This window comes from Augochlora pura, chromosome 3 (assembly GCF_028453695.1).
Source record: "Augochlora pura isolate Apur16 chromosome 3, APUR_v2.2.1, whole genome shotgun sequence".
NCBI lineage: Eukaryota > Metazoa > Arthropoda > Insecta > Hymenoptera > Halictidae > Augochlora > Augochlora pura.
The window spans coordinates 28467867-28612045 of NC_135774.1; the positions used below are offsets into that span (position 1 = coordinate 28467867).

At 41.7% G+C, this 144179-nt stretch overlaps 1 protein-coding gene across 1 annotated transcript; it reads left to right on the top strand.

Annotated features, from left to right (window-relative positions):
• The first annotated feature begins 11212 nt into the window (after window positions 1-11212).
• On the top strand, window positions 11213-114326 carry LOC144467918 (acid sphingomyelinase-like phosphodiesterase 3b). The gene is made up of 10 exons (XM_078176915.1): window positions 11213-11917; window positions 63984-64057; window positions 68598-68666; window positions 71257-71425; window positions 80681-80886; window positions 82447-82652; window positions 106040-106220; window positions 110463-110572; window positions 110721-110896; window positions 112953-114326. The coding sequence occupies exons 2-10, from the start codon at window positions 63997-63999 to the stop codon at window positions 113206-113208; spliced, it is 1434 nt and encodes a 477-aa protein (XP_078033041.1). The 5' UTR covers window positions 11213-11917; window positions 63984-63996; the 3' UTR covers window positions 113209-114326.
• Window positions 114327-144179: the final 29853 nt, after the last annotated feature.

Sequence of the window (144179 nt, forward strand, 5' to 3'; positions counted from 1 at the left end):
TTCCCCGGGCACACAGAATCTAGCAAATGAAATTCCTCCGATCTCACGTCAAGTGACTTTGATTTCTACATGGTTTGGCCGGTTCTATAAGGAGGACCCGATTCAGTTCGCTGCAATTCCACCAGGAATTCGCGCGTTTAACGCTGATTCCTTTCCTCGTTGCCCGGCGCGCTGCTACCCCCGCCCCGGGAATAGAAACTGGTCGCAGCGGAAAATAATTAGAAACACCGGTGACTGACAACGTTGTCGGGACATTTGGCCGCGTCAACGGGGAAATCGAATTAACAACGGATGAAGTATGACGTCGAGGTGAAGCGCACTGTATGGACACCGTCTCGATGGATCTTCGTAGTTGATCTTGTCTCGGTATACGTGTCTCTCTGTGTAAGGCGATTGTTTTATTTAAACTATTCGTACGACGGTGCTTAATTGTTTTACGATCGTGACGAAATTATTAATAACCCCTTAAGTGGTTCGCGGAGTTCAAGAATCTGGTCTGAAATTTCCGGTTTCTGCTGTAACCCTTTACAGCTATATGTCTACTCTGAGCCATCAAAGTTATTTATTTATTTCTTCAATGTTTTTTAATTTTATATAAAATTGAAATATATTATTTTATTATCTATATGTAAACTTTAAGAAAGTATTAATTAATTTTCTTCTTGACACCTATGTATAAACATAACACGACAGCAAAATGTTGATTAAGTAACAGTTATTTTTTGTTTGATGAAAAATTAAAAAATATGTGAAATGAAATGGTGTATTGAAATATTTGATTTGGACGCGATTAAATTATACTGCGAGGAATTAATTGCTTACGAGGTTATGTTTATGATTATTTACTTATGAGGTTAATAGTTGCGTCTGTAATGAAGAATGCTGCAATTATCTCGAAGTAAACAAAGTGCATAAATGAATGAAAGCATTTAACGTTTCGATAAATCGAGCAAAAGTTTAAATCGCTCCGCTGCTGCGTCTTTAAACCAAAGAATACCAAGAGAATGTTTCTCTATCCCCGTCGGTTACTGAAACGTAAGAAAACGATTCATTTTCTTCCATCGTCTCGAAGCACATTTTATATTTGGTTCGCTCGAAATGTTATTTCTCGAACGACGTAGCAAAGCGTTCTATTCTTAATTTCTTTTTTGGAAAAATATAAACACTGTATATATAATCTAGATTAAAACAACGAGACGAATCATTGCAATTTAAATTCTCTCGTGTTGCAAAATAATTATACAATCGAACAAAGAGGTAAAATTTTGTAGTATATTTCGGTGGAATTCGAATTATTATTAGTTCAATATTCAATGAAAAGATTCGACGCGGATCGTTCTCGCGGCACGAGTATTTCCCAAGACATTCAGCCAAATCTATTTCCCACCCCCAATCTCGGGAATTGTTTTCATCCCCCCCCCCCCCTCCCCCGACACGCGTATCGGCAAATAAGAAGCGCAATACTCGTCAAATATTTTTAGGAAAATCATTTTCAGACATCTCGGAACCATCGCGGGAAATAAATTATGCAGAATTGAATCGTGTAGGAGATATTTGTAAAACTCGTAAAATATAAGGTTATGTCAAGATGTGAAAATTATTTTGTGAATATCATTAGAATATTTGGATGAAAGGATGGACGATGGAAACAAATTGAATATAACAATATTTTTAAATCCTCAATTGCTGCTCCTCTAATTTTAAAAAACTATTAAAAGCTGTTAATTGCAATCCCATAATTATATGCCCCAACCTCTATAAAATAGAAACACCATAAACCTCAAAAAATATTTCAGATTTCCAGTTAAGACTGTACCGTCAGCGAAAGGTTAAGCCTCCGCCCTTTCCGCTTCTCGAAAAGAAGAAAATTCCTCCGCAGCCGTTCCATATTTCGTAACCTGTCGCCTCGCGGGACCGCAAAGTGATAAAGGATTAAAATTTCATTTGATCAGTCCGCCACATACTTCAAACCGGGGGGGTAGTATCATCGTCGTATCCGGCGGAGCAACTCCGCGAAAGTTTTCCCGGAGATTCCTCTTTCGTTGGGGTCTAGTTTCCCCGTCCAGCCGTTTGTTTCTCGTTTCATATTTCAGCGGTGCTCACGGTTGAACGGAGTGTCAGCAGAATCGTGTAAATATCGTCTCGGTGTGTGGAGAGTTCTCGAGGTGGCCGGGATCTCTCTCTCTCTCACTCTCTCCCTCTCTCCGTAGTCGCAGGTGTATAACTGTCGGTTAGTCGCATAGAACCGTACACCCCCGGTGTTTATTTTCTAGCCACAATCTACGACATCATCTCTCTTTCTCCCTCACTTTCTATCCTTCTCTGTTGTTCTCTGTGTTTCTCTCTGTCTCTCTGTTTTCCTCCCTCCCTCTCTGCTTTACTCTCGGACTGCCTATGTTACTCTGTCTTCCTCAGTGTGTCTCTGTCTTCCTCTCTGTCTCTATGTCTTTCCCTGTCTTTGTCTCTGTCACTCTGTCTTTCTATGTCACTGTTCTTCCTCTCTGTCACTCTGTCCTCCCCTCTGTCACTCTGTCAATTCTCCACTGACCACTGGTCAATTGACCACTGACCGATGACCACTGATCACTGACCTTTAATCTCTAGTTAATTGACCACTGACCACTGATCACTGATCACTGACCACTAATCTCTAGTTAATTGATCACTGACCACTGATCACTGACCTCTAAGCACTGGTCAACCGATCACTGATCACTGATCACTGGTGAATTGTTCACTGACCATTGGTCAACTGATGACTGAGCACTGGTTAACTGATCACTGATCAGTGGTCAACTGATCACTGTTCATTTGATCACTGATCAATTGATCACTTACAACTTGTCAAATGATCACTCTTCTCCTCTGTGTGCCTGTGTTACTCTGTTTTTGCCTCTGTCACGCTGTCTTCCTCTCTGTCACTCTGCCCTCCTCTCTACCTTTCTCTCTGTCTCCCCATCTTCCTCCCTGTCTCCGTCTTCCTCCCTGCTCTCCGTCTCTTCGCCCGTCTTTCTCTCTATCTCAGCCTCTCTCACCGACCCTCGGTCCGCCCACCGACCCCTCTCCGTCTCTCTTACTCTCTTACGCTATTGCGTGCTTGTTTGCGCGTGCACGCATCCCGGCCGTTTTACCGAGCGCCATAACAAACGCCGGCCAGTTCGTTACGGGCGAGAAAATTCTTTGACCGAGGAAAATTCTGTATTAAGGTCAACGGAGTGGCAGGTCGGTGCCGGTGCTCGCCAGCTCGCTCGCTCGCGCGCGCGCGTCCGCTTGTGTGTCCGCGCGCCGCGCGGCGGTTTAATCTTAAGAGAATTTCCAGCAGCACTTCAACGGCAGCACCACCGCCCGGCTAGACGCCGCCGACTGAAATTCTATCAGCGGGTTCGATTCGATTGCGGTTACATGTACAGGGCGAGAGTGCTCATTTTTGCGAACCTTTTCGCCGCGACTCCGCCGCCGCCCCTCTACCGTTGCACCCTCCGCCACCGCCCCTCCGTTCCCACCGTTAATCTATATTTTCTCGGAATCCTATTTCGCGAGGGCAGCAGGACCGCGCGCGCCTTCGACCGCCGCGATATAATCGTGTTTATGCGATCTAATCGGGACTATGCGACTCTTCGCTTTCCATACGGTGATTTTCATAAAATTTTGCGAGCTCTACCACCACCACCCCCTTTTCCCTCTCTCTCTCTCTCTCTCACGGAATTGAAGGGCCGGCGAATTTTCGACCACGGGATTACCATCGGGCCTCTGGAAACGTTGCGACTTCGTGGAAGCGAGTTCCACTAGGAAATCTATCCTGCCGCGAAGCGAAGCCAACCCCTTTGACGCTGCGGAACTTTGTTCGCTGCTACTGTTATCGAGTTTGACGTCGTCCCGCGGAGTTCGAAAAACGTTTCTTGGCGATTTGTTGAAAGATCGGCACCCGTGTGTGTGTGTGTGTGTGTGTGCGAGGCTGATAGAAAAAGGAGACCGGCGGCGATTGTGCTGCTTTGATTGAAGTCTCGGTGTCACGTGTTGTTCGCGGGGTAGTTTTAGTACTTTTCACTGGCGAGGATGGCGATTGGTTTTCGGTGAATGTGTTTAATTTGATCGTGGCTTTAGTAGAATAATAGTGACGTGATATAGAATATAATATAATAATAACATAATATAGTCTGTAATACAGTAATAACATATTATAGACTATAACAATATAACAATACTATAATATAGACTATAACATAACAATAATAATAATATAACAATTTCTCGGTAACGCTTCTCACCTCCATACTACCCCCCGTGCCCCTCACATTGCGAATAAACAACACTGTGACGAATCCATTCATTTGTTAACGAATCTACTTTAATCTCGAGAACAGTTCTAAACTAGAATTAATTATTCATCCGCGTTATGTTTTCTGTAGTTCGCGTTCCGTTCATTTTCAATAATGAACGCGCCATCCCTTAATTATCGAGCACCCTCGGTCTCTACTCAAACTTCGAGTACCTGCTTATAAATGAATGCATAAATAAGTCAAGTAACAACAACTGCGTGGGTAGCCAGATGCGGGGGTGGTAAAAATAATGAACTTGGGGGAATGGTGAATCTTGAAAATATTAGAATATTTTGGTGGAGGGGGTGATTGCTTCTCAGATTTTTATGAAACAGAGATCTAAAGCACCGAGAAATATTAGATATTTCTGTTCAGATAATAATTTCAATGTTAATGTGCAATAATTATATTTCGTCGGACTGAGAATTTTATATATTTATGACAAAAATTGTATGAAATATTATGGCAATGTTTAGGCATTTTAATTTACAAATACCACTGCATTATTAACAGCCAAATAAAACAGTTAAAACAATTAACAATTAAAGTAAGAACAATCTATGCACCGTCCATATATCGCACTTAACGCAAACAATTTTTTCTCTATGAAAATTTCTGTGAAAATATAAAATCTCACCCATAAATTCCTGTAAACACGTTTCTCCGTTTGAACGTTTCGCTATGATCGAAGTCTCGCGCTCATTCCGCGGAGAATTCCTCTCGTAATTCCGTCGTGTGCTGATAAAATGATATCTCACTTATAAGCATCCTTTACGAACCTGAAACTTCATTACATTCGCCGTAACTTCTTTGCGAGTCCAGATATTACATCTTTAAGAATATCCTCTTACATAATGCTGGATGCGAAGCGCATTTCCCCCCTCCTCCTCCACCTCCTCCAACCATGTAACAGTAAAATTTCAGCGAGATTTCGTCGAACGAATTGTCGTCGGTTCGTCTGCAGAATTTGGAATAACTTTGTTCGTCGAACAAAAGACAACTGAATTTCAATTAATTAATGAATTATTACTATTAATAGTGCAGAACGACGAATTTCTGTATTTTGTGAAAATTTCTATATTCAAAGTACGGAATTTCGATTAGGGTTTTGGATCCAAGCTTAAAATTACTTCGAGTGCAAAGGGTTAATATTATTTGATAATTTAATTCTAATAATTAATTATTAGAGGAAGATAGAGGAATTATTGATTTCTCTAAATATAATTATTTTTTTAAGTTTTACGCTACGCGAGTGTTTTATTCCACACAACCCCTCAATTAATAGAACAACGAATATAGAATAGAATAATAGAATAATAGAATAATAGAATAATAGAATAGTTTCGATAATTTCGTATCTCATTCAGTCGTTCGCAATTATACCGTAGAGACGCCGCACGACTTTGTAAATTTATTGTAGAACTCGCCGCGTCTGATTCGTATTCAGACAGTATCCGGCTAAGGTAATGTTATCCGGGGCCAATCGAGCTGCAGCTGGTGGACGACCCACTGTTTAATCAAAGTATCGAGAATGCCAATCAGATTGCAGCGCGAACGTCACGCATTGCAAAATTGCATTATTTTGGAAACGATTGCTGGCGCGCGCGTTCGCCGTTCCCCTTCTTAAATAGGTCGACGCTGGAATGGTCACGCTAAAAATTTTGTTAATAACTTTTCGAAAGGTTAACAGTGAAATTTATCAATTGAATAATTTTATAGAATAACGTTCGTTATATAAAATTACTTATTTATAAATTACTAATTTATATAAAGGTCTGTTGTTCAGTTATTAAATCGCTTTGCAATAATGACGAGACTGTATCTAAACTGCGCGTGTATCTAAACATAACCTTACTATTTTTATTATAATATATAATTTAGTGCTTTGATAATCTCAACAATTTGCAAATGGTAAATAGTTTAAAAAGTTTCTTCGTGACTGGAGAAGAACAGGGGATGGATAAGGTTCTATTTGTTCTTTTAATAATTTTAACAAAGTCTAGGGATCGCGACAAAATATAAAAAATTGAATGCTCTTATAATTAGTTATTCCGAGTGAGATTGTTATTGTTTAGAGAAGTGACTGTGTATCCTTAATTTTCTCGCAGTCTTGATAATCCAACAATTCAGAAATGAAGTAACAATTAATTTGAAATATTTATAAATAATTAATTTAAAAAGTTCCCTCGTGAATAGATGAAAACAGGGGACAAATAAAATTCTTTTAACAAATTCAAGGGTTCGTAACGAATTCCTATAAATAATTTATCACTCCTATAATTAGTTATTTCCATTCAACCGATTATCGTTCGCAGAATCGCCATTAAACCCTTAATTTCGCCGCAGCCCGAGGCGTCCGCGACGCTAAACACCGATTGATATATTATAAATCCGAGCGTCGCTATTTCCGACGTGGGATTATGGGATTGCGGGACCGTTTCTCAAATTAAGGAGGCACGCGACGTCCATGCGTTACATACCTCTATGCTTTATGCAGGCGAGCTTGTTCAGGACGCATGGAAAATTCAGGAATCCGCCCCAGAAATCCACGGGCGGCGCCCCGGTGCCCTATTTCCATCAGCATCCGTGCCACAGGGCGGTGTCGGCGGCGGCGGTGTCTTAGACGGCCGAGACTGGAACTTACGCCGGGGCCGCAATATCAATTTTCAAAACCGGCTCGCGGGTCGATTCTAATCGCGTAACTTTCCGGATTCCGTGCCAATCGGATCGGCGAGCCTCGAACTTCACGAATTCTGGAAACCGGCGGCGCCCCGTCGCCAAAATATCGGAGATCGTCGAACGTCGCGTAAAAATATCGGAGATCGGCGAACGTCGTGTAAAAATTTCGGAGATCGGTGAACATCGCGCAAAATTATCGAGATCGCAGCGCCGAAAAAAATCTTTGTAAGAGGGTAGAAAGTGAATCGCGAAACAAATCGCACGTGGAACTGTGTCACCGTTTACCCCGTAACACGTCGGTCAATTATTATGGAATATGGAGAATTTATGGCGACTAGAAAATATCGAGATCGCAGTGCCGAAAAAATCTCTTCGGAACTGCACAGAAAGCGAATCGCGAAACAAATCGCACGTGGAAGTACGTCGAGTGGAATTTTTGCGAAACGAAATGCACGGTCAGTTATTCTACTTCAATCGAGTTATGATTGCACGGTAGATTACCGCGTGCTGGCTGCCTAGCTACGACTTCGGAGTTCGAAACTTCGACACCGGCAACAGCTTTCAGGTTCGCCAGCACGAATTCGTGTTTTACCGGCGAATCGGTTTCCCCCGTAACACGTCGGCAAATCATTATGGAATTGGGAGGATTCTTCGCGACTCGAAAATATCAAAATCGTCGTATATCGTGCGATCCCGTGAAAATGTCTTTGAGTCGCCGCGCTGAAAAAATTGTTCGAAATCTGGTTAAAAAGCGAATCGTGAAACAAATCACCCATAGAACTGCGTCTCCATTTCCCTCCTAACGCCTTGACATAACCTCGACAAATCATTATGGAACCTTGTGAATTCTTCGCGACGATCGACTTCGACGCGATCCGCGATATTTCGATCGGATATTTATTTTCCATATTGTCTCTCGTTCGTGCGACCAACATGGCCGCTTCGCTGGGAAAAGGGATGATATTACCTCCCGGTTCCCGATTTGTCATACCGTAAGCGAAACATAATTGCAGCGGCAAGATACAGAAATAAACGTCCATTAAATGGAAGTTAGACCGGGGGATCTTGATGCGGAATAAAAATCATCGTTTTCTGCGTTTCGTTCTATTTTACGTGCTGTTCGGCCATTAATCATCCCGGCGGCTCGGGAATAGTTTATGTGTATCGCTTTTCTTCAATCGATCGAATAATATTCTCCTGCTTTAAATCGCACCTGTTCTCTGTTTGGGGGCTCGAATAAGCGGGCGAGCTATGGGGAATTTTCATAAATTAAGGATGGGACTGTTGAGAGCTTATTAATCGCCCGCGAATCGATGCTTCTTCGACGGTTTGCTCTTTAAATTGTTGATGTATTAGTAGAGGCGGAGATACTGTGGTTTTGATAAAAATAGAGGATATTTGTTTTGTATTAATGTGAAATTTAAGGAAAATTTTCAAAGTGTATATTATGTTACTGATGAAGTACAATTTTGCTCCCCACCGTATACAAACTAACATAAACGACCTGCGTTTAATAGTCCCTAAACCCAGCCTCAAACACATTAATTTATTTAAATTTGTATCGTAGAATTAAGGCAGCCAACCCCTATATTCCACCAATTTTCCAGACGTCACCGCGACGACCATTTTCGACAAACGACTAAAGCGTTCTCAACGTCGGGACGCTGCGCCTCGTCGTCCTGTTCCCCGTCCGCGACCAGACATCAATCACCAGGTACGGAAACAATAAGACAGAGGAGATATCAATCGGTAGCCGAGCATCGGTCGGCCACGCCGGTTCCCCGGTCAACGAAACTGGAAAAGTCCTGCTGGATACAGGTCTCTCTCTCCACGGCCTGTCACTCCCCCTCGCCGCGAAGTGTCAGCCCGAAGGGGCCTCTCTCCTCCTCCGCCCTCCTCCTCCTCCTCCCTCCACCCTCCTCCCAGCAGGTGTTCTCAGCCGCGACGCGGCGATCAGAACACGCGCTCGCTCGTTTAACATCGTCCCCGTCCCCATCAATCCCGCCCCTTTCCCGGCCGAAGAGTCAATTACCCGGGGCTAAGATCCCCTCGGCTTCTTCTGAAATGTCGTTCACGAGCCAGCTCGTTAATCGAACCGACCCCCCCGTCGGAGACAGTGTGGCAACCGTCGCAGCGGAGCAAGGACTCCGGGATTCCACCTAGAAATCCGGCTCGGACGCCGATGCTTTTCTTACGGAATTCTTCTCGACGGTTCTTCGGCGAACACTTCAACGACCACGGCCGGCTTGATTAGGTGCGTTCCGAACGGCGCGACGATCGGGGCCTCTGTTTAGCTGCTCGGTGATTTTGAGGTTAAGGGGATTGAACGCTTGAAAGCTGAGGAAAGCTTGGTAGACAATTGTCGGTAGACAATTCGAGGGATTTTATTAATTATGGAATTATGGAGGTCTTGAGGAGATTGTCTAATAAGCATTAGATGTGTTAAAGACGGTCGTTTTATAATTATTTCAGGTTAGAATCTCTTACGACCTGAAACGGACGTCTTTAAGACGTTAAAGGGACGTCTAAGTTGGGGTGTTTCAAGGACTATTTATATAGCCTTTTGATGGCGAGATATTTTTATATTTTATATTTTTATTATTTACGGTTTTAATACCGTTCACAGACTATTCACAGACCATTCTTAAGAAATTCCGGGCATCTTGAAGACATTCTGAAGACGTCCTGAAGACATACTAAAGACGTCCTGAAGACATCCTAAAGATGTCTTGAAGACATCCTAAAGACGTCCTAAAAACATCCTAAAGCCAAACCTAACCCCACCTACCGTTCCCCAAACCATCGAACCATCCCACCTGGCAATATTCCCAAAAACTCCCTCCCTCCCTCCCCACCGCCCTCCATCGCCTTCAACCCACAACAACGTTATCCCGTTATAAATCGAGTTCTCCGGTTAATCAGCATTGCCCCGGCGAACGGGAGAAGTCGACGCCCGTCGAGCATCATTTTTCAACATTTAGATTGCTGAAATCGATCAGGTTGTGCCACGGGTAGTAGAGATTGTCAACGGGTTGACGAGACTACGGCGACGACGGTGGCGGGGCGGAAACACAGCGTTTGGCGAACCAATGCCGGTAGGTAGGTAGGTAGGTAGTAGCAGTGGCACGGTGGCGGCAGTGCTCGCGAGCGCGCGCGCGGGGCGGTGTATAAGATGAAACGAGGCGCACTTGATTTCTGGTTAATAAAACGTTACGCGAGACATAAAGCGATACGATGATGTATCACGGGGGGTGAAGGGGGGCGAAGGGGGGGACGGGATGTACGCGGAGGCAGGGCGAGAGTAGCTGCAAGACTACGTGTTGCGGCTGAGGGGAATACGGCCACGGTCTGAAGCGGTAGGCTGGGGAATCGGTGGGTGGTGTGTGTCGGATCCGGGGGCGGGGAGGGGCGCCGCGCGACGGAGACGGGGCGAGCCATGGTGGTGTACGGAGAGGGATGGAGAATGAGAGAAAGAGATGGAGAATAAGAGAGATAGAGAATAAAAGAGAGATGGAGAATAAGAGAGATAGAGAATAAAAGAGAGATGGAGAATAAGAGAGAGGTTGAGAGAGAGAGAGAGAGACAGAACAGAGGTAGATGGAGAGAAAGAATAGAGAGATAAAGAGTAAGAGAGATTGAGAGACAGAGACAGAATAGACAGTAAGAGAGAGATTGAGAGAGACAGAGAGTAAAAGACAGAATAGAAAGATAGTTAGGAAGAGAGATTGAGAGACAGAGACAGAATAGAGAGTAAGAGAGTAAGAGAAAGATAAAGAGTAACAGAGACAGAGATTGCGAAAGAGTGACAGAGAGACAGAATGGAGAACTAGAGAGTAACGGAGAGAGATTGAGAGAAGGGCAGAGAGTGTAGAGAAAGAAAGAGATTGAAGCGAGAGCGAGAGAGACAGACTACAGAGAGAGAGAGAGAAAGAGTTGCGATCGGAGGGCGGGCAAGGGAAGAAGCAGCGCACCAACACAAAGAGGGGCGGTAGGAGGAGGGAGGAGGAGGAGGAGGGGAGGAAACGTTATTATAGGGGAGCGCGAGCGCACGGTTGGCAGCGTGTTAGCCTTACATCGTACACCAAAGCCCCCGTATGATAAGGTCTGTCGCAGCTGGTAGGGTGTGCGTCGATGTCCGTGAGCGCGAACGGGTGAGAACCGTAATGGGTTGAAGAGAGCCGAAAGGGCGCAGTCGCGAAGCCGGAGCCATCCTCGACCCCCGGCGGGCAGCCGCGGCGGCGGCGGCGGCGGTGGCGGCGGCGTTGGAAGCGCCGGCGTCGGCGTCGGCGTCCTCGTCGTCAGCATCCTACCGGCTCGAGGAGACTGAGTTGGTCTCGCGCGAAGGTTCGGGCCGCACACGGTTCGCCGATCCTGCGACAGTCGCCGCCGACGCCGCCGACGCGTCATCTAAATGGAACCCGCGCTCCGAGCAAGTGTCCGTCCGGATTGGTGATCGATAAAATCGTTCGATCAGTTTTGGTTCGCGTCCATCGTTTTGGTGCCCGATCGATCGATCCATCCCGCCCGGTCTCTCTCTCTCTCTCTCGGCCCCCGTTCACCGATCGGCTGATCGCCGCGGAAACGTGTCCCGGTGTGAGGATCGCTCCCCGTAGAGGGAGACGGTTCGGTTCGCTTCGAGCGTCGCGAACAAAAGTGGCAATTCCTTTTTTGTTCTGAGTGCCCCGAGGAGGAATGATCTTCTAGCCAGCAGGCTGGACGCCGTCGCGCTCGTCCGATAGGGGACCGTATCGCCGAGGGGGCCCTCCAGGGATTTCGGTTCGCACGCCGCTCGACGTCGGACCGTCAGATTTCTCAGAGCAAGCGACGGATTGGAAGGCGTGCGAGTGCGTGGATCACCATGGCCTGCTACGACTGAGTCCACGGCGAGGCTTCTTCTCCCGGTTTCTGTCCACTAGCATGTAAGTATCTGGATCGCTCAGTTGAGCGACGAGACCGTCGCTACGACGTTCGCGCGAACCGACGGCCGGAGCGGCCAGATAATACCGCGCGGAGGACACTGCGATTCGAGAGGATTCTTCTAGTCTTCCAGGCTTTTCTTCGACTCTGTTTTGCCAGTCTCTTTTTACGGTCCCTTCGTCCAGACTCTTCTTCTAGTTTCTGCTTCCTATCTCTTCTTCCAGGCTCTACTTCGAGTCTGTTCTTCCAATCTCTTCGTCGAGTCTCATCTTCAACTCTCTCCTTCCAATGTCTTCGTTCAGCTAGTTTATGCTTCCTATCTCTTCTTCCAGTCTCTTCCTCCAATCTCTTCTTCTAGTCTCTCCTTCCAATCTCTTCTTCCACTCTCTACTTTCAATCTCTTCTTCCAATCTCTTCTTCCACTCTCTCCATCCCAATCTCTTCTCCCAATATCCTCCTCCAGTCCCTTCTTCCAGTCTCTTCTGCGTCGTCATCTATAAGTCCCGCATCGTCGATCTCGGTCACCGGATAGCGCCTCGGACGCGAACGCTTCCTCTTCGGCATCGCCGGGAAATTCGCCTCCGAGGGATCGCGGTCCGCCGTGAACCGAGACGCCGGGCGAATTCGGATCCATGATCGATCCTCTATCCTCCGGTTCGCCGCAGTCCGCCGAGCGGCAAGGTTAAGCGAGAGAGAGAGAGAGATAGAGAGAGAGAGAGAGGGTCCGCAATTAATCGATCGCGATCCGATGGGCTCCGATACGAATCCCGCGGGATGAGTTTCCGCGATAACCGGCGATGGATGAGCGTTCCTCGCCGATCACGCTGCGAAAACATTCCGCTCGGTTTCATCGAATTAGAAGCCTCGAATTAATTGGGGAAGCGCGCGGTGCCGCGCGGCCGTTCGACGGGAAAAGAAGATCGCTCGGAGCGCTCACTATTTCCCTCTCTCTCTCTCTCTCTTTATATATCTATCTTTCTATCTTTATCGCTTCCATGCCCGGAGCTCGTGTATAGGACACGCGAAAATATTGCCAGCGGCGGGGCGAGGCGCGAGAGCTAGAGCGTAGCGTTCCTCGCTCGCGCGCGCGCGTCCATCGCCTTAATTAAAACCGCTCGAGTGACGCGGCATCGAACTTTGTCTCATTAGTCCCGTTTCTTCGGCGATTCATCGGGAACGATGATGCACGCCGAGCAGGTCCCGCGCGCGCGTCAAGTCGAGGACGCAGCTTCCGTTAATTAACCGTGCTTTTAGCATCGGCGCGAGAACCGATCGAAGCCGCGGCGGCGGCGGCTTGCGATGCTCGCAGGAAATGGGGATCGCGAGAATCGCGGACCGAGGGGTCTCCGTTGCGAGCCGAGGGGCTCCGTCGCGGGTCCGAACCGAGGAGAGAACTCGGCTCGTCGGAAACGTATCAATTCGCCGGCTGTAAAAGAACTGTAAAACCAAAAAGCCGAAGGAATTTCGCCTTTGCTCTCCACTCACCCCCCACTCCTCTAGTTCGGTTTCTGTCTTCGAGGAGGGAGCTTTCGTAATTCGAGAGGGGCCGAGATATTCTCGCCCGATTCGAGAACCGAAGATACGATACGACCGTTCGATACGTATTCCACGTATTAGAGGGACGAAGTCGCGCCGCGTTATGCCGGGCACGTAGAACCGCGAGTATAATGCAAGATCGTCGCTGGATAATTTCATTTCGCCGAACAAATTTTCTGTTGGATATTACGGTGTTCCCCCTCGCTATTTCTCTCTCTCGCTCGCTCTACCATTCTCTCGCTTTCTCTAGCTCTCTTTCTCTCACTCTCTCACTCTCTTCTCCTCATCTCTCCAACTTTTTCTCTCTTTGCCTCTCTCTCTCTCTCGTGCCGCACACTCCGTTCCTTCTTTCCCCGCCGTCGTCGTTCGCGACAGAGGTAGAAAAAAGGAACGGAACGGCGAACAAATTAAACGGGGTGCTAGAATACCGCAGCCGGCGCCTGACCCCTGACCTCCCTCCCCCGTCGGCGCCACCGCGAACGAAATCCCAGCGATTCGACGTAATGATATTACACGCTATAAATTTCGTTTCCGGGCGTGACTCTTAAAACCGCTCGCGATGACGTAGCCGCCGCCGGCTCTATGCGCGGCATCGTCCCTCAGCGCCTTTGATCTCGACGCGAAAAGTTCGCGACGTTGCTGCAGAAATTATCCAAGTTACTTTTGTTTGCCGGACGGCTTCGTTATCGATGACGATGACGACGACGACGACGACGACGATGCTGTCTGCTTGCGAGAAGTGTTCGACGATTTTACGCGTGTTAACGCTTCGACGACGTGTATGCGTGACTTGTCTCAGTTAGCGACGCCGCTCGCTCTGGTCTCCGTTCTACGGAATTAAAATACTTGACTGGCGGAATCGATATAGTCGTTCTCATTTTTACTAGGCACGACGACGGGCCTGACTCCCGCGTCGCGCTCGCCGTCGTTATTAGTGGACTGCGGATTTATGCATCCGCGAGGGAAACGGACGGGCGAAATGTGCTATTGCGATCGTGTCAACCCTCGCGGAGGCGACGATGAGAGTTTTGGTGTTTTTTGGAAGAAGCGTCGCGGGGTTGGAGGCTTCTGTGGTGTGAATTTGTCGAACAGTGGAAAGCATGTGTACTTAATACAATATTATGATATATTATGTAATATACTTTATGAACAATATAATATAATATATCATACTTAATATGTAATGCAGTATAATACATCTAATATAGAATATAAAATGTAATACTCAATATATAATACAGTACAGCATACTTCATATTTAATATAGTATATTATACTTAATACATAATATAATATACAATACTCAATATTTAATATAATACAACATACTTACTATAATATAAACATGCACGTCCAGTTTCCTTCATATACTGAATAAAAATAATATAATAAAAGTAAAATAATATGGTTGGAACAAATGTCTTCATTCTGGAGTAAAAATAGTCTCAAGTAAAAAGGGTTAAAACGATTTGATAATATTATCAGACTACTTTCGACTCAAACAAAATTATTAAGAAATACAATTCATTTTTGTTGAATTTATATTTTCTGTAATCGACATTGAGAACTCGTGTTTTGTATAAAATGTTCGCTTTCTATTTGTATTATTATTTATCGTTGTATAATCATCGGTGAAAATTGTGCGAAGTTTCGTCGATTTTGTCAAAACGTGCCTGTGTCATTTGTATTAAGGTCGCTCTTTGTACATTGAAGTGACCCAATTAGCTTTACTTTTGATACTTTGACAGAGCCCAAGTAAAATAAATAACGCAATATAATAATACATATTCCGTGCGACGTAGAATCTCGTAATGAACAATTAAATTTGTTGTGTAACGTTACACGCTGGAAATAACAGAAGTGGGTATAAAATCGAATGTTTAACTCTGTGTAAATATGTTTAAACGCGATGACGGGCTTCGCATTTTTCATTACAAAATTATTTAAACTATAAAAATTTCTCTCGCAACAGACGATTAAATATATAATTCGGGTACTATAATAAAAATGTTAATTCTCCTGGGAGAGCTCAGTTTTGTATTAACACTCGACCAGAAAGGTATTATCGATTAAAAATAAATATTATCGTCTATTTCTCTAACTGTTAAATTTAATAAAAATGACCATTCATTTTCCTAAAATCTATAGAAAAATCGTGTCCAAAAGGATTGCTAAAACTATTCTACAAAAATTAATAAACATACAAAGAACACCAACCAATACATTCAATTATCTTTTCACCAAATAATTTCTCCACTCGATTGTTAAAACAATGACTACCCATAAAGCGGCGACTAAAAATGGCAAAATTAAAAAATGCTCTATCCGCGAACGAATTAGAGCGATTTCGTAGAACGTTCGCGCGATTTATGACGGCGATCGGTCGAACTTCCGGCGCAGAAGCGCGGGTTCTAATCTCGTCGCGGCGCGATCTGCTTAATGTCTAAGCGTTTTAATCAAAAGTTTCGCTCGATGAGGTTAGTTTTACGGCCGGGACGTAATATGACCGGGTATATGGTTATTCGAACGGTGTGGAGGGAGTTTTCGAAAATGCCACGGGAAATGGGGATGGAATTTTACCGGATCCATATCGTTCGAAAAAAAAACTGCGGAGAAATCGCGGCGCGAAAATCCGTAAAAATTTATGCAAGCTGCCCGAGGAGATTTCTCGTTCCGGGGACCATCCGTTCCCGTGATGCGCCGCATCTGGCCAACCGCTGGAGGATTCGCACCGACCAACTGAAGTGTTTAATCGACAATGATCTCACCCACCGTTCCTTAACGCGAAAAACTCGGCGAATCTCCCGTGCGTCGAGTAAACCGCTGCTAAATAAAAATATCCGGCTTCGCGAAGAAAAAGGATGCTGTCTGCTGAGAGCGATTCACCTGCGCTTCTTTTCAATTTGTTATTATTATTATTATTATTATTACACGGCCCACCCTGCGTATCTTGCTGAAGATTTTTCCGCTTCCCTGCTCAAAAAAAATTATTATTATCATTCTTTAGTATCATTAATATTTATTATTGTTATTTATTATCATTCTCATTAATCTCAATTTAATATTAATTTATTTGATATGATCAGCAAGATTGGATTTATGTAAACTTCTTACAACTTTTATTTTAATATAAGCTTCAATAAAGAAGGTAGTACAAATAATAATGACTAAAATATTTTTACAAATATATTTCGAATAATAAAGTTGCTATTTATTATTTATACTGGATAATCTTTTGTTTAACTTTGAATATATCTGCTTTGCTATACTCTCTTTTCTATTCTTATCAACCCTTCGTCGATTGTTCTTTAATTCTTTTATTTATTCAGAGAATATCGAATAATAAAAAATATAAATAAATATATATACAAAATGGTCAAAGTTAAATAAAGTCCAAAAAGTCGACAGAGAAGAATTAAAAAGACCTAAGTGGTCATTTATTATATTTGCAATTCTAGTTAATGTAATCACGTTCTGACACCATATTAAACTTCTGATTTAAATAATATAAAAAAATTGTATCAAGCAATGTCTATTAGGTCCGTCTTACTAAAAAGACTGCAACAAGTGTGGCAATTTAAAGAGGACGGATTGAAACGTGTTCTACAGCGCGCGTGTCGAAGAAAACGTGTCCGACACACTTCAGACGTCAGAAGCGACGCTAATTCCCTCGGCCAATTCAATTTCTCGCAATCACATCGCCGCTTATCTAAACTCATTCTGTTCATTAAGCGCACGCACTCCGCGCAAACATTCTATAGAAACGATACGATGCGACTCGCCGCTTTGAACGGATTTGCCACGCTGCCGTCAATCAATCGCGGCGTGCAGTCGTCGTCGCTCTTAGGTTAAAATGTCCCTACTCGTATTGCCAATCATCTATTCACGGCTTGAAGGCGCTGGACGGAAGCGGTTACGCCATTTTAACCCTTTGCGCTCGAGTGGTGACTCTGGGGCACCATTGCAATTGTTACTGCACGTTTCAAAATAATTTTTATATTATGCAAAATTAGTATTATATTATTTTATTATTATATTATTATTAGTATTATGATATTTTTGTATTATAAAATTAGCAAAAATTATTAAAAGTATAACTATTGTTGCATGAGTTACAAGATTCAATTTCATGCGACTCGTCATTAAAGCTTTCTATCGAGCCCTGCCTTAGATAAGGTTAAAACGACGGTTTCGGCGTATATCTCGAGATCTAATAATTTTTCTGCCATACTACCCTAATCATTTTTCACGTAGAATGAACAGAAGAATCGATCTGTATAAACAAAAATATACATTTCTATTTAAACAAATAATGCAATTGTTAATTGCACATGCACTGCTGCATTTAAAAAAAATGTAAAAACCTATAAATATAGTGCTCTTTGAACCATTTATCTTTCTCTATTGGCAATTTTTCATGAATGTAATGATAGCGGTGCTATGGCTCGAAACAATTGCATAGACCACCCTATAGAGACCGTGTTTTTCGACTATTTTTCCGCTGCTTTAATTCATCGGAATGAAACGAACGAACGCGTTTCTGCTGCGTTCGAACGGCCGCGCTAATAAAAATTGCTCGCGACTGCGACAACGGGGTTCGATCGCGTCGCTTTTACACGGCGGTAACTTTTCATACTCTTTATGCGCGGCGACGTTAAAGGCCTGGACACGGTGAACTGGTTTTATTCTTAGGGAGCTCCGCTGTATCGCTTTCTATGTCTAGTTTGTATACGCGGGACGCGGCGTGTGCGGGCAAACTTTTCTGTGATCAAAACGCGAGCTTTTAATTGAAATATAGCGCAGCTGAACGTCGCGATCCTCGCGTATCTCGCGCGAAAAAGTTATCGAATGAATCTTGCGCGAGTTTGGGGGCAACACGTTCGCGAACTGTTAGGGTAACTGACGCGGTGAGTTATGTTATGGAGAAGACGACGACGTCACTGTTTGTTTGTGGTATATATAGCTTTTTTATGGGAATTATTTTTGACTTCAAAAAGTTTTGTGTTGGCTATTTTTATGGTTAAATAGTGTAGATAGCTTGATATTCATGATACTTTCGTGGTATAAGAATATAATTAGCTTTATATATTTATTATAAAATATATAATAAAATTATAATTCGAAGTAATTCTAATTTATTAAAACAGCCCAAATATTCACGTAAAAAAACAGCTAACCGATGCAAATCACAATTTATTACAAATCACTAAATAAACTACGATACAGTGGAAAAATTGCCATAACAAACACAATCCCTCACAAATTACTTAAACCGTTCAGAAAAAGAGAGTACATCTCCATTAAACCTCTGTCTTTTTTAATCCACGAAAAACTTCGTTTATTTCGTTAAAATCCCCGTCGCCTAATAATCACGGAGCCCGAAACCTTGTCGCGTTAAACTGCTGCTCGACTATTTTAGAAACGTGGCGCACACAATGCAAGAGCACATTTAAACAAAACGACGGCAGCCGTAAAGCGGTGTGTGTTAGAGAGAGAGAGAACCCGTGAAGCTCTCCTCGCCGCTATAAAACGATGATATTCTTATTTGGTCGGTAAACGGGTGATTTACTGCACATCTCGTTACGGATTTCAGCGAGGGTGGCGCGCGCGACGTCGGGGTGTACCGCGTTCGCGGTCATAATTTCGCGGTTATTAGATTCCGAAATTTTGGCACGCGAACACGGCCCGCCTGGGGCCACTGTGCGGCCGTAATTAAGAGAGTCGGGAACCCCGGAGAGAGAAAGAGAGAGATAGATAGACAGATATATAGATAGAGAGAGAGAGAGAAAGAGAGAGAGAGAGAAATAGATAGAAGGAGACGCAAAGAGAGAGAGAAATAAATATATAGAGAGAAGGTGACAGAGAAAGAGATATATTAAGAGAAGGAGAGGAGAAAAGAGAGAGAGAGAAATATATACAAAAAAGAAATAAAAATATATACAGAGAGAAGAAGACAGAAAGAAATATACAGATAGAAAGAAAGAGAAAAAGAGAATTATACAGAGAGGAGAAGAGAGAGGAAAGAGAATGGAGAGAGAGGAGAGAGGGAGAGGAACGCCAAGGGTGGTTAGACGCATAGGCGGATTGCCGGCCGCGCTTCGATTCCACGCGAGACGTTCCGCTCCTTCTAGCTCTTCCTCTCTCCTTCTCGCTCTCACTCGCTCTTACTCGCTCCCGTTCGCGTCTACCCGCTCTTCTACTCGCTTCTGCCCGCCTCGTGAAATCCGAATTTCCGCGGGGCCGGATTGACGGGATACAGTACAACAGGAGATAGAATGGCGGCGCGGCGGGGACGGACGTCCGCGAAAATCTGATCCGAATGTACATAGGGATTCTTGCGGTCTTCCGTGACGCTCTACTTTCCCGTTAGCTGCATTGAAATTTTTAAGACGGCGAATACGTCAATCCCGTCGCGGATGAAAGTTTATACGAAAGCGCGCCCGCCCGCGTGTACTACGTGAATATTGAAAATGGGAAATGCGTTTTCACCTATTTTCCATTTGAAGTTCGCCGGTTTTAGCGAACTCAGGGAGCTACGTGATTTTTGTCGCGATCTCATTTGTTTATTTAGAGCTGCAATTTTCGCTTTCGGTTGTTAATTGCGAAAGTTGAGAGTGTAGATATAAATAATACAGGGTGTCCTATGTAATCATTGCCATAATATCTCATTTCCAATAAACTTACCAAAAAACATTCTTAACAAAATTAATCTTTGATCGGCTCCACTTTATCGCACAACAAATTTCAGAAAAACATATTTAAAAAAAAAACGAAGTTCACTCCATTTTTCATAAATTAATTAACACACTTTTCACTCTATATTATCGTAGCCCATGTCAAGTCGTGTTCCTGTCATGGAAAAAATTGGAACGGGATAATATCGTTCACCGATAGGAACTGACAAATAGTATTTGCCCGTATCTCGACCGCCTTAATTAATCTCCGAATGAACTAATCGGATGAACCGATCCATGGAAACGGGACGAGCCAGTTTTCCGCTGCGACAACCGTCTAATCGCGAGCGAAGACACTCGCGCGTGTCCCGATTAAAGCGCTGATAACGAGCCGCTATTATTCTGACTGACAGGCGCGATGTTTCGTTTAAAATTTCGTTTTCGAGTGCGCCGCTTTTAACAGCGGCCTGTTACTCATACATAATCGCGGCCCGGTAAAAGTGAAACGGATCGGCGACGTTGACGAATAGAAATCCTGAATCATCCGCGGCCGCCTCAATTAGCAGCGATAGCCGCCGAAATCGATTTCGTTTTAATCCTTTCGCTCCGCGCGGCATCTGTGCACGTATATGCGGCATCTATGCACGTATATGCGGCATCCAAATTAAGAAAAACGTATACACAGACATCACACGCACTGTACATATTTCTGGCGCGAGATTTCGTTGAGTAATAGTAACGAAAGGGTTAAGCCGTCCCTCGAACGGAAACGTTTAACACCGTGATTTCCCTCCGCGAAATAAGACCGCTTCCCCCCCCCCCTCCCCCTTTGGGTACGGCGCGGCAACTTTCGATCCCGCGCTCTGCATACGGATGGCTCGTAGCCGACGAGTGACACAGTTCCTAAGATCATTACATTTTTCTTTTGTGTTGCCTTTCTCGCAGTCCCCGGAGTCGCCGGGGAAATATTATCAAACTTCGTGATAAGGTTACAGTCGTCTTGCACGATGACGCGCGGCCGGGGATTCTTGAAAGGTGTACAATAGGGGAGGGGGGGGGGGGGAGGTCTACGAGATTGGATTTTTAACGAGGGATGGAATGCACAAAGAACAGCGAAGTATCAAACGCATTTATGAACGTTTTCGAATCGCGTTCTCTCATCCCTGCGCCGCGTTTGTGCGTTTCCACGGCCACTCGACTCTTAACAATCACCGGCGACGTCTTTATCCTCGCCGAAGGAGATCATTTTTCTTCATCGATCGCGCGACTGCTTTGCTCTGCGCCGAGCTTTCTGCAACTTTTTCGAATCGCTGTTACTTGATCAGCGCTGGGCGTCTTGGTTGGTATCTGTTTTACGTCTAGGTTAGGTCTGAATGCTGTTTGTTTGTGGTGGGCGTCGTTAAGACTTGTTGCAGGTGTTTATGGGATATAATATATTTTGGGAAGTGTTTAAGATGTTTTAAAGATTTTTTTTAACGATTATTTAATTTTGCCGTTGGTAAGGCATTTTTTAACTAGCACTAGAAGTTTCGAAGTTTTAGGTTAATTTTTCTGTTGTAGAGAATTTGCTGAGAAATTTTAAACAATTTTTATATACTTGGAGAAGTATTTATTTTAATATTAAAAGATCGGAGGCCTTCGACCTATCTCATCTTTGAACCGGTGACGTCCGGACCCGTCACACTGTCATCGGCCGGTGCGCAGAGCTATCCGATTCCGGGAGCGAGACGGACCGGAAACGAGGCGGCCCCGATCGAATTAGCAAAGAAATCGGCCCGCGATAATTGCTTCATTAAATCGCGTAACGAAATACGACGACTGGAGGCGCGCGCGAGCGCCGGCTGACAGACGGTTAGCGCGGATTCCGCACTCGTTACGGTCCCGTCGGAACGAACACACCCGGAGACGTATAAAAAATAATCGCGCGAACGCACCGCGAGTTCGCCTGTACGTGTGCAACGTCACTCAAGGCTGCGTCCCGTTCTTTCTCTCTCCTTTCTCTCTCTCCTTTCTTTCTTTTTTTTCTTCTTTTTTTCATGCGACGAAAAAGTGGCAGAAGGGGGGAAAGAAAAAAGAAGGGAAAGCACGGACGAGGCGTGGATTTAACGATCCTCGGCGTATCGTGACCACTTAATTACTGCAAAAGTACTTAAAAAATCCATATAATGGCGCGATAAGTCGAAGCGAACTCCCGCGGCAACTATTTTCATAATTACCGCCGCGGCCCGGGCTTATCTCCGGCGGGGGTGCCGCCGGTTCGGTTAATTCGTACGTAACACGAGCGAAAGTGATTTACCACGCGAATTTTCTAGCGATTTTCGATGCTCCCTTAGCCGGCAGCGACAACCGAGCCGCCCACGATTTTCCCTGACACGCCTGAATTACCGATGCACGCGCGCCAGACACGATACGTTTAAATAGCCCGCGTATAATACCGGTCGAAGACTGCGGCGAATTTGCCGCGGGTATTTTGGCAAAATCGCGGACGAGAGGCGAGGAGCGACGAATGCGTTTTCGCTCGATTTTATTGTGATTTAGTTGACCTTCTGACTTTGTTGTGGTTTATTAGATTTTTTTGCGTTTATTGTGATTGGTTAGACTTTTTTGACTTTGTTGTAGTTTAGTAGGCTTTTTTTTACTACATCGTGGTTTATTAGACTTTATTGCAGGACATGGTGCAATTTTATTTGCATTATTCACTCGGAATATTTAAATTTTATTATAATATAAACGGAATTTATATTCGTAGTTTAAAATTCATAATTCGGTTCTATGATATTCAGTTATTTCTTCACGTAACCTTAACTATCGCATTATTATTATTTAAACGTTGCGCGAGCTTGTGCTTAAATAAAATACTAGGAGCTTCTCTAATGTTAATACGTTCCTTGCATAATTATTATCCTCTATATTTCTGCTTTCCTTTGCGCTAAATAACGAAACAAAGCTCGCTTCAAATAATTCGATAAATCGCTAGTTAAAAGAATAAATCAAACGATAAAAATTCGAATAAAATAATTTATAAAACTAATTTATGCTTTAAAATAATTTCGGCATTTAATGCTCGATCTCCGCTAAATGTTAAATAAATATAGTCCGGCGGCGTGATTTCCGCGCGCTCATTTTCCTTAGCAATTCAGAGAATACGAGGCGCGCGCGGCGGCGGCGGCCAAAAGATAAATAGAAAATTCAAATAAAAGGTGGCGGTTTACGCAGTGTAATACCATTTATTACAACGATACATCCATTTTTATGAGGTTCGCAGCGGCGTGTATGCCTCTGGAAACTGGTAACCGTGCTCACAGTTGGCACGGCCCGTCTCTTGGCACGGTTCGACCCCCGCTTTTTATTTGCATTCACGCGTTCTTATTCCTATTCTGTATATTTCCCCCGTGGATATTTCACTCGCGTCCCGCTGTAACACGGACTTTATTATTGTTTCGAAAACGGGCGCGGAAGCGTCGATCAAACGGCCGTGTCCAGAAAAGTTTCCCCCAGCTGGATTCCACGCCGATAAACAGAAGTTATCGTCTCATAATTCCCGGACAACGCGATTCGCCGTGGAAGAGGCGGCGAGGTCGAATAAAAAACAAAATCCTGGAAAATTCCTTCTTTAATATGCATAGCCTGTTGACTGGTAGCACGCGCGCAAACTCTGTCCCTCTCTCCACACTCTCTCTTTTTACTCTCTCTTTCCGAAAAAAGTTTGGAGGGAAAGCAGCCCCGCCGGGAGACGAGAGAGTTTGTTACATTCGGTGACAGTGGACAGATTCCATTTCCATTCAAAGTGGCATCTCCGCGTCGAGATAAGCAAACATTTCGGCGATTCCTCTCCGTTCCTCTGTGCATCGATAAACGTATGTTTAAATATTTACCGAAAATCGTTTCCTCCCGCGGCTGCGGCGGCGGGCCGCGCGCGCGATTCAAACGCGATCGATAACGTTTGCCGTAGTCATCTCTGCGAACCGCGCGCGGGCTTTCTCAGATCCACCGAAACAACTCGTCGTCGTCGTCGTCGTCGCCATCTTGCGCCGTGGGTGTAGTTTCCGTTCCGGTCTGTTCCGCGGAAAATTATGCGCAGTTTAATACCCGCCGCCGCCGCCGCCGCCGCGGCGATATAATTTCGTCGCGTTAAATCAGGACCGTAAGACAGCAAGGGGGGGAGATAATTAAACCGTTTGTGCCGAATATACGCTTCCTTCCAACTACGACCGTGGGTCCCCTATTTGGCTAATGCCCTTGACGAAGATCTTATTTCCGACGAAATTTGTCATCGCCCGCGTACCCGCCGTTAGATATGCTCGCTCCCAGAGTGACGCGTAATACGAGTCTCGGGTGCGACGACGGTTTTCAAATCGGATTGCCTTTTCGGTGTCGATCACGTTGGAATACAGTTCTCGGGATCACTTGGAGGATTAGGAAATTCAGTTTTTGGCGATGGAGTAATGCGAATTCGTTTGGTTGGGTTTATTTTTTTATTAAGGAAAAGGGGTGGATTTTAGGAGGAATGGTAATATTGGTTTTTGAAATTAGGGGTATTTTTAGGGTCGATTATATTAGACGAGATTTTGCAGAATTATTTCAACTTTTATACTGAATTTTATTAGAATTATTATACGTCGAATTTTTTACTTTTATTTTTTCACTGTTATTAATTGAATAGCAAGAAACAGTTTTTTTGGAGCAGCCAGTAATATTGGTTTCCAAGATTAATTACCTTTGGTGTACTGATCTAATCAGACTAGTCTTTAAAATTACTTCAAACCTTAATAAATGATTTTTTTAGAATTATAAAATTGAAAAGAAGGAAACAGTTTTTAAAGTAGCCAGTAACATTGATTTTCAAAATTATTTGTCTCTCTTTTACTGATTTAATCACACTAGGTTCTTCAAATTAACTTCAACCCTTAACAAACAATTTTTATGGATCTATAATACTTTGAATTTCTTTGTTCCTATTTACTTGTTGATTACAAAAAGGAATTTTTGGAATATTCCAGTATCATTGGTTTTGAGAATTAATTGCCTAGGTATCGATAAAGTGCTAAATGAAACGTCCCTTAAATGATTTTAACAACTATCAGAATTATTGTCATTTATTTTAACAATCTCCCTACGAAAACAGAAAATTTGCCAAATCAAAGCAAGCTAATAACATTCATATTCTTCAGTGGTACATTCGAGTTACTGCAGTTCAAAATTTCCATGACACGTCTGATTCAATTAGGCGACCGAAAACAACTATATTTTTCGTTCAGGTTGCAGCCGATGACATTTTTTGCAGTTTTACGAATTTCCAAATAATTCCAGCGGGCATTGATGGGTGACACGTGTAAAAGGGAAACAGCGAACGTATTTGGATACGAGCCGCACGGAAATTTTTGCAGCGATTCCGTGTGTTGCGCGCGCGCGTATATATATATAATCTCGTCGGTCGATTATTTTTTTTTTTTTTTTGTTCGACATTATTGACTGGTAGAATCAGAAAATTGTGTTCGCAACGGAATCGCAACGAATCTACGCGCGGCGCTGATTGAAAAACTGTAGAAATGATATTACATTGCTGGAAAACAATCATGGAATTTCTCGATACTAAAACCGATATCAGATTCGACTATTACTTCGACGTATATGCCGCATGCGGATAATTAAAGCTAAATTAATCCGATGTTCCTCAGTTTTACATTTCGTCGTAATAAATAATAAAAGTATTTTCCATGGTAGGAAAATCTCTATTGGAGAAAAAACATCATTGTAGGAAAATCTATATTCTGTAAACTTGTTAATTTGACGTATTGCAATCAGATTATTGGTTAGTCCGAACTATGCGCATTAACTCCATGTTACTCAAAAGAGCCTTACTAGCTTGTTAATTAAGAATAGTAATTATTGTTATTTAGGAGAATTTTAGGCCTTGGAAGAATTATGGTCGACGAAGAGAAATAATTATTTAGGTATCTAGATATTTTCAGCTATTACAAAAATAACAGTAAAATAAAATAGACAGCCACGAAAAATTTTCATCCCTTAAAAGTGGCAACTTGCAATATTAAGCTATCTAATTAGCACTAAAGAATATTTAACACAATAAAAGAATTATTACCAACGAAGTGAAGTAATCATCTAAATTCTTAGATATTTTTATCTGGTCCAAAAGCAACCCCAAAAAATTCATAACCCCAGAAAGTGTTACCTCGACGTGTTACAAATCCAATTATCCCCTAAAAATATTTAATACGACAAAAGAGTAACCGTCGCCAAAGAATACTAATCATTCGAATCCCCAGATATTTTCATCCTCTCCAAAAACAACCCCGAAAAATTCCCTTAATAGCGTTACGTCGACAGCATTCAAATCGATATTACAAAACCAATTAGCATATCCAAGAATATTCAGTCGAAAGAATGATCTCGTCGACGAAGGGAACTAAATATATATTCTCATCACGGTGAAACAACCCCGAAAAATCGATATCCACTAAAAGTATACTTCGTCGACGTATTACAAATCCAATTAGCACTCGAGACTATTTAATTCGGCATAAGAACGATCGTCGACGAACAATAGTAATTATTTAAGCCCCTAGATATTCTCATCATCGAAAAACATCTTTGAAAAATCTATATCTGTTAAAAGTCTTTTGTCGACGTACTATAGATCCAATTAGCACTCAGGGTTGTTTGATGCGATCTGAGAATTATGGTCGACGAATAAACGTAATCATTTTGAGTTTTGATATTTTATGTATTTTTATATAATATATTTATTTTTGGTCGTCGCTTCGGTATACCAATTTTTTTTTATGGTAATTGAATTTGTTATACGTCAAATTCGTGCGGTTAGTAGATATTAGTTTCTTCGGGGTAGATTCTGGTTTCTATAAATCAAAATAAATTACCTAATATTAATAACCACATATTATAAATATTACATAATATTAATATATATTACCCGACATTAATATATACATCTTATACACATCATCAAATATTAACAAATACCACCTAACCTACACAACCCAAAAACTACCCCAAAAAAGCCACATCCAACAATCCCGCGATTCCGTCTCACTACAAACCTGATTATCCGCCAAGAAAAATTCATGCACCAAACGAACACCACCACCGTCGACGAAAAACAATTTCTTAGACGTCGATTCCCGCCTCAAAGCAACCCCTAAGACACAATATTCCCTATATAACCCGCTCTCGCAGCCGGCGTATTAGAAATCCAATTAGCAGCGGGAATAGAATTTCGTAGGCGGCGTCGCAGGGATACGTCGCCCGGGCAGATCGGTAAACAGCGTTGCCCATGCAAACGAGGGTCGAAGACACGCACGTCAAAGTAGACGACGCGAGTAGGGCGGTCGTTTTGCACGTCGTAAATCATGCCGTGTAGTTCCGCGGCCGTTTTTGACGCGTTTAGAGCGCCTTAAAACTGGCCATTAATTATCGGGCCTCGAGTTCCGTGCCCGGGGGCCATCCTCTGTGTGTGTGTGTGTGTGTGTGTGTGTGCGTGGCCGCCGGGAAAACTGGCTAACACGGGAAGAGAAGGGAAAGGGTGGAGAGGAGGGGATGGTGCGCGAGTTAGCCACCCCCGTGGCGGCGCGCCTCTTCCAGGGTCACGTAAATCTCGAGTGTACATCTGTCGCCGTGTCAGGCCACGTTCGGGAAATAAATTCACCGGCAAAAAAGTATCGCGCGAGCGTGCAAGGATGCGCGCGCGCGCGCGCTCGCGTCGTTCTACGTGCGCGAGCTGCGAATTAACGGCTATTAAAACGATCAAGAACGCCGCAGATGGTTTTTTCCTCTCCGCGTTTCCTTTGAATGTATCACGGAAACTGTACGGTCCGAGCTGCTTGTTGACTGGATTTTAGAACGGCGTGTAGTACTCTTTGATCGATGCAGTTCGATCGATGCACTCCCCGATCGTTGCATTACTAACTGTCGCGTTGCATCGTGCCGCGACTTTGCTGCGGCCCCCGACAGCGTCGTGTCCAAATATTATACCGTGTAATATTTGTCGGGCTTAATCACTTATTTGACCTGGTGGCAATTGTTTGCCGATCTGGCGGCACTCGACGGACTGCGCGCCGTGTTGCGCCTCCGATTTCGGCCGCCTGCCGCACACACACACACAAGCTGTGGTATCTGGATGTACAGGTCTTCTAATCGAGGGACTTTGTTCGCGACTTTGGGGTCTTCGGTACTTCTTATGGGACTGTGGAGAGTATTTTCGAAGGGAAGTAATTATTTAGGTATTTAGAAATTTTTAAGTATTACAAAAATAACAGGGAAATATATTCCTAATTAACACTTGAGAATATTTAATATGACAGGAGAATTGTCGACGAGAAAGAGAATCATTTAGGTAGTTAGACATTTTTAGTAATTCCAGAAACAACCCCATCAAACTCCCTAAAAGTGTCACGTCGAAGTATTGCAAATCCAATTAGCACCTAACAAAAGTAACGACGAACAAAAGTGATCATTTAGACATCCAGATATTTTCAGCTACTCCAAAAACCACCCCGAAAAATTCATCTTCTCTAAAAGTGGTACGTCGACAGTATCGAAATCGATATTAGAAATCCAATTAGCATTCAAGGATGTTTAATAGGTCAGAAGAACGATTGTCGACGACAAAAGTAATAATTTAGATGCCTAAATATTTTTATCCCGTAAAACAACCCCGAAAAATTCGTCCCCTTTTAATTAGAATTAAAAACAGAATAAAGAATTAAAAACAGAATTCTTTTAAAACCAAATAATTTCTCTCTGCCTGAACCAATCGATCTAAATATATTAATAACAATCAAATTAATCTACCACAAAATATCTAAAAAATAAATTTAAAAAATTACAATTAATTCCAGTGACAACGGAGAAAGACAAACAACTCCAGTTCCTTAATTTTCTTATCTGTAATGAAAATTGGAGAAACGTGTTTTGACTGTGTAAAAAGCGACGATAGAAACGTGTTTGCTCTTGGTCCGCGGCGCGGTCGAACGAACGGAAAGGTCTTTTATAAGGTTGCTGAACTGTGTCTTGTATAGGTCCAGCCAGTTCCTTCACACTGTTGATAATAAAGGATAGGCGCGGAGAGAGGGTGGGGGGTCCGAGGGAAACAATGTTGATCCAAGGTTCGAGTGGAAACGTTGTCCTCGTCGAGTACGGTTGGCTTCGCTCTGTTTCCCCTACCCCCTCCCCTTCCCCGCCCGTTTCGCCGTCATTCTTTTACGCTCCGCGTTTCGTTTTGCGCTTGTTGCCTTCTTTGCCGTGGAATTTAATATCTCATTAACCGTTTGCATTGCACTTTAATTAACTGCGAGGGCTTTTGTGTAGCCACGTCGTAAGAAAATATGCGGGGACCGGCGATAGGAGAAATTACCGCGCGCCGCGACGCGCACCCTTTTCCGTTTTGTTTTCGTACCGTGCGAGATAATGACGGTAATTCAATGATTCCCGCACGCGCGATTATAAAATTAATTTTTATTCCGTGCGGCATGCGAAGCTGCTTTCAACTCGTTCGTCGCGCTCGAGCGATGAACGACCTTTTATCTTGAAATAATGCTTTTTAAATCCTTCCTTTCTCATGGCTGTTTCTACCCTTATTCTGCAGTATCCAGTAGCCGTAACGACGACTATGTCTTTCATTTTCTACCTTGTGCAGTTTAACAATCGTGGCCCTTTGTTTATAGTATTTTATTTTTCAGCTGCAAGTAGAGAAGATCAATATTTGAGAAATGGATATGGAAAATATAAATGCGTAGACTTGAGTGACAGAAAGACGTTTTTGAGACGTTTTTAAGACGTGTGTAATGTTTTATTAATGTCTTAGGAACGTCCTAGGAATGTCTCAAAACAGAATTTTCACCGCTCCGCGCGTCGATTCCGCGAAATGCACCGGTTTAGTTACAGAGCCCCGTCGCGAGATCCTTTCGTCGCGGTTATGGAATCGAATTTTCCTATTTCCTCCGTGGATCGTTACCGAGCGAGCGAGCGCAACTTTTCCCCCGCCGCGCGCGTTGTTCTTGCGGAAAAATTCGACTCTCCCCCACCTCCCTTTCCCTTCGCCCCGATAAAGCGAAACGCTCGGATAATTTTTCAAGCAAGAAAACTCCCGGTCGCCCGGCGACGGCCCACGCCGAACTTTGATTCCTCCGGAGTAATTTTTCCCGGTCGTCGTTTTCTTTTCTTCTTCTTCTTTTTTTCTATTTTTTTTTTTTTTGCCAGCCCCGTGAATTTTTACTCCGCGCAACGGCACCTAATTTATTACTTGTTCGGTCATTTCAGTAACTTTTAATGCGAAAGGATTCTTTCGCGAGCCGACGTGGAGGGCCGGACCTCTCTCTCCCGCCCTCACTCCCACCCCCTCCCTCCCTACAGTCTCGCGTAAGAAAACAGAGGGAACTTCCACCGGACTTAAAATTTTAAGGGAAACATTTTTCTTTCCTTTCGCTTGCGTTTCTTTTATACGCCGCCCGTTCTCGCCGCTGTATTTTAAGAGACGACTGCCGCGAAGAATTCAGAAACAGAAAGACCGAGAGAGAGAGAGAGAGAGAGAGAGAGAGAAGTTTGACGAAGGACGACTGTTGCGATAGGGGACGCGTGCCCGGCGTTAGCAACAATTGTCGTACTGTCGACGGTTGTTGAGGGGGGTTGTGTGGAATAAAACACTCGAGTAGCGTAAAACATTTCATTTTGTGACGAGACAAACTGCAGAATTCATAGGATTAATAGTTATTAATTAATTTAATTGACATTTTAATTAATATTATTATATAATCGATGTTTAATGTATTTCGTGATTTTATTTTATAATTTTCGGGATGTTTTAAATATGCATTAAAATGTGTCAGAATTAAATATAATATATATATATCACATTTTACTTTTGACGTATGCAATATATATATATATATATATTATATTTAATCGTGATGTATTTAATTCTGACACATTCCAATACATATTTTGAACATCCTGAAAATTGTAAAACATAATTACGAAATACATTACTCATCGATTATTTAGTAATATTAATTAAATTGTTAATTTAGTTTTAGTATGTGTCAGAATTACATACGCCACGATTAAATATAATATATATGTCATATTTTAATTATGACGTATGTAATATATCTATATGTCACGATTCGAATATTTTGTTCGCAATGTAGCTTTTTTAATTAGACCCGTGCTTAGGTTAATCGACGATGGTGTTGGCATAGAATGGATAAACCTCCAATACGGTTATCATGTATTGTTTCTGAAATTCCTGGCCGTTGGCCGTCTACTAATGACGTCCTATGGTCAATACCTGATTGCGCGTTATGCGCAGCTGTCCAAGAAGCCTAGTCCATGGTGTTTTGCAAACCGAAATGGCAGCCTGAGGTTTGGCGCTCATTAAGGCACTTGTTTGCCTGTGTGTTGGATCGCTACACGCGCACACTGTACACGTTATACCAATCATTATTTCACTATTATGCTTTAAAGCAATTTTATCGCTTCGGAAGAGCGATGATTATTATTAAAATAAAAAGATACTTCCGCTGAAATTAATTGATTACCGTGATCCAAATAATTTTATTTTAATAAGTCTCTTCTTTTAATAATTTACATTTACACTTAATTTCATAACGAACCTAGTCATTTTATATTAAACAGACAATTCTCAATCAACGTCACCGATGCATTCAACTCCAAAAATAATTATTTCATAGACTAATAAATATCTTATACCTCAATAATATTCACAAATATTCACAAACAAGACACGGTACAATTCAGAGTACAAACAAATCCAAAAGCATCCTTTTTCACCGAAAAAGAACCATCGCCCTGGTAATGACATAACCGCGACGACCGTTCATTAAATCGACCGCGAATCGACGGAACAAAAGGAATCAAAGCGAACAAATTCGAGCCGTTTCACGCGACAATATTCTCTCCGACATAAAACCGGCCCAACGTTCGGAGCTCCGCGCGCGATCCCGCGAAAATGAATAATTAATTCATATTTTATCGGAGCAAAGTTCCGACCGCGGCGCGCGGCCGCAACAAAACCGTCCGCCGCCGCAACAAACAATCCCGCGGCAAGGCCGCAAAACAAGTTTTACGCAGCGCCGGGTAGAGCGTTCCACGGCTGCGGTTTAATCAAGGCTCTCTCCCGGCGGTGTTATCGAGAAAGAAAGGAGAGAACGAGGCGTGCTTGGGCAGCCGAAGAAATCGCACGAGCGCGAATCGGAGGATCCCGCGAAACAGCCACCGCGCCGCTTAATTTACTCCCGTTTCAAGAGTTTTTTCGCAGGCTCCCGACGAAAAAGCCTGGAAAGCGACGTCGTCGCCGCTGGTCGTCGGCAACCCTTTCGCGAGGCTCCGCGGGCAGAGCGCACAGGTGCGCCGGCCGCGTGTCCGCCAAAAAATTTATCGCCCCTCCTCTCGCCCCCCCTCCGCTTTTGTAACGCGGCGTCGTTACCGCGTCCCCGCCGCCTTTTTATTCGCCGTTTGTTTCTCATAATTGGTCGGGACTTTTAATTGCGCGGCCGGTAACGGTCACACGACCCGTTACCAATTATTAATTCGCTCTCAGTCGGATTATCGTGTTCCCGGCGGATAAAGTACGGCCGCCGCGGCGATAATAAAAACAGGAACGCGACGGACGAAATGACTCGCAGATAAATTTTCGAACGGGCGCAATATCATCGCCGACGCCTCCTCCCCCTCCCCTCGCTCCCCGCGGAAAGGCATTTGCCCTCTCGAACGCACCCCGTTCTCATACTCTTCGCGGAGGAGCGCGCGCGACAACGCTGATGCACTCTACTCGCGTCTTCTTTCTCTTACTCACTTTCGCGCGCGTTCTCGCGCTTTCTCTTTCGTCTTCGTTTTTCTCCATTTTTACGCCGCCTCTCTCTCTCTCGCTTCTAATTCACATTCCGCGACCGATAACGATCCCCGGCGACAATACCGCCATACGCGTCCCTTCCATTAACCTCCTTCTTCGCCGCGGATGGTTATTGCTGTCTCATCAATCGATCGGGATCGGCGCGTTGTAACGCCGCGCGCGCGCGACGGCTCGATTTTCTTAGGGAATGGGGTTAATAGTCGGAGAACAGGTGTTACATAGGGAGGAAATTGTTTTGGAAAATTTGTGAGCGATTCTGAAATTTATGGGACGGTTTTTTAGGAAATTTGTTCCAGGCGACGATTTTATCTCGATTTGCTTGGGATTAATAAATGGTGTTATTGTTGGGAAGAATTATTGTTACGTTGGGTGGAAATTGTTTTGAAAAATTTGCAAATGTTTTTAAAAATGCGTTTAATGCGTTTTTGAAAATAGTTTTTTGAGCGAGTATTTGTTTCAGGCGATTTTATCTCGATTGAAGTAGGATTAATAATAATCATTGTTACTTTTAGTAACAATTATTGTTACGTTGGGTGGAAATTGTTTTGAAACATTTGTATGCGTTCCTAAATTTAATTATAATTTCTATATAATTTATTGCAAACTCAAGTATTAAAATAATCAATATTAACAAAATAATTAAAGAAAGAATTGTAATTAACACAAACAATCCTCTTAAAAATCCATAAAATCTGCCCAAAAATCCATTGTCCAGTAACAATTACCCTTCCCCGTCCTCCTAAAATCATACTAATCACCATCCCTAAAAAATCCTCCATCGTTTCCACAGAAACGCAGTAAAAGCCACCGACATCCCCCAATTATTCAATTATCCAATCACGTGTCGCGACGTAAACAGCTCGATCGTGATCAATCCGCGTGCAAAACGGAGAAATAATTATATAAATCGATAAAGATTTATTCTTCCCGTAATCCGGGTAATCGTGTTTCCCGGATCGGTTCGGATAACCGAGGATTGTATTGCATGGGACCGCGCGTATCCGGAATTTGCATACGCCATAAATGCATAAAACTGTGCGGTCCGGTTCGACGGTTGTGACGACGAGCAGCGGAATCGAATGTCGCGCGTTTTGCAAGCGGGCGAAAACGGCGAACCCCGGCACACACAAAGGATGTCCATAATAATTTGAATCGCAGATAACGCGCTGGGGAAATCGATCGAATCAATCGAGTCGATCGAATCAACGGGAAAATCCCTTTGATACGATGCTTGACTTCAATCCGGCTTTTATATTCCTCGAAGAGATGGAGGCTGGCCAGTGATTGGTCGTTGCCACGGCTCGACGAAAGGGGAAGGCTTCCTGATTGATTGATTCCGGATCGAATTGAGCCTCCGTTGGCGAAGGGGGTAGCGAGGGAGAAGGGGGTAGAAAAGGTGAAGGAGGCAGAAAGTGTGAACGTGGTGGAAAGAGTGAAGGTGGAAGAATAGACGGAGAGAGCAGAAAGGGTGAAGGTGGCAGAAGGGACGAAAGAGGCAGAAAGGGCGAAGGGAATCAAAAAAGACGAATGGAGTCAGAGAAGACGAAAGGAGTCAGAAAGGGCGAAAGGAGTCAGAAAGGGCGAAGGGGGTCAAAAATGGCGAAGGAGGTCAAAAAGGGCGAAGGGAATCAAAAAAGGGCGAAGGGAGTCAGAAAGGGCGAAGGTAGACAAAAAGGGCGAAGGTAGTCAAAAAGGGCGAAGGTAGTCAAAAAGGGCGAAGGGAGTCAGAGAAGACGAAGGGATTCAGAAAGGGTGAAGGGAATCAAAAAGGGCGAAGAAAGTCAAAAAGGGCGAAGGGAGTCAGGAAAGCCGAAGGAATTCAGAAAAGACGAAGGGAGCACAAATATCGAAAAGGGCAGGAAGGGCGAAGGGAGTCAAAAAAGTCGAAAGAAGCAGGAAGAACGAAGGGATCAGAAAAGACGAAGGGTCCAAAAAATGCAGAAATCGCAGAGCAGCGAAGGCACAGGTAACCAACGTAGACTGACAACTGACCGGGGGAAGATGACGCAGCCGTGGCTACCCTAAACGGGGATAGGCTAGAGGGACCGTCCATTGTGCGCGAGTGTGCAGATTACTTTTGGCCGTCCGAAAGTTTGACAGCGGCGGTTCCTTAGGAACACCGGACTTTTAATTAGGTGCATATCCTTTGTCATGTCGATGGGTTATTGTCTGGCCGCGTCGCCGTGAGGTAATTGGAGAATTTCAGGACGTCTGGATGAACGGAATACTTTCGTCGTTTTCAGAAAATCGGAAGAAAGAGCATGGAAACGTTCCATCTTGCCGGGCTATTACGTTTCTATATCATTCTTGTGGAAATTAATTAATTAAATGTTTGCTTTGGATGATTGCCACTTGTGGGACATGAATTATTATTTGATTCGTTTTCTATTATTTTAGGGTGAATTATAATCTTAATTATTTGAAAGTAGCTAAGAAAGCAGCTAATTTTTATTTTTAACGTTATCCTTTATTAACCAGATATTAATTATTTTCAGTAATTTCTATATATTTATAGTAATATTTAGTTTAATTTACTTTAATTTAACTCAATACAATTCACTTTTACTCCATTCAACTTACTTTAATTTGATCCAATGCAATTTAGTTTCACCCCATTTAATTCACTTTAATTTAATTCAATTGCATTCACATTAATCCCATTAAACACAATTTAATTTGAATTAATTCAGTTTAATCGAGTTTAGTTTAATACAATTCAACGTAGTTTTATTTAATTTAATTTAGCTTCATTTCGCAGCGGCGTTACGCGCACCTAGGCCGAGGTATAGCACGGTATAGCGATTCATTTTAATGCTGGCCAGGTAATATCGTGCGGCCAGAAACGCATGTTGAAATGTTTATTCAATCCGCGTGCCGCCAGGTGCCTTCGTTGCACGAGAAGTCATCCGATGTACAGCATCGGCTTTGCTCCGAGCCCCGCGCAATTATTAAATTTTAATTAAGGCTTACACGTCCTATCGCGAACGGTACGCTAGCGTGCACGCGAATTTTTGCAAAACGATCGCGTTGCCGCCGCGCGAGCGAAACGCAACTGCAAAAAGCGACGGTCGTTCAAACGCCCGAAATTCCCGCGGCTTTATCAATTCTTAGGCAGCGCGGACTGTAACTTTATTTGCGCAATTCCGGCCAGCTGTTCGAATTAATTACATCGGCCATCTATTCCATAACTATGTTGCCACGTTTCATCGTCACAGTCATTAAATTCGGATCTAGCAACGTCATTGCGGAGAACAGCGCACGCATAATGATGCCCCATCCCCTCCCCCTCGCCTAACGTTGCTTAATCCATGATAACGTAACGTTTGCCGCACGCAATTAACTATCCGCGGAATAAGCGATCCACCGGACGCGGTGTAATATAATTACGCGGCTGTAGTTTTTGCGACTGGGGGCGCTATGGCAAATCTTCGGATATGTTCATCGATCTTCGCGGATGCTATTAATGTTATAAATTGTGATTATCTATTCGCGAGAGGACGTTGAGCTCGATCGATTATGCTCGCAAGCTTCGCTAAACTTCGAGTTGAAAAATCATTGCAAGGTGGGTAATTAACTCTGCCGCGACATTTTTAAATCGTTGTAATTGAAAAGAATTATATTTTCAGTAGAATTATATTTATATAATAATTATATTTACAATACAATTATTTATAAAATAGTTTATATAGCTCGAAAGCAGCGAATACACGAAAGAAATTAAAAGATATAATGACAATTTTTATTTCAGCTTTGCTGCAATAAATAATATTTACTTGTGGCGGAAATCTTTTCGCAAATATTTATTAATGGTTGTAAATAAATTTAGATCGCATGAATTACCGTCTGTAAAAACTGCTGCATGAATATCGTAATAATTGCAACGTGAATTTTTATGGAAAGTAAAAATTGCCCAGACGTTCTGACATATTTTTCATTTTTATCGTAATTAAATATTATATCCAATTTCGTTGCGAATGAATAAAATCCGGGGTTTGTTCATATTTTAGTTCATTTAATTTCGGAATTATTTTGTGAAGCGTTTTATAGGTTAAACGAAATAAAAAAGGAAGACAGTTTGAAAAATTCCATGCCAGAGTTCGTTAATTTCAAAAATCAGAATTTATTTAAAACGCGCATGTATGAAGTGTCAACTGTAGGCGACACGCGTTACAAAAGGGTTACAAATCGAAATTTCATGCGCCAAGCCAGAATTAACCCTTTACGCTCAGAGCCATTTCAACTGGAAATCCAAATTATTTGTCCAGTCTTATGCTGCTTCTATTTTATATAACCTATTTATAATTATCTTCTATACATTACAAAATTAAATATAGTAATTCGTGCAGCAATTAACAGCTCTCAACAATTTTCTAAATGGAAATAAATTTGACAAAAATTATATCAAAACGTGCTACGATAATTTTTAGCGTCGCCTTCGAGTCTCCATTCGACGGCAAAGGGTTAAAGCATAGTACACAAACGCCACATTTTGATATTAATATATTTCGATATTAACACGGTATTTAATCACCATAAAACCGAATTATATTCTATATAATTTGAAAATATATATAGACTTAATCTAAGCTTATCAAAAAATAATTTGCTGGCTCACAGCAAAGCGGAGCCCCCTTTCCCCGACATTAGACGCGTCCAAACCCTCCCTCGGCGATATTCCAGAGATAGAAAGCCGAGCCCCATCGCGTTAGAATGCAGGACGCCGGGATTCCTCGGGCTGGTTGCAGTTCCACCCCTCGAGCCGCGCGCGCGCGCACAGTGCCGGCATTTCGCCATGGAACGGCCCGGGAACCGTGAGCCAAATCCGTGTTCTAATCATGATTCTTTTGAGCCGGGGCACACGCCTCCTCTATTATCCTTCTTCTTTACTTCACGGGAATTTACTGCACCGGTGCCGGTTAATTGGACAGCAACCCTCCGGCCTGCCCTGCCCTCTACCCCCCTGCCCCCCTACGGGCACGACCAAGCCTTTTGGCCCGAATGCGACGGCAACAACGGCCGGTTGTTTACGCGGACGGCCGGTCGGTCGGCCGATGGAACTTTATCTCGCGGACACATCGGCCGGAATAAACTTGGAATGCCCGGGATTATGAGGAACCTAGTTTTCCGGTTTCTCTCGTTCGTGCCTACGAGCTGCGACAATGCTACGAAACACTGTTTCTGTGTGTGTGTGTTTGTGTGTCACCGTTTTCGTGCGACCCCTCCGAAATCTGGACGCGGATTTCGCGAGTATTTCTCTGCCCCGAGGGAAACGTTAGACAGTTAGACGGGTTTCTGATGGTTCTTTGAAATCGTTGGGAAGCTTTTTAAATGTTGCTTAGAGGAATTTAATTTAATAATTATTTTGTAACAATTTTTAAGGTTGTAGGAGGTGGCTGGGGGAATTTTGAAAAATTGTAAGATAATTAGGATGGTGGTATTTGTGATGCATGAAATTGTTTAGCTTAAGTTTGGTTAATTGTTTAAGTATTCTTTGAAATCGTTGGGAAACTTCTTAAATGTTGTTTAGAGGAATTTAATTTAATAATTATGTTGTAAGTATTTTTAAGATTGTAGGAGGTGGCTAAGGTGAATTTTGAAAAATTGTTAGATAATTAGGATGACGGCATTTGTGATGCATGATATTGTTTAGCTTAAGTTAGGTTAATTGTTTAAGTGTTCTTATGAAATTATTGTTTGAAATGGTTTATTGAGATTAACCCTCTTAGCACCGAACAACGATATGTCGTTGTCGGCTATTGTTGAAAAGATAGTTTTCTTAATATATTTGTTAAACAACAATTTAATTTCTTATTTCTTCTCCCTTTTTGAATTTGTTATTTATCAGGCTTTTCGAAATTCTTGCAACTTCTTTTCGAAACTTTATCAAATTTCGTCAAACGTTTCGTCAAACAAATTAACGTAATAACTAACAAATTAAAGTAGCAAATCAAGTAAAAATTGCCTCAATTTCCACGAATCCTTTTTCTTCATTCGTTCCTTCGCCGTTGAATCCGCAACAGCTGCATTTCTGTTTCGATTAAGCAAGGTTTGCGTTTTGGCCACGGTGTCGCAGTCACCATCGACGCGGCCAGTGTTTTCCATAGTTTTCCCTTTCTTGTGCCGCCGCCGACGCCGCGACTCTGGCAGTTGTCGCGTCAATTTCACGTCGACGGCGGACAGGTGCCGCGCGTCGGCTCTCGTCGACGCGAGCTCGCATTTGACGCGGTATCCGTCGGCTGACGGGAATTCAAATATCTTTCCCTGCCCGCCCGCTATACAGGCGACAATTGTGTCGCGATTGTATTCGCGGGAACGATCGCCGACGCCGAAAATTACCGAGCAAATATCGGCGTTTGTTAGGCGAAAATATCGGTCGATATTCTCTCTTTTTTTTTTTTTTCATCCCGTCGGGCAAACTCCTCTCCGATATTCCTACCGATCGCAGAGAATGAAACGTGTCACGCGACAGTCTCACGTCAGCCAATGCTCTGATGCCTTTCGTTTTATTGTTTCTATTTTCTCTCGGTTGCTCCCTACTCTTTTCTCTTTTTTTTTCTTTTTTTTTGTTATTTTGAAAAACAGCCCAAACGATACTGCCGTATTTTTCGCCCGCGGGATTTTTTGCTTCTGTCGTTGCGCGCGCGCTGATTTAGCGATGGAAAAATATTTCAGGTCCTTACGTTACATTGTAACAGACGCGGGAGATATATATTTTCCGAGTTCAGGCTTGCTGCGCGATTTCTCGTCAATTTTTATTGCCCGTTCCGCGAACTGAATTATGGGGAGAGCTTTCGCGTGTTTGAACTTTTCGGACGATTTTTGGAATATTTATTCTAGGGTGTCCTACGAGTTCCTTCTTTTTATTTTTAAGTTAATAAACGATGTTTATTATGTAGCGATTCACGTATCCCATCTTGATTAAATAATTATGTACCTTTGCCTGGGAATGTTAATTAAATTAATTCTTTGTATTCCCGATAAAACGTTGATTGACACTAAATTTTACAAAAGCGTTTATTCTGCAATTCGAAGGAGGACTTCAACGCGGCGATTCCAAGTTCGTTTCCTCGAATGCGTCGACTTATTGTCCATTATCTGCGATTGTTACGGAGACAATTCGCCGGCCGAACAAAGAGACCGTGCGAAACGCGTGCACCGTTTCTCTTTGAACATCGATCCCGACGGGGAAACTGCTCGGACGATAACGAGAAGTCTGCAGTCTAATTTCGGTCGAGGTTCAAAACAATTAACGTGAATCAATTAAAATATCATCAAATATCGCGTGTAATTAATACGATCGCTTCAGAATTTTGATAGAATAGTTTGTACACGGGCGCATTCGTATAATCGAACGTAATGTTCCGCTCGGATATATAATGTATTAATTTCCACCGACGTATTACACGCGACTAATTATAGGGGTTTAATCAATGCCGCGCCGATTTAACGAATGTCGGAGCGAGAGCGGGCAAATTAACGATTAAAAACGACAAATATTCTCTTTGTTTCGATTATTAGCGGGGAGAGAGGAGGGAGGGAGGGAAGGACGCCGGGTATAAACCGGTTTGAAAAATATTATACAACGGCTTGCTTGACGTCACGTGCTTGGTATAAACGCCGTATATGAGCATCAACGTGTTTTATACGTACGGGCCGGGTAATAATGGGTCATTCCGCGCCAACTCGATCACTTCTCTACTCGATGTCGGGTATTTTGTTCCCATTGAAATCTGTATTGCATGTGTGTGTGTGTGTGCATGTACGTATGTATTCCGTTCGCACGAAGGGGGGACAGTTTCAGCCGTCGTTTATCAGACTTTGGTAATTCTACGTACTTTTAGTCCGGCTACCAATTTTCATCATTGCGCGCGAGGATCATTCGCTCATCCGACACCTTTTATTCCGCGGCGACGAAATATCTGCGCCGACGTTGATCAGTCTCGCTGTCATGGTCGACGACACGTGGTCGGGTGTCTTGCAGCGCGCAGGATATTTTCAATGTAATAATTTCTGCGATAGAATACGTTTTCTTTGCTATTGTTAATTAATATGATAGAATTAATCGAGGGTGGATTTTTACTTGAACAGATCGACTGTTAGAAAATTGTCGAAACATTTCGAACTAGTTACAGAACTTTATAACGTTTTAATTGGTTACAGAACTTGATGGTATTTTAATTAGTCGTAGAACTTTATAGCATTTAAATTAGTTACAGAACTTTATAGTTATAATCATTTGTTATAGAACTTGATAGTATTCTAATTATTTATGAAACTTAATGGTATGTTAATCAGTTATAGCACTTTATGGTATTCTAATTAATTTAACAAGCACTCCGTCAATTTTCCTGCTAAATTATTACTTTACAAAATCGCCGATTTAGAAACTTGCGTTCGCATAAAACTTCGTCGCAGACGCGTTTCAATGCACGGAATTAAATAATTGATTCCTATTCGATTCTCCTCGCTTTGTATAAATCAAGCAGTTATTTTTTAATCAAGTCAGGAGACAGAGACCCCACCGCTCCACCGCCCCCCTCCTCCCCCGACGTTTTTTTTTCTCTGCACCGACAAGGAATGTCACTCAATAATTTCACAACGACCCGATGAAATTTCCGGCGCACAGGGAGCTAGCCAAAAAATATGGGTCACGGATTTTTTTATCGATACAGAGACAAGTTTGAAGGGTGAAAACTGCCTCTACGGCGAGCTGCGCTAATGAAATTATTTCAAGAACTATTTCCATTCGGAGACTGTACTATTTCGAATACGTGCTATAGTTACCGTAGTAAAAACGCATCGTTTTCTAGATACAATATAATACCGCAGATAATATTATGTAAAATTAAAAAATTGGAAAAGGAAGAAAACTATTTCGCTAGAAATAAATCAAACTTAAATATTATTATTTTGAATTAAAGCTTGAAAAAAGGGAGAAAATTATTTCGCTAAAAATTAATATATTCCACGTGTTTTATACTATAATATATAAAGTAAGTCCTACTTTTCAATTTAACAATATTATCAGTAGACTTTCTACTTCTATAAAAGCCTGTATAAAATTTAAATCAGTAATAAATAATTCTCGGATTTTATTACAAAATCGAATTCATCTGCAGGTAGCCAGATATCAAGTTTGTAATTTATTTAACAGTTTTACTAAGTTAAAAATAGCCATCAAAAATTCTTCTCACTATTCTACCATAATTTACTTAACATTATACTCAATTATTTAATTTATTTCATTATACCTAATTTTCACTGCTATCTCACAATTTTATTATTATTATCTACTATTCTCACAATTTCGCCACAAGCGCGTCAAATCCTTCATCAATTTTTATTCGCACGACTATTTGCAATTTACTATACACAATTAACAAATTAAACAATTTTCCAAGAACCGAAAAGGACCAGATTTATCGTTCCCTTGGTCAGCGTAAGGAACCGGGATTCCGCATCGGGGGAAGCCTAATCAGGAAAGTGGCACGCGCTCACGGTCGACTAACCGGCGCATAAAGCGCCCGGCATTCCAAGTATCCCGAAGTTTATGGCAGTCCGAAGTATGCCGGGCGACGGATGATTAAACAAGGAGGTTCGTCCCCGGGCCAAGTTCCAATCGTCGTTTCCGATCGGAAGTGTCGCCCCCCTGGTCCTCTTCCACTCCCGGCAAAAAACCATGCCGATAACCCCGGCGAGGGGTTCGGGGGGGTCGGAGGTGGGAAGGGAGAAGGCGTTCAGCGGAGGTTTCACGCTTGTCCCGCGACTTCGTAGATCCCATCGCGTCGGATGTTTTCGAAGCCGTTCCACCGTGAAACGACAACTCGCAGCCGCGCGCCGTTTGCGCCGCCCCCGGAGTAATTGCATGCAGGATATTCGGCCGGCCGGTGCCAACTCGAACTTTCTGACGACTTTTGTTTGGCGCACAAAGCAGCCCAAGCGGGCTTGTACACGTACCCCGGGACCACCCCATACGTCCACCTTTGATTGGCCGACGGCCAACTTAACGAGCGTGAGAGTCGTAACGTCAATAAGAACCCGCGCGCCGCCGTAAGAATTTCCAGCCGGAAAACGTGGGATGGAGAGGGTGGAAGGTGGAACGGAAAGGGGGGGGGGGGGCGGTCGGAAGGAAAACGAGGCCAGATTGAACCGTGGCGAACCCGAATTTTTGATTCACGCTTCGTTCCAGCGCGCGCCGTTTTTCGAGGATACAACATTTTTCAGCACCTTCTAACTTTTTTTGTTAAAGGGTGACAGAACAATTTTAGTCAGAGTCACCATTCGAGTGCAAAGGGTTAAGTTTGTTTAAAAAAATTGTTTGAAAGATATTCTCATCCATGATCTATGAAATTATTTAGATTAATACAATATATTCTCCTACAATAATTATTTAAAAGACAATTATTGACAAACACGCAATCTCCCACCCAACATAACACCTTGCACTGCGATAACTATAATAAATTTTCACTAAAGGAAAATTCAATCTCGACGTCGGAGACGCGGGGGTGTATGATCGTTCGTCGAGGACCGCAATAATAATTCGCAGGTGCCGGGCGGCCGTGTGATTTTCCGAGGCCGAACTGAATTAACAAAAATCACGCGGCTCCGTTAGTAGAAGGGTTATGAGAGCAAGCTGGCGTCGGTAATAAATTAACACCGAGCTCGCTCGGCGAACCGGGGGTGCGAGAGCCTCGTTCCTGATGGAATCGAGGAACGAGGAATTAAAATGGCCCGGAGCTCGAGCGCCGACGCCGTTTCGGCGGCTCTGGAAACGGCGCCGGATGAAGCTTCTAAATCTACAAACCCATAAAGAGAAGCGGAAAGCGATTCCGTTCGACGGTTTTCTTCTGAAAGAGTCCTGTTACAAGGTACGCCGTGGGACGATCAATTCTTTAACCGGCGCTTTTACCTGTGGCGATACCGCGATTTTCGTTTATTAATCGACGGAGACGCCGGATTCGGTAGAATTCGACGGTAGTCGCGGATAATTCTATCGAATTGTAGAATGAAAAGGATGGATACCTTTGGATGGATTGCGAGGTATGGGAGACTGGTTTTTCTTTTTGTTAAATTATTGTCGAATTTTTGGTGGGGAGAAATGGACGTTTGAAGGAATAAATTGACTGAAAGTAGATTTTTATATTTTTCTGAGAGATTGGATTTAAGAGGTGAACTTTCTTCTTTAATTTATGTATGAAGTTTGATTAGGTAGATGTGAAATAAATTATAGTGCAAGGGGTTAATAGTAGGGATGTTGATCTGGGATAAGTATTTTGTTGGAATGTAAGAATATAATATGTTTCAGAGTAGTATTTAGTTTATGATCGGCTTGAAATCATCTTAAAGACGTTTTGGACATAAAATGTCCATAAGACATCAACTATACAAGTTATAAAAATCGATTTGCCTTAGACAACATATTATTAAAGTACTTATATTCCAAAACAAGTTTCACCATTTCTATTCTAGTTTAACAATTTTCAATATTTTTATCCTCGTTTAACAATACAAATTTCAATATTTTTATCCTCGTTTGACGATACAATTTTCAATATTTCCATCCTCGTTCAACAATACAAATTTCACCACTCCCATCCCTATTTAGCGATACAAAATTGCAACAACCAGCTTCTGAATTTCATTACTTTTACCATTACCCCATATCAGAAACAAAAGAAGATCCGCCGGTCGGAAACGCGTCGACGCAGCGCCGGCGTCTGAAAATCATCCCCCTTTTTAGCCCGCAGCGCCGACGGCGGTAGCGAGGACAGGGAAACAGACGAAGGGGAGAGAAGCGAAGAGAAGCGGAGCAGACTTCGCGAATTTCAACTTGAGTTACCCTCCCACCTCCCCTACCCGCCCCTGAAGACGACAGTAAAGTTCGATGGTATTTGCCGTGCCGTTGCGGAACGGAGCAGTCCCCGGAAAGTAGAGGCCGTTGTTTGATATTTAGTACTTTGCGAGACCCGGAATGCGGGAGCAATGATAAATACGATAAACTATGGCGGCGCGACGGGGGAGAACCCGGGGTTTAACGGTGGTTACGGCGAACTACTTCGTTAGACGAATCCGATTCGTCTGGGATATTCATTGGCTTGTTCGGAATGTCATTTCGTTTTTGATTTTTAATGGAAATGAAACAGAATAGATTATTGTTCCGTTGTCAGAAAAGAACATATTGCTGTATTTTATATCTTTACAATTATTTTCAAATCATAAACAAGGCAGACAAAAATCACAGATCCTGATAACACCAAATAACACCAAAAAAAAATAAAAAATACAATAATAAAAAATAAAAACGAAAACTATTGCAAATAATGAAACGAAATTTTTAACAAACAAGTCTTACTGTATGAATTGTCCAAATATATAACGATTGTGCAGCTTAAGTGTGGCTATGAAAAAATTAGGTCCTTTGTTAGGAAGAAACGAAATTACTTTCCGAACAACCCAATATTTGCTCGCTGAAGGGGGGGAGAGGGAGGGGTAAGAGGTTTGTTCTCGCGGAGTTCCGGATTCGGATAAAAACGGACGCAATTACCGGCTTCGAAAATTTTTGCGCGCGCGCGCGCGTGTACCGACGTTTAAGTGACGCGTCGGCTCCGATTACCGTCCGTCCGGCTTCCGGTTACCGGCCATCCGTGGAAAACGTTGTTTTTTTCAAACGGTCGCCGCCGCTCCAGGGCTCTCGGAAAACTCGCGCGAAAGCTCGTCGCGTTTCGTTTACACCTGTAATTTAATCGAGGACGCTCGTGGCTGCTCTGAATCATTTTATGGGGGGGTGGCTCGAGGGTCGAGGCGACCGATGACTTTTCGAGAAATGGTTCGCGGTTCGTGGAAAAACTATGACAAATAAAGTAATAGTTTGTGATGTATTTGCGTGGAGTTTTATGAAAAGTGATTGGTGTTGCTTTTGGAAATGATTTTAAGGTTATAAAGTCGTTCGTAGGATAACTATGTTAAATAAAAGTAATATTTTATGATGTGTGGAATTTTATGAAAATTATCTGAAATTTTTGAATCATTTTGTAGTAGAATTCGTAGAAAAACTGTGCCAAATAAAGAAATGTTTTACGAAATATTTAAGTTGAATTTAACGAAAAGTGATCGTCGCTTTTGGAAATGATCTGAAATTTATAAATTCGTGGGCAAAATAATCCAGACGAGGAAACGTTTTACGAAATATTTATACAGAATTTAATGAAAAGTGATCGTCGCTTTTGGAAATGATTTTAAATTTATAATGCAATTCGTGGTCCGTGGAAAGAATAGTTCAAGTGAAGAAACCTTTTACGAAATATTTATACAGAATTTAATGAAAAGTGATTGTTGTTGTTTTTGGAGATGGTATTAAATTTATAAAGCAACTCGCGGTACGTGGAAATAAAATTCCATATAAAGAAATATTTACGCGAAATGCAACGCAAGAGAATCGTCACTTTAGAGAAACTATATTATTTCAATTGACTACTTTTTACACAAAATAAAAATATACCATCACATTACCTATATCTAAACTTGAAAAAAGAATTAGTACATTCTCCCCTCTCAATATTAAATATTACTATTCAAAGAAAGTCTTCACTGAAAGACAATCTTTTTACTGCAATGCTTTAAACAAACGAACGAATCAGAATTCGCTCTCCCTAACCTAATTCCATCGGAACAACCACAGAATAGCGATCGCCGCAACAGACCCCTAACTCGTCCAAACCACGCTCTCATAGTCAAACAAAAACAAAAACACAGAAAGAAAAAGAAAGAAGGAAAAAGTTTCGTTACATAACCTTAACACGTGCTCACACGGCCGCAAACTGTGTGCCGCGCGCACACACTGTACACCGTTTAGGAATTAAGCGGGGCTTCTGGGCGCTGTACAAAGGTCAATTACCGATAAAGTTCGAGAGAACGTAAGCCCGCGGCGCGTAAAAGACAGGCGGGATCCGAAGGCAAGTAGAGTTGCCTCTGCCGTTGGATCGAGCAGGATTTCGGGGCAAGGGGTGGCCTGCCCGCGGCGAAAAGAGGGGAGGGGGTCGGGCGCAAAGTGCCGCTCGTAAAATGCGGAACGGAAGACGGTCTCCCGCAACGGTCCCGGGCTGTAAAGCACGCGGCACCGGTACCGGGCGAGTTAAGAAATTGTCACGTGAACTGGAGATAGTCGACGTTCAGGGTGGCGAAGAGGAGCGGGGAGGGGAGCTGTCGCTGATTTTTTTCCGAGATTCAAACCCTCGCCGTACTTTAACCAGTTCGACTCGCGATGGATATTTATGACGATAAGATGCCAAGTATGAATGTTCATCGAGTTCCTTTAACCACTTCGGTACGAGCGTCGACTATAGTCGACGGCCACCGATGAACACGCACAGCCGAGTGTCGACTATAGTCGACGGCCGTGATATGAACGCACACGGCCGAGCATCGACTATAGTCGACTATAGTCGACTGCCAAGAACTTTTGCCTTATCTCTACAAATGCAGTGTTTACGTCCAGAAATACACATAAATAAGCTTTTCTCGTCAAAGATCTGTAAATGAGCAAAACGGATTCACTGTCGATGCACGAAGTAGCATGCGCATGGTGAGTGCCGGCTGTGGGCACAGTTTCGTGGCCGATGCGCGCCGTACCGAAGTGGTTAAGCAGGAATTAAATATTCTCTTGTTAATAATATTTAAATATTAACCCTTTAAACTCGAAACCATTTCAACATCAAAATAATTCCTCTCATTCGTAGCATTTTCGTTCTGTATAACAAAATACAGTTTATGTATATGAAATTGAGTCTCATAATTAACAATTACATTTTTAACAACTTTTGGTGGTGTAACAATTTTAATGACGCCTCAGAGGCGCCGATCGGGTGCAACGGGTTAAAGTAGATGTAAGCAAATAATAAATATAAAATTCCTTTCTCTTCGAAAATATTAGTATGTGTGTGTGTGTGTGTGTGACGAACAAAATTCTAATCATAGAATGGTAGCCGAGTGATGCACGAATGGTAGCCGAATGGTAGTCTGGTGTTGGCCAAACAGTAGCCATATATAATAGCCGAATAGTAACCGAATGGTAGCCGAGTGTTGGTCGAACAGTGACCGAACAGTAGCCAAATGGTAGCCGAACAGTAACCGAATGATAGCCGAACAGTAGCCGAATGATAGCTGAACGGTGGCCGCTGCCCTCCGTCCGTGTTTTCGAGGGCTTCACGTGACAGGACGCGTTTAAGGTACGACACGCGATCCCGTCGTAAACGAGCAAGAAATTTTTGACACGTTTATCTCCGGCCGGCTCTTTTGTTGCCGCCGCGCCGGTTAACGGTGTGGATATAGCCTCGTAACAAATGGACAGATAAGGGGCGTAATTTATTGCGGGATGTGCGAATATTTCGCGAGACCGGCTCGCGTTTTAAGGACGGGATCGGCGGAGGAATTAACCCTTTCGATACCAGCGCTTTGTCCACCGTGGCACTATAGCTACACGAAGCGCCGCGCCTAAAATTCGCACATGGTCGGTCCACCTTTGTATATGGACTGAGCGTTAAATAAAAACAGTGCTTGATGACACGATGTTTTTTAACAAAAATTGTTGCTTGCAGCTTTAATATTACATTAATATTACTAATTCTAGCAATTATAAATTTAATAATAATAATTCAATATATCATATATAAACTTTTAAAATTCTACATATACGATTGAAATGTTTCAGTTCCAATGACAATGTGCTTATAAAAATTTCTCTTCATTCGCGAATGCTTCGTGACTTATGCAAAAGTTAGACTTTTAAACAATTATTATATCTACGCTTTATCGACACAAAAATTATCTTGGGCCGCGATTAACAATTTTAGTAACGCCTCGCAGTCACCATTCGACTACAAAAGGTTAACAGAAGATATATTAGAGTAAACAAATTGTAAAATCGAACAACGATCTCGTTTTGTCAAAAACACATAGCAATGACGGTCCTAGGTTAAAGGAACAGTTCTATAAGTGTTTATAAATTTGCTATTCCACGTAGATCCGCGCGCGAGTAATCTTGAATAATTGATCCACTTGACCATCCTATTTGCCGGTTATCTTTTATTTTCCCCCTGGAAAATGTCGTCTCTTAAAGCTCGAGATTCCCCAGTTTTAGAAACGCTAATGGGATGGAAGGGGCCGGCGGACCTCTCCGCTCGGATCGTTATGCAAATTCCCGTTTTCATAGATAGTTTTATAATACCCGGAATTAAAGGAGGGCGGCGACTACGTTCCCTCGCCCCCCCCCCTCGCCCCCCAAGGCCGACGAAATAAATTCTCCGATTCCGCGCGTGGAATCTGAAAAATATCGTTAACGTCTCGCCTCGTCTTAACCTAACCTCCTCCCTTTTTTCTCTTTATTTTCTTATATTTTTCACTGTGCGTGTTTTCTTATATTTTTCGCAAAACACGCGCACGCGCGGGAGAGTGTAGGTAAGAAACTTCAGCGAAAGCCCGGGCATTAAAAACGGAAAAGATGAAAGAGAGAGAGAGAGGGGGGGGGATGGCGATATCCGGATTTAAAAGAATCCTCTTAAAAACCGTGCGAGCATTAACGACTGCGCATGATTAATATCGTTCCACCGTAGCGGAGAGAGGTGGCACATGGTCGCTAATTAATGCGCCGACTAATAACGATCGCGGAGGACCGGGGGTGGGGGGGTGACTTATGTCTAAAGTGGATTTTATCCGTTCGTGGGGCGCGCGCGCGCGCGAGCCATGAGTGTCCGAAAGCTACGGGGTCTGATGAGGGTCGATTTTTCTAAAAATGCTGGCTCGACGATTGCTATGCTATTATATATAAGAGAGATGAAAAGTGACGACGAGATATGATTATTTGAAATTATCGCACGCTTTATGACATCGTAGCTCTGATTTAAAAAACTAAAATACGAGTTTGTTAAAGTTTCGTTATGGAATCATATAATAAAATTTAGAAAACATAATTTTTTAATTTATTTATTATACCAAGTGGTTGTATTTTTTTAAAAGAATCTTCTAGTCATTGTCACCCAGATAGCCTAACAATTTTATTTACACTCTATTTCAGATCACAAGACAGTCAGACCTAAAATGGACGTAAAATAGCCGTCTGTAAGACGTCCAACCCTTTGCTCATCCAACGCCCGATAAAAATCAGAACAAACGTCTTACATTTACAAAATTAACGCAAACAAACGAGTACTTCGTCCACGAACAATATATGATAGATCTTGACAGACCACGCTATACAATCCATACCCGTGGAATCAGAACGAAAGAAGCACACTACAATGTAACCCCTCCAATTACGAATGCGCCAATAACCAGGCGAGATAGCCGAGGCGTAAAAGAAGAGACTGCCACCGAAAATCCGCGGATAGCTTTCCATTATTCCCGCGGCACAATTAAGAAATCATCTTTACGGTGCGGTAATTTCTTCTGGATCCGTCGGGGGATCAGGCTGAAAGCGTTTTCTGAGCGGAAGCGCGATTACCAGCCGCCGCCGAGGGTAAACGCTTCGATCGACGTCGAACCGTGCCACGGGCTTGTTAGTGTTCCTAATGCGAATCCAGTCTGTGGCGCGCGAGCGCGGCCCAATAATCTCGAGAGTTCTTACGACATTAGAGAGTGATCGTTTCCGGGCCATGTATCGCGCGGTGTTCACGCTAATTAGCCAGACATGATTTATTAGTCGGACGGTAAGCACGAGAGAGAAAGAGATGCGCACGCGTGGGATCGCTAAGTTTAGTCGGAGATTAGGGGAGACTTTAATCCTTTGCATAAGGAACTATTTTAGCTGTAAATTTAAAATAATTTTTCTAAGCTATAGTATATCGTTTTGACATCTTATAGAGCTGAATTTTATTCACATAATCGCAACGCATGAGAGAGAAATACAGAAAGTCGCGCCCACGTGGGATCACAAAATTTACTCTAAAATTACGCGCGACTTTAACCCTTCGCTCACGGAGCCATTCCACCTAAAAATCTAAAATAACTTTTCTAAGCTCTACTATACCCTTCTCGCAACATACTCAATTGTATTTTATGCATATAATCTCAATATATACAACAGTTATATTTTACTTTTATTATTATACATTTGAAACATTGATAACACGAGAAAATCATTCTTGAATTCGATAGAATAATTTTACCCAGCGCGTCGAAGTCACCTTTCAAGCGCAAAGGGTTAATAACGGCGTAGCTGTAACTGCCTGTCCCTTCTCTAAAGCCCGGCCACGCGCGAACTTTGCCGCTTTTCAATTCAGGAGCCGCGACTGGAATTACGGGGACAAGACGCGCGGCGACGGGCTTTTCCCATTCAGAGGGAACTGCGGCGACACGCGCCAGACCGACGGAATTTCATCTCCGTGGCGTCGCGTGCGTGAGAAGCGTAAACCCGAACGCCGATCGTAACTCCGAACGACTTTCGCGCAGCTACGGGCGGAGATCATTACGCTGCCTACAGGAAGCGGCCCGGCAACTGCCGAAGCAGTTTGATAAGGCTAAACGCGCGCGGGAGGGCGGAACAATGCTCGGCGAATCGTCGCGGAAGCGTTGCCGGCGTTTCGAGCGGAATAAATTCTTTCGAACCGATCCGAATCATGTGAATTTGTTTTTGGATGATTGAGGAATCGATTTATTGAACAGTGAGGATTTTTATTAATTTTTATGTTGTTTGGAAGAGGAGTAATTATAGAAAAATTGCGTTTTTTAATTTTCTTATAATAAAAGGGAAAATTTTAGTTACCTGAAAATAATAAATGAATTAGTGATAGTTAATTTAGATCTTGCAGTAAATGCTGTTCGACACATTTTTCTTAATTTTTCTATTGCTTGAAAGGACGACAATAATAGAAAAATCGTGCCCCTTAATTTTCTTCTAATATAAAAATAATTGAATCAATACTGTATATTTTAGCTATCTGAGAACGACAAACAAATTAACAACAATCCGCCCATATATAAATAATTCATCAAGAAAGCGCTTTCGTTCAAACCCTAGATACATTTTGCATTAAATGCTACGCGAAACATTGCTCGCCGATCGTGCCACCCAATTAATTTGTTACCGCTCATTATTCAATGATTTTGTTGTTGCTACGGCCACCCAATTAACTTGCTATTGTGCACATACTTAATTAATTCGTTATTGTTTACCACTCGATCAATTTGTTACCGCGTGATATTTAATTAATTTTGTCATTGCCCGCCCGCGCCCGATTGGTTTGTCATTGTACATTATTTAATTAATTTCGCCCGGTACATAGTCTAATTAATTTGTTATTACACAGCATTCTAACGACGATACCGCGCCTCGTCAATTAGTTATTTCGGTAAACATATGAACATATATATATGTACATATATATACATATTATAATATACATATTATATACATATAAATATATATAATATACGTATAATAAACTGAGCCAAATTAATTGCACGCGCATTGTTGCTTGCCGCTGTTAATAAGCCGGCACGTGTGTTCAGAGAATTTGCAACAGGACTGGCGCATCACATAAACTGGGGGACGGGAGGGAAGGGAGGGGGGAGGATAAGTTGTATTTAGCGAGGCACGAAGACAGCTTATGTGCCGCCCCGTTGCAAAATGCTAACGGCGTACGGTGTTGATCAATTATATAATGCAAACCGAAGTTCATAGAGCGGAGAATCATAGGGAACACAATGCCGCGCGGTTTGCCGCAATGATCCCGCCGCGTTCGCCGAACCCCCTCCCCTCGTGTCTCTCCCCCCCCCCCCCCGGCATTGTAAACGTTTCTTTGTTCCGCCGGCAGAAACGTAATAACAATCGTTAGCGTTTTGTTCGCCGGGCGCGCGCGCGATTCATTAGCGCGATATAGATAATGCATCGGGGGTCGATGAAAAAAAAAACAGGAGAGAGAGAAATGAAAGAGGAATCGCTGGCAGGCTGGCGATGCGATCGTATTGTGCGATATTGGCCCCGTTTTGCGCGAATAAACTGTTACGTATGCAAGGAAACTTGATAAAAATGAGTTTGAAACGTGGCATGATAGTTTTCAGCGACGCCTTAGAGGCGTCATCCGATCGCGAAGGGTTAAGGTGGCGCTTCTGCGGCGCCATTAAAATCGTTGTAACACGTTCCAGAATCATTCTTACAGATTTCGTCAAAACTTAGATTTTTAAAAATTGTTAAAAGTGTAATTGTTACGTGTGTCACAAGACTCAATTTCATACGCATAAAATGATTTTTGTTATGCAAAATGGAAATATTGGAAGCCAAAAAAGTTATTACAGATTTGCAGTTGATACGTCTTCGAGTGCAAAGGGTTGATATTTCTTTGGAAATTACGAGGCCAATTAGAATCGATTTAAATACCCGAAAAACTCATTTACCACCGGTCACGTGAGCAAACCGGCCCTCGGCTTCGCAAGAAGACATACGAAAGCTCGACGTATTCGATCTCGCAATCGTATCGCCGCGACGCGAACGAATTTCGTAATTTCGCGGGGAAGGGATTCGCGCCGGCGTTTATGGCAAAAAGTTTAATGGAGTTCCGGAAGACGTTCTCGCTCCATTTGGAACGCGACGCTATACTTAAATTACGCACAATTAAAGAGTTACCGAGTTTCCGAGTGAGGAGGGCGCCGCCGCCGCGTGTCTGACTAGATACTTACCCGTTTCACTTCGTCACTTGCGCGGGCCCTCGTCGCCGTTGTCTAACCGTATGAATAATTAATTGCCGGGACGAGCGATACCCGTGACATTTCGCGAAAATTCTGTGGACCCAGGCACTTTGTGCCGCGCCTTTTTCTATTGTTAAGATGAGGCGACTTTTTAGGTTATATTGAAATTTCGTTTGCGGTATTATTTGTGCTTAATTTTGATAATAAAATTAAGAATAAATGTAAGAGTAAATGTAAGAGTGAATGTAAGAGCGAATTAATATTATTTTAACTTCGAGTGGTGTAAATAAAGAGTAATTTATTGGATGATATTATAATAGAAAGGGTGAAATGAAAAAGCCGTGGAAAATGATATTTTTATTTCATTTTGATTTTTTAAAGAATTCGAAGAGATCGTAGAATTAACATAATAAACAGTGCTAAAATTATCGACGATGTGGACATTTAATTTTTGTTGGAATATTTGTAGATATTATAAAGCTGCAAACAATGAGCAATATTAAAATTACTAACTCAATTTTTGTTAAAATATTTCTAGATACTAAAAACCTGCAAACAACGAACAATACAAAAATTACCAACGATACGATCACACAATTTTCGTCGGAATATTTTTGCAGACGCTTGAAAGCCGAAAATAATAAAGAATATTAAAATTATTGACGAGCACGGTCACAGAATTTTCGCCGCGATATTTATAGATATTACAAAGCTGTAAACAATTCTCTGCGCGCCGCGGATATCACGAAGAGAACAGGCAGCAAAAGTTTTATCAGTAATCGGTTCGCCGGAAATTCTGTTATACCGAATAACAGAGGACCGCGCTCTCTCTCTGCAAGAGCGCGGCTGCATAAAAACACCACCCCCCCTCCACGCGCGAACGAGTCGTATAAAATAACCGAGGGGCAATTTGAAAATGGAAACAAGGAAAACGTTCCCGTCGCAGATAAGATTTTATTACGGCCAACTCTTTAGAACGAAATTGTAAGCTCAATAGAGAAATTAATACGGCCAGTTTATGGCGGACCACGGCCCTTTATGCTCCTGCGTCAACATGTACACCACCCTCAACCCAACCACCCCCGACAACCACCGCCCCCCCTGCTGTGCACTTTCATTGCATTACACGGCCGCCGCAACGTAGACGATAAAAGCCTTAACGTCTTATATTACAGATAAAATTCTAATATCGCCGCATCCGCCAGTTTTCTGTATCAAAAAGACGGAACCGCGTATTAAGTATCGCGACTCTCCTTTTTTTTTACCAGACGAGAGTCTATCGTTCGGTTTCCGATCTAATAATTATCGGAAACGATTCACTGTGTGCTGCTGTTTTTCTTTCCTTTTTTGGAAATTTCGCGTTCGAATTATTCCAGGTCATCGACGAATTGTTCTTTCGGGAATATGTTTCGTGTTTAGTTTTTTCATTTTGAGTTTAAATTAGATGGAAATTCTTGGATTGGTGGTGTGAAAATAATGGAGTTAGGGGGATGAACATTCTTGAATTAATAAAATGAAAATTCTTGAATTAATAATATGAACATTCTTGAATTAAGAAAATGAAAATTCTTGAATTAATAAAATGAACATTCTTGAACGAATAATCGGGAAATTCTGGAATTATTGCCACGAAAATTATTCTATTATTATTATGACAATTCTTCAATTAATATTGTGGACATTCTTGAATTAATATCATGGAAATTATTGAGTTATTATCGCGAAAATTCTTGTATTAATATCCTGAAAAATTCTTGAATTATTGTCGTGAAAATTCTTCAAATAATATGTTGAAAAATTCTTGAATTGTTATCACGAGAATTCCCGAATAAATATGACGAAAAATTCTTGAATTATTATCACGAGAATTCCTGAATAAATGTGACGAAAAATTCTTGAATTATTATCATGAAAATTCCTGAGTTAATATAATGAAAATTCTTGAATTAACACGATGAAAAGTTCTTTAATTACTATCACAAGAATTCCCAAATTAATGTAATAAAAATTCTTAAAATCATACGTCTAAAATTATGAAATTCTTACAATACCTTTCCTATCTCCTAAAAATTTATAAAATTCTTAATCTATCAATGAATCACGCGGTCAATAATTGAAAACTTTGGTCCACTAATTTATCCCTCATTTCCTGCATAAAATATAACAAACAATCTGCGAGTCAACACAAAACACTATTACCCTTCATCGCTTGCAACAAACAACAATCAGACATTAATCCGTCCCTTCGACAATATTAACAATCCGATAATAAAACATCGACACCCTCAAACGCCTTTAATACTTCTGTCCATATTAACCGAAGTAAAACAATTTCTCCGAACTAAAACAATGAAAAAGTACATAATAAAACGATCGCGCGCAACTAAAATGGAAGGATTTCAAACGGACGATGAAACAATTTCGCCAAACCGGTGCTAAAACAGTCTGAAATAAACAAACGAAACAATTCTCCGCGGAAACGAAAGCAAAAGAATTTTAATAACTAAAGTAAAACGCGAACAATTTATGCCCGCGCGATGGAAGCGGGAATAAATCCGGGGGACGCGAAACCGGTTTCCGTTTCGAGGATTGCAAAAATAACTCCGGCAAAATTGGATTTCGCAGAAGCATAACCGGAGGAGTTCGGGCTTCGTTTTCTCGTCTAATTGAATGTTCGGCTCCGATCGACCGTCGCGGCTTCAGAAAATATTCATGAAACAATTGACGGAAGGGTGTGCTGGGGTTAATGTCGATGTATCATCCGGTCTTGGAATAGAACGGCGGCCACGATAAAACAAAAAAGAGCTCTCTCCCTCTCTCTCTCTCTTTTCTGTTGGTCATTTGGCCGTCCCCTAATTTTTCATTTCTACTCGATTACGCCTGGAAGTTATGGATACGGGAACGTTCATGCCGGATCGCGCGTCATCGTTGCGCACCGCGGTTCGCGCGGAGCCTGCGCGCTCGACGGCCGCGAGCAAATTTCAACAAAATCCCGTATCGATCGACAAATACACCGTTTTTCAGTAGACGCGGCTATTTACAGCCGGGTGCCGTTCGCTCGATCGTTTCCTTTCCGCGAGGAGCAACGCGATCTAATTGGTCGGCCAACGAACGCCGGCGCGACATCTTTCTTCACCGATTTCCGATCGACCGATTCGCGCGCTGTTATCGACTCCAGCAATTTCTTCGCTCGCTTTGTCTGACCTTCTGTGCATCGATTAACGAGAGCATTTGTCGTTTTATTAATCTCTTATGATATTAATCGACTATGGATGTTTAATCGACTGTGATTATTTCATATATTCGTCTCGTAAAATTACGATATAAAATTGACACGATTCTTGTTGCACGTTTGTTGTCGTTTGAAAATAATAACTAAAATTGTTTATACATTGTGCGAAGGGTTGAAACAGACGAAGACACATTATCCTTACAATTAAATTAGATAATTTATATTATACATAAAAATGCGTAGCTTACTTGTTATTATTTATTTTAAGATTTATTTATATCAAGCGTTGACCTTCCAACCCACGAGGTCGATTTTTCGAACGAGGTTTTTCAATGTTCCCGTCACCGCGGACGGCTCGTCAGCCGCTGTTTGCGCGATTGAGCAACAAACAAACTCCGCGGCAACGTTTCACTTTTATATGTATACATTAGCGGGGAGGGATATTGAATCCGTAGATTTAATGGGGCTCCGCCGGTCCCGTAAATCGAAGTGGTGCGTGTCGTTTCGGGGCGAGTTTACAAGCAAACGAGCGTGTTTTCGGGGTTTCGCTGGGAAATACGTCGGTTGTGTCCCCGTCGAAAAAATATGCTGTCGAACGGCGGGGCCACGGCATTAATTGCCCGGGACACACGCGTGTTTCATATCGGGCCATTGGCTAATGCGTCGGCGGTTACGCGAGCGGGGAGAGATAGTCACGAGAGAACCGACCCGGTTATAATGACGTGTCCCCCACGGGCACAATCGGTGGGGTTCTTCGCGCCGGTTACAGTTTGCGGATGGGATCGCGTCGGATCGCATGATTCGATTTACAAAACGTACGGCCGCGATCGGACGCGGCACGGGCATAGTTCATGATCCCGCATCACGAAGCAATTCGGTGTTTACGTCGACGATGGAACGCGACGGACGATCGCGATTTATGAAAACGATCGCCTTGCTCCGTTGGTTTTTACTTGATGGTTTCTAAATCTTTGATTTTTGATATAATAATTGTAATATATAAATGTAACAATTGTAATATGTAACTATAATAATAATAATAATATATAAATGTATTTTAAAAAATTGTATTTTATATATTAATTTTTGTATCATATTTATTTATGATTGTATTCTTTATTTTAGATTTTTTCAGTATAAGTTAGTATAAAGTTTAGTGAAAATATTATTACGTTATTTTCGAAAACCATATTATTATTGTAAAGACACTGTTTAATAATTTTCAAATACCCTATCATTATTGCAAAAATACAATTTTGAAAAACCTTTCCTAAAACAATTATTAACCAACTAAAATCAAATTATAGCATTTTTAATATCTAAAAATTGAAAAAACATACCATGTTCCACGTTAGGATTAGATAACGTTGTTGCGTTATCCGGTTTAAAACAGCAATAAATTTTCGAATAAACGGACGGGCACGGTATAAACGAACGAGATCGCGGAATCATGTATTTCGAGGATGTAATTGGGTCAATTATAGAATTGTCTGGCGTGCTCATGAATAGTAGTTCCCGATCAGACTGAATTTAGAGCGTACCTAATAAATGCATCATTATTCATTGCCTATTCAGTTCCTCAATAGGTCTTTGGGAAAACTGGAAACCCACAAATGATGCATGAAATAGACTCCGGAGATCTATCGGCACTATTCAAATGCTTGAACCAATCTCACTCGAGATGCAATGGCGTCTACGTTATTTCGAACGAGGTCGTACCCCCGACGCGTTCGCGCCGGCCGTTGCCGAACGACGGCCGATAATCAATTATATTCATCGGGGAAATATATGTATAGTCATACGAGTATTACAAGTCTAATATAGTCTTACAAGTACTTAGAAGTCTGATATAGTCTTACAACTTCTGACAAGTCTTGCAAGTCTAATATTGTTTTACAAGTCCGATATAGTCTTACAAGTCCGATATAGTCTTACAAGTCCTGACACGTCTTTACAAGTCTGGCAAATCCTTACAAGTCAAATATAGTCCCACGAGTCCTGACAAGTCCTTAACCTTACAAGTCCTGACAAGTCCTTACAAGTCTTGCAAGTCGAGTATAGTCTAACAAATGCCTACAATTCCTTACAAGTCAAATATAGTCTTGCAAGTCCTGACAAGTCTTTACGAGTAAAATATAGTCTCACAACACCAACAACAACGACTATACATTTCCGTAGAATATCATCCCTCGAACAGTTGCCTTTTTAGCTAGAATTTCAGCTGTAACGCAGGCGCTGGAATTATCATCAGCGCCGCGAGCGCATTTTCTGACGGACCCGTCCGCCGCGCGATTGATGATTTATAATTAACCCGCGGGTGGTTACCCAAATATAGATTTTCGTGGACTAATTGACAGAAACTCGGATCAAACAGAAATTTATTTGGTCTATTAAGCGTGGCATCGGTCCGCAAACGGTTCCCGGTAGCCCGGCCGCCCGAAATTATCGTCAAACACGCATAATGCGCGCGATTAAACGTTTTTCAATTCGCTTCCTATCCGTTGAACAAATAATGTAAAGCGACGCGTACCGTGTTTGTTCGTCGAACTTATTCCATTCTGTAAATTCGGAATATCGATCAACGTTTTAAATAACCGTCCAAGGTTAAAAGATAGCAATTACAACGGTGTTCGATTATTTATAACTTTCCGATTTTTTATTTATTATGGATTATTATGGATATAAATTTCAACAATGTTCGACGTTCGACTTTCCAATTTTTTATTTATTAAATATTGGTATTATGTAAGACGCGTGATAAAAATACGAGGAAACGGGCATAACGGGTTTGAACGTGCCGAAGGCAGGAACAGCGATAAAATAATTAAATAGAATTATTTCGATTCATTGCGCATGTCCGGACGTGTTTTACATATTTTGATTTATTCTACGGACTCGAACCTGCTCCCTATACATACATACATATACACACACGTATTTACATATATATATACGAGCCTGTTTTCTGTATTCTGATTTATTCCGCTTATTCCAATATATCTGCCAGGTTCCCGCGTATTCTGCGTTTTATAATTTATTTTGCATGCTCCTTCGGTCGTGCCGGCATAAATTCTAGACATTTTTCGACGTTCGCCAGCGAGCCAGAAGGGTTTTTCCGCCGACCCCCTTCTTAAGCATTTGTAAATATCGGAGGAATTATAAAAATGCCCCCTGGTTACCAGCGAATCCTCCCCCGGATCCTTGGCTCTGCAATAATTTCGTCGAAATACGTGGCCTGTTAAAATGCATGAGAGGCGGGGACCCCGGTTACGATTTACGATAAGCCACAAAAATATCGATTCACGGTGGACCCCCCGCACCCGCCCGCGGTGTAGTTATTATTTCAGTATGTTGTCCGCGATCGCGTTACGTTCTCCGTTGTTAATCGAATCAAGTCGCGTACAATTTTCACGAAGAGGAAACCGAAACATGTTCGATGTTTGATGCGGAGTATTTGATTTGTTTAAAATGTTGATTCGGTTGGACGGATGTATTTTATTTGGTTTAAATAATATGCTGCAATTTTACTTAAACGATCTACTGTAATTTAATTAAATATTGCGCTGCGATTTTACTTGAATAATATACCATAATTTTCTTTAAATAATACAGTGTATTTTATACTACTGTAATTTCCCTTAATTATTTTATAATCTTATTCTGCTGTAATTTACCTTGAACAATGTTCTGCAATTTATTTTGCACAGTATTCTGTAATTCATTTTATACAATATTGTATAATTTATTTTACACGATGTTCCGTAATTTATTTTATACAACGTGCTGTAATTTATTTTATACAATATTCTGTAATGTATTTTACACAATGTTCTGTAATTTGCATTAAACGAATATTATAATTTCTGTGTTCTCTTCGTCTTTTTTATCTTTCTTTTTTCGTTTTAATTATTTTATTATTTGCTACAGGAATTTCATATGCGAATCGGAAACGATCTGGCGCCGGCCCCGCCAATTTCGGCGCGGTAATTATAATTTTGCGATGCGTCTACGGCGCACGAAACTCATTCGAGCAACGTCCAACGGGGGGCGCCGGAAATATATATATATAAAATTTCAATTTCGCGATAAAATTCTTCCAGAATTTTAATGCACTTAATACTCGTAAAACTTTCCTTTTATTATCTGGACGTTCGCTCTAATGGGAAGCACCAGATTAAACGTTAGTGACAAAAATTTTAATTCTCAAAGTATTTCAGAGACTCCGGCCAGACCTTATCACAATATTTATACAAGGCGACGTAGTGAGAGAGTGTATATGTGTGGGCAAAAGCGGAGACGCGAGCGTGTATGCGTATGTGTGTGTGTGGCGAAATTTCTGCGATATTTCGTGACTTGAACCTAATGAGTTAATTCCATGAGCAACTTTAATCAACCTGGTTATGCGGAAGATAAGTGATACATTATTTTCCATTACTATGCTTGCAATAATATTTCTACATGAGACGGCGACGTATTTAATGTTGCAATTTACTAATAAGTCATGGCAGCCGATTTATCACGGCTACGATGCCACGGCGTTGGTTTAATTGCAATTCATTCGCGACACGAATAACTTACTGGTTTTTTAATCGATTTTAACATAATGCTTATATAACTTGGGGTGGTAATTTCTATTTTATTATTTTTTATTCGAAGCATTGTTTATATTTGGCTAGGATTTATACGCTTTAAATTTTAGTTGTCCTTCATAATAATCTCTTATAATTATATTATAGTTATATAATTATTTATATTATAATAGCACTGAGGAATGCTTTTTAACAAATTACGTTGCTTTTATATAGACCATATCATTTTTATAAATAATGTCCAAAAATGCCGGCATTTTGTGAATAGGGTTGCGAAAAATTACCGGACGAATAAATGTTAATCGTTACTATTACATACGCTAATTATTATTATTTCCTTCTCTCGATATCGAACCATAAATCTTTTCTAACAACTAAGCTAATAAACAACATAAATCATTTACGATCGACCGGTGTACACATCGATCGTAATTAATGCCCGGCATCGACTGGCCGATGGTTAACCGTTAATATATTTGCGAACCCGATAACAGGCCGCTTTAAAAACACATAAAGCGAACGTACGAAAAGATAGATTGAGTTTATTAGCCAGAAGTTATAGCGGGTTAAGGAGGGCTGGCCGCGAGATCATCGCCGCCGATTATCTGCGGTTTTAACGTTAGAATCCATCGAGGGTGAAAATTTGAAATAAAATGGCCGCGCGCTCGGTCACGAAACCTTCTCCCCCCCCCCCCCCTCCCCCCGTCCCGAAAGGCTTCGTTAGCTCGCTCTCTCCGCAGATAGGATCGCGAAAGAACTACACGCTCGAAACAAACGGTTAATCGACCAATAAAATATTCAGCGCGACGCTGAATATTCGTGGGGGTGTAATTATTAAATGGAAAAATGGGCGCTGCTAAAGATTAGAAGGGGGGTGGGGGAGATCGATAAATCTTGAAACAAATACTTCCACTTTCATTCGATCGTTTACGAAATGGAGAAATACTGGTTGTTATTGCTATTAATTTTTATTCGATCAATTTTTGCTAGCAATTTTTATTCGATTCGGTGTTTATATCTATTTCTATTTTATTTTAGCTGTTGGAATGTGTGTGGATGTTGCAAAGCTGAAAATAATAGACGATATTAAAAGTATTCGCAATATGATTGTGACAAGGTTATGTTCGAATATTTTTAGATATTGCGAAGCTGAAAGTAATGAACAATATTGAAGTTATTGACGATACTGTCACGGAATTTCGTCGGAATATTTGCAGGTATTACAAAGCTGAAAACATTGAGCAATATAAAAGTTATTAACGATATAGTTACAGAATGTTTGTCAGAATTTATTTGGTCCTGTCGAATAACATTTTATTCGTTAATTTTGAATTCTTATCCAGCTCTCACCACATTCGAAGCAAAAGTATTATAGCATAAAGAAAGTAATATAGTAAACGTATTATAGTATAGTAGTAATTACTAAAATATAGTCATTTTTACAACATAAATATTGAAAACATAGAAAACATCCCCTTTTTCTTTAAATCCATCAAATTATATAATAAATTATAGATTTCTATCACAGCCACTTCTAGTAATATAAATCATAGTGATATAGATAATAATACTTTAATAATAATATATATATAATAATAATTATTGTTGTATATATTATACCTATAAATAACACGATACACGAAAGTATTCGAACGCTTACGCTTCCACCATTCAACTAACGAAATATACATGTTAAACTGATCCTAGAACCAGAATATTTATAAATATATCTATCTATAATATATCTACAAATACGTAAATAATATCCTCAATACACATCAAATCAATCACCATAAACAGCTCAGTAACTCCACGCGCTAATCAGAATCCGCGCAGCAATGTTAGCCGCGTGTCGCACAACGTGTCCTTCAAGACGTCGCTCCGGCTTCTTATGTATTTACACGGTTCACGAATTGCGTCAGTTTTTTTTCTTCTTCCTCGTCTTCCGTAGCGATCTTCTTCCTCTCGTCGTCAAGCGATCCAGGACGTACACGTTATTGGTTCGCCGACGTTTTTACGACGTCGCGTTGCAGCCTGAAGGAGCCCCCCCCCCCCCCCCCCCCCCCCCTGTAAACTGTTTTACGAGGCGTGTTCCGCCGGCTATCGAGTTGCGGCCGTATAACGGGTCTCCGGGCGAACACGCATTGTCGATCTTCGAAATGAAATTCGAGATTAAAATTGAAAGCTCCATGAACGGGATAGCGGACGGGGAAAATCCCGTGGGACGAGGTAGGGGGGGGATTCATGAAATTTCATAAGACTACGCGGCGCGGCATCGTGCTTTTCGACCTCCTCTCGAAATTATGTTAATACGCGGGTGCCGCGCGCTCACGGTTCCGATGACAACGGGAGTTATCGTTGTCCTGGATCGTTCGCACGTTCCCCGGCTAAATTAGACGGGCCTGTCGAATTTCAGCCGGGCTTTTTAACCGGGCCATTACGTGATTACAGATCCAATCCCGGAATGATGATCCGCCACTATCTGATGCTGCTCTCGTGGCTGTGCGCTGTTCAAGGGAAAATAGGTAAATACGTGCATGCGTGCGTAATACTGTACCGGTCGACCTGTATAGTGCGTTGTCAAACCGATGCTGGTGAACATTATTTTTTCATTAGGAGAATCGACAAACTCCTGGTTAATTGATTTTCTATTTTACAAATTTATTTCGTCAAAATTCGTATTTTTCGTTCGCTTCGAAAATGAGAGATTTAATTTTGTTTATTAAATTTTAAAGGTAATTGCTTTAATTCGTATCGGTTGAAATTATTATTTTTTTTTTTGGTTGCAATAGGAGGTTTATTGTTAGAGTAATTTTTATAGTTACGAGCTTTACGCAAATTTACAGCATCAGTTTGACCAGGTTTCTTGACAACTCGATTAAATCGTTCTGTACTGTGTTTGACAAATTGAAACTCAATTACATTGCAATTCGTAATTGAGATTTTTATTCCATGAAATTAAATTATAATTCGTAATTCAAATCTTCAGTCGATTAAATTGGATCGTAAATCGTAATTCAGATATTCTGTCAATTAAATTATATTAGAAATCGTAATTCTGATCTTCAGTCAATTAAATTATATTAGAAGTCGTAATTCTGATCTTCAGTCAATTAAATTATATTAGAAATCGTAATTCTGATCTCTATTCAATTAAATTACATTGTAATTCAATCACTTTGTAATCCATAATTCAGATCTCCATCCAACTAAATTACATTACATTTCAATCACATTGTAATCCATGATTCTGACCTCCGTCCAATTAAATTACATTCCAATTCAATCAGTGTGTAATTAAATCACCCTGTAATCCATAATTATAGCCGCAGTATAATTACAAAATACAATGTAACAAAATGAAATCGAAATAATTACGAATTACGATTCACTTGAATTAAAATTATGGATTGAAAAGTGAGAACCTTGACTGACAACAAAAGTAACAAATGTACCAAAGAAAAATACAATGAAAGTACTGTTTTAAATTGTTTTTAAATATTGTTGAAAATGGTTTCGATCACTTTCGTTGTACTTTTGACGCATTCAGGGTTCCACGCGTTTCTAATTGGGTCGTGTTGTTTCGCCGCGCGGGGGCATGTTTAATAAATATCCGAATTAGTACAAATGGGTCGCAATGCATTATCTAAAGTGAGCAATCATAGATCGTGTGACGCTCTCGCAATTGTTTCCGACACAATGGCGACGCGGGACCTGATTATTCGATACACTGTGTGTACTTTGTAATGGTCGGTCGCAGATAAACGTTGGATGGCACCGAGTTATTTTATCATTACGCGGAGGTCCTATTAATAGATCGGTAAGTGATTCGCGATTATTTGCTGGGACCAGGAGAAAATAGACAAAGCGTTTATTTGGAGCGAGCCGGTCCCATAATTGTTCGTCGCTGTTGTTCCTTCTTAATTAAATCTAAATTTTAAAGCATTAATTTTTGTGCCTTGAAGAATTATCAAGAATAATCAATCGTTGATTAATTGTTAGCCTTCAAGCCATAATTAATAAAAAACAATCTTTTAGCTGAACATTCCTGTAACGAAAAGTACAATATAATTAATTTATTAAGTGCACACGAAAAAGTTAACAAATAAAGAATTATATTTTCATAAAGAATTATATTTTTACAAAGAATTACATTCTCACAAAAAATTACATTCTCATCAAAAATTATATTCTCATAAAAAATTATTCCTCTTGAAAATGTCAAGTTACTTAAAAATCTGTAAATTCTTTAACAATTCGAATAAATTTACCTTACCTTACCTGCAGTAATCCAGAAAAACTGCAGCTTCGCAGAAAGATCCAGCAGCGACGAGTTACCTCGACTTCCTAATGTAAATGTAGTCAAATGAAGTATATAACGCGGCTCGATCGAATTTTCGGGTTAGTTGGTGAATGAATCAGCTCTAGAAACATTGCGATTCATCGGGAGACATTGGTATACAATCCTCTAATGATTCTTGCCGTTAGAACGCCATTAGCCGGCCGTATGCCATCATGCTCTCAGCTGCGAGAATCATTGTGGCTCCGTCTACGTGTGTGTGCACATGCTTCATCTATGATGTTGCTTCTGCGTCGCATACACAGACATGAATAGGGAGAGACAGAGAGAAAGAGAGAGAGACATATACACACAGTGAGAGGCATATACACGTAGAGAGGTATATACATGCAGAGAGAAGCGTAGACACACAGATAGAGACACATATACACATATAGAGACATATACAGAGAGAGAGAGAGAGAGAGAAAGAGAGGCATATACACGCAGGGCGAAGCATATGCACACAGTTAGAGGCATATACACGCAGAGAGTAAAGCATATATGTACAGAGAGAGAGAGAGAGAGAGAGAGAGAGAGAGAGAGAGGCATATACACACTGAGAAAGTCAAATACATACAGAGAGAGGCATATAAATACAGAGAGAGACATATACGTACATATACAATACAAATGCACAAATATAGAGATACATATACCAAATACAGAGAAATATAGAAAGAAATATATAAACACACACAGAGCAACTAAATATACACACGGGCAATAGTCGATTATTAAAACGCGGAAAGTTCGCGGCCGAATATAGGTCGATGTTCTTCGAACGGGCGCCGCCCCCGGAGTTTATCCGTCAGTCGTACGTTAACTATTCCCCGCGCGGTTAATTATGGATGGGATTAACAAGTTGCCGCGAAGCAAGCGCCGCGTAGCAAGTGTTCGAATAATATCGCTGGAACGACGGTAACGCCATGGCCTAATTTCCGCAACGGAGTTAAAACGTTTCCATTAAAATACACAAATATTTGCGAATACTTGTTTCACTCGACTCCGCGTTGCGCATCCTTCGTTTCGAACAGTCGTTCACGTATTAAATAAATATCTAGTTGAAGTGTCTCGTTGACTTTACAAACGTATAATGTGTGCTTAAACTGTATAGTTTGCAACACGTATTTGAATTATTCAATTTAGTTATGATGTTGATATGGTAAAAAACGAAGTGCTGTATTAACGTTGTTATTCGTAGTTAATAATTTTCCTAATAGGACCAGATCATTTTTGTTCTTTTGTTTCTATACTTTGGTAACAGAAGAATTTATTTTTACTTCGATGCAGAAGATATGATTAGGTTGGAAACTATGAAACGGGCGCCGCGGATGAACGTAGACTAAACAAGAACGCCCGTTTCATAGTTTCCAACCTAATATTCATATTTAATTTAATTATATTAAACTTAATTATTGTATATTTAACTTAATAATTCAACTTAATTATCTTAATATTTATATTTAGTAGAGCTTGCATAAATCTTCATCACGAGTCTGTCTCGTTATTGTATTTCAAGGGGTTAAAGAGGATAGCTATATTAGTTACTATAAAAAGTTAACTGTATTAAAAAATTTTCAAAGTTCAGACAAATGTTAATAAACAGACATTACATTGCCCAGAATAAAACGAGAAATCTCGTTTCCTCTTAGCGCGTTAAACAATATTCCAGTCTCGCCGACGATAATTCGTCTAAAAATATACCAAAATCGTTAAGCCCAGAATCAATTATCACACTTTATACCATGGAAGCTCGAAAAGCGAGCGATCGAAATACCAAGTTCCAGCGATCAATACCGCCGAGAATATCCGACTCTAGCTCGAGACGTCCAAGATATTTCCATCGCGTGAAACCCGAAAGACAATTCCTTAAAGAAAGAGAACACGATCCCACCCCGAGAGAAGGAAATTCTCCTTGGAATCAAACCCTGCTAATTAATCGAATTCGAGTCCCGAAATAGCCGTCGACGGGGGGGCTAACGGTTACCGCGCGGAAATTCCGTCGGAAACGCTCGCGGCCGGAAGGGGTTCGCGACGTAAAAACAAACCGTCGGGCGGCTGAAAAAGAGCGGCCGCGCAGAGCCCCGGTTAACAGGTTAATAAAGAAGAATCCGGCCGAATAAAACAATCAGGGGTCGTCGCGTGTACCGATCGCATTCGTATTCCGCCACGGTTTCCATTTGTTTTGATAAATTTCACCGCGGTATCGGATCGATCCCCGCTCTAATTACCTTGCAAAGTGGCTCCCGCCTTGTTCAGCTATTCGAGCCACCCACCCCGACCTTCCTTCCTCGCGACCGGTTAATTTAAAACAATCCCGGGCTACATCAAGAAATCGAATGCATTTCAATTTCAACTCTGTCTCCCGGAAATTTCCACTCGCCAGGGGGAGATCGGTTCTCTTTGGCACCCCCCCGCGCGCGTCTGCCTTGTCCTTTACCGCGGGGACACGCGGCCGTGATTGCACAGACAAAGCGCTCGCTTCTGCAACGGCGGCGGTGGCAGTCGCGGCGGCGTCCCTCTAACCCGTTCCTCGCCGACCGTCGCCGCACCGCCGGCATCGTCCATCCGGGGCCGCCGTTGCATCAGTTTACAGGAGGGTGGAGAGGCGGCGGCGGCTAAACCGTAGGAAAGAAACACAGAATGCAAATGCGACGCGACGGGATGCAAATAAAAGCCGAAAGGTGTGCTCACGACGACCTCGTTTCTCTCTCTGGTTGCAGGGTATTTCTGGCACATCACCGACATCCACTATGATCCGAGGTATTCCACCCAGGGAAACGCAGCCAGCAGTAAGTAGCCGTACCTTCGCCGCGTACGACAGCCGTTCTACCATGCATGCACACGCATCCGCAAACCACCCTCTTCCTCCTCTTCTCCTTACTACCCCCCTCGCAGACGAACCGTTCGCGAGGACTGCCGGAGGCAACAGCCCCCCGAGCCTCTTTTATATTCGGCCTCCGGCGTTTCCCCCCGCGTCCGGGGGAGGGGCCTATATCCTACGCCTCGTTCCCGCCGGTATTTACCGATCGTTTTAAAGTACCTGGCGTGTCTGGCTGGCACGAGGTTTGCATGAAACAGCGGTACCTCAAATTGCGTCCCATACCGGGCGGACCCCGCGCGGTCTAACTGCCTCCTCCGTTCCTTTACTTCGTCCTCCCTCTGGCCGTCATTCCATTTTGCGGCCGGTCCTTCCCTCCGCGCCCTAACTCCGTGTCATTTGGACGTTAGCGGGGCTGTACGTGACCGTCGGGCATGACTCGCGCCCCACCTCGATGCTCGCTGACTCCCGCGTCCTGCGACTATGTCGAGCGGACGCGCGGTGGCGCCCTTGCGAACGATACGCGACAGGAATGGTTCCTGATTAATATCTACCCCATGTTGCCGCGTAGCCGATTACTGTACCGTTTGGTTATTTACGAGATTGATTAATTTTAGAGACTTAATATTGCATTTTATATTTAGAGACTTGGTATATTCTTAGTTTATTTCATTTGGCTTTTGTTTTTTCAGAACCACTGTAAATTCAGATTTAAAAAATTGTTGACAATAATAATTAAAAAGATTGTTGACAATGAAATTTAAGAATTATATATAATTGTCAAATTTCATTGTCAACAATTTTTTAAATCTGAACTTTGTTAACGTACGAATTACATTGCAACAAGATAAAATAATTTTATATATATCTATAAAATACGCTTTGTCACATTAGATCTAAAATAATTTTTCTGGCTTATAGTATTCTCATTTCCAGTTAAAATGGCTTCGAGCGCAAAGGCTTAATAATTTCCTAGGTAAAAGTCATTATAACCTAAAAAATTGTAAAAGAAGTGTGGAATCATTTTGACCGACTCGTTAAGTTTACTGTGAATATTGCATTAAAATTACAGTGAAATATAACATCGATTGTTTATTTAAACTATATATTCCGCTTTTAATTTTGAACCGAAGAGTATGCATTTCCGTATCGCTGTTTCAAGGCGGACGATTCCTCAGCGTTTCGAGAGCGAGCGCCCCACTCAACTACGCCGACTTTCCTATTGTCCCGAACCGAACCCCGCGCCGCCCCTTTTCTATGTTCACCTGTGCCGTTCAATCCGGCTAAGAACCGTCGTTTGTCCGGGTTACATTGAAATCGACGACGAGAACTCCACCGAGAGAAAGAGAGAGAGAGAGAGCTCCTTCTCCGAGAGAGAGAGAGCTCTGCCGAGAGATAGATAGAGAGAGAGAGTGAGAGAGAGAGAGAGAGAGAGAGAGGGGGAGAGGGAGCTGACTTCGCAGCGAGGAATTCACCGGAATCGAACTGTTTCGACCGTCCAGTTGGTCTCACGGGTCCACGGCGACCCGGGAGCGAAACAGACGATATAACTCCAACTGCCGCGGAGAGGATATACACTTGACGGTTCTCTCTCATCGGCAATGGAAATTTCAAGTTCGCGTTTGTTCGGCACGGGTAGAGTCTGTATTATGCGTTTGATCAGTTTTGTCATGCGAAACGGCGCGGAGTAGAAGCTCGTTTATCGACACACCTTTGATATCGGAACTTGCTGTTGTCTGGATCTCGTAAATTAATAGAGTACACACAGAGTGTGTGACGTGTATCGGTGGACTTCTTTGTACGTAGTCCATTGTAACGGGGTGGTTTTCTGTTTCAATCATTTGGTTTTGTTTGAAAGGGTGGGCGAATGTCTTTCGTTTAGTATATTGTTGAAAGGATTGGAGGAAATGGTTTACTTGGAGTTTTTTTTATTGATCTAAGTGTATCTAATTTCTAAATTCTGATTTCTAATTTCTGATCCCTGATTTCTGATTTCCAAGATCTGATTCCTGATCTTTGATCTATGATTTCTATTTTTTAATTTCTCATATCTGATCTTTGACTTCTTATTTCCGATTTCTGATTTTTAATCTCCAATTCTTAATTTCTGAATCCCAATCTCAAATTTCTAATTTCTGATTTCTGATTTCTGATTTTTAATTTCTAATTCTTAATTTCTAATCCTCAATTCCTAATTTCTATAATAACCAAAATTGACATAACCTTGAGCTAAGAATAGTCATAACCAAAATTGACATAACCTTAAACTAAGAACAGCCTTTAAAGAAGTCTTTCCATTTAATTCAACAATTTCGCAACAAAATCTATAAAATCATTAGCAAATTCAAGCAAAAAACATACAATAAACTCGCGAATTATGAAACCACGTTACCAAACGATAATCAGTGGCCTAACGCATCAGCCAATGGACAGTGCCGTTCGAATCAGATTCCGGTGGATCCTTGTCGGTCAGAAACACGGTGCCAGTGGGGGTGTAGCCTGCGGTGTCGTCGTCGGCCGGTGTCAATGCATGTAACCATCTCGTTTTCCCGTATTTCCAGTGTGCTGGGACACGAGAAACAACGGCGACAGTCGAGTACGGATCGACAGAAGGCTGGCAGGGGAGTTCGGCGACTATAACTGCGATTCACCGTGGGCCTTGATCGAATCAGCGGCGAAGGCAATGAAATCGGCGCGCGGCGAAGGAATCGAATTTGTCCTGTGGACTGGGTAAGTTCTCGTTGCCGTGTAGACGGACTACGGAGAGAGGGAGAGAGCTAGAGAATAAGAGAGAGGGAGAGCGAGAGATAGAAAGTTAGAGAGAGGGTTACAGAGAGGAAGGAAGAGTAAGAGAGAGGGAGGAAGAGATAGGGTATGATTGGGAGAAAGAGAGACAGAATGAGGGTCAAAGAAGGGGTGTAATTGAGAGAAAGCGAAACAAGAAGACAGAGAGAAAGGGAGGGACAGAGTGAGAGACTGTTAGAGAGAAAGGAAGAGAGAGTGACAGCGTGACTGAGGGATGGTAAAAGAGAGAGTGACAGCGTGACTGAGGGATTGTAAAAGAGAGAGTGACAGCGTGTGAGAGTGATCCAAAGAAGGAGAAAGAAAGCTGAGAAAGAAAGTGAAATCTAGAGAAATTGATTCAGAGAGAGAGAGAAATCTAGAGAAAATGATTGAAAGAGAGAAATTTAGAGAAAACGATTGAAAGACAGAGAGAGAGAGAAGAGAGTAAGAGAAAGATAGATGATGAATCGTCTACGATCAAGAGAAATAGAAACAAAGAGAGAAAGAGGGGATGATTGACAGAGAAAGAAAGACATAGAAAGCGATTGTAAGAGAAAGAGCGCGCGCGCGCGAGAGAGAGAGAGAGAGAGAGAGAGAGAGAGAGAGAGAAAGAGTGAGAGAGAGGGGGGTAGCGGAGCCGATCGCCCCGGGCCGCTTGCGACGAGCTGCTCAGCGACGCCCACGCTCGATTAATCGCTTTACCGCCGCGCCGTTCCGCTCCGTTCCGCGCCGCGCCGTCCGGATAAGAATCTACCGAGGAATTATGTTTGCCGGACATTAATTGGATGGTAATCGCGGCGTAGGAAATTCAACTAACCGGATCTTATGGAGATTATCGGGCCGGGGCGAGGGAGGGAGCGAAGCGGAGCGGAGAGGAGCGTAGCATAGTTATCGAATCGACGGATCCTTTCAAGATGCATTTCAGATCGATAGATTGTTTCAACCGGAAGAGTTTGCCTCATTAGGACCTCTCGAGAATCTAATCAAGGAGAGCGTACCGACGGTATTACTCTAATGGGCGCTGCGGGCGAACCTTGACTCTTGAACCGGAATTATTGACATTTAATGAATAATGCATTTTCTTGCTAAACAGAACAGAGAGACTAATTCGGAGAATCTGGTGACTGGGTTTAATTAATCTTCGTTCTGGCGACGTATCTGTTAAAAAAACCTGGAGAATTTCTTGTTTGAAAGGACAGTGCTTTTTTTGGTTATTTAAGTATGATTATTTGGTTACGAATTAATAAGAATTAATTGCAAACAAATTTAGGTGAAGAATAATTGATAATATGACAAAGGCAGAAAACACATTTCTAAGATCAAAAAATGATCTCCCTGAAGCATCATGCAACGATTTATTTTAAAGTGTGAGATCTCTCTTTTCGATCGACGAATTGTTAAACTATAAAAATTTTAAGATTACTCAACAATTAATTCCTTTCGTCAGTGGATAAATAAAACGAGGCGAGAAGATTTAATGTTCAATTAAATCGCGACTGAAAACGTTTTCCGTAATTTATTAATGAAATTTGAAACGGTCCGCGCCATTTTACTAAACTAGACAGGCCTTCTCAATCTTCTTAAATTAAATATAATGTTAAATTAATCAGCAAAAATTTCTTTCGCCAGTGGATAAATAAAACGAGGCGACAAGATTTAATGTTGAACTGAATCGCAACTAAAAACATTTTCCGCAATTTATTAATGAAATTAATGAGTTTAATAAACTAGACAGGTCTTCTTAAATGAAATAATATTTAATTAAAGGATCGAAGATAACCGGTTTTAATGGACTGTGAATGAATGAAGGAGGCTCCGATTCAGAACCGCGTTCTAGAAACAGAAGTGCATTACTGAAAATTGGATCGGAAATGAATTTTCGTGATTAACCGGCGGAGTTCGTTCGCGCGCTTTTTTTTTCTCTCTTCTTTCTTCTCTCTCTCTTTTTTTTTTTTTTTTTTTTTTGTTTGAATAATGGAATTTAGCTCGGCCGGAAGGGTTCGAGTAACTTTGGCCCCGCGCCGGTTCGATCGTGACTCGTATTATGTTTGCGCAAACAATATCTCATCAGCGCGTGCATGCACAGGCCCCCATGTTCTATCGCATTCCGGCATCTCGGACATGAGTTGTATATTTCGCCCGCGCTTGAAGGCTTTTATTTTTCGATGATAAAAAAATTTGCATACATGATTTCGCGCATTGTTCATTCCTTCGTTCAATAGTTTACCGCGGACGATGCTCCGGCCGCGTTAAAGTCGTATACAGAGTTTAACATAACGCGCCACGGTGAATAACGATAAACGCCGCGCGTTTCTTTTTGCTGCACGGTATTATTCGGATCGGCCGATTTCGACGATTCAACGGGTCGCGAGATATTTTATTGATAATATTTTGCTGACAATTGGAATTTTTCGCTGCCAAGGGAAATATTTGGACAGACGGTGGCGACGTTAATGTTAATATTGAAATTAAGAGGAATATTTAGAGACATTAAGTATTTAGTATTTAGATATGGTATTTAAGTTATGTCAGATTATGTATGGGTGTTTATATATTTATAAAAAGAGAGTTTAAACTTTGATCACATTTATTGAAAAAAGAATTTAGATTTTGAGTATATTTGTGAAGGAAGAGTTTAGACATTTATGAAAAACGATTTTAGATATTTATGAAAAAAGAATTTATGTATTTATGAAAAAAGTGTTTCGACATTTATGAAAAAAAGCGTTTCGAAATTTTTGAAAAAACAATTTAAATATGAAGTGCACTTGTAAAAGAATTTAAACATTAAAGTATTTTCGGGGCAACCCAGTTTACAAATATAAGACGAATAAATAAATTTCGTTATTGATAAGTAACCCTTTCTTTATATTTTTATTCGTGTGAAGGCTAAGCGCGACTCGTATCAGTTGCACCAACATAACCAAATTAACTCGAACGAAATTTTGTCGACCGTCAATTGGAACAATTTCCCCACGCTCGTCGGAGAAGTTGGCCCCGTTCTACTTGTTTGTCTACAGGTAGCCTGTAAACCTATTTGTCTGACCATGTCCGTCTTCATTCCACTTCTCTGATTGCCGGCCGTTCTCTCAGTCCTACCGTGGGACCATAGGCCACGCCCGTTTCACTTGTCTGATCACAGGGCGCAGCTATTCTACTTGTTTGACCGTAGATCACTCCTATTTCAGCTGCCGCTCGCCCCCGTAAGTGGTCCTCACTCCGTGTGTCTGACCATAGGCTATCGCTATTCTACTTATCTGATCCTAAATCCTACAATCTTATTATTAGTTTGATATATCGCGTCCGATGGCGCGAGTTTCGATAAATTCATCAGGGAACGGATGACGTTTAACCAAGTGTTTAAAATAAAATCAAATAATTAAGAAATAAAGATAGAAATACAAGACGAAATAATAAACAAAATAGAAATATAGAAATGTTAAAAAATGATAAAGTGTAAGGATGACAAGACAGTTTATTGGAAAATAATAAATATTGTATAATATAATACAGTATAACAAAATTGAAATATATAGTTTAATTGTAAAAAATATAAAAAAATATAAAAAGTATAAAAATCATACTAACTTTTTCAAAAACAGTCTTTTCGGTATATTTCGTCCGAACAACGAAGAGTTCCAAGAATAATTAACCCCCAATAACGACTGCTAATCAACATTCGTTCCGCTGTTTACTCTTGTTAATTATTTACTCGACGCCCCCCCCAATACAATTTCATTCGAATTTCTCTAACTCGACGGCACCGGACGAATTCAATTTAATCGAAACGGCTCGGGGACGCCGTATCGTCGCCGCGTTCGATTTATGATCGCGTTCGATCGCTATAAAAGTTAAAACGCGCGCGAACACGGCTGATTTATACGGTACTTTACAAAATTGTAATCAACGGGTAATTACGCGGGGCGAGAGAGAGAGAGAGGGAGAGAGGGAGTGAGAGAGTGGGGGTACTCGCGACGCAATCAGTAAATTGGATGATAAATCAAAACGAAACCGATCGATCTTTAACAGCGGTACTCGCGCGCCGCCGCCGTCGACTGCTAATCCAATAATTGATAATCCCGCGAACTCGAGGAACAAAGATCCAATGGACCGTAAGAATTTCTGTTTGCTGAAACGAGCGGAGCCGCGCCACCTATCTATGACTACCGCGCCTGTCCTGTATAAATTAAACAGCGACAAATTGCTAGTTTAATGGGGGGGGGGGGGGGGGTTGATCAATTTATCGGGGACCGAGCCGCGAACGTTAATACACCGCTGAATAATTTGTCGGTACAATTCGACGATTCCCGTCTATAACGTCAAATCGAATAAAGACTGATTGACATAATTCCCCTCATGGTGTTAAAGTCGCCCGGGTTTTTTATGATGACCCAGTACCATTTGCATCGACGGATAATAAAAATCACTGTCGAATTTTATTTCGCCGTTCCGATTTGTATACGGGTATATTTATATAGTTATGTATTAGTATATTAGTATATTAGTATAGTAGTATATCAGTATATCAGTATATCAAAATATCAGTATATCAGTATATCAGTGTATCAGTATATCAGTATATCAGTATATTAGTATATTAGTATATCAGTATATTAGTATAATTGTACATTTCTACATTTCTACATTCACGTATTTACAAATTTATAGATTTGTAGATTAATATATTTATATATTTATACCGATTTTTTAATCATATTTTCGGTTCGCCGTTTTTCGGCGGAATATTCACTCGACCCCTTTCCAAAGTTCGCTGTTATTGCACTTCGGATTGTTTGCATAAAACGACTGCAGCTCCGCATCATAAACTCTTTACACGGATACCGGGCGATCTGTTTGCCGTATATTTTATGATTTCGCGAGCGAATGCAAATGATCTGATAAAAATATTATATTTTGTACACCGGCAAAGCCAAACAGGGAGATTTACGAATTTTCTCGTGAAACGTATCTCGATGAAAATAATTTTATGTCGCTTCGCTACGGAATCGTATGAATTTATTAAATTGGGCATAGTGATCGAGGAGGTATGGCAGTCGACGATTTTTGTTTTGCTATTTCTTCGGTTTATTTTCTTGACGAATTGCTTTTAGCCAGCGAGTTCGGCGACATCAATCCCCGACTTAAAGTTAATGCTCGCGAAAGCCGGATCCTGAGAGCTGGGCACGTCCATCCACGGCGATATTCAAAGTTTAAGGTGTCCCAAATTCATTCTATTAATATCGTGTTTCATAGCCAAGTTGGCGGCACAATGTGATGATACTGCACGGTTGCACGAACAACGTACGCGCTTCGGCGAAGCTACACGCGAAATCCGGGGCCATTTCGTAACTCGCCCGATTCTCGATCTGAAACTTTTAACCCCCCCTCATGCTCGAGCTTTCAATTTTGTTCCGCGCTACGGACGGATCCAACCATTTCTGCCAAGCATTTCTTTTCTATTTTTTACTTTTATCTCTCGTCCTAGATATCTATTTAAACAATGTTCATATAATAAGGATTTTTAAATAATTATTTAGTTAAGCATACACGTGGTTATCAAATTTGAGGTTATGGGAATTTGGAGAATATTTGATTTATAATAATGTTTGCATTTCTTGTTGTCCTCTTTTGTTTTAAATATATATTTAAAAGCTGGTTAATTAACTATAATTTTGGTACAATTATTGGGTTAAAAATATATATAGTTATTAATTTGAAGCTTACAAAAATTCGACGAATATATACTCGCATCTCTTGCTATTATCTTTCGTTCTAGATAATTATATAAAAATTGTTTATTTAAATAATGTTTTGGTGTAATTATCGAGTTGAAAATACATATAATTGCTAAATTACAGTTTATAAAAATTCGATGAGTACTTGATCTATAGTAACATTCGTACTCACATAATATCTTCATATATCCATTACGCGAAGCGGCGATAAAATCGCGAGACCGTGGAGCGCCGCAATTAAGCCACAATTCCGCCGATTATCCGTGCATATCGGGAACGATTTGTCTCGGAATTTTCTAAACACGATACGGTAGCCTTTTGAAATCGTTCCACCCATCGGACGGCAACGATATTTAGTATCGCGATAGGAATAAATGCTTCGGGGGGAGGGGGGGGGGGGCACGGGTTGAGAAACGGCCGTGGGAGAAAACGTGAGTATAAAATCGAATCAGATGTCGAGAAATAAGCGTCGCTTATTCGCAAGAGGTAAAAGCCCGAGCATTTACCGGCTTCAGTCACGGCTATCTTTCTAATAGCGTTACAGCAAATCACATTTCAAACTTTACAGGCTGCTCGGGGGAGTAAGCTGTAGCGACACGTGTGCACACGCGATACCTACAATTTTCCCGGCTTAGTTTCGCCATTTGTACCACTTCATTCCTCGAACCTTTCATTTCGCTGTTAGCCGTGCCGATTCTATCGCAACAATTTTCCTTACTCGACTGTTTAAAAAATTAGCGATCGAACGGTGGACAAAATTGCGACGTTGCAATTTATAAATAATTTTTCAATTTTTAAATCGTTACACTAGTTCTTTGCTATCGAAAATTTCTATAATAATAGATGTTAAATGTATATATTGGAATAAATATGGTAAAGGAATTTTCAAGCATCTTATATTAAAAAATTGCTGAAATTGCAATTTCTAATAAATTATGTAAAATGGAAATATTGGATTTCAGGGAGTATGTTTTGGATTTCGAATTGATTTTTACGTAGTAACTTTGGGATTCAATAATAATTTTTATTATAATTTTAATAATAATGATTTTAGAATTTGATAATAATTTTTACATATTAATTTAAGAATCTAATAATAATTCCTTCATATTAATATCAGAATTAAAACTATAATTTTTGAAATGATTTCTACATTGAAAATAATTTTTACGCATTAGAAATGATTTTTAAACATTAGAAACAATTTTTAAACATTAGAAACAATTTTTGGTAATCCGATAACCGATTCCTTACATCGCCAGACTTATTAGCTCCTCGTCGCCATTTTATCTCGTCTCGGTCGTATCGAGCGCGGAAGTTTAAACGGTGTCATATTTCCACTCGGGGTGTAAACTTGTAAAATTAACTGTTCCGTCGGAACTCGAATCGCCGGAGTCTTCGATCCGGTGTATCGACAAGATCGCGGCAAACCGTATTTCCCGGACGATGTTTCCTTCCTTCGAATCAGAACCGAAACTTCCGCTCGCGCGCTTCGCTCGGCGAACTTTCTTAGCTCGGCTTGGCCCGGCGTTGCCAATTAATTTTCAACGACATGTGAGAAAACGTAATATCTACGGCTGCTCAGCCGACTTTTCCGCGATTCATAGCACTCGACTTCCGGGAACTTTCGACCGGCGCGCCCGCTTCAAATTGCTATACGTAAATCATGCGGCGTTCTCAATTTAGTTTCGAGCTTCGGGACGCGTTTTCTCAACAACCGATAAACGCGAAAGTGTTTTCAATAATTTTACCCCTTGCCGTGGCATTTTTTCAATTTATAATCGTTAAGTAATTGTAATTGCAATTTACAATTACTATGACTAGGATTTTTTCGATCGCGCTAATATTTTAGAAGAAAAAGGAATTTTAGATTTATGAATATTATAATATTATTAAATATTATAAAATTTGATTTCCACTTAAAGGAACCGATAAACATTCGTACGTAATTGTTACCATACTGTTATAAATGTTGTACCTTATTGTTATAAATCTCCGTCACCGTGAAACGAAAGAACAATGTCAACCCTCGATAATCAATTATTCCAAAAAATGTTAACAAAAACGCACGACACGTTCGATCGTGTTTCTAATACGGTTACGCGAGTCGGCCAATTAATAATTAACCGCGACCTTTCCCGTCGACCATAACCGGTATTACGATATTAACTAACTTGCGCCGCCCCCCGTTGTTACAACGTCGGATCGGTGGTGCCGGTTAATTAATTGTTTTACATAATCTTCCGTCTCGAACGTAACTTCGACGTCGAGGAGAACCAGCGTCGAAGTTGGGCGCGCAATCTGATTAAATGCGATACAACGTCCCCCTATTGTAATGTATAATCGTCACAATGTTTCGACAATTAGACGGAGAGGAAGGCGGTAGCCGTGGTCTCTATTTCCTGCGTGTCCTTCTGTTCCGCGTGTATCTGAGATGAGTTACAACGCATTGTTGGCCGATTCCCGTCATGGAAATTAGCGGGGACGTATTAGAGAGGCGCAAACCGCGTCGGGTAACGAGACGTCCATTTGTCGCGTAATTGTCGGGCACAATGGAGTCTTATCTCTTTAGAATAAAAATGTTTATGGGACGCGAGAGATATAGTGTGAGTAAATGTGGTGTATAAAATTAATTTATAGGTGTAGAGGACGTTGTAAGTGGATTTTGTGTATTATACTGTACTGTGTGTGCGTGCTATATGCATCGTATATGCTATACGATACTATAGTATATCATACTGTATTATATTATACTATGCTATGCTCTGCATACTATACTATATTATATTACATATATTATACTATGCTATATATGGTATACTATATCATACTGTATTATATTATACTATGCTATGCTCTGCACACTATGCTATATTATATTATATATTCTATACTATACTATGCTATGTATGCTATACTGTATCGTACTGTATTATATTATACTATGCCAAGCTCTGCATACTATACTATATTATATATACTACATATAGTATATTGTACTATATTATACTATACATTCTGTACTATATCTATATTATCTTATACTGTGCTATGATATACATACTACACTATATTGTACTGTATATAGTATATTATATTATGTTGTACTGTATTATTTATTAATTATAAAAAATAACGTATTAATTATAAAAAAAGAAATGTCAATAAAATAAAGAGTAAGGTGGAAAGAAACAGCAAGAAAACGTAATCGATATAGTTCGAGCGTTCGCCCGATCTCTCGCCTGAATATCTGAAATCCGTCTCTTGAAAATTCGTCGAGAACCGTCGAGGATCGTCGAGAGGTTCGTCGAAGCCGGTCGAATAAGTCTACGGCATGAAGCCTGCCGCGCTCCCGCTATCGTTCGCCCCCGTGTTTGCCGACGAATCGGAGTAATTCTCTCGGCGCGCTGCTACTCCTCTCCTCGTATGTAACCAGTGCTAACGAGGTTGTAACTACTTGTTGCAGTGACGCGCTGACGCGCACCGCCGGCATGAACGCCGAGCTACGTCTGCAGTGTTTGCGGAATTTGACCGATCTGTTGTCCCGCACGTTTAAGGAACAATTTGTGTTCCCGGCGCTCGGACACGAGGACCTCGGCGTAAGCTTCTCGCAACTGGCCGTGGTCTGGCAGCAATGGCTGCCGCAGGAAGCACTGGACACGTTTCAAACCGGTGGGTAGCGCCGGGTGGGCATCGTTCCTCCGATTCTGCACGTCCCGGCGTGCATGATCCGAGGATCGGCTGTTCGTTCGATTGAAATATTAGCGAGACGTATGTTCAATTTTACAGATTTCAAAGTAATTAAATTTATAGTGTTTTTTAATATTTTACTTAGAGGAAAGGGTCAGGTTTCTTGACCACCCTTTTTCACTAGGAAAATGACTCATTTTCCCGGCTGATACCTTGGAAAATTTATTTTACTTCTTTTATTTATTATATTATAATTATTAAATATCATATGATATTTTGTAGTATCTGCAGTATTTGTAATTTTTGCAGTTATTTTGTAGTTTTTAAATAGTGTTAAAATCGTTGTGTTATGGTTATGTTAGTCTTAAAAAAGAGGTTATGTTAGTCTCAGTCTTAAAACTGTATCTGTAGTGTTTGTAATTATTGCAGTTATTTTGTAGCCTTAAACAGCGTTAAAACAGCTGTGTCAAGGTAATGTTAGTCTTAAAACAGTGTTAAAATCGTGTCAGGTTTGTGTTAGTCTTGAAACAGTGTTAAAATCGTTGCGAACAACCGATACCACCGTGAGGCGTGGCGGCAAGGTCCACGGTACGGGAAAATTCCTTGCTGCGGCGAACGGATACGTGTCTTGTAATGGTAAACAAGGCTGCAGGAAAATACGGAGACAGGGTAGAATCGATACCGCGACCCGCTGCAACTGCGAACAGAGCCGGCACACGGTATTCGACGCTGCTAAACCACCCCCTTGTCACGGCGGTGATCATTGTAAAAACCGGTTGTCAAAATATAGATTTCCTCTACTCGCTGACAAGTGTTCGGTTCTTTCGGGTGTCCTGGATTTCTCTGCTGCGATCTTTGTATTCTTGTAAGATCGTTATGCATTGCTATGTCGCTTCTGGATAATTAATTTGCACTGTAACAAAAATTAGCAGTGAATATTTGGAATATTATTTATTCGAACGGTTTTTTTATTGTGGTACTTGTAATAATTCTGATTATTTGGAAAATTCTTTAGTCGGACAATTTTTAATAATAAGGAGAATTCTTTATTCGAATAATTCGATGAATTCGAGGATTTCTTTACCATAATAGTTCGAAGAATTCTAGTAACTCAAATAAGTCGAATAAACTGAATAATTCGAATAATTCTAGTAATTCCAGTAATTCGAATAATTCTAGTATTTCCAATATACTCGCAAGTATTTGTCCAATAACCAGTTTGCCGGATGTTTGCGCGCAGTCACCGGAAAACTTAATATCTGCGGCCGAAAGTTTTCGCAAAGAACGGGGCGCGATTCCGTAATTCGAAATTTATTCGCGGTTATAACCGGCGGTTCTCTTTCCCTGTCGGGCCAATAAAAAGCTAATAATACCGTGGAGAGGGGTGGGGGAAGGAGAGAGAGGGAAGGGCCGCGGCGGTGTTGAGGGTAGAGAATTACCAAAGGGGGTTGGGGCGGGGAGGGTGGCCGGGGGATGGCCCATAGTAGTCGCGAACATAAGCTCCTGGCAACTCACTCCGACGATTTCAAACACTTGTTACAGCCGGATATTACACGATAGAGCAGCGCTCGAAAAAGTATCGTATCATCTTTCTCAACACAAATTTGTGGCTGAACGTGGCGAACGTGGCCGACAACCGTATGCTGCACCGCAACGCGGCCGCCACGATCGATAACACGGATGATCCTTTCGGTCAATGGACCTGGTTCACGTCGACCCTCGACAGCGCGAGGAGGAAGGAGGAAACGGTAAGCAATCCCAACTATCTCGAATATTAACACTGAAACGGTCCTGCGATATTCCGCCGATCCGCGCCGCGCTATTTTTATTGTTTTCCCCCTCTCACGGCCGCTGGGCGACACAACTTCGGCTCCCTCGAATATTCCGATTGGCTCGGCCCTTTGCACACGAAGCCGTTTCGACCGCAAATCTAATACGACTTTTCCGACTTCTGGTATTTCTATCGGGTTGTTCGGAAAATCATTTCGCTTTGTCTTTTTCGTGGAAATGGAACACGATAACAAATATCATTTCAAAAATATTAAAAATATCAAAAATATTATTTTCTCAACATTCCCACTAAATAACAATTTCGCCCCTCATCTCCCCTCCCTTCCTAAATTCAATAACTATCAAATTTCACAAAATCCTGCAATTTCTTTCCAAAACTCTATCAAACTTCGTCAAACGAATTTTACATATTTCGCTCAGATAACCTGACCAACTAAAACAATTAATTACAAATATAATTATGAAATCCGACCAATGGCGCCAGCTTCAGCGTTAATCCTAGCTATTCTCGAGGCTGTCGTTGATGCACCGGCGCCAAGAAAAATCCTGCACCCTTAGCGATATCGCGTAATTGTGCGCCGCGAAGCGTCTACAGCGAGCGAAGGCGGAGGTGTTCTTAAAGCGAGCGAATTCCGGCGAGCAAACAAAGGGGGATAGGGGGCTGGATCGCTTAGCTCGAGTCGACGGGGGGGGGGGGGGAGCAGCAGCAGCAGCAGCAGCGATATTATTTGCATCTTGCCGCTCGCGTTTCCCTTTGTTCGCCTCGAATCCTGGCCCGGCGCTCGAAGGATCCCCCGCGACGCGTCGCCGCCGCTGATAAAGGGTGCGAACTGTATCCGAAAGACGGAAGCGTAACCGAGCCGTTAAGTATATTTAACTTGGAGGCGCACCGGCCCGCCCTTTTGCGCGGGACCGGCTCCGATAATTAAAAGGATCACCTAGGGGGGTCCTCCGTACCCCGTCCTCCGTGTACGGAAGCGCGCCGGCGAACGTGCGCGCGTTGTTACGTGCAGAGATTACTCCCGACGTTTCTTTTGCTCCTCCCTGAGCGTTCACGGTAGCTAACGACGACCGGGAGCACGTTAGAGCACGTTGGAGCAAATATTTTTCCAAACTTATAGCATTTCTATTTTAAGTAACCTGGTGCGTTGTGCACATTATAGAATTCATATTTGCGACTCTTGTAATAGTTAACAGGCTCTTAACAATTTTTCGTATGCGAGTGAACTTGATAAAAATGAGTTCAAAACGTGGCGTGATCATTTTCAACGGCGCCATCCGATCGCAAAGGGTTAATATTTCTTTGGACGTTGCGCGGCCAATTAGAATCGATCTAAATACCCGCAAAACTCATTTACCTACGGCCACGTGAGCAAACCGGCCCCTCGGCTCGCAACAACGTATACACGCGTAGAACGAGTATTCCGCTCGCGACATCCGAGCGGAACGCGGCAGAGGATCCGTGCGCGACGATGCCGCGCGGCGTTGCACGGCCTCGCAGATCACTTTATCGGCGAAACGTCAATTCGCCGGGATAAAAATCCTTTGGCCGGGGGAGAGGGGAGGTTAGGGGGTTAGGGGGAGGTGGGTCGGCTCGTTTCCTCCATTTTGGTCTCTGTCGCGATAAATTATTTACTCGGCACGCAGTTATCGGGTTGACAGGCTATCAGTCAATAACAGAACTTCCGGGACCCCGGAACTTTACACTGCGCCGACGGCGTGGACTGGGCCGCGCCGTTCCCTCCCCTCCCTCCCCTCGCGTTTTCTACGCCGCGGAGGAAGCATTAATATTCGATATTGTTTGACGGCTCGGTAATCGCCGCGTCACCCCCGCCGCGGACCGATTATTTCGATGATTTTTTTCTGACACGCCGGACGGGTCGATCGGTGTGTGCCACTTCGACGCCCGGCGAAACGGGTTCGGTGACTTTGAAGTGAATATTTTTTAAATCGGTCAGACGTGATGGTCGAATCACAGCGATTTTGTGGTTCGAAGTTTATTGTAGAGAAGTAGATTGTTAGATGGTAAAATTTTATTGTTATTGCTTTACATTGAAATTATATTAGATTTACAGTGAATATAGCTTCAAGTGCAAAGGGTTAATATGTGGCAAATTTAAGAACATTTGATCTACGGCAGTCCTCGACCAATTTTCTTAATAATCAATTTTCTTAATATCAAAAATAATCAATGAAAAATTACTGAAATCTATTATTTAAAAAATACAAAAAAACATATAACTATCAGTAGCTACATCTTACTATATTTAAATTATTTTTCAGTAAAAATATCGTTACAATATCTCTAATAGCTCAGAAATGAATTTATATTATAGAAATGAATTTGAGCTATTATTTAATAGCTCAAAATGATTATATGAACACTTTACCTACCGGTAGCCTATAAATCGGCTTTTTATAGGCTAACCAATAATTTCTTATCTATTATTGAAGTAAAAGAATTAGAATGTACTACTGTAAGCTCCCATATTATTATACAATTTTTGAGATACCAGCCATGATAAATAAAATAAGTAAAATAAATGAACCAGATATTGTTTAATGCTAATATTATGAAAATTGAAAAATATTACTAGATTTTATTACCCCATAATGACATAAATTTTCAAATGATCAATCGATAAAGTGTCAAAATACTTCGTGTTAAAATAATAATTATTTATTCACCACTGAATCCATCACAGATGTAAGCCATAAAGTTTACGAATATTCTCTTGAACGCAACACAGAATCCCCATTCGCAGAACGAAAGAGACAGACGCAGCTGTACAATAATTTCGTTCGCATTATTTTCGCGGTATCGCGGCGGCGTAATCCTTTGACGTTCCTACCCACGGCGGTGAGCGGAAGTTAAATTGAAACTGTTCGGGACAATACGATGTTTATAGCAAAGGCGTACGTCTCGCGATCACAGAAACTTCATTGCAATTTAATAGCGGCCGTAATTGTACAAGTTGTTTGCCGAGTTTAAAATATATTGCGCTCTTTAGAGAAAGCTCGCCTCGCGATTATCGAACTTTCTTCGAAAATGTTATACCCGCGCTGCGATATATATATATACGCTTCGTATAAGCTGAATCGATATTTAATATCTACGGCTGGAAGTTATGGAAAACAGTATAAAAACTGGCGCGCGCGCGCGGCAATAAGCCCGGGGCACTTAAACTCGCGGCGAACTTTATGGAAGAATAAGATACGGGACGATTATAAATGCGGCTGACATGCACGCACGAGACAATTAGTTTTTAACAATTGAGCGGGGAATTTTTATTAAAAGTTCACCTGGGGCGTAGGAGTTTAATAATCTTGATAGATTCGATGGGGTAAAGGAGACTATAGTGTGCAGAGGAAACTGTAGTTTAACGAGAGAAATTAGATATTAGGGTGTCCCATAAGTGTCTCTTTCCACGCCGCGATATACAAGACCTCGTTGTATAAGACCTCGAGAGTATGCTCCATGAAAATCGACGCTACAGTGTGCGGAAGAGAATTTAGTGTCGATCGCCGCTCTATCGAGTCTCCAAGCTATTAATTTTACTAACATTCCTCGATCAACAGCACATAATCATTTAATCAAGATGGGATACGTGAATCGCTATGAACTTCAACTTCAAAACCAATTCACGGAGACCGATCTTACTAATTAATAATTAATATCGTACAACGTACACTTTCTCAATTTAATACTTCTGAATTTCATATTCGTCAATTTAATATTTCTCAACTTAATACACGACTAAATTAAATATTCCACGCTTAAATAAATATGTTTCGACTAAAACAATTTTATAACATATCTAAGATCCTTTACTTTTCAATCGAACTATTAAAAAATTAAAAGTACAAGTCCGCAAAATACAATAAAACACAAAATAATTTAAAATTAACATTTACAAGTTGCAGTAAAAAAACGATGAAAATACCATAGATCAAAAAATATATTTTATACCTTTAATTAAAGTAACTTAGTCGATTACGTATTAACAACTTTGACATAACCTTAACAGAGTTTCTTCACTCGCCTTCTTAATTTTTTCTTAATTTTTAGAATCTTTAATTCTCAATTATTTCTGCCACCACCTCAACAAAAATCGCCTAAATGAATTATCCACACGCAAAGAACGATCCGCGCGCCTTACTCGTCAATCGAGGATACTCGATCAAAACTGTTGAACAACGTTCCGAAGCCCGGGCGAAGAATTCCCGGTTAAACTCTGCTAGCCGAGAATTTATTAGCCGTTCGGCCGTTCCGGTTGACACGCGGAAAGTTTAAATTAAACCTCGAATTTAATTGTCCCGTGGAAAGGCGGCGCCGCCGTCGATACGACGCAATAATTTCGCGGAAACTGATAGATACCCCGGGCCGCCGCAATGTGTCCCGAGCCAGAACGAACCAACTTCCCCCGAAGATTTACTCCCTCTTGGAATCGGCCGCCGCCGGGATCCTCCGCCGCAAAGTCCGCGGGGCAAACGTCTATTTCATATGGTCGGCTACGCGTTGAAAGACATCCCGGCCGCGGAGGACGGGGATATATCATCGATGGCTATACAGGGTGGGAAAGAAAGAGACGAGAGATTCGAAGAGATTCTCTGCGTTTTTCGAGTCGAAAGAAGAAGCTCTGAGTAATTTTATTGCTAGAGACTGTTAGAAAGGGTTCTTTTTAAGGTTGTGGGTAGATTATTATTGTTTAAGTATATTTGCAAAATTATGGTAGCGTTGAATTTGGTTTATCAATATTTTATCTACATTTTAATTCTTAGTATTCTTTTCTGTTTAATTTCGTATTCAATTTTATATTTAATTATAAAGCAAACCATGTGCTTTCAAACCCACCCTAATGATAGTAACGTCACTTATTTTAATTCTATATATAATAATAATATTCCTTGTGCCTCTCTTTTAATACTATAATCCACTTTTTTAGATTAAAACGAAATTTATTTTGTATTTAATTAGAAATCAAACGAAGAGTGTCCCACACCCCTAATAATAATCACCCAATAACAATAATAATAGTCACCCAATCTTTTTTAATTCGTTACTCTACCATCCCCCATTGCATTCTCTCGCACCATAATCCACATTTTCAAAGGAAACCAAAAGGAAATCTATTTCACTCCATATCCAAGTGCAACAGGAAATATCCGCTACCGCGTCCGAATAATAACGAAGCTTCGCAATTAGATTCCTCCGTGGCGCGCAAATATGTATGGAGAGGAGTAGCGTGCCGGGGGAGGATCTCCCCGCATTACCATTCCCAGCATCTTGACCGGTTCTCAGCCAGGATTTCGTTCCGAGGCGAGGACAGTAATAATCCCCGCGGAGCCGTATTCGGTAGACCGATAGATCCGTCTTCGATAGGGCGCGGATATGCGGGAGAGGGTTGGTCGCCGGAGCCTGTATTCCTAGCGCGCAGCCAGGACGACGTCGTTTTTGTCGGACGTCGGTGAATTTTGAGGACGATAATGCCGGGGGAGAGCTCGTCGCCCGACGATTCGCCACGATTCTCGAGCTTACGCGTAACGCGGTGTCCTCTACGTGTTAGTGGCAACACTGGCATCGTATATGTGTGTGTTCTACGTGTTAGTAGGAACACAGGTATCCTATACGTGTACGTTCTCTACGTGTTAGTTTACTACCCGCTACTGGACTCGTCAGACTTTCTAGCGACTCCTGCCTTAGATAAGGCTAAAACGACGGTTTCGTCGTATATCTCGAGATCTAATCTTTTTTTTGCCATAGTACTCTAATAATTTTTTACACAGAATGTACAGAGGAATCGATCTGTATGAACAGAAATATGCATTTCTATTTAAAGAAATTATGCAATTGTTAATTGCACATGCACTGCTGCATCTAAAAAAAATTGAAAGGCCTATAGATGCAGTGCTCTTACAACCATTTATCTTCCTCCTCTGGCATTTTTTCATAAATGCAATAATAACGGAGTTATGATTCGTAACAATTGCGTGGAACACCCTGTATACGTGTCAGTAGCAACACGAGGATTGTATATATGCGTGCGTGTTCTGCGTGTGATATAGCGTGGATCTCAGGGCTGTGTTAGTTCGTCGGCGAAGATGTCAAAGGGGAAGACAGGCGTGCGGAGAAGAGACGACGCGTGCACCGTACGTGTAGGGTCGCGTGCGAGCGAGCGCGCGCGCGCGCGCGTCTGTGCATGATCGAGATCAATAGGATATCGGCGTGCAACGGTTTAGGTATACGGGATCACCGCGCGGCGTGTATGGAATTCAAAGTCCTTCCATAATTTATCACCGGCCGTGGCGCATCCACGGCGCAGGGGGTTTGAAGGATTCGCCTCGTTCTAAACGCCTCGGGGCCCCGTAATCGATAACCGATATCTCGAAGGCGCGTTATCCGACACCAGGCGATATCATCGGAATCGCGGCCGGGACGGTTTACCAAACCGCCGGCGAATTCGCAATTCAAAGGTACAGAAACACCGAGTGGATAGTAATTGCCCCCCGGTTCGAAGAAATTCACGGCCGATTTAACGGCTTGTTCCGAAGTCGAACGGCGAACAGAGGTTCGAAGTTTCGGCGGCGAGGAAGACTTTTTTACTGGTTGAAGTTGGCGGCGGATGATTCGGTGAAGTGTGCTGATTAGGTGGCCTGGCGGGGAGCTGTGGATATATTATGGTAATACTGTTAACCCTTTGCTTTACGATTCCTTTTAAGCTGCGTGGATTAGCATTTATTTGCACTTAATATTTCCCTTAATACGAACAGACGATTTTTATCTTTTTTTATTATATTTATGCGCTTTCGTTGCTAGACTTTGATGACAGAAGAATTTATTTTTATTTCGTATTTAAATACGTAATAAAATAATTACTAAAATAATATTTTGTTACTATTACATTAAATAATAATAATAATTACTAAATAATATTACTAATAATTACTAATATAATATTTTGTTAATATTACACTGAAAAGAATTATTAAAATAATTTATTTTAATACGTATTTCTGTCGAGTGAAGGGATAAATGTCGAGTCGTGGATAAATGGATCTCGACGCGTCTGAAAGAGCGATAACTGTGATTGCACCTACCGAGTGCAATCTTTTCGAGACTCTAGAGGCACTAGTTTAATAAACAATGCGTGAAAAAGCTCTTCGAAAAATAACAATCGAGACGAGATATAGATTTGAGGTTAGAAATACGAAATTGGTAAAAATGACTGCTTTCTCATTTTTCTTTTTACAATTTTTGTTGTTTCGGGGATGTTTAATGTTTAAATAGAAACATTGATAATAGTCACTGTCGCTTTCAATTATTTTCCAGTTCTTAAAATTCTCGAGTCTCCGAATTGTTTCATATTACCCTCTCGCCGCCGGATAAATATTCCTCTCCTATAATAAGCTTCTTTAAAGAGCGCGTGCATTATTAAACGAGTTTCGGGAGTAACGAGCGCGCGGTAAAAACGATTGTTAAGCTTACCAGCCGGTTTCAAATTGATGAAGCACATGGAAAATTTATGGTTCCGGAAGTATCGTTCTTCGCCTTTATTTATTTTATGAGCCGGTGCTTCTCTGTGTCTCTTTAAATATTCAACGTACCTGCGAACATGCATGCGAAACCGGTATGTATCTCGCTTTCTAAAAATACAGGAGCCGTCGTGTGTCTTTGAAGCTTTGATGCAAAACTTCGCTCATACTCTCTCTCCCTCTCTCTCTCCCTCTTTCTCTCTCTAACTCTCTCTAACTCTATCTATCTATCTCTTTTCCTCTCTCTTTCTCTCGTATACCTGGGTGTACAAAAAACGATCAGGACGATTTCAAATAAACGCAGGCACAGGTACGGCGTATTTGCGAAAAAAGTTATAGCAAAACTAGGATGTGTAACAAATACTCTGTATTTATCTGTCCAGCTGGGGCAGCTTGTCCAGTATTTATCAGCCGGAGCCAAAAATCGATACCGCCCATATTTTGCGCTGGGAAATGGTCTATGCGACGCATTTTAGATCTTTTTTTTCTTTAAATATATGATACTGTAATATACAGAAATTATATGTTTGATTTAATTGTATGGAGATTTGGAGAATTATTAGAGCGAGATTTGACAATCTTGATTTTGTGGCTGAAGTCGAGAAATCTTATTTTAAATGTAGAATAAGGTTTTTTTCTTAAATATGGAGTGGACAATTTTCTACTTGTTTACTACTGAGTTTACTTTATATTTTTACTATTGAGATCTATTTCTTACAAATGAGGCAGACAATTTTTATCTTACAGTTAAAAGAGAAAAACTTGAATTAAAAGAAACCTTGCAATTGAAACGGATAGCCTTCACCTTGCGACTGATACTAACAATTTATTTAACTTTATAAAACCGACAACTTAATTTTTAAAAAGTGAAGAGACTATTTTTAGATTGTAATTGAAACAGACAATTTTTGTCTTAAACAAAGCAACCTTCTCTCAACCATAAAAACCCAATTTTCTCATGAAAATAAAACGAAAAAACGAGCCGTACAATTAAAAAAAAAAGGAAAAACGAGCGATACAATTTTTGCGATCGCAACAGTTTACAATTCCTCTGCATAAAAATGCGCGGCATACGGGTTCGGCGAACAATATTTAACCGGTGTAACGAGACGTGCGCGGAAACGTGCTCTCTCTGCCAGCAACGCGAGCAGACGCTTGGGTCCGCGTAAAAATCGGCAGTATCTAAATATCGGATTGCAAATCGAGAGGGTACGGGGGGTGCGCGGGTGCGAGGGTGCGGGAGTCGTTAGCAGGGACGGGGTAGAGTCACGAGCTAATTACGTAAAAAGTGTGTTAAACGCGCGATTAATTTGGCCGCGGGTTCGTGCCAAAATAGCTCGATAAAAACTGGTCCGGGGCGAGTGGGAGGGAGGGAGGGAGGGGGGATTAGCAGCGGTAATTGACAAGCGAATCGGCGAGGTGTCAGCCGCCGTTCGCCTCCTCGGTCGCAACAATAAATCTCTCTCGCTGTTCTTTCGCCCGCGCGCTCACGCGATTGTTTCGAAGATACACCGGTCACCCGGTGACTCTTTCAAGTGACAGGCGTGATAAAATTGAACGATGCAAATGTAACGAAGCAGCTATTTATTACACTAACGCTTGATAAGAAAAATAGAATTTACAAATGGTGTTGATTCTGCGAATACTATTAGGTTGGTGCATATGAGATGTCAGATGTTTAACACCTTGAGCGCCGACAATCAGCCACTGAGATATCAACGTCGTTAAAGAAATTTAATTAATTAAAGCGAAACTAGAATGCTATATTCGGAAATGCTATATTCCAGAGAAATTACTTCAGATTTCCAGTTGAAACGGCTTCGAGTGCAGAGGGTTAATAACGTGAAATTCCAATAGACGCAAACAATGAACAACAGGTTAAGCACCGGCCTTTTAGAGACATTACCTGCCGGGGATACGTTGGGACTATTTGAAGATTGTGCTACGCGTGTGCTTTTATGACGGCAATGATCGCTGTGAAGAATAATTTCGTCCTGCAACGGAACAGGGTGTTTAGAATGGTAATGACGGCTGCAGAGACCAGTTTCGTCCTGTAACAGGAACACTCGCTCTCTCACTAGGAACCCGGCCGTGAAATGCCATAGGACACCGTCGGCGTCTCCAGATATTCCCCGTAGAATTTTCCGAAATCCACGGTCGGTCCGTGTGTAGCCGGGCTGAACAAAAGATAGAAATCCGATTTGCTCCGGACAGATATAATCCTCCCCTTTCCGCCGCCACCCCGTCGCCACCCCTTTCCGGCCCGCACCGGCGAGCACCGACGAGCCGGTTCGCGTAAGTTTCCCGTGAAGCGATCTGGAAGCTCGGCCTGGCCAAGAACGATCCCGTGGACAACCTGAAAAATCGATCCATCGATCGACCTCCACCTCCCTCCACCGGCAAACCTATAATACGATTACAAATTACGGGACCGTTTAGACGCGTCAGCGGCGAAACTGACCAATCAACGACACCATTGTTGGCCGGCCCCGACACGGCCCGAATGGCCACTGATTTTTACCCGGCCGTCGACGAGACAGTTTTGATACGAAATCAGAGCGCGCGCGCGCACGGTTGGCTCGCGATCGTGACGTACGAATAAAAAGAGTTTCTCGTTCGCGCCGGTTTTTTTTTTCGCGGACCGTCGCCGGTTATTATACGCCGTGGTGAATTAAATTCGGCGCGGCGGGGCAGGTCTTTTTTATCGGGAACGTGGTGAGCTGGATCGGGATATGGAAGGTGTTTCGTTTGGTTGTGAACGGTGAATTAGGTTCGTTGTTTTTAATAATGTAGACAAGTGAGGAAGGGTGGGTTTGATTAGGTCAAAGGTGAGAAGGATATGGTTTTCTGTTTTTCTTTTTTTCGAGAACGGTCTTTTTACATTTCTTAAATATTTTTTTATATTTTTTCTTAATATTTTCTATATCAATCTTAATTATTTAAAGGTCGTCGTTATGATTTTTATATTAATCTTGATTATGCCAAAATCGACGTCAAAATCTTGACTATGCTAAAATTGTTGTATCACGTTCCGAGGTAATTTTTATAACGACAATGTTAAAATTTAAAAAATTGTTAAGCAGTGAAACTGTTAGTAAGAGCAGCAAAGATTTATTTTGAATGCAGAAAAGTGCACTTTATTGCATAGAATGGAAATACTAGGAGCCAGGAGAATTATTACAGATTTACAGTTAATATTGCTTCATGTACAAAGGGTTAATATCAAAAGAGTGGGAATTGTGGGAATAGCGAGAATTGTTTTTATAAATCTTTTGACAGTGCATCTTCTTTCAAATATTAAAACCCTTTTGCGTTTGCGACTAATAAATTCCTCCGCGACTCAATTAATCCATATTTATTGTTCGACAATCTGAACTTTAATGTTGAAATATTGGTAGAAGAAGAATAGAATTTTAATTGATTTTAACAGACTTTAGTAAAATCAATATTTAATAAAGGGTTAATGACACAACTGAAAAAAGTATCGTATATCACGTTTCAGGGGGGTTGTTGTAATGGAAATGCTGCTATCTTTTCGATTTATGGTAAAACGGTGTACGGAAAAAATTTGTTGAACGTTTTTCGAGACATTTCAATTTATATTTCAATTTATATCTGAATTTATAGTCGTAACAATTTTATGTTTAATCCGAGAGACTGCCAAAGGCATTTCCAAACGTAATCGAAGCCATTACTTTTCCCTTTACGTTTTAATACCTTAATACCAAACTATAATTTTTTATATACAATATTATTATTATTGATGATGACATTATTAATAGATTAGTAATTAAATTCTTATATCACGTTTTATTATGAAGTGATTTATAATTTTAGGGACTTTAAAACATTTCCATAAAATAACGCAACGTAATGTAGACAATCTAATACAATTAATTAAATAGTTAGGAAAATTATTAAATAATAAATCACGCGACTCAAAAATATTCAAAACCCACCTCAATCGACAATTTACTATCCACAATTTCAAAAACAAGCAAACTAATCTAAAAATCCATTAATTTCTAATTTACCACCCTTAAGTAATGATCAGCGTACTTCACGTCTTACTCAACTAAAACAATAAAAACAAATTTATTCTCCTAGTATTCCGTCCCACTAATCGAACAGGGTCACCAAAGATCCTGTATAATACAAAACGTATTTCACTCCTCGGCTGTACATCCACGAATTGCGACACGATTCCCGTGGATCTTTTCGCGAGCGATAAAACCGCGATAAAAAGGCGGCAGAGGATCATAATGCTCGAACGGACCTATACGGCGCAATTAATTATAGGAATTGTCTGGCACGTGAGAGATACGGGTTTTAAGCTCCATACATTCGAGCCGCGCCGTTGGTTTTTTCTTTATCCAGCGAGTGGGAAGAGGTGTGGGGGGGAGGAGGAGAGAGCATTTATAACGTGTAATGTAGGTGTAGCCGGAAGCTGCGTTCGATAAAGCCGTAGATTTGTAGAAGCCCCATAGATTTCGGGAAAAATGGCCCGGGAAAGTAAAAGAAATGTGTGGAAACGCGTCCAGCTGGCCGTTTACGATTTCTAATTAACAATCTCCGATTTATCGGTCCGCAACGAATCGCTAAAAAACTATTCCAAGAGCCGTGTTGGTTCGCGCGTTGCTCGCTATTAGGGCGTCACGGCCTCGATTCGCGTGACAGATGTTAGCGAAAAATCCTAACCTCAAAAATAGCCGGCTAGGCCGGTCCGTGTGATAAAGAATATTAGCGCTGGACGCTAACATTTATCGATCGTAAAAATATCGCTCGCAAGATTTGCTTCTGCCCGTATAAACGGGAACTTCGAGTTTAATATAAATCCGATAAATTTAATCAAAAGTTGATTGATTCGATCGGCGGCGATGCGCGGGCACGCGGCGGCTTTGTAATTAATACCGGCGGAAGGGAGGGGGGGGGGCGGTCCGATGCGCGGCAGTTTATAACGGCGGAAACTTCGCGAGCGACATCGGAATGGAATGAAAATTATGGAGTCCGTGGGATTAGGTTTAAATAATCCGCGGTAATATTAAAATTCGGTAATCCGCGGAAGCTTTAACGTTAATAGCTCGGCTTTAACAGGCGCCTGTAATTGCGTCGCTCTCGAATCATCCGCGATTCGACCGGATAAAATATATGTAATTCGCGTGTCTCGTCTGTCTCGGCTAGGAACGACGAATTATTTTGTAACAATATCTCGTCGACTGTATTTAATTAATTAGAGTCAGCGTCGGTGATAGATTTTTAGAAGAAGAATTAAATAATTGTATAATCCTTTGCAGTTAGTGTCCACGTAGCAGGGAAATTCTTAACACCTTGCACTGCTATAACGAGTGAGGTTATGTCATGTAATGCAAGATCTATGAACCCTTTGCACTCGAATGGCGACTCAGCGGCGCCATTAAAATTGTTGCAGCACGTTCCAAAATTATTTTCATACATATAGAAAAAATTGTTGAAAGTGCAACTGTTATATGAGTGACGAGACTCAATTTTATATGTATAGTATATGTATAAACAAGATTTATACTTTAATATAAAATATTCCACTAACGTTTCGCAAGCTCCGCGCGCGTCGGCTGACAATGAAAGAAGCGTCGAAGCAGCGGCCAAATAATTGGGAGAGGCGCGCGCACGCGGACGTTCCCGCGGCGGTAAATTTGCGTTAATTTTGGAATTTGCGTGTCGGCGCGCGGGCGACCGGAACCGTTACACGCGCCACCGAAATTCCAAGTTTCAGTGCTACGGCGGTTTACGGCCGCCGAAGCAATTTTACGGTTGATGAAGGCGTCGTCCGCGAGCCGAAACAATGGTAGCTCTCGGACAACGTTCTACGCAAGTTTATTCGATAAGCAATAAAAATTCCTCGCGGAGACAGGCAGCGCGTTACTTTGCAATTATGCGAAAGCGGAGCAACAAGGATTCTACAGTCAGTCCTATAAGTATTCGTACCCTCGTTGCTTCTAAGAGAAATCTGTTGAAATCAAGGGGGATGCATGTAAGATTTTGCAATAAACTTTTTTTATTATCTTATTTAACATTTTTCGATGTCACGAAAATTAATAGAAAGTAAAAAAGCTGCTAATGCGATTTTTTGACAAAATCTACAAGAATACTTTTGTCGACTGTTATTATATTTATATAATATATTTTATATTTATATTTTTGTTATTAGTTAATCAATTTTGTTACAATTTGGTACAAACAAACTCTATACCTGTGTTTATTCATTATAAAAATTTTATTGCAAAATCGTACACGCGTCCCTTGATTTCAACAAATTTCTCTCATAAGCAACGATAGTACGTATACTTATGGGACTGACTGTATATCGGCCTGTATAACACAGGACGAGCATGATCGCGATACTGTGCATCTCCGGCGCGCGCGAACAACGCGAGTTGAACCCGAACACGATCACGGTGTATTAAAGTATTTTATGGTGATTGTTATGGACACCGTTACAACGCGGATTACAAGTTCAAGTAACGTGGAATTAATTCAGTTTATGGGAATGTTCGAACTTAGTTTCTATGGTCGGGCCGATACGCGGGGCGAGGCATTTCGGAAAATAAGTTGCCTCGAGCGGAGCCCAGCTTTATTGCTCCACGCCACCCTCCCCCTCGCCTCGCCTCCTCCTTTATTTTCATATCCGCGGCTGACCCTGAAAAAACTTTTTATCCGATAGTAATCACTGTTTAGCATGCAATGCAAATTTACCGCTACCTTGGGACAACGACGGCTTCTTGTTTTTATCGTTTTCCTATAATTTGCTCGGCGGCGAACTAATTTTAAGCTTCGAACCGGAGGAGGGGGGTACGGTTCCGTGCCGCTGTAAAACTGAAGCAAGTAACGAAGCACTTCCGATGTTTTGTTCGGCCGTCGAACACGGACGCAGGGTGATAAAAATTGTCGCGCGACGGGTGTTGCGTTTCCTTCGACGACTGTTTCGATCGCGGACGTCGTGTCGTCGCGTTCAAGCGTCATGTTTCACCCTTTAGGGGCTCGTTAATCTTTTGTGTCACGTGGTAATGCGTTCACATTTACTGAACAATTTTAGTTATTTTTTTATAAGATGGGGTGTACGTATCAGATTTATATAAGGTCTCTGAGGCAATTAATTAGAACAGTATAAATAACCTAAAATATGAAATTAAATGACTCGCAAGTTGCTGCAGGTAGATACTTAACTCGTTACCCATCGGAAACCTATAAATCGGCTTTTTGCCCCGTACGATAACCCGTGAATCACTTGTCAAGGTAACCAATAATTTAATATCTATTATTAAGATGAATGTGTTAGATTGTACTGCCGTAAGCTTCGGTATTATTATATAATTTTTTAAATGTCAAATATCTTTCGCGGTTCATTTAGCTAAATTTTTACGGCCAAATCCCCGATCGCTGAAGGGTTAAGAAAAAATTTCTGTCCACAGAGGGTTGTTGGAAAGAAAATTGCAAAATTAATTATTACTGGACGTAAGCGACGTTCTTACATTCTACGGATATTAATAAAATTAAGATGACGTAATAAAAAAATTTTTTTTAAATTAATGTTGATCTAGAAAAATAGAAAGACGAAATAAAAGTATAGAAGAATATAGGAATTTATAATAATCGTTTCTATAGACAGTCATACTGTTTTTATAAAATTTATACAATATTATACAGATTTTATAATATTGATACAGATAAAACAAAAAGTCTATATTAACAAATAAAACGATAAATCGTACGACAAATATAACGCAAAATCCGCGTCGCTCAGAAAATCGAAATATCGTGCGATTTTTATAGAGATCCGAGAGAGGACGTATCGGACAATTATTTTTCACGTTTCTAACATTTTTTTCAAGCGGTGACATGACGCGGAATGGTTCTTCTATTCCCCTTAACCGAGGGAACGCGAGAAAAGCCGGGCGCGAGCTATGAGAGAGCACGTGTATCGATTCGATGCCGTATCGCAGTTCGAAATAGTTCAATTTCACGGTGCAAACCAGATTTTTTTTCGGGCTTCTTCTAATATATAAGCGTCCCGGAATCGAAGCGACCGGGCGGCGTGAACGTGTATATTCGCCGGCGAACGGAAGTCCTTTAAAAGGAGACAATGCGTGGGGCTAGATGTCCTGGGTAACGTATCGCGTGCGTAAAATCCATTACCGGCGTCGACGGGCGTCCTACCAATGAAATAGAAAAAAAGTGTTCTCGACGCTTTTGAACGCTAAACGGGCAGATTCTCCGAGTCGGAAAATAATCACAGTGGGATTGTTAGTGAAAAGTGAAAATCCTGATAATAAATCCTTAGTGAAAATTCTTGTAATAAATCGTCAGTGATAGTTCAATAGTCAGAAAATAATTACAACGGAACTGTTATTGAAAAATGAAAGTCCTTATAATAAATTCTTAGTGAAAATTCAGTCGTATTTTCTTTATACTTCAAATATTTTTTAAAAATTCGTAAATCATTATTAAGAAATCGGATATGGATATTAATATTCATAATTGGTATAATTTGTATATATTTAATATTTATAATTTGTATAATATGTACATGTAACGTACATTCAAGCTTCGACTAAAAAGTATTAAAAACATTCCGAAGCATGATTCAACGGTATCGAGATATAATTTAATACCATTGCCATGGAACACGATTTAATACCATTAACCGGAACACGATTAAATAATGGTGCACGATTTGATAACATCGAATGGAACATGATTTAAGAATATCAAATGAAATACGATTTAATAACATTAAATCAGCCCGCCGCGAAATTGTGTTACATCGGTCTCGCTCCGAACGGCTCGCATAGAAACACGTGCCCATGTGAAAACTTGAGAACACCGTATTTAATTACCAAACCGCGGCAGGCCACGCCAGAGAATCGAGCGAATAAAGGTACAATCACTGCGAGCATTTAACCCTTAACCACCTGCACGATAATAACGAGTTAGACTCGTGACAAAGACGTCATGCAAGAGCTACTATAATAAATATGAATATTATTAATCATTTTTAAATCGAAATTAATTTTAATTCTTCTGTTATCAAAGTTTAAAAATGAAAGTAAATAAAAATAATGGAAGAAATAAAAATAACAGGAGAAAGAAAAATTATTTGGCCCTATTAGGAAAAATATAATATTAAGAACAAATAAATGTTAATCAACGCAATTTTTTTCAATCACAGCTGACTATTAAAATTAACGAATTATTTCGAGACCTGAACAATTTTCAGTGGCGCCTCAGTGTCATCGCTCGAGGTCAAAAGGTTACAGAGCGCGGACGAGCGCGACACGTCAGACGAAATCGACACGAAAAATCGCGACCGGATATCCTGGCTCCAGCCCAGGGCAAAAGCAACCCCCCCCCCCCCCCCGTTAAAATTGAAAACGCACTTTCGAGCATCCGAATAATACCACCTGTCAGATTCAAACGGCTAAAGTGCTTCTGTTCCGTGGAAACTCGATGAATTTCGGCTTCGTGCTCGGCAACGAAATTCCGAATCCCCAAACAAGACGCTTTAGCCGCGCCGGAATACCTATTAATGCACTGCCATACATTATTAACAGCGATAACTTCCTCCTGCGAATGTTGCGAATTTTGCGAATGTTCATCGGAAAACTGGCACGGCGAATTTGACGGGGCAATATTAAATATCGCGATAGCTGGATCGAGGGTGGGGTGGAACGAAGAAGAGGAAGGAGAAGATGAAGAAGGAAAAGGAGAAGAAGGAGAAGGAGAAGAAAGAGAAGAAGAATATAGTGACTACCTTCGCCATTCTGTTTCCATATAGGGTGGTCCACGCAATGGTTTCAAGTCATAACTCCGTTATCATTGCATTCATGAAAAAATGCCAGAGGAGAAAGATAAATGGTTCGAAGAGCACTACATCTGCAGGCCTTTCAATTTTTTTTAGATGCAGCAGTGCATGTGCAATTAACAATTGCATAATTTCTTTAAATAGAAATGCATATTTTCTTTTACACAGATCGATTCTTCTATTCATTCTACGTAAAAAATGATTAGGGTACAATGGCAAAAAAATGATTGGATCTCGAGATATACACCGAAACCGTCGTTTTAACCTTATCTAAGGCGGGGCCCGCTGGAGAGCCTTACTGGCGAGTCCACGAATGGGCCCGGGACCAAACCAAATTCACAGACTTAAAAGCGCGCCACAAGGAGAAGAAGAAGAAGAAGAGGAAGAGGAGAGAAGAAGGGGAAGAGGGCGGAAGGGCGCCGGGGAATTCGCTAACTGAACGACAAACTGCGAATCCCCGTGAAAATCCATCGCATCGCTCTTCTAGGGAAGTTACGCCCGGCGTTCGGCGCCGGCCATAGTTCCTGGCCGTCCAATATCCAGCTGCCACGCGTACCAAAGACAAGTAAAACTTAGGTGAAACTGATCGGCGTGGCGGAACGTTTGGCCGCGATACGGGGGCGAAAGAAGAAACTGTGCGGGAAAAGGGGGGTTCATAATGCCGGCAGGAAGCGGGCTGCCGTGGCCACCGAACCGCGTAACACTTATCTCCCTCTCTTTCTCTCTCTCCCTCTCTCTCTCTCTCTCTCTCTCTCGGCCGACAAAGTTTTACTCCGACGCGGCGGGGGTGGCGGCCGATCGACGATATTCACCGTTTAAAGAAATCTACTTTTTCCCGGCGGCGCAATTCGTTCAGAAAGAATCTCCGTGTGAATGGAAATGGACTTTTTTTCACCCCTTTTTCTCTTATCAGCTTAACGAGCTTTTCTTTATCCGCCCGATAACGCTGCTCCGTTGCTCGAACAGGCCCGGCTGCCTCCACCGGCCTCCCTCAATCTCCCTCTCGCTCTCTCGCCCTCTCTCTTATGCTCCGTTTCTTTGTCTTTCTCTCTCTTAAGCTTAGCTTCGCTTTCTCTCTCTTACGCTTCGTTTCGCTTTCTCTCTCTTACGCATCCTTTCTCTTTCCCTCTCTTAAGCTTCGTTTCTGTGTCTTTCTCTTTCTTATGCCTCGTTTCTCTATCTTTCTTTCTGTTAAAGCTTCGTTTCACTGGTTTTCTCTCTCTCATGCTCCGTTTCTCTATCATTCTCTCCCTCATGCTCCGTTCTTTATCTTTCTCTCCCTCATGCTCCGTTCTTTATCTTTCTCTCTCTCAACCTCCCTTCGTCTATTTTTCTTTTTCTTGCGCTTCGTTTCTCTATCTTTCTCTCCCTTATGTTTCGTTTCTCTATTTTTCTCCCTCTTACGCATCGTTTCTCTATATTTCTCTCTCTTACGCATCGTTTCTCTATCTTTCTCTCCCTTACGCTTCATTTCTCTATCTTTCTCTCCCTCGTGGTTCGTTCTCCATCTCTCTCTCTCGCTCTCTTACGCTTCGTTTCTTTGTCTTTCTTTCTCTCTTACGCTTCGTTACTCTTTCTCTCTCTAACGCTTCGTTTCTCTGCTTTTCCCTCTCTAACAGCTACTTTTTCCTTTTACGGTTCAGTTCCCGTGTGTACTTTTTCTTTCCTCATTCTTTGACCCTTCCGCTCTCTCTCTCTCTCTCTCTCTCTCTCTCTCTCACTCTCACCGCCCCCCGGGGCGCCCGGCCGTCGCCGTACTTTCTCGCCTATTTCTGCATAAAAACGTCATCCTTTGTTATCTGCTCGCCCGCGCACCACTTAGCTGTCTCTATTTCCCGGTTTTTGCGCGGCCTGTTTTTGTTACGTAAACCGGTTCCTGTCGATTTTACCGGTCGCGCGCGCTGTGTTACAGCGCACCCGATGTTTCAATGGCCGCCCTGATATTCCACGGCAAAAACAGCGTCGCGTTAACCCTTCACCGCATTTCGACGAGTCCGACTCGCGATGGAAATTACTAGTAATAAATAATTATTACGGATATAATAATTAAGTACGGATGTTATTCTGTTCTTTAACATTGGAATAAAATTATAATCCCTTGTTATTGATATTTAACCCTTTGCTCTCGGAACTATTTTAAGCTTGGATCCAAAATTGCTATTTCGACCAGCTGTAGTATAGTACTTGGTATAATTTATGCGTTTGAAATTGGGATTTGTGACTCGTAAAACTGTTACGCTTTTAACAGAACGGTCTTTAATAATGTGGGCATTATTTTATTAATTGCATGACAATTTTCATTGGCGCTTCTAAGAAATTGTGCCAATTGAAAAATTCCTAATCGCAGTGACATAAAACAAAAATTTTAAAAAACTTTATTTTCAAATAAAAAAGACTTAGTTTTTAATTTTTCCATCATACTAAGTAATATCAAAAATTTAAATAAAAGCATTCTAGCTACGATCTAGTGTCCCTGAGATTTAAAACAATTCAAGTTGCTTATAATATAAATTCAGATTGCTTTAATTCCACAAAAGCTGTTGCACTTTAAAAGCCACCAAAATACCACTAAAATTCGCTATAGTCTCTTCAATAAATAACATTGTCCCCCCGATTCAAGTACATCGTTTCCCTCTCATCTCCATCCCGGTCCCCGTCTCGCTCCTCCCGACATCCTTTTTTTTCTCCGGCCATCGATCCTTCGCGCACCGAATCCTACGACTCGCTCCTCTCCGACATTCATTTTCTCGCTTCCGGAGCCCGCCTTTCATCCTTTATCCCATCCCCGCTCGTTAAATTGAGCGCAACCAGGCTTGCGAGCCCCGTAGCCTCTCCTCGGCCCCCCGGAGCCGAACAAGATCGCGCTACCAGTCGAGGCCCGCGTCTAATTTCGCGAACGTGCTCGATTAGCTGTCTCGCGGCTCTCCTCGCGCTATCGTATATATATATACATATACATATATATATAATACATATACACGCATTCCGAGTCAATGCCGTTACCGGCGCCGCGCGGATAACAGTTACGATACTCCGTTTACCGATCCTAACGAGAGCGTTCCTCGTTACGGCCTGATACATCCCCTCCCCCTCCTTCCGCACCCCCGTTTCCCCGCGCTTTACATCTCAATTGACGACGGCGCGACGCGGCGACGCAATCAAGACGGTTGCCCCGCGTGTAAAGTTCGACGACGACGACGACGTCGACGTCGACGACTCGGACCCCCGTTTTGTCGACCGTAGTCCTTCCGGCAGCGACGGCACCGGCAGCAGGGCGATCCTTTCGCAGATTATATGCAGTCCGACGTTTATGGCCCCGCGTTTACGTAGGTCGTTTAACCCTTCGCTGCCGGGAGAACGCGGCGCCGCCGTTCCATTGGGAAATATCGCCGCCCTTTTCGACCCGGCTAACCCCCGCGTTCGCAGATTTGTTTTATGGACTAAATAAATTTCTTCGCTTTTACGCCGAGTCGTTTTGTACGGAGAGATAACGCCGCCCGGACTCTTACTGTAAACGGGCCCGGATTTATTAATCGGGAAGACGGGAGGACCGGGCTCGTTTCGGCAAGGGCTGGGTTTCGATTTCCGTTGCTGTTGGTTAATGAAGATTTTTGTGGTAGTTGAACACTTGGTGCGGTTGTATTTAGAAATGTTAGAAGATGGTTTATTAAATCGTTTATTATATTGATTATTGGATAGTTTAGTAAATTTTTTATTAGATTGATTTTTAGATGGTTTACTAAACTTTTTATTGGATTGATTATTGGATAGCTTAGTAAATTTTGTATTAGATTGATTATTAGGTAGTTTATTCAATTTTTTATTAGATTCATTATTGGATAGTTTATTAAATTTTTTATTAGATTCATTATTGGATAGTTTATTAAATTTTTTATTAGATTCATTATTGGATAGTTTATTAAATTTCATTGTATTGATTATTATAAAGTTTATTAAATATCTTATTATATTGCTTACTAAATAGTTCACTAAATTTCCTATTAAACAGCTTATTAAATAGTTTACAGATTACTATATTGATTATAATATTACAACATCGATTACTTTTTCCCAAGTATGAAACTAACCCCTTTCGTCACGTCATACCTTATATAAACACATACATACTTATATAAACACTACATACCAACATATAAATTATCCAAAAATAATAATTACTATTATTTTAATAGGAACTGTAAAACTACGTCTCCTTATTTAACCTTTCTTTTACGTAATTAACAAGCGTCCGTTACTTCGCTGTAAATTTATTAATCAGAGAATCGTTTCGAGAAACTATAAACCGAAAAGGTAATTTCATTTGTGATTCAATTCGCACGAGTTTTATGGATCGAATATTCGCTTGGAACTGTTGCAAACGCGTAAGTTGAATTTTCTGTCATAAAGCACTCTTCCGCTTCTATGGAATCATTGATTCGTCGATGAAAAGTAGAATTTCGGAAAACATGGTACACCAACACGTGGAAGAACGGCGAAGATATACTTGGCTCTCCATGATGTAATATACGAGCGGCGAATTAACGCGACGTCGCTTCGCGTTTTATCGAAAGCGGGTTATTTTGTAAAATTTTACGGGGCCCCGCATAAAATTGGCAATTCGGGTGCCGGAGCGACGGTTAAGCTCCGGATACGTTAACTGCGCGCGCGAGAGCAGCGTCACCGGTTTTATTCTTTCGCGAACGATTCGAACGGGTTTCGTAACGAAACTCAGGGACAAGGGGAGGGGGGGGCGAAGCGGAGGGGGATGAATGCGATTAAAGTTTTTAATACGTAACTGGTTGCTAGGATATTTATATGCTATAAATGTTCGAAAGTTCCACCGGGTCCCGTGATTATGGTTGCTTCGGATTCGGTTTCCTCTCCTCCACCTCCTTCTCCCCCTCCCTCCCCCGTCCACGTAGGAAACCGTGCATTCGGATCTGACAGTGTTCGAGCTGTTTTATTATGCAATTCAAAGTTTGCGCCATGAAAGTGTAATGCGAGCGTTATTATACTAATAAAATGTTACTTCTCGGTGGAATAATAGGAAGGGGGTGGGGGGAGAGGGGACCGGATGAACGTAACTCTCGTCGCGGCGCCAGCGGAAAAATAAACGCTTCGAGTGGACGCTTCGGAACGGAATAAAACACGGTGTTTCGTAAAATGTATATACGCGTCTATGCACGCGCCGCTTGTATTTGAATACATTATCTTAGTCGGAGCGAGAGAATTGCGAGAAGGCTTGTCTTGAATATGTATATTGTTTCGGGAACGAATGACGAAAATTTTATTGGGGACACTTTGTGTGACGAAGCTTTTTTATCCTGCGTGGATAACAATGGTTTATATGAATATGGTTTAATTATTATATGGTTTAATGGAATACTTTAGTCATCATCAATTAATGTCAGTTTAAATATTAAATGAATAATATTACTACTACTACTACATTATATTACTGTTACATCAAAAAATATCATTTTAAATATTACACAAATAAATATTACTACTTCATAAAATAGTACAATCTTAAATATTACATAAATAGCATTATTAACAAATCAAGGAAGAACCAACCCCATCCGCAGCAACCCCGAAAACAATACTTCTAACATCAAATCGAGATCATTAAAAATCGCCTCAACACTGACACATAAAATGTATACCACTACCACGCAAACAAAAATGATCGACTCGAATCTCTCGTCGCAGTTACACTTAGCTCACGCAACCTCTTGACCGAACGCAGCGCGCGAGTTAAATATACTTCCGCAGCGTGTTAAAGTTCGCACGAAGGTGCTCATATTCTCCCAGCCCTGTGCACCATCGCGGTTGCATAGGCTCGCTGGAACCCGTGTAACGCAACACCGAACTAGGTTCCGAAGCCATTAGCGGCCGGCCGCCTATAAATGCCTCGGATTCCGAAGGGTTCGCGAATCCGGCGGACGTAAATTCTCTATGGGACTGTTGCAGGTGTACATCGTGGGGCACACGCCGCCAGGTGTGGACGAGAGGGAGAGCGGCGCGGCCGCGTACAGCGAGAGCCACAACAACAGATACCTGCAGCTCGTACGGCAGAACGCGGACATCATTCGGGGCCAGTTCTTCGGCCACTGGCACTCGGACACATTCCGCGTGGTTTACAGCGACGGCGGTACGTCTGTTCTCCTCCATTCTTTCCCCGGTCGTAGGCGGTTGAACGCGGGGTGAATCGACCGAAGCGGTCGAATCGATGCGCCACCGCCGTTTCAGCCTTTTACACTCTGCGGTTCTCTGTGCCGGCTGCCCCTGCTTCGCCCTTCCTCTCTCTCTCTCTCTATCTCTCCGTCCCCCCCCCTCTCTCTCTGTCTCTCTATCTCACTACCCCCCTCTCTGCACTTTCTCTATCTCTATCTCTCATTTTTCTCTCTATCTTTTCAACCTCTCTCTCTCTACCTCTCCCTCTCTCTCCCTCTCTCTCTCCCTCTCTCTAATCTCTTCTTCTATCTCTCTAACTTTCCACCCTCTCTCTCACTGTCTCTCTATCTCACTACCATCTCTCTCTCTCTCTCTCTCTCTCTCCCTCTCTCAAATCTCTCCTTCTATCTCTCTAACTCTGCACCCTCTCTCTCTCCAATCTCCCCTTCTATCTCTTCAACTCTCACTCTCTCTCTCTATCTCTCCACCCTCTCGCTCCTTCGCCCACCTCCCCGTGTCCCGTGCACTTGTAACTTACGCTCGCTTCGCGCCACATTTTCCTCGCTTTTATAGCCGAGAGAGAGTCGACCCCCCCACCACCCACCCCTCTGTTACACCGGGCCTGTCTCGCGGTTTCAACTTAATAACGCGACCGGCGTTTTCGCGCGGGCGACGTTTAATCTCCCATCGGAATGAAATCGGAACCGATGTGTCCGTGTCCCGTCGAGCTTGCCCGGCCGCCACGGAAAACCGACACGTTTGACGGATACCGCGATACACTTGGCGACTCCGTTCTAACCGCAATAGGTTTTTGTTTCGTCCGCGACTTTGTCATTGGCGGATTGAAGCGGAGTCGTTATTTCTATCCCCATCCACCCCTTTCTCTCTTTTTTCCTCATTCCCTCTCTCTTTCGCTATTTTTCTCTTTCTCTCTTTCGCTATTTTTCTCTTTCACTCTTTCGCTATTTTTCTCTTTCACTCTTTCACTATTTTTCTCTTTCTCTCTCTCTCTCTCTCTCTCTCCATTTTTCTCTTTCACCCCGACCATCTGTTTAACTCTCTCCTTTCCCCGTCCCGCGGGCTCGTTTTTCCCTCCGTTTTTTTTCCCTCTGTAGCAGCGGCGATATACAGCTGGTATTGGCCGAGAACAAACGTGCTCCACTTTCCATACGGAAGTACGGGGGGAAAAAATGCGAGCCATCGCGGCGGTGCTTTTATTCAATCCGGGGCGAAGCGCGCGCGATACGTGTCGGAGAGGAGTCTCTGAGAACCGACGCCGACGCCGCTGCCGCGTTTACCGCGTCACGACGTTTACTTCGCCGGCCGCGTCTCAATACCGTTTTCAGCAGCCGACGCTTATTACAGGTCCGAAATGAAAACCGAGTTCCTTTTAACCGAGGCGGAGGTTGCCGCCGCGTCGTCGATGTTGTCTTTGACACGGCGCGAACGCGTGTCCTCGCCCGGGACGCTTTTCGTAAATTAACGGGCATTGCCGGGGTTCGTTCTTTCGGCAGGGATCCTTTTTTGGGGGAATACTTTTTGTTGCGGTCGGAATGAAAGAGTTTGTTGGACGGCGGTTCTATTGTTTCGGCGCGGCGCGAAGCTAACGCGATGTTCGCTTGTCGGAAGCCGAGGTTACGCGCTGTAAAAATAATTATGTGAGAGAGAGGGGGGGGGCGTTAGTTTTTGTGCCCCAGTTTCGGTGCTGGTTGATGGAGAATGTAGTTTTCATGGGTTTTTCGTCATTCAATGATTTTTTAAATTTAAGCTTTGGCGATATGTATAAAAGTCATTTTGCATCGCGTTACTACAATTTTAATGGCGCCACTCGAGTGCGAAGGGTTAATATCGAGTCACGCTCGAAATAGCAGTTCAAAGGGTTAATATTTTTAGTAGACAATTTCATTTCTCCTTTTTTTTTGAATTTGATAATTTTCAGATTTCACAGAATTCTTGCATATTTCTTTTTTATCAAACTACAAACGAGTTTTGTACATTTTGCTCGGGTAAATTTTTTAGTTGACACCAAAAGGGTTAAGGTCGATCGTCGTAACCCTTGCCCTGCTCTACGAAACGAGTATACGGAAGCTATTGTTCGGGGCGACGGTAGAATCGGCGGCTGCGGATGTTTCCTTTCGGTGGACACTCTCGGATAACCATCGATTTCCTCGGCGAGCCGTAAAGGGGGGAAGGGGATGGAAACCGATATATTTCTTTCGGCGATCATACGACCGACTCTTACGGGAGGCTCGCGTATTACCGGCAGATAAATATTCTTTATTCGCGGGCATGAATTACGGGCTCAATCGAGAATCGGTACTAACTTCGTCGGACATTTCGAAGATTTGCAGTTTAGTCACTCGAAATAGCGAACGAGCGCGCGGACATAAATTTCCGCGAGTCTATCGCGCCGCCGCCGCTGCTGCATACCATCAACCACCATTTATAGAAGTAATCCTTCGGAAAACGCCACCGGGGCCAAGAACGATAATCAATAAATTCGACGCGCGAGCCGTTTAAACGGCGGATACCTCGCTGCCGTTTTTACAGGCTATACCTTATTCGTCGCGCCACGTGGATGGCGCGCTCTAACCCTTTCGGGACGAGCGTTCTGAACGAAGTGACACTGTAACTATGGGAGAAAATTCGCGCCGAAAATTCGCACAAAATTCGCACAAAATTCACAGAAAATTCGATATTCCTTTATATGGAAATTTTTCTAAAAGTTAATTAATAACTGTGCTTGACGAGACGATGTTTTTTAAATAGAAAGTGTTGCTTGTAGCAATATTTATTGTTCGGAGACGTTTATTATTTTATTTATTATTTTATTTCAATATTAAGCGATACTAAATTATTTTATTTTAATGTTAAGAGATACTAAATTATTTTATTCAATTATATAAAAGTAACAATTACAATAAGATCAATCGGAATAATTATCAACAAAATTGTCAGGACCTTTACATGCGCTCTTACTGTTGCAAACGCAAAATTTCTAGGCGCCTCTAGGCGGCCGCGGCAGCCGAAGGGATTCAAAAGCGCTCCGCGAAAATATAATTTCGTTCGCCGGCTGCTTCGATTATTCAAGAACCCCGTTTTAGCCGAACTTTTTCGGTGCTCGGCTCTGTGTGACCCCGATTGAAGTATCGGGCTTTTCTCTCGACTTTTCAATCCGACAGGGTGAAAGCATCCTTATAAAAACTGTATGCACAAAGTGCAAATAAATTCGCGCGGAATGAAAGCCGAACGGGATTCGTTGAATGCTTCGCGGAACTTCGACGAATAATTCTATTTTTTCTTTCTCCCGAATTTGACAAGAGAATCGCCGGTGTACGTATATTGTTGGCTGCGGTTGTTAGTCGAAAAAATATTTCGAAGAGAGATCTGGTTAAGAATTATTTTTGGTTGAAAATTACTGTTTAGTCGAGATTTTATTAAGAATTATTTTTTAGTCGATATATGGATGCAGAATTTATTTATAAAGTATTGTTTGGAGGTCCTTTCTTAAATATTCTATTTTTACTATAGTCAGTTCTGAATTCATGGCATTATATTGATCATAAATTCTATTTTCAATTGTAATATCCACTTAATCAATAATTCTCATGAAATCCTGAAGTTCTCATTCACCTTTCATTTAAAAATTCTAAAAAATGGCTTTTTTCCTCTTCTTCTTACAAAATATTTTGTAAACGATTTTGAAGCCATTATATCTCGACTAAGAATTCTTAAATAAATATCTGATGCATCGAATGAATGAATTAAATTTTTATACTCAGAAACGAAGAAAATACAAATATATTATTAGGTTTACTGAAAAGTTCATATGAAATATATTTTTTTATAAATATTATATATAAATTGCCGTCATGCTGGCTAGAGATAATATGTAACGAAATTAAATTGTATAATAATTATTATCAAAAGTACGAAAAATAGATTATATTCTTTCGCTTCGCAGACAGAACTTTCCGCTAAACCTAATAGCATATCTCATTCGATAAATCTGAAATTAATTCCGCCAAAAAACAAACCAAAGCCACAGTAATTGGCCAGGCGACAGTAACCGCTTCCACGTTGTACAATAAAAGACTGGAACATTTGTGCGTCCCTTAGTATACCGCCGAAGGGTGCGCTTGCGCGCACGTCAGTAGTAAGCAGATAATAGGAACGGTTGGTATTGTTTGTGATCATGAAACGACATTCGTGCCGGCAGGTCTGCCGGTATCTTGGATAATGATGGCGCCCAGTATATCGCCGAGCACGCCCGGGGGGCCCAACAATCCAGGTTTGAGACTCTACAAGTTCGAAACCAATACCGGTCAGGTAGGTTGAAACGTGTTCGGAGCGGCGTCCATAATCTCTGTCCGCCCGCGACGACGCTCTATTTATGCGACGTCTCTCGATTGAAAGAGCCTTGCGAACACATATATATACGAGGCCTCGTCCTCTCCTTGGGCTCTGTCGTATTCAGGTCCTGGATTATACGCAGTACTATCTTGATCTGCCGGATGCGAATTTACACGGGAAGGCGAACTGGCGGGTCGAGTACTCTCTCCTCGAGCACTACGGCCTCCAGGATATAACCGCGATCAGCCTCCACGACTTGGCCGACCGGCTCACGCAATCCAACGACAACGCTTTCGTCAGGTACGTAAATAACCGATTTTTACGATGGTCGATGACCGAACACGATGACGCGACCGGAATCGGCACTCGCAGCCATCGATCATCCGCGTTCGACTATGCCGAATTTGGACCGTCGCCTTGAGGAAAATTGAATATTAACGCCGAATACCACTTTAACAATTTAACTCTTTACGACCCGGTCATTCGGTCATAAAAATTTCAACGTTAAATCTTCGTTTCTATTTTGATTGAATTTATTTCATTAACCTTGAAAGAAGGTGTTGCAATTTTATTAGTGTTTTATTACAATTTTACTACTATTTACTACTATTTTACTATAATTTTACCACCATCATATTACAATTTTATAACTATTTTATTACAATTCAATTACTATTTTACCACAATTCCATTATCATTTCATTACAATTTCCTTTCCGGAAATACGCAATCCTTCCGCGTCGGCTTAAGCATCGTACAACGTTCGGCCGCGTATCGACGACTCCCGGGCAGCAGCCGAAATAAAAATAACAGAATCGCGTCTTTGCATCTCCGCGCGTAACTCACGCAGAGGCGCGGCATCCACTTCCGAAAAGTTCATCAAGACGGCGCGCGGCGGCGCGGGCAGGCCGGCCGTGTTACGAACTTCGCCCGGCATTTATTAAAGCGAGTGTCCGGGAGGACTGGCGGAAGATCATCCCGCCCATTAAACCGAGCAACAATTTCTCCGAACTTTCGGCCCGGGTAGAGGGCTCCGATGTCGAACAATCTCCTAAAACGCTGGGAGCTCATCGCAGCCTCCGCGACTCCGTAAAACGCTCGCGCGAGAAAGAGCGCACTCCCGCGCGCGCGCGCGAGAGAGCGAGCAAGCTCGGGGAACCTTGAAATATCCGGGCGGGCGGCAAAGCCCGCTAACAGACGACCGACGCAAATTGCTCGTGACAAAGTTACACGGCTACGCAGCACCTGCACCCGGCGAAAGGGGTGGCAAAGTGCCCGCGACACCGTCGGCCCACCCACAACATTTACATGATCCGATGGCGGCGATTGCGTGGAACCGTACCACGACGGCGTCCCATTCGGTTAGTCGAACAACGGATTAATAATTTCCATATTTCCGGAATAATTAGCCGAGGCGATGCCGATAACTACGGCCCTGTCGACGATGATAACTGTTCGCCCTTTAAGAAGGAGTCGCGCCGTTGTGGCGCCGAATGTTCCGATACCAAGACCTAAGAGGGTCTGGCGTCCTGAAAGACGATTTATGGTGGACCTGTTTGAGAATTCTCGCTTTATTAAAAATTTAATGTTATTGCATTAAATTTCTGAGATTGGTAATGATTCAATTTTTGTTGTTTTTTGACGTCATTAAGATGTGCTCTAGATTTTTTAAAGATGTCCTTTCGATATCTTTAAGATGCCTTTTAGACATTTTTAAGATGTCCTTTAGACATTTAAAGCCATAAACGTCTTATTGATGTCTTGTATACGTCTTTAAGATGTCCTTTAGCTGTCTAAAGCCCTAAACGTCTTCTTAATGTCTCATAGACGTCTTTAGGATATTTTTTAGATCACGTAGTTCAATTTATAGTTATCCATCGTCGATAACTATAAAAACGAGCCACGGAAAACATAAAAAAAACACTTTAGATATATTTCAAGTGTCTTTGAGACATCTCGAATGCCTCGAGCCATTGAAAACGTAGAAAACACCTTAGAGATATATATCAAGTATCTTTAAGACATCTAGAATGTCTTACAGACATCCTAAAAACGTCTTAGAAACTGTGTTACAACTCAAGACATCTTCCAGATATCTTCAAGACATTTTTAGACCTCACCCTTAGCCCTTTAGACTCTCCCCAAACTGAAGACTCTCTTTAACATCTTGAACAAGCCGCCTCGAAGACGTCTATCGTAGACCACAAGACCGCCACACCTAAAACTGACGTTTCCAAGCCATTCATTGCCTATCGACGTCACCGAATTCCCCAAACAGTGCCAGTATTCGCCGGCCAAGCCCGACATAACCTTGACATAATCTCTCCCAGCACACGTCGTTTCTGTTTCCCCGCAGATATTACGCGGCGAACACGGTGTTCCTGCCGCGCGAGGTCGAGCAGATCTGGGGCTGCGGCGGCGCTCTGAACGGAGCCTGCGTCCTCCACCATTACTGCACGGTCACCCGGCTGAACCTCGAGTCCTACAAGGAGTGTTACTCGTCGTACGCGTACGCGCTCTCGTCGACGGGCACGTCGACGGCGCCGCTCCACCTGACGATCCTCCATCTGCTGATCTTGCTGGTCTGCGCGGAGCTGTTCAGGAACCGGTAGACGACGGCGCGCGGCCGTCGATGGACGAGGGACAGCTGTGAGCAGGGCCGGCACAGCAACGCGGCAGCCAACAACAACAACAACAACACCCTTTGACTCTTTTGCTGGCAGGTCTCGGTGCGGTCGGCGAACGCCGGCAGCGACGAAGGTCGCCGAGGTCTCGCCACGAGTTCCAGCTACGGGATATCATATCCGGGATATCTCGTGACAGCGGATGTCGGGTCTATCTTGTCTCTGTGTCTGTCTCTTTGTCTCTACGTCTTCTCTCTAAGCGTGGCAAAGGGTGCACCGGTCGAGGAAGGACGAACGCGCGGATGAGGGAGGAAGGAGGAGGAGGATCGCCACCGTTGGAGCAGGGAGGAAGGATCGTTCGCCGGTGCGGCCGTCGTGCGCCCTTTAGACGGCGTTGGGGGCCGCCGGCGAACACCGATCGAACGATCGTTCAATTAACCGGCCCGCGAGAAATTTCACGGTCCCGAGCGCGCAATTGGCATATCCGGTCGGTGTGCGGCGCGAGAGTGGTTTCGACGGGGCACGGACGATGCCGGGGGCCGCGCGCCGCGAACCTCTCGGGGTGCTTCGGCCCGGGTTAGGGACCCGGTGCGACGACCTCGCGTGACCGCGAACCCGGGGGGCGGGGGAGGGGCAGCCAGGGTCACAGAGAGAGAGACCGAAGGTCCTCCGACGCGCTAGTCGAACAGCGGGAGGGGGTGATACCAGTCACATTTGATGTTGTACTTACTTCTCTTAAACGTTCGGTGTACGTTGTTTTAAGACGGGAGGATGATTCATTGTACCGCGCGAGTCCACGCGACGTGGAAGCCGTCCGGTCCAGAGGACCCCGGCCGACGCGGCGCGAACACACACACACACACAAACACACACTCTGTGCATGCCTCTGTCTGTGCGTATGTTGCGTGTGGATGGGAGAGAACGCGTGTCCAGGGGAGGGACGGAGGACGCGAATCGCCGGTGCCGGCGGAGCCTGTGTCTCTCCGTCTTTTCGTGCGACGCCGAGAGACGCATGCGACGAGAAACGCGTAATAGCTTCGAGAGCCATGATATTCGTACCAACGTTTTGCGATTGTCGGAACAATACAGTATTTCTTAATAAAGGAATCATGGATTTGTAGAGAGGTGGTCGTTCATTTCGCCCTGATGCGTCCGCAGAGATCCTCGTCACATCTATTGAGCTCTTCGCCATCGGTTATATTTCGAGAGAAACTCGCGTTGCTTATTTTTTAATTAATAAATATTTATGCCTATGGTTCTAAGATGTTCCCTGTCAATTTTCGTTATTTTATTGTAAATTGTTTTTTGAGTATTTATTTCGTTAACGTCGCGTAGTTTTTACAAGAATTAAAATGTCTTCAATGTGGTAGAATAGGGGATGAAAGACTGGCGGGTAGAATTGTTTTATTTGACAATTTAATTAATCATTAGACTGCTTTATTCGTTTGATCGATAAGGGTAGAAGAGCTCGACGTACACGTCAGATTTTTTATTATTTATGTTACATCAGAATGTGAAAAATATACGTCATCATTTGAAGCAGACTACAGCCTATGAGGTAAGTGCAGTTATGTTAATCTATTCCTTCAATAATAAATATAGAAGATTTCTTATTTCAAAGTAATAATTTTTTAAATACATTTTAATACTCCGTTCTCTATATTAGTTTCAATGAATTTATTTGATTTATTTCTAGCAAAAACTAGGAAGTCATATCACTATGATATTTCCATAATAATATTAATTTAATTACTTATATATATTATTAATTAATATTACTAATATTACTATAATATACTATAATATTATTATAAGTAATATAACATCTAAATATTACTATAAATATACGTTCGTTTCAAATCAATAACTACGCCAATTAAAAGTTCGACATAACCTTAAAAAATGGATCGCAATTTCTCCCTCGACTGACAGGTCCGGCGAGAACTGTCAAGCTTATTATACTACAGACTTTAAATCTCTTCGATTGGCAGAAAGTGTAAAAGTTCCTTCGAAGTTTCCACAATTTCAGCAGATTCGAGCGAATAATCGAAACGAAATTTTTACGATTAGGTTTCTACTTTAAAATTCTGCGAATTCGAACCTCGCTCTACGATTTATTCTCAACGCAACGACGTCTCATCGGCGACGCTGCGTTTTTTTCTATTACAGTCAGAGCCGCGTTCTTTTACAGTCGGCGCTCGATTTATTCCTGGACGTGTTCTGCTCGATTCGAATCCGGTAATTAGGCTACTTTGCATAATCAGCACGGCGCATTTGCACAATCGCCGCTCCTTAACAATTCAGCCAGTTTACCGAGAACCTAAACGCCCGGCTGAAACGGAGACCGGGCAAGAAATGAATCGACGACTAAACGATCGAATTACTATTGTTAAATGTTAATCGCGAACAGCTTTTAATCGACAACTAACGATCGCTTTCATCTATTTATACAATCGACGATTATTTCGACGTTGATGCTTTTCATTTTTCGATCATCGAATTAAATACATTTTAATCAATGTCGAACGTTGGATTGAATATTGTTAATCTTATAACTGAAATAATTATACATTATTGAACTGAAGAGGTTAATTATTGAACTGAAGAGGTTAATTATTGAACTAAAGATGTAAATCCTTGAACTGAAGCTATAAATCGCAGAACATAAGATTATAAATAATTAAACTCAAGATATAAATCACTGAACTAAAGATGCAAATCCTTGAACAGAATATAACAAATCATTGAACTAAAGATATAAATCCTCGAACTGAATAAAAAGAAAGGAATCCACGTGACCCCCTAAAATTCCACCAATTATCTTCGACGACCCTAGACAACCTATCAAAACCGCCTTTTTCCGCTCCCGAATTCCGCGGCAGCGATAATTAGACGAGGTTCGTCGCGGCTCGTTTTCAGACGTCGATGAGCGGTTACCCCGTTGCCCAGAATACCCTCGGATAACAAGATAGACCGTCGCGAGGGGTCTCAATTAATTCCGCAGGCCGCCATAGTTAGCGCAGCCTGGACCAACTTCCCGTAAACGAGCTCCTGGCCGGCGCGAGCGCGCGCGCGCGGTGACAGCAAATATGAAGATAAGTCGTTCATTAACACGAAACGGACATTTAGCGGAAAATGCGAGAATTTTGCCGGGGTAATGAGACTCCCGCGGCTTTACCTCCGCCGGAACCGACCGACTGGCGCAAACGAAGACTTCCTGACCACCGCCGCGGCGCGACCCCCGGCGTCCTCTCCGGCCGCCTTCCGTTAAGCACACCGGGGCATCCCCTATCCTCGCGGTGTTGCTGCCATTCTCGTTTCTCTCGGCAGTTACCACGCCCGGCGATAGGGCCGCGCGGTTGCCAGCCACTCTAGCCTTAGCCAATTACTGTGCCCTTTGTTTATTGCCCGGCGTAGTTGACTTTATATCGCGCCTTTCGCGCGCCAGATTTTTCCATCTAAGTCCAACTATTATTTCATCTATTATTTATCCATAGAAGCGTAAAAGTTCTTAAAATGTTATAAAAATTATTTAAATTCGTTTATAGCAATTAAGAGAAATACTGAACGAACGGAGAATATTCAGAGAAATAAATCGTGGTATTTATAATCGAGGAAGAAAAGTGATATTTATTTAAATTTTTGTTTTTTAATAGCAATTGGTGTTACTGTTTCAGTATACTTTTATTAGTCGTGATCGCACTCTTGCCAGTGAAAGAAGTTACGTCCACGGAGAGACAAATTGAAACCAAAGAAAATTGTTACATATTAATAGTATAAACAATAGTATTAAATAAAGGTCCACAGACTCATTCAATTATTTCTACAATATCTAACAGCTTATTGTTCCAAATCTCCATCACGAGTCTGACTGGTTACGACAAAGGGTTGACACACGATCGCAAGATAAAAGCGACGGAATAAAATTCCCATTGACGTAAACTCTATCGCGTCGCCCGAAATTCCGATATTTCTCAATGACGGGGCGAACGTGTACGGCGAGGCGCCGCCACGACACCGTAGAATTCAGAAACCGCGCCTCCGACGTCGCCGTCTTTCAACCGGGCGAACGACGGCGGAAACTTGTTCGGAATTGATTTAAACACTCGGAAGACGCGTGTACATTACACACCGTGTGCCAGCCAAGGGGGAGAGGAGGGGGTGAGAGGTGGCCCGAGAGAGAACTTCCGACGATTCAAGTTCGTTTCAATCACTGGGCTGTTCAATATAAGCTGCGGAAGTTAGGCGAACCCGGGGCTGCGCCTCTCCGCCTCCGCGGCACGTCCATTAGCCGACCTGCCCCCATTTCCGCGCGACGCCGTTTCAGCCCCGCTCGCGCGAGATCTCTCCCGAGACGAATCGCTTGAAACAACGCTCGGCCGTGTTATGGAAAAGCGATCGGGATAAGTGGGAACACTTTTCGTACCCACCCCGTTCGATTCTTAACCCTTTGCTGGTCGAAGGTGTGTCGATTGGGGATGTGAAAGAATTTTTCTTTGTACGACGTGCAGAAAAGTGCATTTTGTGTAAATGAAGTTGAGGTCTGTGATTTTTGTTAAAATTTTAACAATTTGTTATATCTGAGCTTTGTTGATGTCTGTGGAAATAATTTTGGCAGGTGGTATTACAATTTTTATGTCGTCCCAGAATCGTCATCCGGTTTCAAAGGGTTAATATCTAACGAATTTAGGGTGGACGATTCGCACCGTAATTATCGCTTCGAATTCGCGACATTCCATGTTGCAAAAATTATTATAAATTGTATAAGTTATAAATTGTATATTTTTACGATGTAGTTTATTATTAAAGTCGGACGATAGGTAAGCTACTAAGAAATTACTAGAAAATACACAGTGGTTAAACACGAATGTTAAACAAATGATAAACCTGAAGAAACTAACCATAAATGACTAAAAAATTCTAACAATTATTACCGAATTAGTAACGACTAAAAATCACTGATAAAACAATACCTAAAAAGTACATAATGATTAAACACGAATGCTAAACGAATAATAATAAACACAAACGAACAAAACAAAAATTACTAAGAAATACGAGCAATTATTACCAAATTACTAACGACTAAAAATCGCTAAAAGGAAGTATCTAAAAAGTCCACAAAGATGAAACAAAAATGCGAAACAAACGATAAAGCTGAATGAACAAACTCTGTACACACGTTTCCGAATAAATTTTCGCGCACGTTGCCAGAGACATTAATTAAACGACGTGTTCCGTCGAACATCAAAGCGAATTAAACGGAACGTGAAAGGGCGCAAGCTGTAAAGGTTCTTTCTTTTTCTTTTTCTTTTAATGGGTTAAACGACGCGAGCAACTACACTACTTTTTCCCACGCGTTTCGCCTCTCTCACTCACTCTCTCTGTCTCCTTTTAGACTTCCGGTCTCTGTTCCCATGGATCTACCGTGTAATGTACATTTCAGCGGATTGGCGAGTGCAAACTAATTTGCTTTGCAGCACTAGGAATTTGATGAGATTACAGCGAAGCGGCATAAAACACATGAAAGCGCGCATAGTTTGAAGTTGTGTGGAACCGCACCGGCCTCCGTAATCCGGCGCCGAGAGAGAGAGAGAGAGAGAGAGAGAGAGAGAGAGAGAGAGAGAGAGAGAAAGAGGAAGAGAGGAGGGCTGAGGTCGGTTTGAGTTTTTCTTCAAATGTAGTGTTACACGGTGGAACCCGGTATTCTGTTAATTAAAAAGAACACTGGGCCGAACGATGTTTTATAATGTTGCAGCGAAGCAGAGTTTTAAGAGATAAGTCCGTTGACCCGTGAACATTCCGCTCATTCGCGAACTAGGTGAGCCGAATCGCTGCGTTGGTTACCTTACTGAACCCGATATTGGTTAGAGATAGCTGCCTACTCGATGCAGAAGCCTTTTATAATAATGTAATACTTTTATATTGATATTTTATAATAACTTCGAATGAGAGTTTGAAAGAAACGTCGAAAAATGGAGCTTTGATTTCTTGCATACTCGAACTTCATTTCGAGGTTATGTCAAGGATTTAATATGGAAATATTGAACCTAAATTGTTATAATGTAGTATTTAATACTATATAATTAATATACTTTTAATATTGTATTTAAATATATAACATTATAATATTGCATTCACAAATATTTGTGAATTTAATAATATGATATTATTTTGTGAATACAGTATTATGATATCATAATATTATATATGTATATATAATATCATATTTAACATTATATCCTAGTAATTACTACTCAAAATTAACTCTAAAATTACCTCTATTTATTATTTACTCAAAATTCAAACTGCACTTTAAAAAACATCCAACAACAAAAATTCCAAGAAAATGATCACCTAACAACCCCCATAGTGAACTCCACTTCTCTCATAATCGTATATTTTCCCACTAATCCAGCGTATTTGAAGATAACACCACGGCGCTGGCGCAGGAAATTAATTAGTTGAAAAGTCATGGGTTTTGTCGCGAGCGGCTAAATAAGGAGGCAGCGGTGTGCGCCGCGTCGAAAAGAAAGTTCGCGCTGCCCCGGCGAGCAACCAATGGGACGGTGGTTTCACAATGTAATTGCTGGAGCGTGTCCTGAGGGCCCGGGGGTGCTTTGTGCGCGCCGGATTGATCGATGACGCCAATGACTTTCCTTTCTCTTCGGGGTTTTCACGGCGTATTATGTGGCCAGGTCGCGGCGCGAGGATCTGCGCGCACGATGCTCGAGGCTCCTGGCGCGTGACAGGCTTCATCGTCAGACGCGCGCGCGTGTTCGTTGCTCTCGGCGCTCTCGCCTCCCCGTTTACGCGCGCGAACATTGTCACGCACTCGCACGGAAACACGTATTCAATTGTCCGCCACGAGGGTTGCTGCCGGTTGCCGTTGCCGCCGATGAAAAACGGCTCCGCGAGGATCCGGCGACTTAACCTACGCGACCTGTGATGTAACACGGCGGACTCGCCGCCGGCGGCGAACACTTCGAACGGGAAATTTCGGTAAATATGAATGTATCGGTCTATTGTTCCGACGCGGAACGGAAGACTGCGCCCGCCGCGCCGACCAATATTTAATCCACAGAGCAAACGCGGACTGGGCCGGGAGCGTACGACTTCTCTCGCTCGCCAGAGCACGGTACACTTTGCGAGAACAATTTTTCTAGACCGATTCGAATTATATTGCAATCCAATTATATTATTTTCAATTTATATTCTAGTTCAATTAAGTCATATTTAATTTATATCTCCTCTAAATTATATTGCATTTTAATTATATTATATTCGAATAACATCGTAATTACATTCTCGTTTAATTTTATTATTTTCGAATGGTATCGCAATTAAATTAAACTGTATTCGAATTACATTTTACCTTAATTATAATACATTGTAAACCGATTATATTGTACTTCAATTACATTATATTTGAATTATATCATGATTCAGTCACATTGTAATTCCATTACATTGCATTCAGTCACATTGTAATTCAATTACATTGTATTCAGTTACATTGTAATTCAATTACATTGCATTCAACTACATTCTACTTTTCTCGCATTCCATTTCAATTAAATTACATTTAATTCACGCCGTAATCGAATCCCTTAAATACGGCAAAATAATTCCTCGAATAATTCGATTGTTCTTCCATGGAAACGCTGTGCACGGAGACGCGGTCCGCGGTTACACACTTTGCATAAAACCTGTGCGCAGCAACCCGCGACTCTGTCCAGCGTTACGGAAATTATTAGGTATTTATTCAGAACATTTCGAATTCATTCCTGACGAGTTATGAATTACGAATTACGACCCTCCTCGCGACCCTCCCCTCCCCAGCCCACCCCGTTCCGTTCTCTTCTCCACCGCTTACGAAAGCAATAGTTGATACGGTTACGCGGGGGGTGCGTTTTTCTCGGCCATTTGTTTGCATGGAACGGTGCACGCTAAATTACAACTGGCAATATTGTTACAGCTGCTAACCATGCGAACTCTATCTTTCGACATGTCGGCGTTTTACCGGTCCTAGACCCAACAAGGTACACACACAAACGCACACGTGCGCACACATAGTACGGGGAAAGGGGTGGCGTGGTCGGAGCTGTGTTTAACGTGATTTGTGTAGGAAAATCAGCGGCGCGGGATAGCAGAAAAAACAATTTGCAGTATGCGCTAAACTCTGCAGAAACGAAGATTACGGTGAGCTCGCGCGCGCGCGCGCGCGGTTCCTAAGGTTGCATGACGCGTCGCGAGAATGCTGCGATTCCTTTGCTGATTACAGGTCCTGAGTAGTAAATTATATAGTAATTCAATGTTATCGCAATTCGTCATTCGGATTGTTAGCGAATTAAATAGCAAAGTAATTCGATTACATTTGAAATATACAGTATTCATTATAATTACAATTTTTTGTAATTTAATGCTATAAATATGTAGTATTAAATTACAAATTCGCATTTCGTAATTCATCGTAATTCCATTATATTGCATTTGAAGTATATTGTATTTCAGTTACATACAATTTAAATACAAGGTAATTCAATTACATTGAATTCAAATACAAGATAATTCAATTACATTGAATTAAATTATAAAGAAATTCGAGTAGAGTGTATTTGGATTTAATTGTATTTGAATTACATTGTATTTCAATTACACTGCACTGGAATTACATTGTATTTCAATTACACTATACTTGAATTACATTGCATTTGAACAACACTACACTCGAATTGCATTGCACTCCCCTTACACCATACATAAATTACACCGTGCCTCAATAGCACAACACACGACCCACATCCCTCGAAACGAAAACAATTCTCAATTGAATCAATTGCAAGCTCCCGGAACCTTCTAACTCAATTACAACCCGCCGAAGTTACAACACAATCGAAACACATCATACCCGAATCGCAACATAATTGGAACACGATGCGATTCAATAACGCAGCCGAATCGCGGCATAATTGAATTAGCACGGCGCCGACAGCCGAAGAGTCCTGTTAACCCCTTGGCTACCGTGGCCTACAGACGCTTAGAAATTTTGCTTTTAAAATACCGAGAACGCCTATAGGCGTCCCCACAATTTTGTCCACAATTATTCGCATAGATAACTTACCACAATTAGATAAAAGGCGCAGATTAATTTAAAATAAAAAAAGGCGAAAAAATTACGAAAAATTATTTTATCGACTGATTAAGCTTCAATCTCTTTTTGTCTCAGTGAATAATTATACTGTAACCAACTTATACTATGCGTATACTATAATTTTTAATGTACAGTCAGACCCATAAGTATTCGTACCCTCGTTGCTTCTAAGAGAAATCTGTCGAAGTCAAGGGACGCATGTAAGATTTTGCAAGGTTTGAACTCGTGTATAAAGTTTATTTATACCAAGTTATAACAAAGTTGATTAACCAGTTAGCTGCGTTATTTTGAAGATAAATTTTGTTATGTCCTTTATTGATCACAGTGATTATAGTTTTGTCGACAGTTGTTCTAGAATTAATTTAAACAGTGCGAAATTGATTGCTGACTATATTTACGACTGACTGTAAATCCGTACACAAAAATTTGCCGTTCTCAACGCGCATCGTAACTCGATTCCTGACGTATAGTAAGACCGGTGTGTATCAGTGTGTGCCGTAGTCAAGGGGTTAAATGCAGTCCGTCGTTGTTCCGGTTTCGCCGTGGAAAGGGGTGCCCGACGCTGGAATAAATAAGAAAGCGAAACGAAACGGTGGAGAAAAGGCAGAGGTTGCTGCTCCTGCTGTCTTCCATCGTGGCTGGTTTAGGAGAGCGGCACGCCGGATCGCGTGACGAACGCGAGACACTTTATATCGAGCGGAATGCCGTCCATTATCGTTAATCCTCGTTTGAATTGCAAGGGAGCGCCGGCGAAAAGTCGAATGAGAACGGAACGTCCAAAGTACTTGACGATTATGCGAACTGCGAATTAGGCCGGCGCGGTTGAAAAGCCTCCGCGCGGGAACCGACCGAGGGGGCGACGGGGGAGAAGGGTGCGCGGCGCAGGAATCGCGGGACCCCCTGACGGGGCGAGCTTGCGTTCGTTCGCGGAGTTGGTTATGCTCGGCGCTCCATATCGAAACGAATCAATCGTCCGTTTTCTGTGGATTGTCGGCGCGAGCGTTCACAAAGGCTCGCCATAGAAATCGAAATGAAACGGGGTGGGCCCTCTACTGTGCAACCTACTACCCTCTCTGCTACGGAACCGGGAGACACCCGCGTGTCGTGAATGATAGATTTCGAGCCCAGATGTGCTCCAGTTTGAAGATACCCCCGCGTCAACAGCCTAAACTTCGCTGGCCCACGAAAATATCACTTTTCCATTCGTCGGTTTTCGTGGATCGGTTCGACTGAAGGGGAGGCCCTTTGAAGGGTTATACACAGGGAGAAGAGGCTTTGAGATAGATTAATTGATGTTACCGTTAATAGATCTTTCGTTGGCGCAGCGTCAATAAGATCTATTTACCCTCCTGTTACCAGCGCGGTAAGCGGATCGCTCTGTGCCGCTCAAACGATTTTTTAATCGCTGCCAACATTATTGGCGCGGCTGGTTCGTAGTCGATTGGAACGATTTTGTTATTGGTAGATCGAGCTTGGTATTTATGCTTTTGGAATAATTATAATTTTATGGAAATATTTAGTGATTTGTCGGGGATTATAATATTAATTTGATTATAAAAATGTCGGGGAACTGTGGAATAATATATTGTTAAATGATATTTAGTTTAAACGTTAAGAAATCGTTCTTTACTTATAGATTAACCCTTTGCTGTGTCGTTACCACGTTTCAAAATAATTTCTATAAACCTAATCAAATTTTAAATTTAAAAAATTGTTAAATTTACAATATTATTAAATTTAAAAAATTATTAAATTTACAATATTATTAAATTTAAAAAATTATTAAATTTGCAAGATTAAATTTCATATACACAAACCTAACCTAATAACAGAAAATAGAAATATTGTAAGTCAGAGAAATTATTTTAGATTTACAATTAAAATGGCTTCGTGTGCAAAGGGTTGAAAGAATGGAACATTTCCACCTAAGAGCTTGAGAAATCTGTCTTGAAAGACGGCAAAGGGTTGAAGAACAAAGTTACCTAACCCCATAAATTCTTATAAAAGATCGTCGTTTCTTAGAGCAATTTTCGGAATTACGTATATAGGTTATGTTAGGATTCCGAGGAAATATACGCGCGGCAACGCGGTGTCGGAGTCGGCTGATAGTTCTCCCGTCACGGTATTTTACGAGGAACGAAGTTAGCCTGTATATCGCGTTTTTTTCCGGTCCCACCTTTATAGTCGTGTTACCTTCACAATGATACTTGTCTTCGGGACCGGGAGGGAACGAGGGAGGAAGGTGATAGCAGGGTCCGTATGAAAGGGGAAAAAAATAGAAACGAGTGCAGAACCGTGTTCCACTGTTCTCTGTAATTACATCGCTAGTCCGGGCGATGCGCGGACTATACAAAAATAAAAAAAAAAGAAGAAGGAGGAGAAAAAAGGGGGACGCCGACTTTCGAACAGAGGCGCGACGGCTGCCTGCATTGTGGCGCCGATGCTGTACGCAAACTATGTTTAATCGCGCGAACGCAATTTAACGAGGTGTTGCCTGGAAAACCGTTCGCGGTATTAACTCTTTCCACTCGATGCTATTTTCCGTTATGTTTTGCGCTCGTTTTCTGATCCGCGGTGTTTCTGTTTTATATATGACTCGACGAGAGTTTCCAGCTTGAAAATTGGTGTATTATATTTGGCAAGTAGAATATTTGACATTTTGTGAATTATTATATATAAAAGATAATGTTAAAATTGTTTCGAAAAGTGGTATAGCTATTTTTAGTGACGCCTTAGAGTCGATGGGTGACAGTGCAAAGGGTTAAGGAAATTTCGTAAGTAATTCACACGCCAAAAAAAATCATAAATGGAAAAGATAAATAAAAAATATTGAAAATTTTAATATCTTTTTAGTTTAAAAAACTCGGATATCAAAAAGTTCACAAATCAAAAAGATTCATAAATAGATTTATGATTAATAAAAGAAGACGTGAATAAAATGATATCCATGACGAAAAGAGACTCATAATTAAAGAGAGACTCATAATTAAGAGAGACTCATAATTAAGGGAAGTTCATAATTAAAAAGGGACCCATAACTAAAATGAAGCCCATAAGTAAAAGAAACCGCTAATTAAAAAGAATTATAAATAATGCGGCAGATAAAAGCGACGTTTGCGTCCGTTTATTTATATAAAACTCCAGGTTTATCGCGACGCGATTTCTCGATGAAAGTAATCCCGCGGCAGGCAACAAATATATTATCCCGGAATTACAGACCCCGGAGCAGTTTTATTACAACTCACGGTCGTTCCTGACCCCCCTGTTCAACATCGATTGAATCAATGATCATAAGCTCGAAGACCTAGAAACCCTTGAACCTGGTCCACCCCCCCTCCTCCCCCTCTTCTACCGCGCGGGGGCCTTCAAAGAGCAATTTTTCATAGCGACCCTTCTCTCGGCGGGCTTCAACCCTACTACACGTGGCTCGATGGCAGCAGCAATCCCGAAAATGACTGCCTTCCAAACATTTCCCTTGGCAAATGATTTCCTGACCGTGTGTGCCCCTTGAACTGTTACAGTATTTATCACGAGGATCGTGGCAACGTGTTATCAGGTACCTGGATATTTTACCGCTATAGATGAAAACTTAGGGGTGACGTTAATTTTTTATTCTGGTTTCGAAAGTTCGATGATTGTTGCGATGATTTTTAGAAATTGGAAGAAATATTTTAAAGGAATATTGCTATTGGTGTGCGCCAATGTTGGAATGGTTTAGCAGTTATGGTTGCTTTATTTAGATCAGTGATTTAGGAAGTGATGTTAAGTTGTAATTGTTTAGACAGAAGACTGCCGAATTGATGAGGAATTGGTAAAGAGTTGATTAATAATTGATTAAAAATTTATTAAAAATTGGTGACAAAATGATGAAAAATTGCTAAAGAATTTGCTACAGAATTTACTAAGAAATTTGTTAAAGTATCGCTCGAGTATTGCTAAAATATTGCTGAAGGTATTACTAAAGAATTTGCCAAAGAATTGCTAAAATATCGCTATATTACATCCCCAAGAGGCCAAACAGTGACCACTCTATAGCAAAGGGTTAAAATAAAATCCGCAGAGTTCACTAAACCACCCAATACAATTTCTCCTTTACCGTACAACCTAAAACATAATATTCAAATAAATATCGCAATAAAATACAGCAATATATAACACACCAAAATTGTATAACAATTGTGATCACGATAAGATTTTGCGGAACCGAGACCGCGCCGCGAACGCAGCTCTCCGCCCCCGAAGTTAACGCGGGTTTCGAGGTCGCCTTGTCTTCGGCTGCAGAAAAGAAAAAACCGTAACCTTAACGACCGCGCGTCGAAGACAGGAATTTCTGTCGACTCCGCGCGGCGGAATCGTTCGAATAAATGGATTGCAATTTGAAAAAATTGCCGAGGCTCCGGGGAAACAGGGGCCGCGGAGTCACGCAACCGAGCCGAGTCACGTATCCGGCCGCCTCTACTTTGTACGGCGGCCGGGAAAATTGAGAAGATTGATATAACAAAAGAGTATTTACATATTACCCTCCCTCCCTCCCTCCCCCTATCGCCGTTCCCGCGACGCCGCGAACACGGGGCGCGATCGCGACGCCGTTTTTACAAGTCTTATCTGCCCCGGTCGCGAACCGGTTTGTTCCATTTATCGATCCGCCCCGTCGGAAAATTCTGTTGAAACACTGATTAACCCCCTTGGCCACGATTTATTTCGTAACTGCACGGGCCGCGCGTAATTTACCGTTAATTGTGCGCAGGAACGCCACCGTTACGTTCTTACTACGTTCTCCATAATTCACTGAGGGGGTGGGGAGGTAGGGGGGGACCGGTTAAATATTAATAAGACTGTCCGGATCGTGTGCATTTCGCAGGGACGAATAAATAAAGCGCGGAACACCGTGGACGAGATCGTTTAGGATAATTGATTTAGATTTGTGCAACAGCGCGCGAGTTTTAAACTTCTTGAAGGTTGCTGCGTTGTAATTGGCCAACAGTTAGGGTTGTTTCTGAAAGTATAGAGACGATAGTATAACTTTAACTTTTATGGGATGTGTTTTTAGTTGATTATATATTGACAAGAAAATATTCCTTAGTGTTGATTAAGGTAAAGTATTTTTCTCAAATACTGAGGAATTTCTACTAATAATATTATTATTATTGTAATATATTAGTAATAATATTTTTAGAAATTTCTTCTCAGAAATTCATCATAAATGCATAATAATTAAAAAAAATGTCACACATTTCGGAATAGATTATTAAATAAATTTATTCCTATAATTTCCTTGAACTTAACTTTGTAAGTCAAAGTAACTATAATTTAATAAATGATTATCGTTCCGAGAATTCTGCATGAAATTCCTGACAAATTGATACAACTTTTTGGAAATCTCACAGCGTCGACAAGACTATCTACGATTGCATAACAATCACCGTCGGCTCCCGCGTTTAATTGATTAACGGCGACGAGCTTGTTTAACGAAATTTCTAACGCGTCGCCGATGAAATTATTCTCCCCGGTTGTCGGCGCGGCGAATCGGGTTTCCCCGACGTGTTACCGCGGCGTAACACCGTCACCTTTGCTCGGCAACAGCAGTTAGCGTCATTAAGTACTTTCGATTCCAGTCCGCGGCACAGTGGTCGGGTCTCTTGTGATATCTTATCCAGTTATAAGTTGCACTCCGATCCCGCACACCCCCGCCGCCGTCTTCGCAGCTAAGCAACCGCCGAGCATCAAAGGCCAAGATCTTCGGGGCCGTTGTTACATCGTATACCTGTGGATGTTACCTGGATCCGACAGTGGATGGACGTCGATTTGAGAAACTTTGGCCGCGCGGACCCGGGAGACCGACGTCGGACGACGGAAAGATACCTCGAGCAAGAACTACGGGGGATGATCCGAGCGATTGTTTCGGCTTTGCTGGACGGCGAAGTTGCGAAAAATATGTCGGAGCTGGAAAAGGTGAGCAGCTTCGAAGTGTTTGAACTGCGGATCTTTATACAGGGTAGTAATTGCCGATTGCGGGGTGCGGATTTTTTTATCAATTATTTTAATCGACTGACAGTGATTTAGCGAGGTTCTTGAAATATTTTATTTGAAATTTTCTAGGAATTCTTTTAGCGATATTTTAACAATTCTTTAGCAGAATTTTTATGAATTTTTACGACGATATTTTCTAAATAATTTTTATAGCAACAAAGTTCATATTATAACTATTGCACGAGTCTTAAGTCTCAATATTACATTTATTCTACAACTCAGAATTATTTCCAATTCACGCTTGATTTAGCTTCGACTACAAAGGGTCGAATGCTTACAAAATACTCAACGCAATAACCTGACCAGGACCGGACCGGGAACGGCGCGCCGTCGATATCGAGGAGCGCGAAGGTGCAACGAAGACAACGGGCGCGAAAGGTAGACGGTCCGCGACGAAACAAAAAAAATAGTCGGTGCAGCAAAGCGCGAAATTACATCAAGTGTCTGCGTTTTGCGTCGCTTTGACGGCCCTCTGCCCCCCGTTTCCCTCCCACCCCCGCACAACCGGGATACTTCAACAACGTCCATCGAGCGGCATAGTCGGTTGAGCCCGCGCACGGATCCATGTCGCATTCTCTGCCGCGTATCGCAATATGCCAGCAATTTCTCGGTACAACTGTTAAATGTGCGTACACGGGGCGCGCGCGCTTTACGCGATAGGCGCGTTTCAACGCCGCTCGCCTAGGGCCTACAAACGGATTTCAGGGCCTGGACAACGGAAGGCCTCTGCGCCGCGCACCTGCCAAAATCCGCGCCGCCCGACCAGCAACAACCCCGCGCGCAGACGATATTCCGGACGTTTTGCGGGCAACGGTCGCGTTTGATTGCGGACAAAACGGCCGCTCATCCGTGTTCTTCGCGATTTTTCATCGTTTATCTGTTTCGATGGAATTTCAAGTAAATTGCAGTATATATATTATATATATCAAGTTGGTGTATATGAAATGTCGGACGATAAATATATAATACTGTATATCTTTTTTCAAAAGCTGTTGATTTGATCAAAATAGCCCCCGTTTACTTTACCACACCTTTTTCAACGAGATTTCAATATTGAAATGCCTGAGATTTATTTATTTGAGATTTATACTTCTGCACCTAAATTTTATCTTAATTCAACATTAGGTCATAAACATTTTTTTCAATAAGATCTCTCAAAAAAATATTATGCTGTTATCCCTAAGGTAATTTTCCTAATTATTCTTAAAAAAATATCTTATTATATACATTAATTAATGATAAAAAAATTTTAAAGTTATTTGAATTTAAATATCCCCCCAATAAAATAGATTGTCTGAAATTTGTCTTAAATAAATAAATTATCTCTGAAACTTGTCTTAAACAAATTCTGATCTTTAGAATGAATAAACTCTGATATGGAGCATTTCAGACTGTCTTCATTTAAATACTATTCAGCCCGTAAAAACTCGGGCAGATTTTGAACAGTTTTCAGAAGTTTAATTAGTCGATAAAATAAAAATAAAGCTTAATATTCAGTTATTCGTTGAAGTAAAAAGTTGAAAATTTAATTATTCACTGGAGCAAAGAGTGTAATTATTCAGTGGAATAACGAAGACTGAAGTTGAATTATTCACTGTAGTGAAAAAGTATGAGGGCTAATAATTATTCAGTGAAGTAAAAGAGTTTTGAATTTATTTATTCACTGTATTAAAAAAATTTATTTTTGATTATTCTCTGAATTAAAATATTAAAAGTTTAATTATTCCCCGAGTTAAAAGAATTAAAAATTTAATTATCCTCTGCATTGAAAATATTTAAAGTTTCATAATCGTTTGCTGGGATATAACAGTTTAAAATTTCATTATTTGCTGAAGTAGGAAAGTATAAAGTTTCATAATCATTCGCTGAGATATAACAGTTTAAAATTTAATTATTTGCTGAAGCGAAAAAGTACGAAGTTTGATAGTCATTCACCGAGATACAAAAATTTTAAATTTAATTATTTACCGAAGGCGAAAAAAGTAAAGTTTAATAATTGTTCACTGAAACACAAAAATTTAAAGTTTAATTATTCACCGAAGTAAAAATATTTACCGCTTTATTATTCGCTGAAATAAAAATGTTTACAGATTTATCATTCGCTGAAGTAAAAATGTTTACAGTTTTATCATTCGCTAAAGCGAAAATGTTTACAGTTTTATTATCCGCTAAAGTAAAAATCTTTCGTTTATTGAAATGGAGAAATTAACCGAGGCATTTTCCTGTTTCGCGAAAATAATGTAGTCAGCGGCTGAACAAGCAGCCTAAACGAACAAATTTTCCGATTCGAGATATTTAGAGCTTTGCATTGTAGATTAGATCGAATTCCGTTCGGCCGGCCGGAGCCGATAAATAAAATCATTCGAGTTTCCCCTCCACTATTTTGCAAATGTGATTCCATACCACTGTCGCCCGAGTCGTATGCAACGTTTTACACATCGCGCATATTTGATTACCGTCTATACGAATGGATCGAATATTTTAAGTTCTCAAAGGTTTTTCACGGTTTTCGGTTATATTAAATATCGAACGCGATATTATACCGTTCGATGCGCGGAGCGAATCAATTGATTTGGTTGCAAAACCGGACTAGGATTAATATCCGGGAAAATGTTGCCGCGACGCGCGCTCTGCCAATCTGTAATATTTTCTAGCGAAATGCTCCAACAATTTATTTAGGAAAATATAAAGATTTGAATAAAAAGAAGATTTACAGAAATTAATTATGTAACTTTGTAAAGAAGGTTTTTGTTTATCTTTTATTTAATAATCGAATTTTATGTTTCTGTAGACGAATGCTTGTTAATTAAGGTGTTGACTGGTTATGGCTATATATTTTATTAAATAATTTTAATTCGTTTGATGAATATTTCGAAATGAAAATACCAGGATATTTTGAGCTGTAATTTTTTAAACTTTAGCTGTAAGTGTGTAGCAGATTTAGGTGAAAAGTATGTTGAGGTTATGTCTAGATTATTGTTACTGTCTAGGCTACATTTATTGTCAAGATTAGATCAGAGTTATGTCAAAGTGATGTCAAGGTTGTGTCAAGAATTTAAGCTTATTATTAACTCCTATACATAATCCTATATTTAATCTCATATTAAATTCTTTATTAAATCCAATATTAAATCCTTTATCAAATCCAATATTAAATCCCTTGTTAAATCCAATATTAAAGCACCGTCAAATAAATCAAACTTAATCACATCCCTCCTTGCTAATTATTATATCTCCGTTACTAACATTTTTCATACCTAACGAAGAACATCAACCCCCTCGCCGTACAACCCCGTGACATTTCATAATCCAGAGTCACGTGGAAATTTCGTCGCGTTAATACAAATTGAACTCATTAATGCGAAGAGTATCCAGTACGTTTAATCAAATTGTTGAAGGGTCACGCCTGTAATTAAAATTTCACCGAATTAAAATGCCGGCAAACAGGGACCGCGCGCGCGCGCGTGCGTACTGTCCCGCTAAAGTGAGATTTTACTTGTCATTACCGTCGCGTAACTGGACTAATTATACTTTCATGTTTCATACGCGAGACGTGTGTCCTAATTGAAATTAAAAAAAAGAAAACTGGATATACATTTCTTTCAGCTAAACAGCTTTACATTGCCGAGCCTAGTTCGCGTTCCCGTTTACAATTGGAGCGCCGTGTCGCGCCGTTTTACAGGCGAGATTTCAAAGGGAGGGATTTTTCACGGGGAAATTTTTATTTACGGCAGCGTAAACAATCTTGCGACGTTCGTTAGCAATTTACACTGTCTTTTTTTTTAGGAGGCAAATATATAGATAGAAGTTTATAATATTAGGTTTTTTTCTATATTATATTATATTATATTTTCTGTGTTAATTTCGATATTATACGACCGATATTTTTTTTCGATATTAATAATAATAGTAAATTCAATTTCTTCAGGGATGAATTTTTATGGCAGGGAGAAACCGATTCAATATTTTATTCTTCATTTTTTATTAATCCTATTTTTTCGGTATTTTTTTATTTAGAGATTCACTGTCGCATCAACTAGTTTATTTATTCATTTATTATTTACTCTTTTATTTCAATCACCATTTTTTCAATCACCATTATTTCAAAAACCAAACTGAATTAAAAATATTCTCGAAAATGTTAACAATATTTTAATTTAATTTTATTTAACTACCTTTAAAATAAAAGCCCCACATATCTTTACAATGTTATTAATTTTTTAATTGGTTAACATCGTCTCCCAAAGCATATTTCTCTCTCCTAAAAAACCGTCGAAAACGCCGAAAAACAGTCGTCGAAAGCAAACCGCATAAATTAATTACACCGTTCGATGAATGCCACCGTTTATTTGCCAATTACCTCCGTACAGGTTAATGGCCCCGATCTTCTCCTCCCCACCCCTCTACTCACCGATTCAAGGATACGCTCGTCGAAAACAAATTCGCCGGAACGTTTCCGGCTCGTCCCGCCATAAATCCGTCGACCGAATTACGAGCACATAATTAAAACTTCCGCGTGTATATTAGTCGATCCAACCCCCCACCACCTTCCTCTGACTCTTTGCTTCCCAAACACTCGATAATTTCAACTGGTTTTCTTCAAAAACAATCATTACTTTCGGAAACTAATTTAACTATCCCTCGCTCCGCGCCGCGCCGCTGCGAAACTTTGTTTTGCTTCAGTTGTACAGTACTTGATATTTCCTTCCCGGGTATGGTATCGTTCCCGCGGCTGGAAATAGGCTAAAAAAATTTGGAACACCGGTCGACGGCCCGGTTCCCGGGACTCGAAACGGAGGAAACTTCTTAAGATCCATCGGCTCGCGCGGAGGGGCGGAAAGTTAAATTGGACCGTTTCATTCATCAACATTCCCGGGGAGCGCTCCGCTTGATCGTTTCTAATCGCCTCGAGTACGGTTCGCCGTGTTACGTGCTCCTTGTTTCGACCGTATCTTTTGTTACGTTCGTTGGACTACGCGCTTTTACGTACTCGAACTCAAACTCAAACTTACGTAATCGAAATGAAGAGGACCAGGAATTGTCTGTGTATAAATTTATTTTTGTGCATGCGAGTGGATAGTAATTTACAAATTTAATAAGATATAAGTGCATTGATTAAGCATCGAATTTTATGCAACCGTGAGGGATATTTTTAAATTGATGCAATTGTCCTTCCTGACGAAGGAATAAATTAATTGATGCAATTTGTAACAGTAGAATTACAAGATTTTATTAATACCGGTGTGCTGTTTTTGATATATTGAAATGGTTTGTGATATGAATTATTAATCTTGCAATTGGTGTATTTTTTATTATTATATAAATGTCTAATAAATAGTAATAAATAGTGATATTAAAATGCACGTATAGCTCCTTTGTCATTTAAAAAAGAATCATTACGTATTATCATCCCTTAAAACGTACGTGTAAGAAATCAGAACTAGCCTAACATATTACTTCCCCCCCGATTCGTCGTAAGTAGAATCGGCCGGTCACGGGCAGACAGGTTATCGGAATCCGACTTCGTGATTTATTTACGTGAATAACTAACGCTGTATAGTCGCATGGAAGAACGTGTACGAAACTGATACAGTTTACTAATACACCGGCACACGTTGGTCGCGCCGTGAATTATACATACAATATAGGAAGGGAAACCGAAGACGATGTAATAATCGATATAATGCATTTTTGAGTGGTCGAGGTCAATGGCAGAAGTGATTTACACAGTCGCGAACGCAGCTGGCGCGGTTTCTCTGTTCGTCATTATTTGATTACAGCAATCGTTGAAGCCATTAAGAGCGCCCCGCGTGTTTCAATTTAGAATAGAAATTGCCGTGTTATTTTCTACGGCGTAACATTCGTTCGAAATCTACCGATGCAAATGGCTCTGGCCGGCGACGAAACGACCATGAAAAATCGTATTAACCAGTGGGACACTAAATATACCAATCCATTTTTTCTTCTCTAGAATTGTAAACGTTGATTTTTTATCTCTAAGATAATTTTATCTATATGATTAATTGCTTGCGTATGGTTTTTATTTACGGCTATTTTCTTGTCGACAATATTTCTTTTTAGATTACTATATTAAGTCACTACAGTGTTAATTAACACGTTGACGACGGCTCGACCAACCGGGTGGATCATACGTGTCAAACGTATGTCATTTTGCTTGCATTTCACAAAACAGGTTCATGTTATTTTATCTGAACATTATAAATAGATATCCAATAGTAAAAACATAGAAATTCAATATTATAAACATAACGTAATTATTTAATTTTTGTAAATTTTGAGTACCGACTTATAGAGAAAATCGTGAATAAAATACAGTATAGTTTATTTTTAATTGTATTTAATTTAATTTTAATAATTGAAAGATTTTATTAAATTTCGAAATAATATATAATTTAAATACTATACAATTATAATGTATATTGTAGACTAATTGGTGTGCTTGAAAGAAGTAACTTTTATATTGATATCTACATCGGTCCGAAATGACTATGTATTTCTAAAGCGACGCTTCACACTCGAACAGACACCAGAATCCCTGTTTTACATGTTTGTGCTCGTTGCTATCGCGCGTCGCCACAAGAAATTGTACTTCTTATTGAAAGCGCCGGGGTCCGCGCGCGAACACTTAGTTAGACGAAAAATTTGTTCGCGGCCGCGTAGCCGCGCATTCATCGCGGCCGTTCGTTACAGTCTTTTCAGAGACTGCGGCGGCCCTCCGCTCCCCCCGACGAATGAAGTTTAGTAAATTTTGACGAGGGCGGACCGCCTTTTGTTTTCGAATAAAAAACAGATGTGAAAGAACGGCGCTGCCGGTCGAAATATCAGTTTAATGAAAAAACTTTCCGTTAACGCGGAGCAATTGAATACGGCCGCGATACCGGCGCGGTTTATTTAACGGCCACAGCGTTCCGTTCCGATGATGTCCGTTGGGAAAGTGATAACAATGCGATGGTGCAAACGTTTAAATAAAGCGAGGTAAACGTTGAAGTTCGTGGGGAATTTATTATAGAATTTATATGTATTATATAGTTATTATTTTAGAAGAGGGAATTGAGAAACGCGAACGTCTTGCAGGGATTGGCGATGAAATAATATTACAATATTACTATTTGTAATGTTACAATGTACTTTCTGCCGTTTGTATTATAATTTATGCTTCAATCGTGACATCCGTTTAACCCTTTGCACTCGGAGGCATTTTAACTGTAAATCTGGAATAATTTCTCTGGTTCGTGGTATTTCCATTCTATTTATCAAAATAAATTTTTATGCATAGAAAATTTATTCTTCAGATTCACCACTCGAGTGCAATGGGTTAATAATTTCGTATGTAAAAAACTTTGTAATCGAAAAATTTTAAAAGAAAAAGTGTGGCATCGTTAGTGGATTCGTCAGTAAGGCTTTCTAGCGGGTCCTGCCTTAGATAAGGTTAAAACGACGGTTTCGGCGTATATCTCGAGATCTAATAATTTTTTTGCCATAGTACCCTAATCATTTTTCACGCAGAATGAATAGAAGAATCGATCTGTGCAAAAGAAAATATGCATTTCTATTTAAAGAAATTATGCAATTGTTAATTGCACATGTATTGTTGCATTTAAAAAAATATTTAAAGGTCTATAGGTGTGGTGCTCTTTGAACCATTTATCTTTCTCCTCTGGCATTTTTTCATAAATGCAATAATAACGGAGTTATGAGCTTGTAATAATTGCGTGGACCACTATGTATAGAAATAGGGACGGTCTTGGGTAGCTTTCGCGAAAGAAATACATCCATTGACGAATGGTGGAGATAGTCGCCACAATGTTATTGCGTAGGAGGGATATTTTCATCGTCGCCACTCAGTTTCCGGACACAAGAAAGGCGAACGATCGTGGCGCGGATCCGACGGCGGCCTACCGTCGGACGCGATAACGAGCGTCGAACAACAACAGACAGAAAGAAAAGAAAGAAAAAGACGAAAGACAAAAGGACAGAAATAACGAGGGAAAGGAGCGAGGGGGGAAATCGAACAACTTGTTGAACGTTAATTCGATCCTTCTGCCGGATCGCCCCGGTGAAATAATAAAGTTGCCGGGTAACATTGGCGGCTGGATAATCAGATCTCGTGATTCGCTGACTCGTTACAGACGAAAGCAGACGGCGCGTCGCCGTCCCTCCACCCGGCGAAAGGTAACGTCAACGGGCGGCGAGCAAAAACAAAAAAAAACGATTCGAAAAATCGTCGAAGAGCGGGCAATTTTATTTTGCCGCGTAGCAATCGCGAAATGAACAAGCGGGGCATTTCCAGCGTTAATATTTCAGGATCATGTTTTTCGAATACCCGCGGATTACAGTTAAAATCCCCGGTGAACATGCACAATATTCCAACGGCGAATCAAACGCGCCCGTCGCGGCAGAAAGTTGCGGGGAAAAAAGGGTGTGAAAAACAAATCGAGGGCCTTTTAACCGTTTCAGTTATTTCCCGGCGATGTAAAAATAAAAAAAACACACACACACACGCACGCAGAGATTATACGTACGCGCTCGCGCGCGCCGGCACTCGGTCGCCGTAAAACGGATCGAAAATTTTTTGCAGATATTTTTAACGCGATTAGACCACCACCTCTCCCCCTCCCTCGACCCTCTCTCTGCCCCGCATCGACGGGACACGCTTAAAAATATCTACCAACTGTGGCCGGGGGCCGAAGTTTGGCATTTGTATTTTTTCAGTTCCGAGCATCGACAGCCCGGGCGCCAGCTGTTTGGATTATTTCCGCTTGTCGGGCGAATTTACAACCCCCCTCCCCCCTCCCTCCCCCCGGAACCGCGCGCGCGCGACGGAGCTCGAAATCTTTTTTTAATTCGCTCGCCTTATAGGACCCCTCCCGCGGGGGCTTATGGCAACGTTCCCGTCTATCGCTCGTCGACTAATCGCGTAAAATATAGACACGAGGGCCGGCTGGGTTGCGAGACTCGCCTGAGTCGTATAAAATCGCAATGGAAATAACGAGACAAGAAATTAGAGAGGATCAATTGACAGGAAATTAGGCGGAGATTAGTATACTAAAGTTAGTAGATTAAAAGTTATTTCTAACGATCTAGGGAGATCGATTCTTTGATCGCCCATGCACCAATATGGCGTCTCACACACGCCAATGAGGCGTTGCGCACGCGCCAATATGGCGTCGCCGGCGCAAACATATGACTCTATAAGGCAACACGTGCCTTTCTATCCAACATCAATAATATTTTGGATTATATTCCCAATAATATTCCCAATAATATTCTCAATAATATTCTCACTAATATTCTCAATAATAACCTCAAAAATATTCTCAATAATATTCTCAATAATAACCTCAAAAATATTCTCTCTAATATTCTCAATAAATTACTACCTTCATTCCTACCCCATCATTCCTCAATTTTCGATCCGACCCCTCCCCTAACAATCACCGAACTATAAACAATGAACCGTCGCGTTCTTCACAATTTTCGTCATTCGTCGTTGTTTAAAAAAATCGCGGCGTCGTTCTCGCGCGTTGAGATATAATTTCGTGCTCGTCGTAAAACAAGGTTGAATTAATTGTGCCGCGACGTTGTTATGGGCGAGTTACGGCGATCGTCGGCGATATTAGAGGGAAAACTATGAGTTTTGTTATTTATTGTTTCCGGCAGCACAATGGTTGTGTATCGCAAAACGAGAACGCCGAAACGACCGGTTTTTATCAATGAAATCACGGCGGTACAATGGGCAAGGGGAATACTATTTACCGCTCTGCCGGTTCTCCGATGCCGCGTTCTTTATCGAATAAAAGAGTAAATCACGGCTAACGATGTCTACTTCTGTCTCGGCGATGGATTCGTCTCTTCCAGGTATGTGTGATACGGATGGAATTTATTGTGGATCGCCGGGATCGTTGGATGAATATTTCGCGAGATGTGTAGTAAGTATACTTGGTAAGTATACTGAGTAAATTTATTTGGTAATGGCTCTGTGATCACGGTTTTTGGATGTTCCTTTTGCTTAGAGGTTAATAGCGTTGAAAATAATAAAAGTGTGGTATATTAAAGGGTAGTAGATGCGTTTTAATATGCATTGAAATTAAGGAATGCTGTTACGATTGATGCGGCGTTGTTGCAGACTCATTTTGTACTTTGAATCGTTGATTAATAATCGTTGACCTTTTTCTTTCTAAAATGGTAATTTTTATCGCGATGGAATTAGGATTCTACAATGTTTAATATATATTTGAAATAAAGGATAGTATAGTCAGTAGTATGGTATGATAAATATAGGATACACAGTAAGATCCGAGAAGTAAATATAGTAAAGCAGTAAAAATAGTAAGTATAATAAATACAATAGATATAGTAAATATAACAAATACATTTACTATAGCAAACACCCTAAATTCGGAGCCATAAGACCGTGCACACGATCTCGAAATAAACCCTTTCGAAATATTGATTATCGTGTTCTGCCTGCTACGTCGCCCAACCAGGGTCCAGAACACTAAATGAAGCACAACCGAGTTTATTTTCGGCAGATTTTAAAATCGGCATTACTATAGCTAGTCGCCGTGCTATATACGAGGATCCTCCGATGCCAGAGGATACGGTTAAATAAGTTAAACAGAGCGAGATTACCTGATCCGAGAGAAGGTGTACTCCAGTAGTTCGGGACACCGTCGGTTCCGGGGCTTGACTTCTAGACAGAGTTCGACGAATACACCAAAATTGTGTAATTCGTTTCGAAGGCGCTCCTACACTCCCAAAGAAAAAGTCAATAAAAGTTATGTTTATATGTTAGTCTTATGATAGTCTTTCCGTATCATTTATACATTTCCTGTACCATAATTATAACGCGAGAATTTAAAGACAGCTCGCGTGTGCTATCTTTTTCATTTTGATTGTATCTGCGCGTAAAAGCAGAGCACCCGGTACATTCCCGGCGAAACAAACGGGATCCCGGTTCCCAGTTCGCCCTGGTAGCCTACAGGACTCCTTCCGCCGTCGCATGACGTTGATCGCGTTCGACATGCCACGGTCGAACGCGAATCGTCGGCTTGCTGTCGCCCGAGCCGGCGACTTTTCGCCGAGCAAAAGAGGATCGCGTAGAGTGTCGAAGAGCGAATCGCGCGTCGCCGTCGTCTCCCCCGGTCAGGAAAGAAATAACGGTTGACTTGCGTGCCAGGCTGGATTCGCGCAAACAGTCCCGGGCACCCCGTCTCCGCAGACGACCGTTCGCAGACGCGGGGGAGAGCGGGGAGAGGGCGGCCGTCGCGGCGGCGGAACGAACGGGGAAAGCCATGAGGGGGTGGGAAAAAGGTACTTTGTTCTTCTCGCGGCTCGTTCGCCCGTATGTCGTGGAATTCCGCGTAACGTTTGTCACGAAAACAACCGTGAAATGTATGCGACTCTCGTTCCGCGGGCGGCCTCCAGGCACCAGTGGAAGTTCCTTAGTCATTTCCACCCCCCGTCCGTCCGCCGAAGAAGTCGGAGGCGTTCCAGGGTAAACGCCGGCCGTAATGCGCCGTCTGCCACCCCCGCCGCCGCTAAAATATTAACTCCATTACCGACTGACGCCGCGTCAGTTCTCGTTCGACCGAAATCGCTTGCCATTTCTCCCGAGGCAAAAACGGCCGTGTCCCCCTCTCTCACGGTCGGACACATGCACGGCGTCCGGGACCCCTTCGCTTCTTTCTGGTAGGGACAAGGGATGAAACTGACACGGGCTGCGACTTGCTTCAGATGGCTGGTTTTAGAGGATAGCCGATGGTGGATGCAAAGGGAAATCATTGAGCGACGATGCTGTCCTAGGATAACTTAAACCACTTAGCTGCGTCGATGTACTTTTCAGATCGATTTTGTATGTGTTTTATCGATCACAGAATGCAGTTTCTCTTGGCAAGTTATTCTCCAGATTTATTCTAAAATGTGTGAAATTCATGATTAAAGTTGACAGGTTCTGCAACTGTTTAATGTGGCTACTGCTCTTAGAGGGTGGCCAGTGCTTACAAAGGGAAATCATTCAGCGACGATGCTGTCCATAGATAGCTTGAGAAGGTCGTAAACCACTTAGCTGCGTCAATGTATTTTTGACTTCGATTTTGTATGTATTTGTATTTGATCGACCAAGGTGCAGTTTCTCTTGGCAAGTCATTCTGGATTTATTCGAAAATGCGTGAAATTTCTGAATAAATCTGACATAATCTGCAACGTGCTTTCTGTGCTCCAAATAGCCATTAACTCCAAATAGCCCATTAACAAACACACCGATTGATAACACACTTTATACTTACCAATTCTTGCGAACCTTTTCCACGAAGGGCACCATCGTAACCAGACCCAATTCCGGCCCTGCGACAGATTTCTCTTACCGATAACGAAGAATTCTTTTGAAGTCGTTTCGCATTCGATAAGCAAGGCCACGGGCTCCCAAAGGCGATCCAGGTCCGCGTCGGTTTCTCACCGTGTCGCGTGGATTCACGGCGAGCCCTGCTCCGCGCGACTCTTCATTGTGAGCGCGGAGATGCTGTCGCGCCACTTTATCTTCCCGCAGAAAGGAATAGGTGACACAAAAGGGAGCACTTTACCGATTAGCAACCCTCTGCCGCCCGTTGCATCGGCGATGTTTACGCCGACCCCGACGCCGCGAGCCTACGTGCAGCGGCCTCCCCCCACTCTCGACCTGTTCAATTATAATTGGCGGGCGCTCGCGGGCCGCGTCTTATTCAAAATCGTGTCAGTTCTGGGTTAACAGGCTCGGCTGTCGCGCTACCCCGGTTCGCTCGCACAGAGCCTGCGCGCGTTGAACGCGCGACGGGAGAATTCGCGTGCTTCGTCGCGCGCCCGTCTTCCCTCGATTCGAATTAATGAGACAGAGATTACTTATTTGCGATGCTCGCGTCGCGGTTTTACGCCAACATCAACGCGCCTGACCCACTTTCACCTTTCGTCGCCATCTTCGAATACGTTCACCGCGATCCTACTAATCGCGTTTCTTTCCCCCACGTGAGCTAGAGTCTGTTGAACCCTTTGCACCCGAATGGTGACTCTGGGGCACCGCAAGAATTATTCCATTACGTTGCAAAATAATTTTTATAACGATAAAGTTTAGATTTAAAAAATTGTGCAGTGAGTATATGAAGAGATATTATTCGTAATATATTTTGAAATTGGACTGTACGAGGTTCAAGATTAATAACAAAATTTTCATTTTTATAGAAAATATGATTGATTTAATAATTAAATGGGATCGAGAAGTAATATTTAATTTGGCTGTATTAAGCACTTGCGTGAAAATTTAGAGGCACAAGCTATTAATTTGAAATTTCCATTTCTGTATAATAATGCAATATTGCTATATAATGTTTAACAAGGTTGAATGGATTTTAGTTATACAATATTATAGAATAGCGAATTAATAATTCTGTATGAGAAATTTGGAAACATTTTGGAGACGTCGAAGTCTACAATGGCGAGCAATGTCTCGCATACGTCATTGTATAATATATAAAGGGGTTAAACTGTCCGGAGATCCGTCGAGCAAAATATGACCGATCCGTCGAACGTCAAGGCTCTTAATTAAATGATCGAAGAACGTTACGACGAACGTAAGGATATTAAAGTAATCTTCGTAGGTCTCGAGAGTCGAAAATGTAATAACGAAACTTTTCGTTTGACAGACGACCGTTTTGTTCGACCTTATTCGATATTTAATTAAGCCGAACGAAAAGAAAAAGGAAGACGGTTCCCACGCGTTCGGTACACGGATTCAATGGATCCCGATACGCCGATACTTTATTACCGCATTTTCCTCGCGCAAACGCCGGCGAATAATGCCGGCGGAAGGCGGCTCGCGCCCTCGAGACAAATAAGGGGTCCGATATCGGATGATAATTCACGGAACCGTGCAAAAAGAAAAAAACCGAGCAAACGGAAAAAAAAAGAAGAAAGAGCAGAACATAAAAAGAAGGAAATATCGCCGAATATAAAGAGCGTCCTTTAATAAACGAGAGTTTGTATTATTTTGCGCCGCGCCCCCGCGCCTCATTATTTATCGGTAATAACGCGCAACGGCCCAATTGATTTACCAAAGCGGCCCAGGCGTATTCTCGGCCATCCCCTGGAACAAAACACCGCGGATCCGATCGCTTTTACACAACGCTCATTGCGTCCGATTTTTCGTTTTGTCTAGCCCCAGCCATAGACGCCTACTAAAGCACTCGAACCCGCGAGAGGGGGAGGGGGAGAGAAAAAAAAACCACTAAAATATCGGTGTTAAATGGTCGGGACAGCGAATCGCTGCTACGTTCGATCGAATTGCCGAGCTCAGATTAATCAGGCGACGCGGCGCGCGCGGTTCTTTCACGGTCAGAAATCGGATTGGTCGACTGTGGATTTTACGCGTTTGGGGGAAAAAATATCGTGTTTGGAATGGTAAAGATATTTGACGAATTTTTAAAATGTGGATTTTTTTGCCTTATGGTACTAGGATGTTTTTAAGACGTTTTTAAGACGTTCTTAAGACATTCGAAAGACATTTTATGGACGTCTTATAGATGTGTGTAAGATATCCAAAAGATATCTTATGGTCGTGTTATGGACGTATTGAAGACGTTTGTTGTGAGACGTCTCTGAGACGTCTTAATAACGTCTTCAATTAGACGTTCTTTTAATGTCTGGAGACGTCGTAACAACGTCCTAAATTAATCGTTCCTTTAAAATCTGAAGACGTCTTAAAGACGTCCATCTCAAGACATAAGACGTTCAGACCTAAAATGGACGTGAAATAGACGTTTCTGAGACGTTCAATCCTTATTGTGTCATGTTTATCCTAACCTGTATAGTGATTCAAAGAAGTAAACTTGTATAGAACTCCAGGAGCTTATAACAAGTGAAAATAATTTTTATTTTGCATAAATATCCACTGACTACTTTTAATATATCGAACAATTAGTATTTTATTAATTTTAAAAATTGCATCAACCCTCATTGATCATCACAATTCACTGCACTTCATTTTAAGATTAATATTTCATTTAATTAGTCGAGATATTCCAAAAAGCTTGCAAAATTTGAACATAATCCATATCGTCGATAAGCTGTAAAATATAATTTTGCTTCGTGCCATAAAATATTTATTTACATTATAATTAAACATTTGTTTGTCTGCCATTAATTATTTTCTACACCGATAAATTATATCAAACTCATCTGCAGAAAATTGTTCCAGAAATTCCATCGAAATCGCACAATAATCGCGCAACAAATTCACAAAATAAACACAGAAAAACATCGCGCAAATTATTCATAAACTATTTAAAACACCGCCACCCCTTCCTCCGCGATTTCCCTCACCATCCGGTCCAGTCGCTCCAACAAAATGGCCGGCGCGCGATCGCCGTAAACGTGTTTACCAATTACACGTCGCGGACGATTTTTCGCGGCGGCGGCGGCGGAGTCGCGAATAATAAAGGAACCGGGCAATTTGTGTCCCGTGGCGTATCGCCCGCGCCGAAGTTCTATCCGCGGGAACTTTAAAGATTAATTCGCTGCTTCGGTGGGGGAGGACTCCGTCCGGGAAAAAAATTGTTTCTCGTTTAGTCGGACGCGCGCGGGGGCCACGCTCGCAAGAACTTTTATTAAACCGGGAATCTTTGCGCCGCTGTAAGAAGCTGGAAAGATCGCCGCTCCGGACGATTAATATTACACGAAAAAATATGTATTGTTGCGAAAAAATATGTATTGTTATAAAATATATATT

Coding starts and splice junctions, on each gene's coding strand:
- LOC144467918 (XM_078176915.1), top strand. CDS start 63,997: ATGATGATCCGCCACTATCTGATGCTGCTCTCGTGGCTGTGCGCTGTT. Junction 68,667..71,256: donor CCAGGGAAACGCAGCCAGCA/GTAAGTAGCCGT, acceptor CCGTATTTCCAG/TGTGCTGGGACACGAGAAAC. Junction 110,897..112,952: donor AACGACAACGCTTTCGTCAG/GTACGTAAATAA, acceptor GTTTCCCCGCAG/ATATTACGCGGCGAACACGG.